This window comes from Melospiza georgiana, chromosome 1, assembly GCF_028018845.1.
Source record: "Melospiza georgiana isolate bMelGeo1 chromosome 1, bMelGeo1.pri, whole genome shotgun sequence".
NCBI classification, from domain to species: Eukaryota; Metazoa; Chordata; class Aves; order Passeriformes; family Passerellidae; genus Melospiza; species Melospiza georgiana.
Genome location: NC_080430.1, coordinates 47,091,088 through 47,212,983, shown reverse-complemented (window position 1 = coordinate 47,212,983; position 121,896 = coordinate 47,091,088). Strand labels below are relative to the sequence as shown.

Here is a 121,896-nt window from a genome sequence, read left to right as displayed (position 1 = left end):
AAATCTGTAATTCCCTCTCTAGGTTTTTAAAAACTCTCTTGAAATAATCCTCCCAAGGAGAAGATTAAGCCATGAGGTCCAAATGGGACTTGGTGATATTTTGCTACTTGATCACTTTAAAGTCTCCTTTCACTCCCTAGAAGCTACTTGAAGTGCCTTTTAGCTTTTAGCATGATCAAGGGAGTCTGATTTATCTTTAATTTTCTGTGTAAAGCATTTAAGGGGCCCAAATCCTTCAAGTTAAGGGCACTTCATCAATTTATAGTTGCAAGAAATTTTCCCTTTGGCATTAGTCTTTCCTGCCCAGGAGGCTGAATTCTGCTGTCACTCCATATATAACTTATGCAATTACAGGCATTTAGTCATCTCTTTGTAAAACCATGTGTGAAGGAGGTAGAGTGGGAGCCCAGACAATGGTGAGTGGATCCAGGCTGCCTGCAAGCCACCAGTGTAGCTGTGGGTTGCTGCTCCAGCACACAGGTTGCTGTGTGAGAAGAGAGTGAGTGTCTTGGGCAGAGAGGACAGAGGATTAAGCTTCAAAGAACACTGCTTGTATAACTCTGCTCTCGTCAGTATTGATCTCAGCCTGGAAGCCTGAGCAAAATCAAAAAGGCCAGGTGCTACCTTGCACTCTCCTGAAATCTGTGATGTGAGTTGGCCGGGCAGCAAGGGGGAGGGCATGCTCATGCCTGAAAGGTCATTGGCTTTTCCAGCTCTCTCAGCTTGACTTAAGAGGATATTATCCCCCTAAATAGAAGTCCCCTTTGATACTGTTCATCCTTGCTGCACCATTACAGAGGTATGACCATTAGAAAGATCCAAAATTAGAGGAACAACTCCCGGTCCCTTTGAAAAGCTTGTAGAGAAAGCTTTGCCTTGCCTTGCCTTGTTGTGGATATAGATCTCAATAAACAGCCACAGCAGAAACTACAAGGGCTCTCTTATAACCCAAAAGCTTGTTTCCAGCCCATACAACAAGGTCTGGGTAGGCTGATCACTGTATTAGAGGAATTTATTCATAGTGAGATTATTCCAGGGGGCAGGGTTTGTTGCAGACTTATGTTTTTAAGTAGGTTTTTTTTTTCCTTTTCCTCATTTTCCCATATTATTGTCTTAATAAGCAGCAGAAATATCCCTTTTCCAGCTTTCTATTTTACCAGTCCCAACAAACCAGAAGCTCAGACTGTTCTTTTCCATGCTCCCTCTTTCTCTTGTTTAACACCCAGTGGTCTCATCAGAACAACAGTGACACTCACAGAGTCTTAGAGCTCTTCTGACAGATGCTTCACCAGACCACCTGTGGGGATCATGCTAGCCCCCTGACCCCACTGGCTGTGGTGGTGTTGGTAACCAGGCATCCTCTGGCTGAGGATGCTCAAGGCTTTCTTCTCTTCAGACATTTCCAGCTGAAGAGTTCCCAATTTACAACAGAATTTCTTGTAATCAATGTAATTGATTGTTAACATTGTGTTGTAGTTATCACATTTCTACTATTTGGGTCCTGAAGGTCATCCTTCTGTGTGATGCCTCAGACTCTGTTCATTTTTACTGACTTTATTAAAATTGCTGAATTTTAACCCATTTTCATTTGCCTTGTTTGAGACTAAATCAACAACGAAGATTCTAATTATGTACCAATGTAACCAACTCAGCCTGAGAAATCAGCAATGTCTATTTGTAAATTCATGCATGTTTGTATGCCTAACCCTCTACCTCCATATTTTATGCATACTCAGAATAAGATGCCATCAAAAATGACAAAAGATTATTTAATGAGCCATTCAGCCATAATGCTTATCTAAATTAAACACTATGTAAAATAAATTAGTTTGCTAAAGAAAATGAAGCATATTTTACCTTTCACTAAATATTGTATTTACTCCACAAATTAATCACATTTCTCAAGATTGATGAATAAAGTAAAATCCCTTCTCCTGTGAGCACCAAGGCTCTCTGTTGGAAGGTACACACAGATAGCTTCTACACCAGTTTATCTTAATTTGTGGAATGATTCCTCTCTTGATGACCAAAGGCACTTGTGACCACAGCATATATGTATACAGTTGTATTTTTAGTGTACTTTCTACCATTTCTTTCTTTTGTTGTTCTTTTTCTGTTTAGTGTTTATGAAAAGTAAATGCAGTCCTTGTGAAGGGTAAAATGGAGTGGCAGGTAGTGTGATGCCTTCTGTGTTCTTGTTTGAAACATATCTGCACAAACAAGGAATTGGGACTTTCAAAGGGACACTGAACTTGAGGCTTCTTGTCAGCAAGGGTATTCATTGTAAAGGGGGCCAAGTGACTATCCTCACTTATCTTGGCTCATAGTTACTCCAAAGTGCTCATATCTTGAGAAATTCCTTGCCAGTGTTGTGGGGTGTTCAGTTGGGTTATTTTTCTTTTCTTTTTTCATAGGGCCCTATGGTTTGAGAGGGGATTTTCCTCATTTCCTGCATCTTGTATTGTCAAGAAAATATGTAATCTGAGTAGGCATGAAGATTTCTGTTGTTCAAATGTCAGGGTTTGAACTACAATAAGTATTAGACTTGCTTTTACTTCTCTTTTGTGTCTTTAGAGATTGCTATTAAGAGGGGTCTGGTGCTTGCAATACCTTATACTCCAAAAACATACTTCCATAATGACATGTGCTTGATTCCTATGAAAACAATTCATATTTCAATGCTTAGGTAACATGTAGAGTATGGACCTTCATTCATTTATGCCTCACAAAAATTGCAGATATGTAAGAATATTTTTTTTGTTACTCTGTGGAAGTCAAATCATTCTGTGTCATCTCAAAGAGTGTAATTATATTTCTATGAAAAATATCTTTCAAAAAGAGCCCCTAACCTACAAACAACAAACTAAAGGCTAAATTTTTCTTTTCTTGGAATGATAATGCACTTCTTAGCACTTGTTTGGCAATGTGCAAGAGGGTGAAACACATTTCTAGGTAGAAACACATTTCTAGGTAGAGTTTTGCTTTGATGTTCTACAATGGTCACAATGGGAAATGTTGAATTTTGCTGCCTTGCATTAGTTTTCTTCAAAGTAAAAATAAAAAGAGGAGACAGAAATTTCCGAGGCAAAACCAAACTGAAAGACAAAATGCTGCTTTACACTTTTAGCAAGAGATGGAAATCTGGTCCAAGAGAACTGAACTTTAAATTACATCAAAAATATCCAAAAGAGAATTAAATAGCTTTCTCATTCAGATTTTATTTGAAACTTGCACTGAAAGCATACCTGTTTTCTTGGATTAGTGTTAGTTTGGAAAGTATCCTAGTCCTATGCTGTTTGATGTGACTTCCCTGAGAGATGAGTATCTGATTTTTCATGCTTCTCAGGAATCTACAGTCAAACAGGACTTTATCATCACACAAGGCTTTATGTCCCAGCAGTCGTGTGTGTGAATATTTCTGTTCACTGTGGCAATGTCAGAAGGATCTCACAGATGCCTCTGGAAGTGTTAAAGCTGCTGAAAAGCAGAGCTGCTCCTGGGCTGTCATGGACAAGCCAGCTGGGTGCCCTCTTTTTGTTGTGTTCTGCCCCCATCTCTGGGCACTCAGACCTCAACACTGAATTTTGCTGCCTCCTCCTAAGGGTGGGGTCTGTCAGAGCAACTCTGGCACCTTTAGGCAACCAAACAGCCAACAGTTGCAGACAAGGAATAAGAAACCTGCTGGAGACAGATGAAATTCCCTAAATTTCTCTTCCCCAGAAAGAAAGGAGGAGCATGCGAGTGTTTTCCAGACTAATGGAAAAACTCAGCTTTACAACAGAAGATGTGGAGAATAGAAAGAAGGTAGTAAAATGCCGTCTCCTGCACAGTAAGAAAGCAGCATGGAAAATAAGATGAATTATTTATTTCTGTATTTAAGCACTTGCAAGGGATGCAGACAAAAGCAGTGTGAGGCCATTTAAACTGAAGGATTCTCATATGAGGAAAGGCATCACAATCATGTCCAGAGGAAAAATGATTAAGAACAACTTGTAAATGGTACATAGTAGAATAATGAATGAAACAAAAAGCTGTTTCCTTGAAAATAGATTGATAATGACTTTATTTCAGTCCAGAGTCTGACATAACTCATGCAAATGCTCAATTTAGATGGATGGGATAATTCATGTGGTGACCCTAGTGACTATTATGTAAATTTTAGTGGGATTGAGTCATACTAAACTTGCAAATCAAAGTACTGCTCAGAAATGTTATCTGATTTCCAGGTATTGAGTCTAAAAACTCCATTAATTGTTCAAAAGTAGGTGGTGAGTGTACATTTACCAGATGAAAAAGCTAAAATCTACAATCTATGAAGCTTAAACAAAGCAGTCCAATTTTAGGAAAGTTATTACATGCCCATGGGAAGAAAATATTGTCTTGTTCTTATATACAGCCTATCCAAGGTCACTGCAGTAAAGGCTGCTGCAGATTCATAGTTTTAATTAAGCAGTAGCAAAATTTAGACACAGAGTCTAAATAACAGAACTTCGTGGTAATAAAAAGAGATACCTTATTTATTTTCCTGAGAACATAAAGCCCCATGATTTTATATGTCTCCTACTTAGGAAAATGTATTTTTGTAATATGGGCAATTATAAATAAATTTTATTCAGTTCTTGCTTTACAGGGAACAAACTCATCGCAAAAGATCATAATAATAAAAACCCCTTTTTAAACTGAGTCCACTTAAGTAAAAACAATTTTTTTCACTGAGAGGAAACAAACTCAGTTGCCATACAGCTGGTTAGAGTGCATTTTTAATACAAACACTTCAAGCTGCCTTGCTGGAAAATGAACATTGAAGTTAATGTCACCTCCCCCGGCTGCATGAGAAATTTTTCCCTATAGTGAGTGGTGGGAAGATACCCAGAGGGCTGGGGAAAGGGGATGCCCAGGTGCTTGGGCACTCAGTAGCAAAGTTCGGCCTGAGCATTGGTCCTCTGTGAAATCTATAATGAGTTCACAAGACTGGACCATCAACAGATTATTTTTTCTAAATGTAATTGGAGTTGTGTGGTTTTGCTTGGGTCTTTTTCCAGCTCTGAGTTTGTGCAAAGATGTGTGTGGTTCCCTGCGTGATTTACAGCGATATGGGACGGGGAAATGCTGCCATGTGGGTGGTGAGGAAGATCTGCTCTGGCTGAGTGCCCTGTATGGCAGCTCCCATAGGATCCTGAAGAAGCTGCTCAGGGCCTTTGCCACAGAAGTGTGGAAGAATCTGCATGTGGGGTGCACCATGGAGTCTGTGAAGGTCTGGTGAGCCATTCACCATTATCCCAGAAATAAATGGCTGTCCAGATGTGTCGTGTGTGAGTCCTGCTGGGACAATGGGGTGCCACTGATGTTCCAAGGTAGGACAGCAGGGAAATAACACACTGGAAGGGGATGAAGAGGTACAGGGACAGTGCTGCTGGTGTGATCTGAGAGGCTGGGCCAGGTGATGTGGCAGGCAGTATCCCAGCCATCCATTCCCCTCTTCTCTGGCTATAATTTTGTAAATGGCTCCATATGAAACCCAGATATAATTACACAGAGTGACAATGGTGTTTTCTCATTGGAAAAGTGCCTGTGTTTTCATTTTAGCTAGGGTCCTTGCTCTGTAATTGCTTGTAAACACTCTATTGGTTATAAGAGCCAGATGGTGCAGTAGATGGCTTTTAGCGACTCCTGAAAAATAGAGAAGACTCTGACTAGACACCATTTACATTTTTTTTTTCTGTTTGGAGCACATAGATTACAGCTTGCTTTAAACAGAGGGTCAAGATGAAACCCCACAACAGAGGCATGCAAACCTCTCATAGTGAGCTTGGCACTGGCAGTGTGCAGTTGCTGAGGCTGCAGTGCCCACCCAAAACGTGCGCTGCAAGGTGCAGAGGAGTACAAGGTGCAGGCTCTTGCCCGGCAGTGTCCATCCACTTCACCATGCACAGGGCTTGTGGGGGACCTCTGTTTTCCTCTGTACAGGTGCCAGTGTGGCTTTGCAGAACACTGTCAGTGCTAGATGTATTCTGGTTTCGACAGGACCTGCATCTCCTGCCCTCCATTGCTCCTTTCCCGCAAAGTCCCCCCCAGCCTTTGAGTTCTTCTTTCCCTACAAAAAAATAGAGAATGGTCAGAATTAAAGGAGTCAAAAACAGTTAGTCAGTTTAAGGACTGTGTTTATGTGTTCCCTCCCTTCTTAGGGGTAGTCAGAGTGACAGTAAAGGAGCAATACTCAGAAGGGGGGCAGAGGCTGTTGCTGAAGAAGCAGTAGATGAGGGGGTTGACGGCGCTGTTCAGGGCTGGCAGGTTCTGAATAATCACAGATGCGTAGAAGCGCTCTTTGGTCTCAGGCAGTATGTTGAAGTTGTCCAGGATATCAAACAGAAAGTAAGGGCTCCAACACAGAATAAATGCTGCAGACGAGACAGAGAGAGGAAGAGCTTGACACTGGATAGTTTAGCAATTTAGGGAAGTAATTACACACTCATGGAGCAACTGTCATAACACATAAATATTTGTTCATGCAAAAAAAAACCTTTCCCCATTCAGGATCTTATTTAAGAGAATACTTATTAGATTGTGCTTTTATTTGTCTTTATTTTTATTTTAATGCCTATAAAATATATTACGTGTATTTCTCTAAGTGTTTAGAGTGCTCCCTCTAGACATATTGAGACACTTCTGAACACTACACAACACATAAAGGGTAAATAGGTAGCCAGTTAAAGCATCATCAGTTCTAGTGAAGTGCTCTTTTAATGGTCCCCGGAGTGAGCAGCCAATCTAAATGTACACACAGCCAAAGTGCTGCTTTGTGACAGTGCTGTCTGTCACAGCCACCTATTAAAATAAGGTTCTCAGACACCCAGGAGCAAGGAGTGACACCCTTTCACACTGCATTATGGCAAACCAACATGCCACTCGGCATGCTGGATGGAAACGCTGTGTACGTGGAGGGTGCAGGAAGATTCTCCTGGTTTCCTGTACTGCCATTTGAGAGATGAATTTGAGGAAGGGAAGAGAGGACTGTCTGCTCATAGCCTCTGCTTTGTTTCAGAGTGACAGGAAAAAAAAAAAGGTTAGCCACGGATCTAGCTTTATTTGCAGGCATAGGGAATAAATCTGTCTCACACAAATTTCTGTGCCGTCTCTTCTCACAAAGGCCTTTGATTCAGGATTTGCATAGAAATGCTGGGACAGGTAGTTCACTCAACTAAGCTATAGTACCTGGGTTGCAAACATACAGGTAATTGTGAAATCAGACTCATGATGACATCCTGACTCAGACGAGACAGCAGAGTAAACCTGTGCCTGGTTTTTTGTCTCATTAATCAGAATTTCTTTCCTGGCAGTCAGCTGAGTGCTCACTAAAAGTGCAAGGAAGAGGTAAGCTCCCCTCCTGTTTTTAGAACAACCAAACAGGAGGTGTCTATGCATAGATATATGCAAAATAGCAATACACAGTGCCAGAGTGTGGATCATAGCACTCACTATGCAGAACTTTAAGTGGCTTTAAAAAAATCCATGGATGTTAGGTGTCAATCTGTTTGCACATCAAGAGATGCTGGGTGCCTAATATTATCAAGGTCTGCTGAAATACTTGAGCATCCATGTGAGTTCTCAACATCTGATGGCCTTGCAGTAGTAGTTGTGTCTGCCAAAAGCTTTCTCTGATTGCCACGCAGAAAAGTTCAGACACAGAGAAGCTGTTCTTGAGCCTATGGAAAATATAAATCACACTGGCCTCTCTCATGTCTGCAGATGCTGCCTCTAGACAGTGAGCTAAGCTACTCAAGTGGCTGTTATCACAATATTCTCCAATCTGAATTTTACACATTGTTGGAAAGAGAAGCAATCTCTTTTTCAGTGTCAAGGGATGACTGTCAGCCCTTGGGAGTAAACAGCTTTAGTTCCTTTCCTGCATGTCTCTGGCAGCTAATCATAAGCTCTGTGTGATGCTGCCTTTATTTATTGAGATAGAATATCAGCCTCCTAATTGCATCAGAAATGTAATTTCCCTGGGAGACGGAGAACACCTGCACTAAGTCATCTGCTGCCCACTTGGGAAAGGAGAGTTCATTCTTTCCATCTTGGCAGGCAACACACCTGTGACATTAAATACAATTGCTGCACATCTCACCTTTCTTCTCTCCCTTGCACCACCCCAGCATCTCACAGGCCATATACAGCGTCTCTAAGCCTGAAAGACAACTCAGTTGCCAAATCTTTTGGCAGTCTGGATAGAAAAGAGGTGTCCTCTTCCTTTCTTCCTTTTAGACATTGTCTCTTCACTTTCTTTATGTACACAAGAGGCTGTGCATCTAATTTAATTCAAAGGTTATGTCAGATACCTAAAATAGAAATATATCAGCCAGAAAAGAGGGGAAGGACAGGATCAGAAGGCAAGCCAGGTGTCTGAGTAAAGCTCCTTCTCCAAGCCATCTACTTTGTCTGCTGATGACAGAGGTTGCTGAGGAAAAGCAGCTTCCTAATGTCAGCATCCTCCCTAGCTCCCAGCTCTGGGGCTTTTCACTTACCAAGGATAATTACAATGCTGTACTTGATCGCCTTCACCTTGGCCCTGGATATGAACCCACGGCTGCTGTAGCCACGGGAGGTTTTGCCACCTGGGAAAAGAACAGTTCAGCTGGTGAAAGAACAGGACTGGTGTGTGGATGTGTCAGTGTGCCCCTTGGCAGGCAGGACAGGGATACACAATCTCATCTTTCCCTGGTGTCACTATCACCTCAGTAGTTCCTGAAATTTGGACACTTGCAAATCTGCTCAAGTTGGACAATCAAAACCTGAGCCACCCAAAATAAAAAAGGAAAAAGTAAGAAGAGTAGATCCCCAAAGAGATCTACTTGAGGCATGTGTAGTCTTGGGATGGAATACTCCAATCACTTTCTAGCTTTCTGTGCCCAGGAATTTCTGATCTTGAAAAAAATTTAGACATGCAAGTACATATGAAGACACAGAAAAAGTGTTGCCAAGTATATGCTAGAAAAAAACTATTCTGGGAATGGACAAAGTTCTGGGAGTAGGAACTCTAACTTCTAGAACAAATAGTTTTTATTTTTTATTCATTTTCTCACAGATGTTTCCTATTATGCCTCTAAAGAGAATTTAGTGTCAAAGGGAAGAAGTAAGTAATGTAGAAATGAGTTATGAATGAACAAATACAGAAACCCCATTCCCACCACAGCGATAGGGGCCCAACATGACATGTGCATGTCCAAGCACTCCCAGATTTGTGAGGATCAGCTGGAATTGAATCACAAAGCAGGAGTCACAGGTATGCTGAGACTCACCAGGACAGCTGGATAGGATGACAGCCTGAGCTTTGCTCTTCATCCAGATGGTTCGAATCACAATTGAGTATATGACGCTGCAGAAGGGGAAAAGTTGCTGGTATTAGGCACAATAAATTTAACAGACATCCCAGCCATTTGTGCTCTAAGAATATACTTGTCCACGTGTAAGGAGTTCACAGAGGTGGTGGGATTGCATAGGAATAATAATAGTAAATGACAATAATAATAATAATTATTATATGTCTCTCCCACAGTATTTTCTGTACTGAAAAGTGAAGACTTTTAACCATGGACATCTTTATGGTTGCCCTGGCTTTGCAGATGTCAAATCTGAGGCTCAGAGGAATGCAGTGATTCGGCCAAAAATCTTTCAGGCAAGAGCTCATTGGTGATTTTGAGCCAGTCAATGCCAAATCCATCTGAGTATCAGCCCTGCAGCACCAGCTCTGACGAGGGAAGCAAGGGAGGGACCTGGTTTTGCTGTATGTATACTTCAATTTTGTTGTTACTTTTTGGATGTGAAGCTGGTGAATAAAATTTCACCCTGGGGAATTAGATAAGGGCAAGATCCATGAGAAATGCAAATAAATACAGCAGTGCTCAGTTTTGGATCTCAGCGTCCTGTGGAGAACTGAATCAAGGAGAACTGAAGTGTCAAATAAATGGGAAGAGTTAGATGATTCAAAATCAGATCCACCACAATTTGCGTATTTAGAGAGGTTTATCTACTTTCAAAAGGAAAGATGAAAGGTGTCTTGGTATACAGTGACCTTGCATAGTTATGGAGTTTCCCTGTGCAGTAGCCAATCTGGACTCCTACTGACTTAATATAGAATAGATAAAAATTATTCCTTCAAGATGAAGAGCTGTTTAAACCACCTCCTGCTTGAGGATATTAATTGTCATAAACCTTAGTGGTCCTTATGTGAAATAGGTGCAACAAAGGACATCATTTCAGGGTGGTTTATAGAGGCAAAAATGTGTCTTACTGTTATATGGCTTATTTTTGTTATCAGAAGAGGCATTATACTTATTAGTCCCTTCAGACTGATACACGAGTCTGTCCTACAGCGCCCTCAATTTCTAGACAGGCTTGCAAAGGCAGAATTTGTTCTCAAAAAACTATGAAGGTTTGGAGGTTTCCCTTTCTGTGGAAGTCTGAGCCATCTGGTTTCCAGGCTCAGTAGGTGAGAGCTGTAAATTCAAGGTGCAGTCTGGGCTGTGCAGCGGAGCAGCAGCGTCCCTGCCCAGTGAGGGGTTTGCTCACATCTGCCTGCAGCTTGGACTACAGCTTGCTCTCCTTAATCCCTTCAAAAGTCCAGCTTGGCTCCCAGCTGATCTGAACATTTTCCTTTTATCTCCTGGCTTCTCAAGAGCCTGTTTATTTGACAGCTTGTACACTTGAAACTCGAAAGTTTCTTTGTACTTTTTACAGACAATGGTGGAAAATTAATGTACGTTTCTCCTTTGATTGTTCCAATGAATCAGAATGTATTATAATGATAATTGTTGTCATCTCAGAAATTTTACCGGCTCGCTCTTAAAAGTCCTGTTTCTATTTTCTTCCTAGCCTGCTGTCTCCAGCCTGACCTCTTTATTTGCAGCTGAGACAATGTCCTTTCTAATGCAGATTTTCCTTTGTCCAGCAGGAAAGATTCAGAGTTTCTTAAGCATCAGAACAAAGGAGTCTAACTCTGTAGTCAAAATATCCTTACTTTCAGCCAAATGCCATAAGGACTGAATTATGAAGCCAGGCTCCTCACTTGCTTTGCCTCGACCCCAGAATTTCTGCCCTCTTGGCTGCAGTCTGGTAGGGGCATGTCTTTTGCCAGATACAGTTACAGCATCTTTCTTCTCACTGGTATTTCACCTATGAGATTACATGCTGATTCATTTGAATCCTTAATTTTTAGAGCTCCAGAGGAAAGCTGAATTGTTGTTTTCATCCAGCAGCTTAACAAAGTGCTGCCAACATAGTGGATCTGTGTCGGTATTTTTGCTTCTGTTCATCTTTCCTTTCTCTGTAGCTGAAGCCAATGGAGCCTTCCTTATCAAGAGTGGGCCAGAGGTGGTGTAAAGCTGCTCAGGGTGGGTGTCAGGAAAGTGTACATGCTAGGTAGACTTCTGAGCAGCTCTTGTGCCAGCCACAGTTATTCATTTATAATTTGATCTCTCTGGGACTCCAATTCATAGTAGTGCCTGACCCTTTTCTTTATTTTTTTCCCCAGCGATGTTGACATGGAGTTGAGGAATTGGACTTTCCAGAAATGAGTTACTAAAGCATAGGATCATAACAGGCACCTGCACGTATGTTTCAAAGCCACGGAAGTAAAAAGAGGGCTCTTATGGAAGAGAAGTATTTTTCTTAGGAGGGAAAATCAGCTTTTTTCAGAATATATTCGTAGCTCCTTTCTTTCTTGTAAAAGGCAGCTGGAGGAGGATACAGAGGTTGCTCAAATCTCAAAGAAATTCTCACTTGAAAAATGAATTGGCAGATGAGCAAAGAGTAGCAGGGAACAGATAACAAACTGGTATTCAGAGGAGTGTTTGGAAATAGTCTGCACTATTCCAACCATATCCTGATTTCTGCTCCCTTCCTCTGGACTCTGAACTGCGCAGCCCTCACTGCCCAGATGTAAAAGCCTGTGGTACACGCTGCCACAAAGCTCTTTTTTTAACCCATGCAACAGGCCTGCATGCTGCTGGCCCTTGTCTCCCCCGAAAGCACAGGCAGGTGTGATGTGCAGCTCTTGAGGCCCAGGTGTTGTCAGGGTTCTTTGTGTCTGTAAGTGCACAGCACACTGATCTTCCAGCCCAGGCTGTAGGTGAGAGACTAATGAAAAGGTACTAAGGTGGAAAAGTCAAGCCTGGATGGAAAATCCATCCAAGCCATTCTGAAAAGTAGCTGCTCAGGCTTTGATGACCACAGGATAGAAAGGACATGCTGTTGATCTGAAAATGTGATGATTTTTCTAACCCTGATAAAATAGGTATCTCGAGAGGTGGGAGAAAAATACAAAAGTATGGCTCACATTATGGGTGTATCTCAGAAATTAAATTCTTTGCATCTCCAAAAACTTGATCCAAATTTTAAAAGATTAAGAGGCATGTCCATCATAGCCTGCTATTAGTTAATGGTGTTGTTCAATATGCCTCTTTGGTAATTACAGCATTTTTTATCCATGTAAATATGTAACTTAGGGTTAGTCATACAAATGCAACTGCGAATAATCTCACCCCATCTGTATTTTTAATTCATAGACCAGTTTGTTTGGTTTTTTTAATAAAATGTCTTCTGGTAAAGCTATGTACTGATATTAACAATCATAAGTGTTATTGATCTGCCCACTCTTTAAATGTAGATTTTTTTGGAAACAAAATCTACATTTTATTTATTGGAAATAAAATCTACGCCCACTATGAGGGCGTCCCACACAGCCTCAGTATTTTCTAGTAAAATGAGCCTTTACCATGGCAAAAGTGCACTTAAGCTCCCTGTTAATTACTTCTATTTATCATCCAGTATTGCCTATTGTTCCCTATACTTTATTTGTGCAAAGTGATGTGGCTGCTTTGTTTTATGGCAGCTAATTTACAGCACTATTTGTCTGAAGAGAAAAGTAACCTCATCTGAACAAACCATTGCAGCCACATGTAATGGATAAGTGAAGAGATGGACAGATACTAGAACGTGTGTGCAGGACCCAGGGTTTTTATTTAGAAATGGAAATTGCAGGCAAAAAAGAATGGCCTCACTGAATCAAGTTCAAAAAATGACCTTTGGTATTTTTATTAATGGCATTTCCAGCCCTTTTATTTGATTTAATTCAGAGAAATACCTTTTATTTAATCTATTTTTTATTTCATTACAATGCCTTGGGTTTAATTCCATATTTTTCCTTTTAGATGATTTTGGTTTTTTTTTCTCTTCTAATTATTTTTCAGCTGCTCCAAAGCAAATGCTCTCTTTTAAAATCTTTCAGATTTTAAACAGCAGATGGATAACTTTTTCCTCTGTGCTTCAAGAGGAGTTTAGGCAATTTTTTTAAAACATGAGTTTGCAATTATATTAGGTAAATGTCTATGTATCATATTTATAATTTTAAAATATAAAAAATATGTTTAGCAGTCATGAATAACAGCTAAAAAACTCTGAATTTCTGGATACTCGAGTGCCAGAACATAATTATGTTTTGGCACAGAGTAGCAATGCAGACTAGAAACACAGTAGCTCTTCTGTTTCCCCATCACAGGTTCCGAGGGGCCCAGGTGCAAATATTTGCAGGAGAGCAGCGTGTAATCTTGATTTGAGCCATATTTAACCTCTGTTCAACAGTGTCCCAGAGGTTTTCAACAATCAGAGACACCATTTCAGCTTTGCTTGGTGTGTTTTGGAATAGGAGGAAAGGCTTTGGTTATAGCTGATGACACTTGTCCCAGAAGAGGAGAGAGCTAATTACTGCAGGTTCCCTAATTACTTTTTTTGAATCTTCTGTGGTTTCATAGGTTGGTAATATCAACTGCAGATGAAGTGGTAGAATAATGTAAATAAGAGGGAACAGGCCAAATTTTTAAGCGTTGTATAGAAATACCTGACTCAGGATCTGTTGTTCTTCTTGCACAACATTGAGACAGTGGGGACAAGGGAAGTTTTAATATGAAAAGAGCAAATATTCTCCACTTTTTTCAGCTCTCAAAGATATCCACACACTGGGGTTAAAAACACCAATCATAGCTTTTCATTTTCTTTTCATTATTCAGGTCTTATTGCTCATTGGTATTGTAATCAGATAAAAAACTTGCTGAAAAACCACAAGCTTTTTGATAACTGATTGCTGATTCTCTAGTTGTGAAGAAGTGGCAGGAATAAACCTCAGAAGTATTAAGGTCTTTCAGGCTGTTGCAGTTTTCATCATAAATTACCTTTCTATACATACATTTTTAAAAAAGCAGGGGCTGAGGGGGAGAGAGTGCTGTGTTCTTCTGGTTCACGTTTTGGCTTGGAATCTGTAGAGTTTGCTCACACCACATCTGGGGGTTTAGCTTGTCAGTGGAAGGGTTTTCCATGGTGAGCATAAGGTTATCAGCTAAATAATTCATTCCATGGGCTGCAGAGTTATGAATAACACAACTCCTGTGAGTTAGTTGAAGGCTATCAGGAACACGTGAGATCAGCTCTACAGAGAGAGCTGAGAGCTGCATGAGAGAAGCTTAAAAGATGATGGTGTCTGAACTGTAACAAGTGAAAACAGCTCAGCCAAAGCAGCATATCTAGTGTGGAATTAAGTCCTGCACCTGAAAAGTAAGATTTTATCCTTTGTATGCACTTCAGATGAACAGCACCAGAAAAAGTGCTGTCATCAGTGCACTGCTTTGCTCTAGAGGTTAGGTTTTCAGCAGATTCAGGCAGCAGAACTAATTAAGAATTAACTCTGGCAGCCAGTGTCCCACATTGCATCAGACACCTGCCATGCAGCTAAATCAGAGTGCTTCAGCAGAGAAAATAAAGTAGCTGTGCAAACAATATGAATTCTGGCAGAAAAGGTTTAATTTTTTTCTTTGTGTGCACCCTGCTTCCTCACTAAGTGTGGTGTATGACTTAGCTTCTGGCTTATATGTATTCATGGCTTCTTCTACTGATCCTTGACCTTTCAGTCACACATTTATGGATCTTCTCTCCATTTTATGTTGTGGCTTTTTTTAAGTAACATCTTCGGCTAAAGGTCATAAAAAAAAAAAAAAAAAAAAAAAAAAAAAAAAAAAGCCTTCCTAAATTTATTTAATAACACCTTTCATTTTATAAATAATCTCTTGTCAGAGTAACACACAACTGGAACATATGTGATTCCTCTCACCCTTATGAAATAGCATCTCGTTTATCATCTTGTGCACCTGAAAGTATTGGGTGGAATAAAACTTTTACAGAGAAACTGAGTCCCAGGGGGTATTAGCAGCCATTCCTGCTGTTCTTGAGCCATAAATTGCTTACCGGAGTATTTGTATGCTGCAGCCACATCAGGTGGATTAGCTTTAAACTCCTGGACTGCCAATGATTTTTAAAGGAATAGATGTCACACCTTCAGGCTATGTTGCCAGATGTTTTACAGATACATCGGCTGGGAAGCTGCAACCTTCACTTTTATGCTTGAGACTTTAAAAAGTGTTCTAAAAAATAGCCATTTCCTTCCAAATTGCATGGCATTTTTTCATAATGTCTCTGCTGACCTTGCCCTGTAGCTAATCCTCTTTTTCTGTGGTTTTAGACAATCCTCTCTGTTCTGAAGAAAATAGTATCACTGACAGCTAGAAATAAATAAGCACAAAATAAATCCTTCCCTGCACCACTCCCCTTCCTTCCTTCCTTCCAGTGCCAGACACCACTTTGGACCTGTCAAAAATCTTTTTTTCTGCTGGCAAGGACACAGGAGCATTTGTGTTAAAAAACACTGAAACCAGGAACGTTTCTGGGCAGGTGATGGACACTGTGCTGCCCCTGGCTCCAAAACCAGTGGTTTTAGCTCCTGTCCTGCCATAAATTTCTTGTGTGAATGTTGCTTATGGCTAAAGCCACAAAAAATTTAGGATGTTTTATTCATGTGTCAGATGTCAGGACAATCTCATGAAATGCCAGTTTCACTGCCTTTCTCCTTCCCTTCCTGTCTTCATCACCTTCTTGCTTCTGGGGATTTACTGTAAAGCAAGTCACAGAGCTGATCTGGTTTGAATATCTTTCTTTGGCAGGGAGGAGGGGAGCATAATGTCAGCAGCTCTGAAATATTTATTGCTCTGTAGCTTGCCTTTTCTTGCCAAACAAGTATAGATGGCCTGTAAAAGGAGTGGCTGGTCTGTAACAGAAACCATGCAAATCTATGTGTATGTTAGAGTGTGAAAGAGATGTTTCACACACCTGTGGAATGACTGGTAACTGGGCAGGCTGTGGGGTCTTTTTCCTGAAACACTTAGGATGCTGGCTAGAATTTCCCAACTGCTGCCTATTTGAGAAAGCTCATAAAAGAACCCCTTTCACAGTAACAGCCAGCCTCAAAATTTTCTGGTGCCATTTCTTTTCATGTTAAATTGCTTTTTGTCTCTGCAGTGTATGTTTATTGTTTTTGCTGCTACTGCTGGGCTGCAGATCTACCCACATTTTTATTTACATATTCCCAAGAATATTTTTTCTGCATATTGAAAACTGGGCTGGCTTTCAGAGACAGGAAAACATGCAGAGAAATTATCCCACCCAGGAAGGATAACTTGGGGGTAGTTTTTCTTTTCTTCTCAAACTTTCCTTTAAGGAAAACTTTCTTGATTTTTTTTAATTATTTCTATGCAATCTGGCACAAAAAATAGAAGATTTAGTGAACTGACATGTTATGAACAATGTGTAAAAATCATCCTTTTTCTCTAGGGAGCAACACTGGTCCATTTTGAATCCATATCAAAAAGTCAGCTAGATGAGTTCAAGCACCACATGGTTTTGATTCTATCAGAGATAAACTAGTTGTCATTAAAAGCTGCAGAACTTAATCTCTGTGATAAAACAGTAATAAACTTCAAGGTTATGTAGTCACTCCTGTCATCATCTAGAAGGGATCAGTCTCTGCCTACCCCACTCTCACCCAGGGCACTAATGAGCAGGAAGCTAAGGGACACTCATGGCTCATCGCTCATTGGAAAAGCAGCTGGAACAAGAGATAAATCCAAGGGACATTGCAAAAATAGTTCTTCTCTCAGAGTCCAAGCAGCACCAAATTATGGGGGGAAAAGAGGAGTCCCAACAAGTCTTTTTTGCTGCTGACAAGAAGAGATGGACACCAAGAAATACAATTGTAACCTTGCTAGTGAAAGAAAGAACAGTAATGGCTCTGAGAACTGTCACTGACACTGGCAGCATTTTGAGGCAGTTAGGAAACCTCACTCCCCTTCCACATCTGATTTTGACTGCTCTTGTGCATTGGTGGCTCCTCAGGGCCAGTTACCTTCTGTTCCACAGCAGCTAATGGCAGTGCTCTAGAGGGAGGCTGATCACGAAGTCTGCGATATTGATTGACCTCAGTTTTATACAGTTTCTGCAGATTGTCTTTGTGATTTGAGGCAAATCAGTCTCAAATATCTGCTTAGGTTTCCTAGCTTAGGTTTCCTATTACAAAACAGGAAGAAGTACATTTGTTCATACTTTAGGATAATTGGCAACTACTTGGAGCACTTGGAGATTTCTTTCCAATCCTGGTGAAGGAATCCTTGTCGAGTATTGTGAAGCTTGAGAGCACTTCAAGTTAATTTTAGTTTAATTAGTGTTAAGTGCAGTTTCCTGTTCTTTTATTAAAATTATCTTTTGTAATAATGGACAAATATTCATACTGGGTTTATAAAGATATCTTTCAAGCCTGAAGCTGTGGAGATAAGTGGACACACTTAGAGATTCGTTCCTTTTTTCAGAGAAAATGTTTCTGGCTGTTAATACCACACAGAGAACACCCAGGGCAAGTACAATGACCCCTGTATTATGTGATAAAAACCAAAACAGCTATGCAGCAGGTATGGAAATGAAATTGTAATGAATGACTAGAAATTAAAGCATTAAGCTGATTGCACACTTGACAGCATTCACCACACATTTGCTGACTGGGCTTTGGACTCACCTGATTATGATCAGAGGAATGAAATACACCAGGAAAGCCACAATTGTCATGTAGGGGATCCAGTAGGAGTCATCAGGCCAGAGAGCCCAGCACTGCACTTCCCCATTGGAGAGCTGCCGTTTCCCAAAAATAATCAGAGTGGGTATGGAAAACAGGAAGGAGAGGCTCCAGGCCACTCCAATGAGCACTTTTGCCTGCCTTTCTGTGTAACAGAGTCAAACAGACAGTGTCAGTGGGGTTGTTGGTGACAGTGAACCCTCACAGCACTATTAACAGAAAGGCAGGGAGGAGGAGGAAATTCTGTGAAGAAAGGGAATTTTAGCCTGCAGCTGGCTGGTGCTGAAAAGACTTCAAAGGAGAAAAAGGATTTAATCTCTTTCTCATGATAAATTGTCATGTCATTAAGAGCTTGTATTTTTGCAAGTTTTATTTAAGGATGCTTAGGGCCTGTTGAATCTGAAACACTCTGAGAAAGGCACTGGTCAGGGTCAGCAAGTCAGAAACATGAAATGCAAATGGTAGCTCTGTGCCACCGAGAGAACATCACTTATGGGTGTGAAGGACCTCAGACCTGCCCTACTGCATGCCTAGTGATGCACCTTGAAGTGAGAAAGACTGCAAAACATTTCCTAGGAGGAAAAAGAAAATGCCTCAGCTCAGGATCGGAACAAGATTGCCTTTAACTCCATCTGCAATTTTACTGTCCCAAAGAAACATGGGCCTGAAGAGCCTGGGCATCACCTGCCCTTCTCTGTATGATGGTAGGAATAAAATTTAGCTCCTGCTGATGAACCCATGCCATGCCAGGAGTGGGCTGCTAACCACAAGACAGGGCAGATGACGGTGATCAAGTGCCCAGCCCTGTTTTATCTGCTGCAAAATACAGGAACTGGGAGATCCTGCTGGACTTCATGGCGAAGAACGGGAGCTAAAGGACCTCAAAACCTCCAGCAGGTTTGGGTTACTTCATCCTCTTGACTTCTGGCCACTGCCAAGTGAGGAAAAGCAAGTGGGAAATGAGATGATGTCTGGTGGCACCCACAAGATTTCGTAAATATCAATGGGTTGGAGCACAAAGTTCCAAAGCTTTAATTTTCAAAAACCTGCATCTTCTGGCTAAAATCCAGTTAGCTCTAGCTGAAAAGTGTGGGGAAAAAGGGCTTATCTGTGGAGTACCCATGATTATCAGTGACACTTATTCCTCCTCAGCCAGATTGCAAGAGGAACATATGGGGACAGATTTTTTTTTTTTTTTTAATCTGGGAGCTTTAGTGTTCAAATACTTTATTGTCCTAAAAAATACCCGAGGTTGTGTGTGAAATAGAAAACCACTTTAAATTATGCATATCAAGAAGAATGTCTTTCCTCCTTGAAGCTCTAAGAGCAATACAAAAGCATGTGGGCGAAACATTCAAGAAGTAATTTTATGCTTTATAAAACATCAGTTGCAAATACTCAGTTATCCTGCTCATTTTTAAATGCTACCCACGTTCAGGAAAGCATGGTCTTGCTAATCTAAGGCTTAAGGGAACTCTGATGACATCTGCCTAAGTGAGAGAGTTAGATTAAGGCTATAAATATTGTACAGGCAAAAGAGAACAGTGAAATTTCCCAAAGCATAAGGGAATAAACTTAGCAAAAGGAATATTAAGAATAAATTTCACAAAATATTTCATCACAGAAAGGACATTTCAAATGTGAGCTAACTCATGCAAGCCTCAGTGTTTTTCTAACTAAAAATGATCAGAGCTGGAAAAGAAACCTTTTTTTTACTGTATATTGAACAGAACTGGGTAATTTGGGTTGGCAATAGAGATATTTCCTTGTGTTTCATAGCACTTTTCCTGCAATGTTCCTTTATTTTTATTTTTTAAATGTCCCTTGCATTTGGTAGAATATGGCCTTGCTAGTCTAAAGTGTTTACAGGGCACTGATAGGTAAGCAGATTTTTGTTTTGTTGGAATAATGTCAATTTTCTACCTCACCAGCAGGGCTTTTTTTATGCTGCATTTTTAATAGCTGCTCTAATATGCTCAAAATGCCAGAAAATCCCATAACTAGAGCTGTATCAGTTATAAATGAAATCAAACAAATAACTTTTGAAATACAATATTCTATTGAACCAGTCTGAGCATTTTCCTTTAGAGCTTTTCAAACTGTGGTGGCCAAGACTAACTCCCAGGGCTGGACTGGGAGCTGTGAGCTCTGACTCTCCTAAAAGAAGTTTCCTTGTGACTGTTGCCTTTGCTCTGCTCCCACCACCCCTGCCCTGTGACAGCGGGTTTGAGAGCATCTCTCTGCTCCCAGCAATACGGGACAGGGGGTCACCTCTTGCAAGGAACTTTGCTTTCTGCTATCCAGAATGTCAATACTATGCAATCCTTTGATAAATTGAGTGCCACCTTAAAATTAGGTTTTAAATCCAGAATCTCAGTGACAGCGCTGTTTCCAGCCCAAAGCCCCACAGGGATCAGTTTACGCCTTTTTGGGTTTTGTCATTTTCTTCAGCAGTTCTTTTTTCACCTGTTGTTTAGTTTGCATGCCATTTGCACATACCTTTCAAACATGATGAAGTATTCATAAAATATTTTCTGCTATAATTTCTCAGTTTCTTTTCTTTTTGATCTTTATTTTACAATTTTTTCTTAATACCCTTTTGGTTGTAGAATTAGATGTCTCATAGTAAAAGCTTTAGGATTAAAAGGCATGTTTCTTTCCCATACTGCACTTTCTCTGGTCATTGATGTATTTGATATGTATAAAATATTCAGCTGTTGAAGTTTGTTTTCTTAAAAACCATGCAAAGAACAGCTCATTGCAAATACTTTATAACAGGACTTGAGGCTAGTAACTAAACCACAATTAAAAAAAATAGTTTGACATTTTCAAAGTGGAATGTTTGACTTTTTTTTTTTTCTAAAATGATATTTCAAGGCTACATGGAACCATAATTTTTCAAATCAATAAGAAGAAAGAACTCTTTTGTTTCTTGATTGAAGGATTTTGGGGGGATGAGTGTTTCATTTTGCAAAGAAATTTGCCATAGGTTGACTCAGAACTATTCATGAAGTTCCTCTGTGTCATCACCAATGACAAAGATTTGTAAATCTCTTTGTTCTCCATCTGTAGAATAGCTAAGAGGGCATTTCAAAAGCGTCCCACACAGCACCTCTGCAAGGAATACCTGGGTGCAAAAGGTGATTATTTTATGTACATTCCAGAAAGTTGCTATGTTTAAAATATACCTCTCTAGAGCCTTCTTTTGGATTTACAGCTCTCTTCTTTTTTCCTTTGAACATGGACTTTGCTTGTGCATCAGTGTGTAGCCAGACCTTGCAAGAGGCAGATGGGTTTTGTCAGTGTTCTCTCTGCTTGTGACCTTTTTCCCCTCACCAGAGCTGCACCCAGCTGATGACTATGCCACCCTCAACTGAGGCAACATCTGCTTTTCTCCAGTTTAAAAAAAAAAAAATCAAACAAAAAAACCCTTTATGGTCTAGGTATAGGAAATGGGATTTTTAAAAGGCTTTTATGAAGATTTGAAGTGATTTTTCATGGGTTCTTTTTCAACTTCAAAGTGCTTTTCAAAGATTACCCATCAAATTCTTTACTATACCCAGGCAGTAATTTAACAAGCACTGCTTTTCCTGTGCCATGCATGAAGAAGAAATGCCAGCAGGTCTGTCCTGCTCAGCCAGCAGGTTTATGAGCCCCCACCCTGCCTGGTTGATGAGCCCTCCTGAAGGAGCTGTAGAGCAATGCCACCTCTTCCAAAGCCCACTGAGAAAACCTTGATATCCATCTCCCTGTGCTGAAAGAGTTGATCTACACACTGGGGAATATAAAGCTAAATTTTACACAAGTTTTTGAAGCTTTCAGACCTTAACATCTGCCAAAGCTGCACACTGTCAGAGCTGTGATTGACTCACAGGTTTTTAAGGCCAGGAAGGACCATTAATCTGATCCCCTGAATGGAGCTGTCTGGCAAAAGCCATCAGTGCTCCAAAACAAGAATGATACTTGCATCTGATTAAAGCACATCCTCCAGACCTCATGGTTCTTGTAACTGTTCTTCTTCCTCCCCACCTGCAATTTCTGTTTCTTCACTCAGTGCAACATTCTTAGCACCCCACTTTGGCTCTGTGGGGAAGAAATAATTTTTTTTAAACTGTACTGCTAAGAGGCCAGGATATATCTGAGTGCTGTAAAAAAAAAAAAAAAAAAAAAAAAAAGAAACCAAACAAACAGAGGAAATGATAAGAAACAATAGATATCCAAACTTATATGCTATGTCTTTTGAAGATACATGAAATTATTGTGTGAATTCTCAGTACACCCTCCATCCAAGTTATTTTTTAATGTGAATAAATAGACATTATAGATGTCTCAGCTCCTACAGTCAGGATAGTGGAACAAGGGATAGCTTTTGTCCATTAAAACTTTCTAAAAATCCTGGAATATAATGAAAACCATTATGCTTTTTAAAATGTCATTTCATTCTTTGCTAACACAATACTTGTAAAAACTGCTGAGGGCTAAGTGGAGTTTAATAAATCTTGAAACCACAACTACTTCGTCCCTTGGAAAACTGTAACAGAGTTCAAATGCAGCTAGAGCAGGAATGAATAATTCATAGCAACAAGGTTTAGAATTTTGAGAACTAAAAAAATTGCCCAATAATGTCTACAGCAAGAACAAGGTACTGAAATTCTCCTACCTCCTTGCAAGAACTTCATGGGGTAAACTATGGCATGGTACCGGTCTATGCTTAGTGACACGAGGACGTAAGTTGAGGCATAGAGAAGCACCACCTGGGGCAGAAAGCATAACAGGACAACAGTTGAGACACATTTATTGCAGAAGGTGATGTCAGTGAGAACTCTGAACTAGGAATGTTTCAAAGCTTAATGGGGGAAAAAAAAAAAAGAAAAGGAAAACCCTCCACCCCCTTGTATATTCACACAGGTATTTTTCGCTTTTCCTGTCCACAAAATTTAAAATATTTAATATGCTCTAACGTGTTTGATCTTTAAATGAACATTTTCAACATTTAGCACTTTTGCTGCTAGAAAAAATTCTACACAGCGTTTTTGTCAGAGTTTACTGCTATGGGGGCACAAAGCACGAGGTTTTTGTACCTGGAAGTAGCGAACGACCCTGCAAACGATATCAGGGGCCATAAAATCTCCAGTGTAGCGCCAAATGATGTCTGTCATTATGTTGATGAGTCCTGTGAATGAATCTACAAAGACATTAAGTGAAGAAGCATTGGAAGAAGCAAATACTTGACTTCAGGTGAACCACAGAGGCAAGTAGGACCCTTGGGATGTGTCTGCTCCCCAGTCCTAGGGGCAGTCAAGCCATGACCCCTCAGCCCAGTATGCCAGAGGAGGTGGGAAAGCCTCAGAAAACACCCCATAATTATTGTCTAAGTGTGTCAGCTTGATTACTGCTGTGACAAATACTGAACCACTGAACCTCCTTTATTCTTTATCTGTTATTTCACTTTAAAAAGTCTCCTGCGAAATCACCTGGAGTGGCAACCAAATGCTGCTAAAGTTAGTGGAAATTCTGTCAGGAGTTAATTTGCAAATTTAATTAATTAATGACTAACCGTGCCTTGTCAGCTTGAAGTTAACCTACTTATGCCTTTACTTTTATATTTTCCAAATAAAATACACCTCAGGCTATTTCTTCTTTTTTCTTCTTCTTTTTTTTCTCTTGCAAGAAAATCTAAAGAGAAATTCCAGCCTTTGTTCTGTTTCTTATTGAACACATGAGTGCTCAGAGAGATGCAAGTTTTACAAATGAATCACAAGAATTTACACACAGGTAATATTAAGTTTCGTCTTCAAAACCAGCTTCTCTCATATGGACAAGATAAATGTTTTCAGTGCAGTCCATGGAAGAAAATGTGTACCAGTCCAATGTCGTGCCACTTCAAGTAAGGTGTCATTTTGCTGTTCTTGCACAGGTTACCACGAAGGGAGAAAACAGGTTAGGAAAACATTTCATGCAATTTTCAGGACAAAATCAAGAAACATGAAGAAAAAATTTCAGTCTATATTAAAAAAAAAAAAAAGTGTTTCATTTTGCTACCACCATTTTACACATTCAAAAACCATCTCTAAAGTGTAGTGCGATAAAGATATTTTAACCCCCATATCAGAAGATTTTTATTTGAAATTTATGCCTTTGGAAACAAACTATTTCAACAATTTTAAAAAAATGTTTTGGGAAATAAACAGTTTGGGTCAGTATTTCCAAGGAAATAGGCATATGTTTTGCAAAATAGGTTTCTTCTAAGCCCTTTGAAATTACAGAAATTCCAGATATTTCTAGCTGGAAATTGAGATTGCAGCTTAATGCTTCAGAAAAAGTAACCTGGTTTGCTTCACTGGAAAATCAGGGTTATTTTTTCTGTATCAGTAGTCCTTTATCTCCTCATTTTCTTCTTCCATTTATCTTCCTCTTCAAGTCTCAGCTCAAAATTAAATTAGTGTAACTACATTGCTTCCCTCCTTATGACTACTGTTCAATTAATACTGGTTTGCTCTTTATTCTCGCAGCGTTTCCCAGCCCCATTTTCTGTCTCCTCTCTTCCCCTGCCTCCAGAGAGAGGCTGGATCAGAGGCAATATCCAGAAGGAAGTCTGTGGTTTGAAAAGTTATGTTAAATATTGTTCATTGATTAGGGTGATGGGGCAAGGAATGATTGTTCCTCTGATGAGTACAGTGGCTTTACGACTTTACTGAAAAGACTGTAGGTATATAATTAAGGTGGTCTTTGAAAAAACCACACAGTTAAAGTGTTTCAGAAAGCGAAGTGCATCCTCCAACAGTGGTTCCAACCGATCCCTTTCCCTCGCCTTACCCCTGAATTATTGATTCATAGTCTCTCTCTCTACAGTAATGAAATATATATTGGTTCAAAGTATTGCACATCAATAGAGCTTCACCTCAGGGCATCCTTCGGCTTTTGATGGTGTGAGCATCCGCCAAGCAGGTGCTAAATCAGGGCTCGGCTTTGCTCGGGAGGGGGAGGGCGCGGAGGCTGCCCTCCCTCCTGCCAACCTCAGTGCTCTGATGAGGAGAGGGAGGGAGAAGGGACAGCACCTCGGTTATCTCAATTCCCTCTTCTCATGGCCATCTTCTGTCTCTTTTCAGTGCATCGGAGAGTGCTTTAGTGGTGCACCCTGCAGCTGTGGTGGGAGATGGGACAGCACCCTGGTGGTTTCCTTCAGGTAAGCAATTTGGCAGTCCCAGGTAACACACTTTCAGCTTACACCTTTCAGCTTTCTTGCGTCAGGAGTGTGATTTTTAACTTATGGATGGCCCCCACTTCACTGGAGATGTGATGAAGATCCACAGGGAAATGAGCCTTTGTTTGGCTGATGCTCAGCCCAAAAATACTCTCCAGGGTTGCCCTCCATGCATCCCACTCGTGCAGCTACCAGGCAATGCTCAGGCTCAGGAGCAATGGCAAGGTTTATGCAGCAGAAGCAGGTGCCTCTCCAGAAATACAGAATGTGGATATCAGCTCTGTGTTTTTCATGCTACCGGTCTCTACCCACTGTGTGTCATTACCTACAAATATATCTATAGCCTTAAGTACTTCAGGAGCTTTAAAGACAACTCAGAATTGTCATTCCCTTGAGAGCCTTAGAGTGAGGATTTTCAGGTGACTGCAGAGGCTTTTAAATGAGGCTTAAACTTCACAGCTTTTTTTGTGCTGGCAGCCTCAGCTCCTCTCCCCCAGCAGTATGTTCTAAGAGCTCCTTGTGCTGAATTTCAGAACTGTGGAGGGCTCAGCATGAGCCTCCAAGCACGTGCCCCTGAACACAACATACATGTGTGTACCAAAGCCAATGCACCTGTGTGGGCCAAATTCAGTCAGATTTCTCAATGCCCTTTAATTATAGAAACATTCTCCCACTCAATGCCCTCATGCCCTACTCAGGTTTCAGGAATATCTCTTGTCTTTTCAATCCTAAATGTACCAGACTAACTGTTCTCAGAGGATCCTTCAGTCCTCTGCTGCCTGCTCCAGAGAGTGTTTCTTATCCCATCTCTGCCAAGGACCAGGCTCTCTCAGTATGAACACACATGTCTCGAGGGTTTGTTCTGCAGAATTTACACAGGGCCACCAAATAAGTAATGTGCTTTGTGCTGGTGATCAGACAGCATAAAGGGAAAATGCAGCAAGCCCACAAATTATGACAAAGGATTGCTATATACTCTCCAGAGACACAAGTACCTAGTGCAAACCGTTATTAGTGATTTAGACACTAAATGTGCTGCTCATTAATCTGTTCTCTTATGCTCATCACACCTTCAATAACTAGACTTTATATTTTTCACACCGTCACAGTGGTTTTTCTTACAAGCCTTTTTTGCACAAAGCCCTGACATGCCAGCACTATAAACCTGGTATAGAGATAATGAATTGCCAGCAGACCTTTTGCCACTGGTAGATGAATCCTTCTTACCCTTGTATCATCTCAGGTGCAATTATATCCATGACCACAGCATCTTGAATTCCTCATTTGCCATGTAATTTGAATTGCTGTGGTAGAGGTCAGTGCGTGGAAGTCAGCTGATTTCAGCGATGATCTCAGCAGATCACACATTCCCTGGCTGCTTTTGGCAAGCTTGCACCTCAAACCGTGTCACTGGATTGCATCATTGCCATCCTGAGTGGTGAATGTCAGGTACACAAAGCTGACATAGCCAATACATTGCTCTAAACCTCAGTGTCCTCTTTACTTTGAGTGTGCTCACCACTCCTTACAAAGCTGGTGGCTCAAGTGTTAGACACTTTCACTGACAAATGCTCCTGGGCCAAACAGCACCAAGATAATTTCTAAAAACTGTCCTAAGCAATCTTCACTCACAGCTGTGTACAAGCCTTGTCATTCCCACTGCCTTCTAAACAGTGTTCTAAGTTTTTTTACTAAGCAGCAGTGTGTTTACTGTGGTACTGTGTCCGCATTGCTAGGCAACAGTGGGGTTATAAGACCATTTAATTACTCAGAAAAATAGGCAGAAATTCAATTAATGAAATGTATTCTCTTCTGATTCAAAATAAAGATGCCAGAAAGTGATACTTTTTGACTTCTAAGCCAAATGTATATTCAAAGAAGGATACAGATGAAACAATTCCTTGTTGAAGAGAGAACGTGGCGCTAGTGTAATAGGAATGGAAGAAGTTTACTCTTGAGGGAGAGTGGATTTTCTACAAACAAATGTAAAAGAAAAAATCCATGAGATTTCAATAATAAGGAAAAGTAGAGGGAGAAGGGGAGTAAAGATAGCTTTGCCTGGGCAGAGGGAGAGAAGAAGATCTTTGTGCGGTTTGTGCAACTGGACAGGTCTGCAAACCTTGATCTGCCTCCTCCCTGCTGCCGCCATGGCCACAGACAGTCCTCAAAGGCAGAATTAGTGTCTGCCTTTACAAACCTGTCAGCATTTCAAAATGCAGCATTTTTAGACAGCATTTATCAAAAAGGCCAAGAAAGTGCCTGAGAAGGAGAAGCGCCCTGTTGTTCCCAGAGGAGACCGAAACATGCTGAATATAGAGCTGCAGCATCTGTCGTTGGGAAATATGTCAGGTACTGAAACAACCTGTGAAAATCCTGGGTCCTAAAGGCCAACACAACTCGGGTTTCCATCATTGTAGCAAAATGCCTTTGGGTTTTTTTACAGGCACGAGTGAGTGCAGGCGTTGCCTCTAGTTTTGAGCCCAGGTACCACTTGGTTCAGGAGGTGATTGCAGTAGCTTGGGTAGTGGGTGCTGCCTCATATGACTGATCTCAGAAATGTAAAAAAGAAATCACTGCCCTTGGAGGGAGAAATCTGAATGTCAGCTTGCTGTTGGTGTGAGTGAAACAGATTTTTTTGTCAAAAAGCCCTCCACAGAGAAAGAAGTTCATTATAGAAAGCAAATGGAGATAATTAGCAATCTGGCTTGGGAATAGACAGGTTACAACTGTCTCAGATAATATGTTCATAGAAATTCATTGACTTGATGGTATTGCCACAGGGATGTACCTGTGCAGACTTGAGGATATTCCTTTCATTGCAACTAAGGCGGTTCAGACAAAAATCTGCACTAGCAAGTCTACAAGAAAATATCTCTATCATTTTATTATTACTACTGACACCACTCTTCCCTCAAGACACTCACCCTGAGGATGAAAGTCTTTTCTATCAGAAGTGGAGACCAGATTGCTGGTAAGCTGTGATGGGTTAAAAAGCTCCACATGTCATCTCAGCTGCAGTTTCATTTTCCCCTGATGAGAACAGTTCTATTAAGTTGGATGTGGTGATCCATGACATCTTGGTGAAGCTGTGCCTCTTACTAAAATACCTGCTCTCTTTTCGTGTCACTTACAGTGATTCCATTTTAACGAGGTATATCTTGTTTTGCTTTGTAAACAGCACCAAGAAGCACAAGGAAACACAACATTTTGTAAGGCAAGACAAAGGGTGCAAGCTGCTGGTCAGGGCTGAGCATTTAATATGGCTCATTTTTCCTGGACCTCGTGATGTACATTCCCATCACCCACCACTCCCCAAGGAGTGGATCCTCTGGAAGCATCAGAAGCAGCAGTTCACCAACAACTGCCTGCAACTGAGTGATAGACCCGTAAAAACAAAAGTGGCTTCATTGCCCTATAGCAAAAATCAGGTCCTGTCCATGATTTTGAGCTGATGAGGCAGCCACTGCTCTCTGACCTTGCTGCTGTGCATCACGCTTTATGTGCTATCAGCTAACCAGAGTCAGTGCTATGAACTGGCCTTGCAAGTCAGCAAGACTCATATCTGATATTTCTACAGGCCTGTGGGTGCAAGATATTTAAATTAGGTGTTCTTAGGGGTCCTGGAGGTCAGCTTTAATTCAGGCACAGGGCAGAGATAACAGGAGAAGCTGCCCTGCCTCTTGCAGACACCCCTGCAGCTCATTTTCTCCCACTCTTCCCATAGCCTGTGATTTCCACTGTAAATTTCACAGGTGGCTTTGCAAGCATTTACTGCACTAGAAATAATTTTGTAACCACATGTCCTGAAAAATATACCCAGAACTCTGTTCTCATTCAGGACCTGATAGTGAAATAGGTTGTGTCCCTGCTCTGGGCATCTGTAGGACAAGATACTTGCAAGATGCCTTTTCAAATTCTGACATTTTAGCTCTTTAAACACTGCGCCAGGAGAGCCTGGTGTGTGGCCTCTCTGTGCAGTCATGGAGCAGCAAGGGGCTGCGTGTGGAGCAGGGTGGGTGCAGGGGCCTGGGTGCAAGAGTTGCCCTCGTGCTTTGACAACTGATTCCTCCTCTTCACAACCCCTCCAGGTGCATTTATCCGAGTTTATGGTGGTTTGCAGCCCCTTGCTCCAGCACTGCAGAGCATCTGGGCACCATGCTGGAGGCAGGCCAATAGGGAGGATGGTTGACAACCCCAGGAGCTGCCATGGATCTGCCAATCCTGATTTTAACTATTTTAGAAGTGTTGATAAGAAGCAGATGTGATTGTGCTAATGCAGTGCGAGGATCCCAGCTCTCTGCCAGAGAATCTCTGGCAAAGGGACAGCAAGTGTGAGCCAAAATGTGGGGTGCACTAAGTATTTGTAGGGAATCAGCAAGGACACCCACAAGTGCTTTGTTCCACTGTGGTGCCTGCATTGGAGCACACATTTTGCATTGGAGCAGCAGTTTTGCCACAGGTGCTAACAATGTGTACTGTGCTGCTCTTGGGCATTTTATCCTTCAAGCCTGGCAGGCTGGAACAGAACACCAAATGTAATGTATGAAGCAAAACCCGCTTGAAAATTGTCAAGAGAAAACCTGCTCAATTGACCTGTTAAAGCTATGTGGATTTTTTTTTTTTTTTTTTTTTTTTTTTTTTTTTTTTTTTTTTTTTGTGGCAGAAGTGGTGCTTTCTTTCTCTTTCTGGCTCATTGGAAGTGACAGGAAATTTTGTTGAATTGTGTAAGCACCTAATTTATTTGTTGCATTTCTTATATTTCTGCTCTGAGATCCACTTTCTCATGAGATGAGGCAGGCCCTGTTAGGCTAGATGTTTTAAAGGATCGATGCAGTGATGCACCAGCCTCACTCCATAGCTCATCCAGGCTGAAAGATGAAGGGCTGAGAAAAGAATATACTGCACAGTACCAACCTCTTAAGAAACAGCACTTACAAAAGATGTGGAGATCAGGCCTGCAGGAATTAAAATTTAATATGCCCTGCCATTGTGAAAGGCATTAAAGTTATGTTTAATTTACCTTTATTAATATATCTCTTCCTACCACACCATTGCTCTGGGGATAGAGCTGGAGGGGGCTGGACTGATTGAGCAGTTCTGCCAAGAAGGAGAATGGCACCCACCAAAACAGGGCAGGATAATGGGAACAGCAGCAGCACATCAAATACAGTGGGGAGAGGTGGGCAAAACAGAGGGCTTTGTCTCATCATTCAGAAAAACTGGTTCCTCCCACAAAGTTGAATAAATCACTGGAGATCGGTTTCCTTGTAAAACCAGGATGTATTATGAACCAGTCAGAACAGTAAAGGCAAGTAATTTTCATTCAGATGCCCCCTTCTTCAGAACTCTGTAAATACTGTGGTTTGGGAATGGCAGTTGCCCTTAGGGGGAATATGCAGGGGCAGATGAAGTTGTTGATAATTCTGAATCCTAGCAAAAAGTTTCCTCTTCCCAGATTGTGTTACTTGCACGTAGAGGAGACCACTTTCTACTAGATGAAATATTACTTTGTTGCATGCAGTTCATTTTGTGTAAATTCATTCAATGGTTCATTCAGTGGTTCATTCTGTGTAAAGAGAATGTGTCTCAGTGTAAATGCAGAAGACACAGTCCTGTGGATGAATTTGTCTTACTTAAACACAGAAAAACAAGAATATGCCTCCTCAAAAGACAAAGGAATCACACTGATTGTAATTCATTGCTGCTGTATATATTTCAAGTGGTGCCTATACTTGAAGTGTTTTCCAGAAAAAAAATTACCTTCTGAGATACCAAGTACCAAACAATTCAATTTTTAATTATTTGCTTCCCCAACATCTTGTACATACAACCTTCTGCTATTTCTTCTGAATCCTCTGTATTGATCCTTTTGCCAACTCTTTACCTCAACTATTTGAAGGACCGCAGGTTTATATATTGGTCACAACAGAAACTGTGACTATTGTCATCTAAAAATGTGGACCATCCTAGGAGTATTTTCTGTTGGTGTAGTTCAGGCACCCAGGTCACCAGAGTCATTGATTACCCACACTTCTTCCAACGCTGCCTTAGTTGGCTCAGATATTGTTGATCCAGGTAGCTTAGTTTAAGTGGGAGTGGTAAGGGTGAAGCCGCATTTCTTCCCTCACAGCAAACTGCAAATCAGACTCCCATGGTGCTCAAGCAGTGACACTGCATGCTGCAGCTCAATTTTTGTTGAAGCTTAGGCTTTCCTTTACAGAATAGGAGAATAGTGTTCCTTCCCATTTTTGTATCTGCTTTGTCTCCCCTGGTGTTTGCTCATAGCACGAACAAAAGCACACTGGTTAGTTTCATTGGCAAATTCCCATGTAAAATCATCACATGGAAAAGGCAGATCAGGCAAACTCACACTGAGCTGTTTTCCATTAAATATACTGCAGTGCCAGAACAGGCTGAAAATTCATTACATGTGGTGTGGATCTCAGTCCTGTAATTGAGCTGAACATGGCCAAAATGGACTTCTAAGCATTTGGTCTTAATAGAGCAACTAGGTCTCTGTAGTGCCACATGATATCTTTGACCTGAATTCCATAAATCCCATTAATCATTTGTAAACATTTGGTAAGCATCTAGGCAATGGAGCTAAAGGGAATGACTCTCCAGAGAACACCTGCAAAACAGGTGAACGTGAGTTGGACATATTGGCAGGTGATGAACTGCCACATGAAAGAGTTGGATGTGTCATCCTACAGCCCTTTGCAAAGATGGGCAAAAGGTGTCAGTGTTATTGTTAGTGACACAAAGACAATCTAAGTAAATAAATACCACTGCTTGAATATGCAAGAGGGGAATAGAAAAACCCTGATCTTCTTAACATAACTTCAGTGCCTGCAAAGGCTGTTTCTAGAATAATTTCTGTTCGATTGCAACTAGATGTGCTGCAGTACAGATGATGGACTAAAAGGTGCTAATGATGTATTTGTACTTTTGATGTCAAAAGTTTAAAGTCATGTCTTTTAATGGGAGCTAATGAGATCCTAAGTGATGATTCCAGGTAAAGCATAGTCGTTATTGCCATGCTGTTGGCAGTGCCACACTTGTGCAATCCTGTTTCTCAGCATTTACTACTGCACGTGAAGAAAGGTAGCAAATGCCACACACCTACCTATAGTTAACAATAGAAGTCAAACTCTAATGTAGAGTAACTGTAAAATAAATATCCTCTATGCCAGGTGACAAACCTGCCTGGATAGCCATCAGAGAATCAAACAGGAATCCATAAAATTTAGAGGTAATGTTTTTCAAGTAATTCAGAAAGAAATCCATTTCTCCCCTTAATGCTGAAATGTTGGACCCAGAGGATTATACAATTTATCTGCCAAGCACCTTTTATTAAAAACAAAACCAAAAACAAACATAACACAACTGTCATTAGGATTTGAATGTCTGAAACAGGCTGAAGATAGAAAAGCCATAATCAGTCCTTCAGGACCACATAACAATTCTGTAGCTGTCAAAACAAGAATTAAGGCTTCCTATAAACTGACATAAATTGGCACAGCAAAAGCTGACTGCTGCTGATGTAGAAAATGCATGGTTCACTTCATTGACTGTCAAGTGTATCTACAAAACATATTCAGGGCCACCACTGGGCTACAGGAAAGGGTATCAAAATAACCTTCCTAAGATTATCAAAACAACCTTCCTAGACCATCCTCGTGTCTGGTTTTGCTCTGGAGCCCCATAGAAAACCCTGAGTTCACCTCTTGCCCTTCATGTTTCCCTGCGCCTCATTACATGCAACAAGAATAAAACCCCACCTGTTCTTGCACTCTGCCTTGTTCGAAAAATGCGATGTTTTGAAGAAAGTGATTTATAAAAAGAGGCATTAAACATTGTTTTTGCAGCCAGACTTAGAGATGCTGCTGCTCTGTTTTCCCAGACTATGTTACTGATGCAAATAAGGGCTGTGCCTACACACACCACATCTGGACTGTGGCACTGCATGGAGCTGGTGCATCAGATGTTGTCAGTGTGGCCAACTCAGACCTCTCTGACTCCTTCCCTGGGTTCCCAAAGGGTTCCACCTGAGACCAATTTGGGGCGCAAAAAATCTCCAAGACCTACACAGAGCTTTGCTCTGATGGAGTCAAAGTCCCCCACAGTGTCAAAAGTATTTGGATTGCATCTGAATTTTAGCTTAAGGACTAAGCCAGCCAGCCAGAAGCTGTGTCAAGGTTGCAATCGCAGCCCAAAATTGAACCCCCAACATGCTAAAATCATAAAAGACATTAGTTTTTTCAAAATGCCCGGCTTCTTTTCCTGACCAAAAATGCATGAGAATCTTTGAGATTAATAACCAGATATTTGGATTTTCCCTGGAGGTAATTCACTGAGATTGATTGACTCTAAAGACTGTAAACAACAACTCTAATTTGAAAGCTAAAATCAATTGACTTGTGCCTCTTCCACATCCTGTCAGTCAACATCCTAGCAAAGTACTTCTGAAATTGGAATGTCTTCCCAAATGATGAATGAATATGAAGTTTTGTGTTTATTTAAAATTCACACTGAAAATGTAACTGTGAGAAAAAAATAATGAAAATCCAAGTATGTTTATCTATATCTGAAGCAATGAGTGGTCAAGAAAGGGATGTGAGTATTTTTACAAACATCTTAGAATCCTAGAATTATTTAGGTTGGAAACAATCTTTGTGATGAATAAATGGCATAATCAATAGACTTCATAAATTCAGCAGTATGAAGAATTTATAACCACTATCATTTCAAGAACATTTTCCTCAAGGCGCAAAAAATGTATTGTGGAAATATTGTTAGCTGAAAACAATGCTAACCTACCAAAGCACTCATACTGAAATGTATTTAGTATACTAATGAGTAAGTGTTTAAGGATTTGGAAATAGAGTTGAAAATGAAAAACTCTATCTTGCAGGAGTCCATTCATTTGTGATATTTCAGAGTGATCAAATTAGTCTTGAGCAAGAGCAAAACATTTTGTTTGTGATAGTATCTGCATACAAAGAGGTCCAATAGAAGAATTCAAAACCATTTCCTTTTACAGATCCTTTCAAATTCACATTGACATTATAAACCTTGTAAGTGGAGCACAGAGTTATTTAAAAGTATACCTTCAAGGGGCTTGGTTTGGGAAGCACGGCTTTGTTTTTCCGACAATCTTGTTGAATTGATTTTTTCCAGTCTATTTGTATTAGCTGGGTAGAGGATTCACAGAAATGCAATTGTGTATTGTAATTTGACTTTGATCACAGTAATTTTCTTTCTTGAGTCTCCCAAGCAGTCTTCTAGAAACTACAGCAGTAATGGTATGCAGCAGTGGATATTGAACTGCTTGCAAGCCACTCAGGCACCTCATAAAAAACATTATTAAAAGGCAAATGCCCTTTGTGCTCATAACTCCTAAAGCACACAAGCTGAAGTGCTTTAATACTTCTAATGCATTTTAATATATTGAGATGTGCTCTCTTGGAGTTGGTGTCGTGGCTTTCCAGCCGACAGCTTGTGCTCCTCTGCCAGTCACCCTGGTCTGGTTTGACTCTGGCTCTCCCTCCAGTTCCAGAAGTCAGGAGTCTGAGTGTGGTTTGCTGGGAAGCTCAGTGACTGGCAGGTGGCACAAACAACCTTTCTGGAGTAATCTCATCTTCTACAGAAGGAACCTTTTCAGAGCATCCTGAACCATTTCCCTTCTGCTAATGAGTGTTCTCCCAAACCACAGAGTCTCTGGAGATGCCCAGTCCTGCAAAGGTGCTTTGGCTCACCTGCTAATGTGAATTGGCTCCCAAGGTGAGAGTTCTGGAGACCTACAAAGGCCACAGAGGACAAGAGCATTTTCTGTGCCCATGTGCTTTGTGTGCTTTACCAGGCAGAATAACAAAGGAACCATTTTAAAGATAATCCTGATGTTCACAGAAAAAGTGGCATAGTGCTTTATTTTCTGGCTGCATTAAACAGCAATCTTCCCATCTTCTAAGGTCATCCCTTGCCCAGCAATATCCAATGTTATTATGTTCAGACCTAATGTCCAGACATATGAGTTTTCTCCTTTACCTGATGAATTGGGACCACATCTGAGGATGTGCTTTCTCTCAAAATCAAGACAACTTGTGCAGGTGACCTGGAACTTTCCCCAGAAAGAGAAGAGCAATGAGACTTGGTGTAGAGCTCAACAGCTTAATAAGCATTGCTAATATTTGCTAATATTTACAGTGTGTTGGGGAATTCTTCTATAATTTATTATTTTCTGTAAATGCTGGTTTTTTATTATTTTTCTATTTTTCCTAGTTCTTTTTTAAACTAAGCATTAACTTTATACTGTCTACAGGGTGCAGATTTTTCAGCCTTAAGAAGTATTTCTGCAAAATGCAGTCAAAAAGGATGCAAGATATGTTGGAACATCTAAAACCTTCATACAGACAACAGGCACCATTCTAGTCAGTATCAAATTGTCAACATAGGATTTATTTTTTCAGTTGGCCTCAAGAGCTTTATCTCAAACAACAATTTCTCTATTGGCTCACAACTTCCCCTAAAATGGAAATTACTTTCCCTTCTGGTGTATTTTGATCTATTAGGGAATCCTCTTTAATAGTGAATAAACTGTACTGCCTTCATTTCCTTCTCTCCACTGCTCCCTTCCCCTTTCTCCACTTCCAGCTCTGAAGGGAGATATTTGATTTGCATAACTGTCTAGATAGCAAGAGCTCCTCCCAAAAAGAGCACTTAAAAGTTACTTTCAGAGGTGGAGTTTATGCCTCCACCATAACCAAAAGACGTTAGTAGGCAGAGGGCTTAAATTCAGTTTTAAGTATATAAGTTGTTTCATGCTCCATGCCTTTGGACATGGTATGCACTTACAGTAAGGTAATTTTGGAGTGCAAAACATGGTTTTAATGCCATTAGTGATAGAAAATCCATACTTGAGGCAATGTACACATACTTTTCCCTGCCCCAGACACAGTGCAAAACAATTCCATGCTGATTTCCATTAACCGTCCATTTTCTACAAGGCCTCAGAAGACAGCCAGCACTGAACCTTGTCTCATTCGTTCTACAACCAGGTCCAACAAGCTGCGTTGCTACAGGCCCACACTACTCAAAAATATCTGGCTTAACAAGCATTTGGTAGACATGTGACTGCCTTTGAGAAATACCTGAGGAGAGCCAAAAGTGCTCTATTTTGAACAAACCAAACTGGTTTATTTACTGCGTGGAAGGCAAACTGGGAATTTGGGAGGCACTTGAGTACCGTGTTGTGGTGTTCCATTGAACTAGGCAAGCTGTGAGTACCAGCATACCCACGCGGGGAGACTTGCAGACAGACTGCAAAGGCACAGGATGCATCACTGATTTGTTTGTCTAAGTTTCAGTGCTTGAGAGAAAAGATCTTACAGCATATTATGAGAGGGCACTTCAGAGAAACTAGGTTGATGTGCAACTGATGTGGTTGTCACTTATTAATATTAGATTAGACACCTTGGCAAAGCAAAGATTTCAGGTGAGTAGTTTTATCACTGTGCTGTCTTTTGTGCATTAAAATTTCATTAGAGTTTCTGTCTTAGTGCAATGAGATTTGCCACTAATAACTCTTTGACACAAAGAAACTTATTCATTTGAGAAACACAACACTATAAAACCTCATCAGAGATTGGAGATGCATGGATTCCATGAGTGGATTGGAACTGGTACTGTAGTGGAGTCTTCTTGGGTCTCATGCTCCCAGTATTGTGAGGATTATTCAAATGGAGTGTGCCATCTAACAATGTGTCAAGCTTGCTGTGTGCCTGCATGTGCTTCTGACAGGGATAAGAGGGAATCCAAATTTAAATTGATTCTCTGAATGAAACATGGAAGTGTTTATGGAATTCTCCTTTCAAAAAGATGAACATAACACTGAAAGACCCTTACTTTACCGGGGTTATGTACAAAGCTGTCCTCAGGAGTGGTGACACTGGATTCCATGCTAAGGATGACAGAAAATGCCACTCTGCTTTTCAGCTCTTTTAGAGGGAATCTGCTACTGCCTTCCATGAGCAAACTGCTGTGACCTTGCAGTTCTTAAGAAAAGGGTGTAAATAAAAATGTCCCCTTGATTTCTAAAAGTTTTGCATGTTTCATTAAACAAAGATGACTGAGCAGCAAAAGACATTTCTTGTATTTCAACTGGCTTATCAGCAGGAGAGACAGTTTCAAAATGAGCATTGAAATTACCATACTTAATATACCTTAAATTTTTTCTCTGGACTTACTAGTAATATAGCAGTAACTCCAGCACTCCCATAACACATTAGATTAAACAGTGATTTTACAGTCCCTATCCCTGCAGCATGGCAAAGTCATTTTTCTAAGAGGGCTCTCCATCCTTTCCAGATGTGACATCAGCTCCTGATTTTCTCTCTGACTATGGGAGCTGGAAATGAAAATGTGTAGAAATCATTCTTCTATTTAAGACTAGAAAATGTCCATCAAAAAAACCAATACCATCTCAAAATGTAGATGGGTTTTTGATTGTGGAGTTTTTTTTTTAGGAAACAAATAAACGTCTCTCTTTTGTCATGTGTCTTCAAATTCCCAGAATTTCAAAGCAATCTGTTTCCTCATGCAGACAACCCCTTATTCCCACTTCTAGTGTGCAGGTTTCTGGCATACTTGAATAACGTTTTGTCTCTTGTTCTATTTTGCTAGTTTACAATGAAAGCAAAAAATGCCTTTCAAGAAAAACTTCCTTTCCTTTGTTATGAGTAACCTCTAAGAAACTGGCATAATCAAACACTTCACTTTTCAGTGCTGTTATCCCTGTTCCTTAGGAACTAGCAAAAAGTTTGACTTGTGAATGAAATGTTTGGATATTTTTCCAGATGTAATTTCCATGCTATTTGGACTGATCATGTTCTTCTTAAGCAGGTCTTCACTCTTCTTTCTTGCTTGCCACTGCCTGCAACATAACATAATAGGAGTGGAGAAACATGTGACTTACCTGCAAGTTTTTCTGGATTTCAGGGCTGTGGTGTGGGGATGGGCAGGTGGATGTGGCTGTGCCTGTATTGCATGTGTGCAGAAACAGAACCAGATCCCCATTGCATCCTTCAGTGATTTCAGGTGGTTCTTTCCACCAACACAGCGAAGTTACACTTACATGCACTGAACTCAACAATCTTGAAGCTCTTTCCTAACCTAATTTATTCTATGATCCTAAAGATTCTCCTTTAAGGCTAATCATGCAGCTGTAGTGTTAATGCACAGGTTTGGAGTAATTTTTGTCACTTAAATTTGTCACTTTTGTTCCATATCCCATTTAGATCTCTGCAACTACCTGAAAGGACCATGTAGAAAGTTGAGAGGCAGTCTATTCTCCCTAGTATCAAGCAATAGAACAAGAAAATGGCTTCAGGTTGTGCCAGGGGAAAATTAGTTTAGATACTTGGGAAGATTTCTTCTTAGAAAAGATGCTCAAGCATTGGAACAGGCTGCCTAGGGAAGGGGGTTAATGACCATGCCTAGATGTATTTAAAAGAGATGTAGATGTGAAATGCAAGGACGTGATTTAGTGATGGAATTGGCAGTGTTAGGTTGGACTCGATCTTTTCCAACCTAAACGATTCTGTGATTTCATGAACAAATTGTCTTTTGGGCAGCACCTAGAAAATCTTGGACAAGTTCCACATGGCTATTAAGAAACAATTCTGAGCACAAAAGAAATAATCCTGCACTTTCCATCAGGTGACATTGCTATGCCTTGCTGTGCTTAAAAATAAACAAATGGAAAGGTTCTGAGAAATATCTTACCTATAAAACTTGGTGTTTGGGAATGGGCTTGGAGTCAGAGCCTTCTGAGGTCTGATTGAAAAGGAGGAAGATTGGGTTCTTAGTTGTCAAAAATGAATAGTAATCCTGACATATTTGGTGATGTACGAACACTGGAGGGATTTATATAGTCAATTTTAGAGACCTAAATTAGGAATTGAGTCCTTCTGTGCAAGTCAATGAAACTTAAGCCCAAGTATAGAACTGCATGGAGAGTTTTGCTCTATTGGCTATAAATTGAGCATGGGAAGGGTGACTTTGTATCTTATATACCTACAGTGAGGTGCCTAAAATAGATGGCATGAATAATCCCTAACATGAATACCAGTGTGCAAGAATGCAGTAATGAGATTTAATCCAATTATCTCTGTGACAATTATGTCCCATTTTTCTTCCCAGAACTGATGTCAATGTGTGGGCTTTCTTCAGACCTCCTTCTGTACACATGGTAAGAGGCTAACAGGGCATCTGCCCTCCATCCTCCCTGCTATTAGAAAGAATCATGGATTATTCTAAGTTGGAAGGGACTCTCAAGGATCACCAAAGTCCAGCTCTGAAGTGAATGGCCTCATACAGAGATCAAACCCACAAAATTGACATTATTAGCACCAAACTCTTAGCAGCTGAGCCAATTTCAGTATTAATGATGTTGTATAAAACAAAAGGTGTAATGTTCCAAATAACAGTAATTTCCTCAGGTGGAGAAGGTCACAGATTAAAATTGCTTTGGTCAAAGACCAGCAAATGTAAATAGTCACCACCCAGCTGTAAGACAAGGAAGGTAGCTGAAGATACTTGCCTAGTCTGCATTTCACTTGGCTGACTGGAAAAGTTACCAAGATTAGAATTTTGTTGTTCTTTTTGCTGTTTCTTTCAAATGCCACACAGCTCCTCTAGCATATGAGCCCAGACCATACTACATTTTTGTCTTACAGCCCTCAAAGTGCTGTCATTGCCCCTACAAACCTTTATAATCTCCACACAGCCCTACTGGTACCAGCAGAGCTGTGACAGTGGAGTAACTTGGCTGCACAGTGTGTCAGCAGAGGGTTAGAGAAATTATATTGCAGGTGAAAGTGGAGAGTAAAAAGCTACTGGCAAAAAAAGTCAAAACAACCAGCTGAAAGGAAATGCTTTCATTTTAGTCACACAGCTGTCTAGTCAGGAAAAACATTTGTATGCAAAGATCTGAAGGAATGACAGCTTCTTTTGAAAGAATAGAAATGGTAAATGTGGACTTCCTGTGCAGAAATCTGTAGGTGGGTAAGTGGAATCAAGTTTAGGCAGTGTATGTCTGTTGAAATGAGAAAACAATGCCTTTGACAAAGATAGGACATATAAGGTCCATTCATCACTTTTAATCCTTTCAGAAATGACTTATTAGCCAGGAAAAGCAAGCAGAAGAACTGATTCCATCTTAGTTTAAAACTGCATGATCTAGGGTGAATTTGGGAAGACAAGATTGTCACTGAGATGTTATGTTGATATTTCTTACTTCCTTTCTGGGGATGTACAGGGGCCCAAACCTTAGAGATGGCATTCAGAAACATTCCCAGATGACTTAGTACAGAAGTCTGGTGCCTGCTTGTGATTTTAAACATACACATGCACTGCAAGGGAATAGTCATTGGACCCTGTATTGCATATTTATAGACCTGTTGTAGTTAAATTTTCCTCTGCTTTGGATGCAAGAGGATTTATGAACTGAAGCCTATTAAGTCGCTAAAAGCTGTATAAGGAAATACTCAATATCTTTGTAGAAGAATCACCACATCTACTGAAAATACTTCATAACTCAAAAAAAAAAACAACAAAAAAAAACAACTCAACAAAAAACCACCAAATTAGAAAAGGACATGTCTGGCTTCAGAGTGTTAAAGTGATTGAGATGCAGATGAAATGAGGGCATATCATCTTTGTTGCTAAATTCTCAGGTCCCAGGAGGTCTACTGGAATGTGAAAAAAACCCCACATGACCATATCCTACACTGGAACTACTGAGAAGCAGAGAAAATGTGTCTGTTGTTTTGCATTTACAGAGGAAGATACGGTTTCTATCCCTAGGCACTCTGAAAATTCCACAGAGTTCCTATGTATGATGAGCACACAAACTGTCCCCTTCCAGAACAATTTAGTGCAGCATTTAGGTACTTTGAGGAAAGAAAATACTTTTTTCATGAGTTCTCCTTGCCTGTGTGAACGTCAGCTCTGCACTTGGGTTTAAGCTGCAGAGTGATTTTTGCTGCCTGAAAGGGATCTGAAGACCACTGTTCAAAGAAAATAGACAGAAAACCACTGGTTTAAGGATGTCTGCCTAGCGGGTTGTGATTGCATTAATTACAAATCATGAATCATGGACATTTTCTTCCTGCATTTGTAAGATGAAAGTACGCGATATAAATAAAAGTCATTACAGGGTTTTAAAGGGGATGATCATGCTTGCTTCAGTAGCAAATTACCATTATATTGCCACTAATGGGAGGGATACTGCATTCTACTCATTCTACTACTATAGTTTATAGTTACTGCACATCAGTGCCTTTTTTTTTTTTTTTTTTTTTTTTGTGCTAGTGCTGCTGTTTCCTATTGCAGTGAGCTCCAGTGGGTAGAGTCTAAGCAACTAAGCAAACACAAATACTGTGTCCATCCCTGGACTTTCCAGCGAACCCCTAAGAAAATATCTAATTATCTAAAACTACATGAGTATTAAAAAAATATAGCATAACAGGCTTCCATCTGTGGGCTGGTTAAAAACACTTAGGGTTTGGTTTGGAATTGAATTCTAAGGCAGAAGTTGTTGTCAGCAAACCTACAGCTCATTTCTGCATTCTCCAAATGTCCCATCCCTACAATAGTTCCCTGCCAGGTTTTTGGGGGCCTAAAACTCTCTGGTTTCTGCATCAAGATTTGATCCATTGCTGTTTCTTTGTCTTTCCACATATACTTGCTTGACTCCAACCTTTTGGGCACATACAAGCAAGGCAAAGGTGATCCAACTGCCCTAGATCCCAGGATTACTGCCAAGTCTCTAAGGCTACCTTTTGTTCTTATAGTCCCAATCTTGTGGTGTCATAACTTTACCTTTTCAAGGAGGTAAATATTGCACCAAGAGAAGTTTCTTTTGCTTTAGACCTCACAGGGAAGTAGTATAACTCCATGGATTGTGGGAGCACTAGTCCCAAATTCAATGTGCCTACACTAGTAGACTGGACCAGAACAAAGTATTTTCAGGATACCAAGTTTTCTATGTCAGACCTCATTCTTCATGATTTCACCTCTAAAATGTAAAATCTATTCGTTTTCTGTGAGCATTTTCCTTTGGCTGGCAGACCAAACACTACAAAATAGAGGCCCTGAACACCCCTTTCACATAAAGCTTCTTTCTGTCTTTCAGTTTTGATGTTGAAGTTCACTTCTGGTTTCCTTTCCTACCTTCTGAGGATATTCCACTTTTTACCCCATCTACTTCAGGACTGGTTGGGGAGAAAATGCATTTTAAGAGGGATGCATGTATTGGATATTTTCCTCGGGAAAACAGAAACTATGTTTTGACTAACCATTTATGCAGAGATAAATGAATACATGCAGAAATACTCATGGCTCTTTACGTAAGAAATATTAGAGTATAGTAAAAGATGATTCATAATATCAAGCTGGAATTGCACAGCACCAGTGTCCAAGTTGCATATTACAAACTAGGGAACTATGATTCATCTTCAAATCTGAGTAAAAGTTCAAAGGAGAATTCAAGTCTTTCCTAGATGTTATTGAATCACAAGGAATGGCAATGGGTAGCAAATCTGTTTTGCCTCGTGCTGCCACAGGGTATTGCAGGCTGTGATCACATTTATCTTATCCTGCATTATGTTTCAGTTTGTGGGGGCACGCTAATACATACCTCGCTTAAAATCCCATGTTGCTTTCCTCTTACTGAATTCATCTTGGCAGAATCAGCATGGAAAAATGATTGCTACTTTTCCAGGCAGCTAATGCAGCCATGAAACAATTTTTTTTTTAAATTCACATAGTTTCATGGGATGCATTGAATAAGCAATATTAATATTGCTGTGTTTACTCCCAGAGACCATTTTTGCTCTTGGTAAATTGAAGCACATTTATTCTGTAAATGCAAAATGAAAGTTGTACTAAATGCTATCGTTTTCACAGCCTACAGAGGAAAGGTGGATGTAATCTATTTCTTTCCCTATTTATCAAGCCATGTGTGCAGTTAGGTGATTTGCAGAATTCTTAGACTTACAGATAGGTTTTTGGAAATCAAGCTGCTTGCAAAAGTGGGGAATTTGGATGCCATTGGGTATTCTGTAAAATATAAGTGTCTGTGCCTGAGGAAATATTAACAAATTACACTTTCTTTCCAACCTTGACAAACCTCTTCCAGCAGTGATGGGAGCATGCAGTGCAGAACACAGATGATCCATTAGCAGAGACAGTTTCCTTACATTAATTACACTTTCAAGAGGTTTTAGATCATAATGAATATAAGAAATGCACATGTCCTTCTCTCAGTTTCAGCAATGAATTCTGCAGTATGATTGTAACTTCCTCTAAGTTTTCTTTTCTTCAGGTAGGATGATGAAATTTCTCACCTTTCTTCAGCCTTCATATTTTTCCTACAAATAGCAGACAATTAGCATGGAAAGAGGAGGAAGCCAGATTTCTGGGAATTAGTTCAGTTTTGTGCATTAAGTTTCTGTGTCTTAGGTGGACAGCCATGTAAATCATATTGGTAGGTTCCAGCCAAGACCCAGCTGGCAAGAAAGGCAAGTTTTCTAGTATAACTGGGAACTCCTTGGACTTTTTGGCTGCCAACAGTCCACCTCCATTAAGGTGACTTGCTGATTTAGCTGCTAATTGCCTCTGTGCAATTAACTTCCAATGCTCATAATCACTGTGATGTCTAAGGTACTTGTAAAACTGATGAATTTGTATGTATGATTTCCCTAAAGTGCAGAAATATTCCAAGTATCATTTTCCTGATGAAAAGCTGGAACAGAGACCATTATCTGTTAATAATGTTCTACATGTTAATTTTGGTAATGGTGTTATTATATTAAGCTTTTCTACAGATCATGGAGTAACAAGTCATCTTCATTCCTTCAAGTCATAGAACAATGAAGAAAATTATTGAAGGACAGGCACAGTACATTAAAGCAGTCAGTACCCAGTACCCTACTGGTTTTGGTGTAGGGGAAAAAAAGAAGAAGAAAAGAACAAAATTTGTTCATGTTTAGCTCTTGTGGCTGCACAGTTAGATACACTCATTTAGTGCATTTAACTGGAAAATTAGTCTCTGCCTTCAGTCATCTAATCCAAAGTCGCCCTAGAAGTTGGTGATTGAGCCCAGCTGGTTTTAGTCTCACTGTCATGCTCTCTCTGGGCAGAAGCAGCACAGGAATAAAGCAGCACTCTTTGCTTTAGCAGGGTCCATTTCCACCTATATGCTTGTGTTGCCCTCTTGTAGCAGGTTCTCAGTGTATTGGCTTTTTACCAAACTCTGAACAAAATGAGTGCAGCTGGTGAGGACCAAGGCCTTCAACTTTCTGGGAGCAACCGAGGAAGGTAATGATACAAATATCTTTATATCACTTTTTAAATTACCTCCTTGCCTTTTTAATGTAATTCTCAAGTCATCCCTTAGGATTTGGTATTTATACCATAATATGGACTGTACAGCTGCATATGCTTACAGAAAATCTTTTGTTTTCCTCTTTATATGTAAGCTACCATAAAAGTTATGTGATGTTCTTTCTATTTTCTCTCTTCATTACAGCCAAAGCAATACATATGTGAGCACATATTTCCAAACAAGACTCTCAGAATGTAGCTTAAAATTTGGCATGCAGTTAAGTGCCTACATGTAGTTCTACCCCTAACAATGGACAAAATGTAACACTGTTCCTAAATTACTGATTTCTGTTAAATGGTGGAATAGAAGCACACTGAGCTAAAGGTCGTGACATTTCAAGTTCCAAATTTCTGGATGGTAATGTTGGAGAAAAAGATTTAAATAAGCTACCTACTTCTCGTCAATAAAAGGAACTTAAATACATTCCTCTGTCAGTGGTAGTTAAAGTTGAATGGAAAATAATGAGAAGAAAAATTCTTTCATTTCATTTGTTCTCTTCAATTCATTTCTTTTCATTTAAATATAGACTTTTTCAATGTATTGCTTGATTGGTTTTGGAATTGGTCAAAAAATAGCAGTTCTTGCTGTTACAAAGTACTAGCTCTTTGGCCCATAAATTATATTTCTTATCCACTACTACTCAAATAGTTTGATATATGCCTCGTGTCCACTGCTTTTACATTTTGAGAGTAAACTTAAGAAGGCCTTCATTTGGTAGAGCTGGGTAAATTGACCTGTTCAGATACAAATGTGTGGACAAACCATGTTTCCTGAAAACAACAATATTTCACTTCAATACTTCCAGCTTTATACAGCGCCTTCGAACTCATCCCAGTCTTTGATCTTGAACCACTTGGTGATTTCAGTCGGAGGCAAACATCTTAAATACAGTAAGACACTGAAGTTATGTGAAATGGCATCGGGTAGGGGAAGATGTAAGAGATTTCCTGCCAAGAGAGATAGCTATGCCATGAGCATAACTTGTGCTGAGCTCAGAAGAAAAGTGTTTGGGGAAAAGTGCTTAGAAATACCCTCCTCACAGGGTAATCTTCAGAGCTTGCTCTTTCTGAGAAACTAAATTACCTTGGAGATAGAAATCTGTAGGAAACCTAGCTTTAGTTTCCATCTGCACAGACAAACTTGTTTCTAAGAACAACATTTTTACAGAAGAGGAATATGCCCAAAGGCAAACTGAAAACTGAACACAAGCCAAATATGGCAATATTCCTCTTCATTAAATTAGCTGATGCTGAGTGATTAGTACTATTGTTCAGCTCAGCTGTTAACTCTTAGCTGATTTCCTAGTTCTTAATTCCCAGATAATTTCAAAGAGATTTATGCATGAACTGAGAGTTAGACATAGACTTAAATGTGGTACTGACACAAGCATTGTATAAGTGTATATTTAATGTAAAATATTGTGAATCCAGGCTTCAGCAACATCCTTAAGCATTCTGAAGTTGAAGGGATTACTCACATTCCTACAGATCCCCACAGCCCTGAGCACCATGTTGAATTATGATGTAGTAAAGGATCAGTAAGAATATTCTCTAGATTTGTGGAGTGGGTTGAACCACTGAATTCTGTCAGTGTTGAAAGAAGCCTCAATCAGTTAGTTATTTCTCATCTGCATCTGGCTTGGCAACCAATCAAGAAGAACAACAGCACTCACTTCTTATTCATGTATTATGCACAATTTTGCTTTGAATACCTTGTTTATTCTAACACAAAGGCTGAATTTTAATTTCATTTTTGGTACTACATCAGTGGCTAAATGTGAGAATTGAGGGTATCTCACAGTTGTTGAGCCACAGATCAATAGACAAAAAGTTTTTAAATGGCTTTGACATGTCTGCATTGATAAAACTATATCCATTATTCTTCTTTCTGCTACTGGGCAGAAATAATAAATATTTTAAGGACCTCAAAATAGATGAAAGTAGTAATATTGACTAAGCAGAAACTGTTTGCCAGGAGATTAGGCCCTAGTTGGAAGGATTTAAATATGCTTGGCATGTCAAAGCAATGTGACAAGTCGGTGTTTTCATAATGTTCTGCGTCTACCTCATAACTTGTTGTGAAAGGATGATGGCTGTTGCCAGCTTGCTTTGTTCTTAATAATATTTTTAAAGATAAGAAAGTGAAATGGCTCCATTTCAGGAATTAAGTCATTTCCTTGTGCCAAAATACTGACAAGCAGTCTTGGTGCGGGAAGATAAATTAGAGTTCTGACTCCTGCATCACAAAAAAGAAATCGACATTGCTTGAAAGGAGCCTTGTTGTTAGAGCTGAAGTTACTTCTTTTAACGTTGCAGATGTGAATGTCAAGTGAGTTTTCTATGTGAATTTTTGTAATATGAAATGGAATAGACTGTTGAACTCAGGCAATTTTAAAAGTCAAGGATAATTTTAGGGAAGGGGAAGTCAGAAGAATCAGCAAGTGGAACACACAAATCTCAGTCAAATTATAGCATCAGCTGTATAGCACTATTTGCTGCCCACATCTAATGGTGTATTTGCTTTGTTGACTTTGCCACTGTCACTGATTCTTTCAGCTCCCTCAAAATTGCATTTGCAATGCCTTCCTCTCCCTTCATGCTGACAGTACTTAAACCCCTAGTGAATAGTTCTTCATGGACCTCCATTCTAATAGAAAAAGTCCTCTTTCCTATGGGTATAAAATGGAAAAATTCCCCCTCGGACACTTTTCCAGCACAGAAACAGCAGTAGACTCCTCCCAGTACACCTGACAGTAAGTATGAAATGGATGATGTCCGTCTGGGGCTTCCTCTGCTCTTCTTTCTTTGCCTGTACTTCTGCTTGGCTGCCTGAGTACATTCCATTCATCTGGGATGGGGAGCTCTTTGAGCAGTGTTTATTTTGAAACTCCTGTGAACACTGCAATGCTTGATCTGTGATTGATGCTTCCAAGCTGTGGGGTGAGGCTGTATTGACCTGCCTTACCTGATGGATAATACTGCTGCCTCATGAAGGAAGTGGCAATAAAGGTCACAACTGAGATAAGAAGTAAAACTATTTATTACAGATGACTCAGGCAAATAGGAAAACAGCTGTCAGCACTTCAGAAAAGAAGTCACTGCAAACCCTCACCTCCTCACCTTACAAGGATTCTTCCATCACCTGTTACAGGCCTGCCTCTTTGCATCAATTTGCACACCCTGGTCTGTTTCAGCTAAGAGTAGTTCTTCAAACTGAACATGCTCCTGAGCAGACATGGCTGAGACCATGGAGTTCATTTATTTACAAAAATGCATGGTGGAAATTGGGCAGCGTAGTGCTTTGTTTTTCCAGTTTAAACACAGGTACAACAGACAGCAAAGGAGGAAGCAGTATTGTTGGAAAATCATATATTAAATGGTTCTTTAGTGAAAAAGTGCTATAATTCCTACCATAGCTTAGGGGAAGAAAAAAAAACCAATAGAAGCATATAAACATATCCTATATACACAAACAGTACAACACAGATGTCTTGTAAGCAGGGATTAGTAGCAGGACACTGTTAGAGAAACAGCACATATTTTCCCTTGGGAAACTTAAACCCCCACAAATGTAGTCCATTCAAGACCACAGATAAACAATGTGCTGCTTATGCTCATTTCCTTTCCTTCTTGCTGAGACTGACATTTTACAAACCAGGCTCCTGTACATTTCACACTCTGTTTAAAAACTACAAAGTCCTTGGATCAGCATCCTTTTGTCCATTAAAAAAACCACCTTAATGCATTGTTCTCCACCTTTATATTGTTATATTTCCCTTCATTAAACTGGACAACATGAAGTTATTTTCACTCTTCACCGCAGGACAATAATTGATGGAGTAGTTTTAGTAGAAAAACACAAGAGATTAATCTTAAACTAGTTTAATTTAAGCAGTTCCATGACAACAACTGGAGACAGCTTCTGGGAAATGTAGATGCAAACTCAGACTGGAATATAAGATTTAGTGACACCAATGAGTTGCAGCTGCTGCATACTACTACATCTAGCAACATCTTTTTAGATCAGAGTCAGACTGAGCCCTAAGATAAGTAGCCATCCATTTGCTTTATGGCAAACTGCAACTGGACATTAGGTGGCAACTAGATTCTTCACCCCTCAAGTCACATTTTCTTATTTGTCATTTTAACAGTGATTCCTGTGCAGGTCAGGTGCCCTTTCCCCTCCCATACACTACCTGTGATTGCCAGCTGAGTAACAAAGTAGGTCATTCGAGATTTCCGCTTCCTCCTCCAGGTAGAGAAGAGCACAATGGCATTTCCAGAAATTGTGACAATAAAGAGAATCCAAAGAGTCACCAGCTGCTCTGTCTGCAATGGAAAGAAGGGAAAAAAGCATATTGGTGGGTGGATGGACAGCCACTTATCCTCAGACAAATGAGATGAGAATGGAAAACAGGAGTCAAATTTGAGTTTTGCCAATTGATTTAAACTATTTAGTCTAAAAGACATTCTTGGTTTTTTTCAGAAAATACTTAACATGCATCACTGCTAGTGATGTTCTTTCCAGTTTGGTTTGCAGGGGCTGTATATTACTTCTCCCTTCACAAAACAACTAGCAGTGTCTGTATTCTGCACTTAGTGCTAAAATGAGAGGCAGCTCTCAGCTTTCTTGTGCTGCTCCAGCAAGCTGTGAAATAACCAGCTGCCTCACTTCATAGGGAATGTTGATAGATGGGCTCCTTTGGAGAAATGGAGGAAATAAATACTTCTCTCTTCCCCAACTTCAGTGAGTCTGGGTCATTCACGAGCCCTAATGAAATTCAGCCATCCATTCCATGATCTAGATGTGCACCAAGACTGAAAAGGAAGCGTGACCCACTAAAGAAAAGTATACTTGTGTAGCGACTGAAACGTGATGACAAAACGTCCCCTAGTGGTGTGTGTATAAAGAAAACAAGGTAAGAAAGCTGTTCGTGCTCTCAAAGCATCGGGATGCTCTGGCTGCAGGATCAACACCGTATGTGTGTGTCCACGTTTGGTTGTTTGGTACGTGCACATCCAATCTTTATATCCTAGCAATTGTCAATGCAGTAGTTTGGGATCTTTCCATTCAAAACAGCAAATCCACAACATGGGAGTTAGGGGAAGATGGAGGATGCAGGTGAGGGCTGCAGCTGAGGAGGGGTGCCAGGTGCTGGCCCTACAGACTTGGACTCAGCAGGCTGGGGGAGAGATGCTGTCAGTAATACCCACCTACATGATTAGGCTGATAGAAGAGCAAAAACCAGGGAGAACACTCATTAAAGGCATTTGTAAGCCACTATGGTGAGCAGAAACCAGAGCTCCTTCTGCTTTCAAAGAAAATAGTTCACTATGAGAGTGGGGAGGGAAGGTGCAATGAAATGAATGGAGCAGGGACATGGAACTTCCTGCTTTATAATTAGCCTCAGTGCCTTCTCAGGACATAGCCCCACTCCTGGCCAGCAGTCATTGTCCCTCCTTGTCCCTCCCATTGCCCCCCAGAGCAGCCTCTCCTGGGAACCAGCCTCAGCTTTGCTCCAGGTAGGGACCCACACTACCTTGTGGATCACAGGGTCACGCAGGGAAAGCAAGACCTGATGAGGGGCAATTTGATGTTGCACTCTGTGCCTGAGCCTAGAGATAGTTTAAGCAAACAATGAAGGCTGTGTAGAGAGGATTTCACTTTTCCCAGCATGATGATTTTCACCAACATAATGTCATCTCACCTAACTTTGAAGTTCCAAAGAGACACAACTGTTCTAAATTGTCTTAGTATTGTCTAGGTCATAGCAGTGTCTCAGAGATGAGTCACCACTCATCTCACCTACCTTGGGATGATTTGTCTCCACTGAGTATAGAGTGACCTAGATGAGACAACCCATGTGGGCTAGATACTTGGCCTTTAGATTAAAAAAAAAAAAAAATTGTCTTTTTGTGTTACCTGCAAATCTCTTTAATTTATTGGAAACAAATTTCCTTAAAAATGTGTGAGAGAAATGTGGTGAAACTGTTTTTATGGGGATGCTTTTCTTAGCACAGGAATTGGAAGGAAATATCTTTTTGGAAGACAATAAAATCATAAGCTAAGATTTCACATCATTTTTGTCCTTGAAATCAATGATTTCTCCTCGGGGTTTGTTTTGGTTTTTCCATTTCAGAAAACATATTGCTCACATGAAGAAAACTAAGGGACTAGACTTGTTCCCGTTTTCTTTGGTATAAAATCAGAAGAGCATTTTCTTAAAAGGAATTATATTCCTGTATTAAACTGATATTGATAGGAACAGAAGAAAGATCTGACACTCAAACCTTCTTATGTTTCCCACAGAAGAAATAGCTATGGAGCATCAGAGGCTGTGTTAGAAGGACAACAGCACAGTACAAATGGTCAGATTAAATCCCTTCTGCCAATTTAAAAGCAATACCTAACAATTAAGCAATGTTAGACTCCAGACATTAAACCAGACTGCAAAGATAACTTAAAAATGCAAACACTGAAAATAGAGGTAACTCTGGAAGGGCCGTAGACAAAGAAATAAAGCCAAAATTTCTATTAATCTATTTGTGGGAGCTGACATTCTGACTAAAAGGAAAAAGATCTCATTCCTGAGGATTAAGGAGTTGTAACAATAGGAAACTTAAATCACTGCAGCCTCTCTCAGTCTGTGTTAACTTGCAGAATGAAAACTTCCATGGTTATTAATGGGATGCCCACTGTGATAAAGGCCTTTGCAGAGGCCAGGATTGGAATTCAAAATTATCTTCATGAATTGGAAACGTGTACTGGGAAAAAAAAGCAACATGCTGTCCAACAAGGAGAAGTGCAGGGCTGCAGTGCAGTGAGTGTAATCTCTCTTGGTCGGACCAGCCTTCCAAACATCAACCCTCACAGGCAGCACACGTGCAAAGTACCCCAGAACCTCATGGAATCACCCGACCATGGGAGCAACAGCCCCCACCACTCTGGGATCAACACCAGGCTCACGTGCCTCTGCTGCATCTTCCCACTGGGCCATGCCCACTCCTGGGCACAGTGCTTCAAGAGAGACACACAAACGAGTTGGCATAAAGGATGTAGTCAGGCAAAACGACTGAATGAATCAAGTTGCTAAATCCAGGAAAAGCCGACTGCAGGAAAAGATGAACATAGCCTTGAGGACATAAAAAGACTAACGTAAAAAAGTAAAGCACTAATCTCTTCTTTAGATCCACTGTGGACTGGACAAAAAATCAAAACTACGGTACAGAAGTCAGGATGAAAATTTAAAAAGAAAAAGAAGGCCTTAAAATATATCATAGATAGAGAGATTGATTGAGCCAGTGAAGCCGTCTGTGAAGCCTTTAAAAATAGTTATTAGATTAGAGAGATAGCTGATGGATTTTTGAATCTCACTCCAGCTGAACTTTCTTTAGTTTTATTCATCATCTTCAGATTGTTTTGATATAGAAGTGTTTAGATTCATGTCTTGTTCATTCATCAAACAAAAATCCTTTCTTAATAACAGTCCTGGACAAGGTAATTTACAAAAAACATGCCTCAATAATATGTTGTGCAAACATCAGAAGCATTCTGATAAAAAGGAAGATAATAATATCTCCCAAACCTCTTTTGACAAGGGCTTCTTTTGAAATGGGCATTAATAACTACAGTAGATGAGAATGCCATGAGAGACTAGTGTCATAGAGCAGTTATTTCAGGTTAGAAAAGCTAGAGATGCTGTTGACATTATTAAAGTCACCAACAAATGAAAGTCAAGAGGATTTCCTTGGTTTGACTCGAGCCATTGCACATATTGCTGTTCCACAAGGCTGCTGTGTTTGCAGCATGGAAGTGCTCAACATCCAGAGAGCATATTCAGGTTTTGCTATGTTGCTCCAAGATTAAAGCCATGTTTAGTCAATGAAGAAAATACCTCTTCATGGGTGAAATGGAAGCCAGAAAACCTGTCTGAAGACTGTGCATTTTCCTTTGGCTGTAAAATGGCTTATAATTTTCTTTCTCTAATTAAATTTCTGAATCCAGAGGCTGGAATAAGTCTAACAAGAGGTGTATTCTGCTTTATATTTGAGGCAGAGATCACTCCTGCAAACCCCTTTAATCAAGACCATATTTAAATCCTTTTGGAGATGTTGGGTGGCATTTTGGTACCACAATGCCATCCCTCCTTCCAGTTCTCCCCAGCCAACTTCCTTGCTCTGTCTTCCCTCAGGAATTGTATCCCTCCTGCTGGGGAGCACCAGCTGTGACTGTGGAATGGGGATATACCTGATAGCCCAGTCCAATGGAGGGGCTGTTCCTCGTGTCTTGAGGTGCAAAAGCCTTTGTCTGATATTAGAGAAGTTGCCTAATAGAGAGAGAGGTTCAACTAGCAATGGGCAAAGATTATTTGTACTTGAACAGAGACCCAATCTAAAACGTTTTAACTGCTGAGGCTGCTCTGGAAAAATTTGGTTTCAGGTAAGAAATGAGGAAACAGAAAAAGGGAGGGAGAGATACTCCATGCCTGGAGTGGCTGACTGGCCTCTTAATATGAGCACTGAAGGCCTGCAGCAACTTCTTGGTCCTGCTGACCTGGCATCTTTCTGCACCATCTTCTTGGTCTCCTGGGTGAAGAAGAGGAATGATTCCTCATATCACAAGCCAGTAGCGGCTTAAGTCTCTGAACAGCTTTTTCTTGACAGTTGATAAACTCTGGGAATACACAAATGATCTTGCCTTTGGTATATTTTAAAAATTATGGGGTTAGCGTAGCAGCAATTGAGATTGTAAGAGAGCTGTAATCATGAAGCAAGCCAAGCAATTTTGCAAGAGTGCTCTTAACACATAAGAAGAATATATAAATCCCCTTGTTAAATTGGGTAACTGTCATGCTCTTGGTCAAGTTCACCACTAGTAGATTGCATTGCACTTTCTTGAAGGAGGGAAAAAAAGAGAAAAATCTTTTTTCATTCTCTAAAATAATCACATTAATTGCAGACCATGCAGAAAAAAATGGAGCAGTCTAGATTAGCAATTTGTTTTTTATCCTACTGTAGAAGATTTGGTATCTTGAACATTGAAAACTGAAAATGTTCAGGATGGATTTGCTATTTTAACATCCCCCATTTAGGATGGAAACTTAAAACCCTTAAAAAACACCAAAATAAAAAAACAAACCCAAAAATAAACCAAAGACCCAAAAAAATCCCCAAAAAACCAAGAGAATTAATTTTCCAGAGGCAGAGAGGTGCCATGCAGTTTGACTGATTTCTGTCAGGGATTTATAATCAGCTTATCTCTAGGGCAAATTGCACTTTGGACTGCTACACTGAAGGGAATAAAAGAAATACACCCATTAAGCCAATTAGGGAGTTTTAAAGGTACTGACTAAACCTCTGATAGAATTCATTGAATTTTTAAATAAATAAACAAAGCAAAAATAATAAAACACCTCTTTTCCGTACTGCCAGATTCCTACACAGCAGAAACCCTAGAGGAGCCTTCTGGGGTCTATGTGCTGCCTACAATTATCTGGCAGGAGGGTGCAGAGAAGATGGAGCCAGATTCTTCTCAGATGTGCACCATGAAAGGGCAAGAGTCCACAAACAGGGGTTGCAACATGGGACATCTTGGTATGACGTTACAAGGAAAGTCTCTTCATGAGGGTGGTCAAGCACCAGGATGGGAACACAGAAAGGTTGTGAGATTTCCATCCCTAGAGATATTCAGAAATTAGGCAGACACTGCCCTGAAAAATCTAGCATCATTTGGATTTGCTTTCAAGTGGCTAGTTCAGGTTACCTCCAGAAGTCCTTCTCTACTTGAATTATTATGCACATACACAAGTATGCATAATACCTATTTTCTTAAGTATTCTTAAAACTAGAAGATACTTAAACAGACATAATCAGATTTGTGCTTTGCCCATGTTGCATATTATTTTTTGTATCACAGAAAAAAGAACAGCTCAGATCTTTCTGGTAATCTTTACATAACTTAAAATTTGTTCTGCAAGTAAAGAGTATGGCTGTAAAGACTACTGGCATGGAAATGGGAAAAACATCATTGTCTTAAGAAAAAGGACTTGAAAAGTCCTTTTTTAAATATTTACTTGCAGTCCTGAGATGAAGAATTTCTGCCAGGTGTGATCAGCTTAAACTGTGGGCTTCCAGAAATGAAGTGTGATGCCACTGAAGAGGTCATGACTATGGTTATGCTTACCACCTACAAAATAAAGGGTTTTTAATACATAAAAACAAAGAACAAACTTGGTTAAAATTCTAAGGAAACATCCATCTTTTTTCCTGTGCTGAAACATTCTACACAAGTTGGGTTGTGAAAAAACCCCACAATGTAACATCAATCTGCTCAAAGAAAGTTGCGTATACTTAAATTATTAACAACAGTTCTGACTGTCAAGAAGGAAAAAAGCAAGGGGCACCAAATATCTTACAAGAAGAGGCACAACAAACAGAATACTTGGGCTAGAAGTAAGCTTCAAACAGCAGCAAATGCTAATGACCTGAATGTGAAGATTCAGATTACTAATTCATCTCCTAATCTTCAAGAAAAGAAAAGCTAAAAAAATGGCTGAAAAGCTCTTGATTCATTTGCTGATAGCCTGTGTCTTAATAAGAAAGAAACATAAAACTGGGAAGGTCACTGGAATCTTCAGCCTTGGCTGTCACAAGCAGCAGGAAGTGGTACTGTCCACCCCTGTAATACAAATATGTTTTGAAAGAGGGTTCTTCATCCAGCAAGGCAAAACTGAGAAGATGTTTCTACTCAGATCTCACACAAGATATTCCTGAAAATTTTGGGAAAACAATTTGATTGACACTTAAAAACCGAGGGGAAACTCATGTGAAGGTAAGAAAGACGGGGAGAAAAGAAAGTTCAAAGCTAAGTTTTATATTTTGTCATTCAAAGTGCTTCCATTATGATTGAATTTGAGAGAAACACATTTCAGCAGGCAACAAGCCCTCTAGGAGTTGATCTTTTTTTGTTGTTTTTAATTAGTGAGGCTGGAATTGAGCCTGATTCAAAGTGCATAAACACCAGTTCAGCCTCAGGTTTGACTCTGGGACTGCTGCTTTCTCATTTAAATGCTACTGGTTGTGCTTGATAGCCCTCCTATCCCCTGTGCAGAGGCTGCCTTCCAACTGATTACTTGGGTTATCTTCCCAGCCCAAGGTTATGGAACATTCTGGGAAAGCTGGGATGCATTGCCACATGAAACCTCCACCAACATATCAAATATTCTGACAACAGTCACTTCCCAAGGAGTCCTTATCATTGTAAAAAACACACAGCTGGAAGGAGCACAAGCTGACTTTTTCTGTTCTGTTGAACTTGAGAAGCAGTTTTGTATGAGTTTGTGTCGATATGGTATTTCACTCATAGTCTGTTATGTTTATGTGTTACATAGAGGAAAGATCTACAAAATTTTCTTCCTTTCAGACTTAGGGAAACAGAAAAGCTGAGAAATAGACTGAGAAAGTCTATTCACTAAATCAAGATACTTCCTCATGGAAAGGGGCAATTTTGTTATCAAGATGAATTTCTCCTCTTTTTGAAATCTAGCTTTTTTCTTTTTTTGTGAACCTGTGCTTTTTAAAAAAAACCTATTTATTAGCTCTGACTTCATCACCATGGACGAGCAGGGTCCCTTCAGTGCACGCAATCTAATGCATGCTAATTGCAATGATCTTTCCAACCTCAACAGCTGAACAAGCCTCCACTCTGTCCCAAAATTCTCCACGGGTGTGATGGTGACAGTCAGTAACAAATTCAATTCTGTCACCAAATAGTTCTTATTTGCCATTCTGTTGTGATTTGGTACAAGACAGATAAGAAATGCGGGCAGTGCTGTTCAGTTATTGCAGGATGTTTTACTCATTGCACTCTAGGAAAATTCCACAGAATTAGACAGATATTCCTGATTTAAATGTCATCAGGAAACATAAATTTTTAATAGTGTACCTATCTATATTTTTTAGAATATTTTCAGTCTAGAAAGATAATATTAGACCACTCAAAGGTCTATCCATAATCCTATGATTTTTGACAGCCCTATTTAAAACTCCAAAGTGGTGTTTTTCTTAATCACCTAAAATTATTATGTATGCCTCATCGGTAAAATTTAAATATCTCAAAAATGTAAAAAAAAATTATACTTTTTAGGGACATTTACGTAGGAGATGCAGACAGGTGCAAACAGTGTGCCTGTGTGGAGAACAGGGACAGTAGTATGAGGTTTGCTGGTGTAGAACAGCCCAAATCAGCTGGCTCAGAGCTGCTCCCTGTTGGGCTGTCAGACTGCCAGTCCCTTCTGTGCTGTGTTTGAGCTGCTGGATGAGGTCAGCCTGGGCCAACAACAGGGCAGCAGCCCAAGGACATCATTCTCATCTCAGGAATAGCAACAGTCATCACAGCACATTGCAGAGGCTGTGTTCAGGAGTCCCTGACACCTTATTTGTGTAAACTAAATCCTCCTCCTCTCCCCCACCAAAAGATTGCAGAGTTACCTCTGAATTATTTGATATGTCTATTTTCTAAAATGTGTGATTGCATTTGCAGAGATTACTCCAGAAATTTGACAGCACCCATTATTATTTTCCTATTATGTATTCAATGATGGGATGCTCTGTGATCTTTGCTTGAAAATCAGAATGAGCAATAGCATAAGCAAATACTTTTCAGGAGATAAAGAGACTCCTATATTTGGATTAAAGGATAGGGACGTTAGACTGTGACTTCAGCAGTCTCTGAGAACACCTGGAGCCAAATCCATGTAACAGGACAGTCCTACAAAACCTCTCAGCATGCTGGTCTCCTCAGCTCTTTGCTGGTAATGGTAAAAACCCCAACCCTTGTAAAGAGCATTAGCTCCATGGATAAGCAGCCCGTGTTCTTAGAGTTGTACTTACTTGTGCTAGATTGTGCTATCCTGTTTAAAATCTGAGCTACATAGGCTAAAACACACACGTACAGTGAATGCTGCAATGTTGGGGGAGTGCAGTCAAAGACACATTTAAAATAATTTGTGATGGTTTTGATAAGCACACAGTTCCTCCTGAAAGCGGTAACACTTCAATGCCACTGCTGTGCCCTTGCTGCATGTCACGGGGACCAGGGCTCATGGGCACAGAGGCAGGGGTGTGTCAACTTTTGGAGCAGTGATTGGGGCTCCCACTTGGCAAGGGGGGGACACTGGGGTTCTCAACAACCTTGGATGTTAACAACAAAACCTTTGTGTCCTGCTTTTTTGTTTCCTGCTGTACAGGTGGGGACTGTACACAGCAGGAAACAAAAAATACTACTTGATGGATTCCCAGCTTTGCTGGGAGGTAGGAAATGATGGTGAGAACACAGTCCCACAGAGAAAACTCACAGTTGCTGTTCCTTTCTCTTTTTGAGCACTCCAAGCTCTACTTTCCTGTGTAAAAGCAGGGCATCTTCTTTCTCAGCAGAGCTCTTAAAAAAGAGATGAGCCCTACCCAATCTTTCTGAGGACAAGCACATGCTCCTACAATTGTGAAAACTTCTGGTCTGTTAAGAATTGGCAGGAGGAGATCCTTCCTCTAGCCCTGACAAAACCTCCCAAACATTGTGCAAAATCAGGCCAAACCTATTCTGAGATTCCACCTTTTCTCCAGGCAGGTTTCTGGTTTTTACCCTGTCAGGTTTGCAGAGTTAAGGAGGTCCTAAAGTAGAGGAAGGCTACAGGTATTTGGATTATTTCTGCGCTTTCTGTACTACTGTATTTGGCAGGTGCTATTGATGCTTAGAGCCCTTTTACACATGGATTACACATACACATATGGAGGAGATTGTAAAGGATTGTAATGAACTTTCCTTTGGCTTGGAAGGTTGGAGCTGTAATTAATGCCAATTTACACATCTGTTCTGAATTAGGTGCTGAAGCAGCCAGCAGAATTCCTTGTAGTTTAAGACACTAACCTACCTGGTATTTTATACCAGGTAGGTATAAAATGCCTGGATACCCCACAAAAAGGCACCCAGGAAGAAAGATGATCTGAGTTTTCAGGGACAATTTGCCATGACACAGCAGCAAGACCTAAATAGCAGTGGGAATGAGGGAACGCCTTTGCAATGGAAAGCACCAGCTCTTCTTGCATGCTGAGTGATGCATGGATGCACCCAGTCCTGCCCCAAAAGCTGCCATTCTGTATGCCAAGAGTCAGTTTAGTTAGCCCACATGGCCCCAAAATTAGACATCATTAGCAAAGCTTTGATGAGCAGCTGGCCCTTCTGTAGTAATGACTACCAGAAGAAAATCTGCATTCCTCTAAGTGGAGGAAATGTTCCACTTTTGAGATAAAATAAATCAATAAAATTCTCCTCAGCCTTCCCCCCAAAAAGACAGCAAAAACCTGAACTGGCAAAACATTGTCTAATCTGAAACTCTGCAGGGTTTAGTTGTTAAGCAGAGGAAGAGACAGAAGCGCAAATTTTTTGGGAAGAGAAGCAATCACAGCTCAGCCTTTCTGGCACTGAAATACTCTAATGCACATTATTTTACTTTTGTCACGTTGCCACCACAGTGTAACACAGACACTACCCGGGGTGGGTACTGGCCATCCTTTTGCCACTTGGGAGGAAAAGAAGACACCAGCACATGCTCATGTAGTTTGAGCAGCGTGTGAGACACCGTGGCACCTGTCATTGGGTAGAATCATGAAAAAGTCATCAACACAGTTGCAGTGTGTCACTCCCTAGTCTCCTTTTATCAGTTTAGATCATGTTTTCCTATGACTGCTTTGCTAAGGTGGGTTACACCTGCACCCTGCCTTCACAGTCAGCCACAAGCTACAGTGTGTTTGAAAATCCAAACCCTATTTGTAAGCTACGTTTTGAACACTGAGCTCTGTTTTTCAAATTCATTCAGCCTGTTCCAAACTGAAACTTGAATTGTTTTAGCTGCTTAACTACAGCATTATCAAGAGGAAGATGATGCTGCTTGGCTTGCTGAAGTGGCAAGGATGCAGCCACAATATGGGCAGAGCAGGGGGATGATGATGGCCAGCGGAGTCAACAGGTATCAGCAGCAACTTCCACACGTGGGTTTTACTGAGTGCTGAAATTGCTGGCAGGGAGCCCTGTCTTCCCTGCACTGCAGTCATCAGAGCAGGTGCTTTCTCCTTCCTTTCCTACAGCTGCACCAGCTGTCACTCGTCTCTAGAGTCAAAATATTTCCATGCCTATCAACAGCTAGTAATTGATGTGAAATCAGTGAGTCTCCTTGCAAAGTTCATGCTACATGTGCCAGAGCCAGGCATCCGGCAGAGACTCAAGAGCAAGTCTAATGAGAAGCCCTCAGCTACAGAATCGTTTCCTTTAGCTCTGGATGAGCATGCATGACTATCCTTGGTTCCCTAATTATTGTAATTTACTCAATCTCTCCTATTAACGAGCATTTTTCTGCCTGGGGACTTTCTAATCATGGAATTAATTGTCACTTTTACTATTATAAAATATTGCTCCCATGACATTGTTCAGATTTACAGCCCTAACTGTGAAAAGAAGACAGGAGATAAAGAGAAAGTTGTTAAATTATTTTTCTTGTCCCTTGTGATTTTTTTTTCAAGAGCATTTTAGGAGTCTAACATGGAGAGGGGGAATAAAAATACTTTTCACCCTTGAAATCCTAGTTAGGAGGTATTACCCTAGCAATTTCAAGCAGCATGTTAAAAGAGACCCTCACTAGTTAAGATTGGCCCTATGGATCATCTCTTTCTAAACCAGGGCTGGGAACCTGCTGTAATTCCACTGATTCCACTAAGATTGTGTCAGAGCACTACTACTACTCTCACAGATACAAAATTGCTCCTGAATATATCCCCTTTTACCTCTCATGTTGTCAAATGATACAAATGCCTGGATCTTTCTTGCTGAAATTGATCTCTTTGGTGCTGAGGTCCAGAAGGAATGGCAGGGCACTCCTAGCCAGACTTTTTAATGACTTGAACTTGTACAACGTACCATAAAAATAAAGAGATACATGGCATTCAGAACAAAATTAAGCAGTAGCAACAGGCAGAGAAATCTGAAGGAAATGTGAGCTTCAGAACTTCTCCAATCTTTTTCCTTCATTTACATATCGCTAGGATGATGTTTAGTTTTGGAGATGACTGAATACACTTCCCATTCAATTGAACAGCATTCACTACTGAATGACTCATCTAATGCATTCTTAACAACAGATTTCAAAAGACACTGCAACCCCCACTCAACTCACCAACAAACAAACAAACAAATTAGAACCTGTCCCTCACAATTAAAAAATACCCAAACAACAAAAACCCCGTCTCACTTGTGTACAATATTTGTTACAGCTGGAAAATTGAAAAGAAATCCCTTATGCCAAGATGATGCATCTAAGAAATTACATTAAAAATGTGTTAAAATAATGCAAGCTTTTGACTAAAGATGCATGTATAATTACAATACCTCTACAGAAAACCAGTACTGTCCTCTCTTGGAAGGGGATAGAGTTAGCTAAGACATGTAAATCTGAAGTCCAATTTCTACAAGTATTTTGCTTTTCAGTAAATGCCTCACACATGCTGTCAGCTGTTTTTGCAGGGAAAAAAACCTACCAATATCTGGGAAAAAAAGTTAAAGAATGTTAGTTGCCTCCCCACGTATGTGCTCAAAAAGCTCCAAAGCTGCAAGCATTTGAGAAAAGTAATGCACCCCTTAAAGTAATACCTTAAAGGAATAGTAAAAGGATCCCCACTCCTCTTCTGCCACCACTTCTGTGAAAGTCACCGTTTCAGTGAAAGTGACCAGGGTAAGATCCAGACAGCCGGTGCCTCCCTGGGAGCTGCTGCTGGCTTCTGTGGACTTGACCTCCATCACTGGGTTTTGCTGAAGTTGTCTAGTGCTGGTTTTAGTAAGAGTTAATGCAGCCAGGCTTCTCCTGTAAGAGCGCAGCACAGAACCAGCCTCTCACTGGCTACCAGAGGTGTCGGGCTTCAGTGCAGCTGAGTGATAGGAAAAAAAAAAAAAAAAAAGCCAAGCTGGCATTCCTGTGAGCTTTCTTTTGGTACAACTCTGACGACAGCCATACACATGCTCTTCCCAACAGCAGCAGCCAGTAACAAAGTCAGCACACATGGCCCCAGCCATGTGCTTTGTCTATTCTGGATTACCTGGCACCCCAAGCTGTTAGCTCTGGAGTCAGGCACACCTGTAAAAGCATGGAGCTCTTCCCTGCACTAAACCCAGGAGCCTGGGTATTCCACTCAGCAGCATTGCTTACTTACCTTAGCTGGGCTCGCTATGATGTTGATTACCTTCAGTCTTATGGTATATCCATAAACAAACACCAACATGCTCTCCTATATTAATAAAACCTTATTAAGTTTGTAGGCTTAAGGGACCTGTCAATATCTTCCTGACCCCATAAATAGACCTCTCCCTCACCTCTGCAAAGAGCTGGAGTGTGCTGCACACCCAGGAAGGCAGTGCTTTCTTCACCATACAGAAAACCTGTCTGGAAAGGCACAGGTCCTAAATACTTAGAGGCTCAAGACTCTTCAGAATAATCAGGTAATCAATTATGTCTCTATTCACCGATTTTCTGGGCAGCGATCCCACACACCCTCTGTTTATTCAGATGTTTTTTGCCCATCTCCAGTGGCGTCACTCTAGCTGTACACCAAGGTGACAAATGAGAGTGCACTCACCTTCCCTGACCAGAGCTCAAAGTCACTTGTAAATACAGCCTTTGTTCATCTTTGTGAGGATGCTCTGCCCCAATGACAGTGCAATCCTAAGCAGAACTCGAAGTGTTTCACAGTCACACCCCACCAATTCAGTGTCTCCTTACCTGCTCATGGCAAAACCCAGTCCTGCATTTCTGTAGGTACAGATGGCCATGGGTGAGCTCAGGAGTCTTTGGACTCCTCTCTCTTGCTAGCACAGCACACCTTTTCCCCAGGTGCTGGAGCAGCAGTCTTCACAAAACGCCCACGTCGTCCATGTCCCTGATCTTTTTGGGACTGTGCCTATTCCTGCCTACACGAGCAGCAAGAGAGGGGTCACTAAAAGGCCCTCCAAATCCCAGACCCTGTATTCATAGGGGAAATTAGGGAAATTCAGGTCCAAATTTTGACTCTGAATCCTCCCAAATTAGGACATGCCTGGATCTAGGGCTTTAGACCAGGCTGTTCTAGAGACTGCAGAAACCTCTGTGTGTCTGAGCAATAATCAGGCCCTCCAGAAGATGCTGGAGTCCTGAGAGTCATTCAGTGGAGACATTAGAGGAGGGAATCAGTCTAGACCAGTACAGATAATCAGTACCAGTCAGGAGGAAATCAACTCTGACTAATATGCACCAGTGATCAATATTTAACAGTGACAAATGACTCATGGGTTGGAAATATGAAATAGATAAAAAAGAAATAGAAAGAAAAAAGATTAAAAGAAATATTATAGAACCACAACATTTTTGCTGAAAACCACTGGGGAAATGCTCATATATATTATATAAAAGAGAAGGGAACCATTTTTGCATTTTTTTCTGACTGATTGTACAGGTTGACTTTGAAACTCAGCTCAGTATTTAAGTAGCATCCAACCGTCTTGAAAATACTTTACCATTTTTTTACCCCTCTTCTTCCTTCTTCTAATGTTTCTTTCTTATATTTAATATAATATATTTCTTATATTCTTTCTTATATTTACAGAATTCTCTTGTCTAGAGTCGAAATTTATTACACTGAGCTTTTGGGTTTTTTGCACTTTCATTCCTACAGAGCTGTTAAGCTCAAGCATATTACAGGCACTAAGAGGCTTCTCAGTATCCACCCCACATGCCAGATCATGGGCAGCTCTCAGGGCTAACCTAGAGTGACTTGTCTTGTGGCTTTGCCAGCTACTTTCTCTAAGTAGTGCTTATGGTGCTGCAAGAGGTTATACCATGCCCTGCTCCAGCACTCTCCGGTCTGCAGAGGCTAATGCAGATTTTCCATCACTATTAGCTTTTCCTCCAGTGGGTATTTCTCAGTTACTGTCTCTGCCGTGTTTTGTTGTCAAAATGCTGTTTAGTCACAGAATTGGAAGCCGTAGGCTGTCTGTGGTACCACGTCTAGAATTAGGCTAATTCTCTAGAATAAAATACTTTGGTTTTAAACCACTACAAGTCATTAACAACTCTTTGAAATTTCGTGTTCAGATTTTTTCCTGACCCCACTCTCCATGGTGATATTAAGCAAATTCTGAAATGAATGGCAAAATAAAATATTTTATGATTGAATCTCAAAAACTTACAAAATGCAAGATCAAATCCTAGAAGTTCCTCTGTGCTGAAGGAATAGCTGATTGAGTCCAGTAACACACTTCGGTTTTTCCTCAGTTGGGACCTTGAAAGCCTCTGAGAACTTTCAAATTTTAAGAGATCGAGACAGTTTTACAGGGAGAGAAGTTCAGTCTTCTCTCTGCTTTAATGTAAAATGCTCTCCAATTATTATTGCAAGACAGTTTTTCATCTAATGTATAATAAAATACGCTTCTTCCTTCTTAACCTTTAGAGTGGCTTTTTTTTTAAAGTCACTGTATTATAGCACTGCACCACAGCATGCTTCATAAGTAGGAAAGATATTTAAATATCCATAAGCAATAAGAATGGATTATTTGAAAGAAGAATAGAGAGAACTTGCTTTAGAGGCCTCCTCATTTGCTGTTGCCTTTATCTCAGTCTCAGGAGCTACACATATTTCGTTTTCTTAAATAAGAAAACTTGAAGCAAAGCACCAGAAAACCTAAGAGCATAAATGGTTCCACTGAAAGGTGAAGGGAGTATTCTGTGGTTGCTGTGTGCATCAAAACCGACACCCTGCATGTGCAGAAACATGGGGGCAGATGTGCAATTTCTATCCTTTATCTCCCCATAGTGGCATGGCACTCCCCTCTGGAAAGAAGAGGAAACCCTGTAAAGTGCAGAAAGTGAAACCAGGAGATTGATGTGATGATGTGATGTGATGTGGTGATGTGATGATGTGATGTGGTAGATGTAGGTAGGTAACTCTGGAAAGAAAAGATAAAAAAAAGAAAAGGAAAAACAGGCAACAATGAATCAAAGTTTTTTAAGATCAAGTAAAAATTAGTGATTTTGATTATTTAAGCCTGAAATTCCTCATGCAAAAACTCTGGTCTTTCCTGCACAGCAGCCGTGAAATGCAATAGGTGGAGATGATTCATTTTGTGCATCACAGTGTGGATGCTCCATGGCAGGCAGAGGTGCCATCACAGAGGATGTTACACTCCAAAACTCAGCAGCTGTAGGAGGAGGGACTGTGCAGGAATATCTGGTTCCTCCTCTGCTATCTGTTTCTGTATCTTGACTTCCCTGGCAGAAACTGTTGTGCGGCAGTATTTTTGTGCATGATGCAGATAACCTGCCAAAAGCCAGCCAGTGTAAATATTCTAATGTGTCAAATTTTTAAAAAGATTAGGTACATCTGAAATGGGCAGAAAAAAGATCTGCTCAAGTATATTATTTTTACTGAGACTTTATGCTAGATTTCATTTTGTTGTATTTAGGCATCGTTCAGAGTAAAATTGAAAAAATATTTGGTTTTCTGCTCTTTGGAGCTTTGGCACCCAGGAGTAGTTAGGCATAATCATATTAAATGCAAAGAACAAATAACGGTATCAGACTGTGGGAAGAAAGAGAATGAGATATTTCTTACTTCTAAAAGAGCAGCAAGTTAATTGCTTTTCTGTAAAAAAACCCCACGCTTATCCAAATCTTTATATGCCAGCTTTGGAAGAGGAAATTTAGCCTGCTCTTCCTAGTGCTCAACTCCTCCCCAAAAGCTGAACATTTGGGGCAACTCAGAGGGACTCAGCTGCTGGTTCTGGAGCACAGCACCACTTTAGAGTGGTGTGCCCTCATCCCCACTGCACAGGAGAGCAGAACTGACACATTGGTGACACAATTCCTGTTGTCTGTCAGAAACTCATTCTCCTTTGACTTAACAAGCTGCTCAGCACATGCCTTGGGTTCCTTTGGCGCCGTGCATCCAGAGGGATGCAGACCTGGACACCCCAGGTAGGCAATACCCAAACAGGCTGCATTGCCTGCCTCAAATCTGGAACCAAAAACATCTCCACGTGGTCCCAGTGCCTGGGATGTGGCTGGGAAGGGATGCCCATGTTTCTGGACTCTTGTAGGTCATTGCTGTGGGTGAAAGAGAGGATTTCATGTGTGCCTTACTTAGGATGCAAGTATTCCACCACACATTTGTACTCACATTTATACAATTTTTGAGCCCCTCTAGGTGGAGATGACATCAAATTTCTAAATCTTTAAAATTAGAAACAGCAATGATATTTTATGGGCTAAATAAAAAGATACTGGATTTTCTTTACAGAAACTCCTAATATCCATCCTCCACCCTCCAGAATGAAGGGGCTGTTACTAGGATTAAAAAATTTGGGAGTCAAAGTAAGATTTCAGAAGCTGGTTATAACCTCCTCCCAAGCATTTAGTTTCAGGATCTGCATCCCAAAGCAGGACCTGGTAGCAGCATGTTGACACTGCCAAACTTAGTCATTCCCAGGATGCTCTTTGTGAGATGTGAATTTCAGCTACACTCTGCAGAGACTCCAGGGGCCACGGGGCCAACTAACAGCACACTGTGTTCACTGCATCCCCAAATTTCTTGCTTCTGGAGTTAGAGTCCAGTAAGCACAGATGAAAAGCCCTTCTCTTTGATGGAAAAGTTTGAGTTTGACTTCCATCCAGAATCTGTATAAACTTAATTTTGAAATATTGAAAGCATCACAGAATTAGATAACTGTTCTCTGCTGGGCTCCAGGTTGATCTTTCTCATCTGTCAAGTCTCTATCCAGCTTTGAATCAGATCCCCAAACTGACAGAAAGTTGAATTTTCCTCTAATGTCAGTTTTGAATCAGATCTTTTGCAAATGCTTAGATTTTACCCATAGTAAAACACTAGAGTTTCAAAAATCACTGAGCATTTTTATAATAAATAATAAAATGCGAGTTGGTGGTTTCTCTTTCTTATATAATTTAAACTTTTTTTTTTTTTTTTAATAGGAGATTTTTCCTCATCTTTATTACTCGTTGTTGTCTTATTCCAGACTGGTTCATTTTGCAAAAGGGATGCACAGCCATTTCTCATTTCTTGTTAAGAAACCTTTGCAGAAGAATGAGGAATCCTTAAGGGATTATCTTTGAAAAGAAGCAAGCAGATAAAGAAAACATGGAGATGAATGTCATTAAATATGAATATTGTGTTAGTGGAACTGTCAGACACCCTGAGATTTCAAATCCCTTCACTCTGTTCCTCTCAATATTACCATCAAGGAAATCATATATTTTGCAAGGGCCTGATTCTCTATTCATTTAGTGTGTTGCAGAGCGGAATTTTTTCTTGTTCTGTGACTAGAATGGCAAGCAGCTTCCACTAAAAATGAGCCAAGCCCCATGAACTGAAACAGATGCCTGATGAATGTGCATTCCTATAAAATATTGAGACAGTCAACATAGTCACTTGGAGTGTTCTAACTTTTCAAGAGCTGAGCAGGTGGCCAAAATGTATGGCATCCATCAGGTGCTGGCATGTAGTTATGTGTACAGGTGCCAGTACGTAGGCAGAATAAACGCACAGCTCGCATCACCACCAGAAAGATTTTTCCTTCAAAATCTTCCACTTCCAATTGCCAAGGTACTGTCTGCCCTTCTCAAAGGACTGCAGCTGGAAAGGGAAAAGAGCACAGAAATAAAGCCAAGCTGCCAAAAGGGGAAGGTGGCTTCAGGTGAGCCCAGGCCAGCTCCCAGCACAGCCGGCAGGAATGCAGCCAACCCTTCCGACTGCATCGCCCGGCACACCGTATGCTCATTAACAAGGCAACTGCAGGGAACAAAGCACCAGCCATATGCTTGTCCTGCCCTGCTCCTCCCTCTGCTTAAGGTCCCATTTAACTACAATGAGCACCAATGTACTTTTCAGAGGAGGGCCAAGAGGCTGTGCAGACACAGGTACTAGATCCTATTTTGTCTACAGCTGGCATCAGCAGCTTGTTGTAAAATCTCCTGAGCCACAGGCCAGAGACTCAGCAGTCCAAAGCTCTGTTTGCCACAGTACAGGAAGGCCATTGGAGGAAAATTGGGTTCAGGATTTCCAAAAGCCAACTTCTTAGCCACTTCTGACACATAATGCATTTAATAACCATTAATAAGAATCTTTTTCAATTCTGTTTTCACCTTGTTGTTTAGAAGAAATTTTCTTTCCTTCTCCCATTTTTAATTGAACCAAATCCAATTTAACAGGTTGTTGGACAAGATGATCATTGTAGGTCCCTTCCAGTTGAAAATAGTCTCATCTGGTCACTTCTATACTGATTCTTAATTCATCTTAATCTGTAGAGTATGGATAACCACATCATATCTGCTTTGGGAGAGGAATACTCCCCTCCTCCCACTCCTTACCTTTCTTTCTGCTACCTCTGGTGAGTGCACCAAGAGGTGATTTCCATTATTCCCATTCAAGCCTGCACTGATATAGGAATTACTCCCCTGTTAGATTTCAGAGGATGCCCGGATCTGATTAACCTCTCTCTTCTTCTGCAGGGGATGATCCAATGGCTAAGACTCAGGCTTGGAGTTCAGGGAAGATAGTAAGCACCTTGCTCTTTTGCACATACCCATTCTGACCCTGACCTTTCTCCTGTCCCATAAGAAAGAGCTTTGGAAAGCAAAGAAACTCCAGCCCTTCTGGATCTCATTCCCCATTCACCTGGATGCTCCTGCCTGCATAGTTATCCCCAGCTCTGGGTACATGCTGGTCCGTGGCTGAGCAATTAATTCAGTTATAAATAAGAAACCCAGCCCAGTTCCATAAACTGGCCCCTGGGTTGAGCTATGATAGGATGGATTTGAATACATTTGACTTTTCCCAGTCACATTCCACTCTAAACTGCAGACACCTCACTGGCACAGAAGCTGGGTGGTGTTTAAGCCAGACCAGTGAGCTGTCTGCACTGGGAGATTCAAATCCTCCTACTTAAGGAGGGTGAGGACAATAAAACAGGCTGCTGTCCCATGAGAATCCTGGGGTATGTGTTGTCTCTGTCTCCAACCACCAACTCCATGTGACACGTGGTGCCCCATGTGAGGATCCAACTCAGCCATTTACAGCAAGCAACCACAGTATTGCAGGGAGACAGGAACTGCAGTGGAATATTGCCATGAGCAGCAGAACAGTTGCTGCAAACAGGCAGTGGGACAGCAGAAAAGCAGTGGGAATTGCTGCGGGCAGCAGAAAATGGCTGCGAAATCCCAATGGTAGGCAGCAGATTAAACCCCCAGTGGTTTCAAACCCCCCTTTGCAGATTGGAATCACCATCAGGACCATGGGAGCGTGGACCTCTGCACCAGAAGTACCCGTTCTGAAGATATGGACTTCCTTTTTTAAAAAACAAGGGATTAATTATGACAAGTGGGCTCTGCTGGCCCTGCTCACGTGGTACAAAAGCCACAAACTCGATGTGTCTGAAAAGACCTCCTCAGAGTTATTAATCTGGGAGAGGACTGGCTGAAATATACTTGCTGCAGCCTCCATTGGTGATGACACAAGGCATTAAATGTTATAAACCACAACTCAGGTTGTGGGTGTTCAAAGACCTAACATGGTTTGCACTGTTGAAATGCCTAAGGCAAAGCCTTTGCAGACAAAGGTCAGTGGAATGATTGGCACAGGGGCAGACATCACTCTGCCAACATATGGCCTACAACGCTAGCAGGATCTGCCATTGCTGGCCTCTGAGGGCCACAAGGAGCTCCTTGAGCAGCAATCCTGTGTTGATGAAAAATCCTGAGGGCCAAAGAGCTACAATCTGGCCTTACATCACTGAACCTGTGGGGAAGGGATGTTTTTTCTGCATGGGGAGTGCGGATGGGAATGGATTTTTAACAGAGGCCATTTTAAACAGAATGGATTTTTAACTGTGTTGAAGTGTGCAAGGTATCCCATACCAGCTCTGAAATGGCTTACTACTCAGCCTGTGGGGATACCCTGGTGGCCCCTTGAGAAAGAAAAGATAGATGCCCTAAAATCATTAGTACAAGAACAGCTAGCTCAAGGACACACAGAGCCATTTAGGAGCCCTTGGAATGCCCCTGTATTTGTTGTACTAAAGAAATCTGTTAAATGGAGTTTGCTCCATGACCTAAGAAAAATCAATTTTGTGATGGAGGGCATGGGCGCTTTGCAAGCTAGTGTGCCTTATCCTACAATGATACCTGCCTCCTGGGACATCCTGATTGTGGACCTGAAGATTGTTTTTTCACTGTTCCACTGCACTCAGATGATACCCCAAAGTTTGCCTTCCATTAATAATGCTGTACCAATGCAACACTACCAATGGCAAGTTCTTCCCCAAGACATGAGAAAAAGCCCTACAATCTGTCAATGATGTGTTGCACAAGCACTCTCATCAGTGAGAGAGCAGTTTCCAGGGGCCTACCGCTATCACTACATGGATAACATTTTGATTGCAACCTGAACACAAAAGGAACTCTCACAGATTCAGCCAAGCCTGCTACAAGCATTAAAAACTCTTGGGCTGCAGGTAGCACCAGAGAAGGTGCAGCAGCAAGAACCCTGAAAATATCTGGGACTCAAAATATTGAACCGAACTGCTCAGCCACAAGCAATTCAATTTTCAACCAAAATTCAGACTCTAAATGATGCACAAAAACTTTTGGCTACTATCAATTGGGTCAGATCATATCTAGGTTTAACCAATTCACAATTAGCACCTTTATTTGACCTCCTAAAAGGTGATCCTGATTTAACTTCCTCCAGAAAATTAACCTCAGAGGCAAAAGCTGCTCTTGAAACAGTAGAGCAAGCTATCACAAACTGACAAGTCCATCAGATATGCCCAGAGGTGTGTATCACTGTGTTCATTCTTATTGTTAATTTTCATCCTACTGGTATTATTGGACAGTGGAATACAGACAGGCCTGATGCTTTGCACATTCTAGAGTGGGTGTTTTTACCTCACCAACAAAAAAAGACCCACCATCTTTGAGCTAATTACGCAGTTAATCATCAAATGTCGTCACAGGTGTTTACAATTGAATGCTAGAGATCCTTCACAAATTATTATTCCTGTGACACAAGAGCAGTTTGAATGGTGTTTTGCTAACTGTACAGCCTTGCAAAGTGCCTTGCAAAATTTTTCAGGACAAATCACTTACCACTTACCAAGCCATATATTACTAAAGTTAAGTGGCTAAACTGCACTGTCTCTGAAACCTCTAAATACCAAACACCCTTAAAAAGTGTTACAGTGTTTACTGATGGTTCTGGGAAAACAGGAAAGTCCACTGTGAAAGAAGAAGGTGAGTGGCAAACATTGGAGGGATATGAGAATGGATCACTTCAAATAGTAGAGCTACAGGCTGTAGCTGTGGCTTTCCAACATTTTCCCCACACTCTGCTAAGTGCTGTAACTGACTCTGCAAATGTGGCTGATATCACACAAAGATTAGACCAAGCACTACTAAAGGAAAATGATAATGCACAACTATTTAACTTAGTAAAAACTCTATGCCTTACTATCCAAGCCAGAACTTGCCCTTATTATATCCTACACATCAAGAGTCACACAAATTTACTAAGTTTTATCACAGAGGGCAACACCAGCCCTGCTTGAATAGCATCACAACCAGATACACTAGTACAAGCAAAGGCATCACGTAATTTTTTCCACCAAGGTGTTTGAGCCTTACAGCAGCAATTTCAGCGGTCAAACACAGAGGCTTGTAATATTGTTAGCACCTGTGCTGACTGCCAAGGTCACACTGCACCACTGCACATGGTGATAAACCCTTGTGACTGTGTGCTTTGCAAATCTGGCAAACTGATGTCACACACATCCCTGAATTTGGCCGCTTAAAACATGCACATGTCTCAATTGATACCTTTTCATCAGCAATATGGGGTACAGTACACACAGGAGAAAAAGGTCAGGATGCCATCAGACACAGGAGATCAGCTTTTGTGGCTTTGGGCATCCCTCACATCATCAGAACAGAAAACGGCCCTGCATACACTTCACGGACAACTAGACCATTTCTACAACTCCAGGGTGTGTCACAGCAAACTGGTATTCCCCATTTAGCAACTGGACAGGCCATTTTAGAAAGGGCACATAGCACTTTAAAATGTATCTTACATCAAAAAAAAGGGGAATATATGATGAAACCCCACAGAGCAGAGTAACAAAAGCTGTTTACACTTTGAACCATTTAACAGTATTAGAAAAGTCCCAGAACCCAGTTATTTTGAATTACTTCTTATCACTACAATCATTCTGTGATGTTCAGCTTGCCCAAGGCAATAGTGAGAGACTTCTTCACCAATACATGGTGGGGGTTCTTGGGATCTTATTACCTGGGGTTGGGGACTCTTGAAGTGACAGTTCATATAAGGACTTAATTTGTTTACAAATTATTTTTTCCTGTTTACAAGCTGGTTTTTCTGTTTACAGATAGTTTGTCTAGTAGTTGGGTTTTCCTCTAGCAGTTCTAAGGGTTAAATGGTTTATTGTTTTTAAAGTTGTGACTTGTAACTATAAGCAGGCAACCTCTGGCATGTTAGCCTTAAGGATGGTGATCTCGCCTAACAGCTCCTGGAAGTGGGTGCTGCAACTTCAAGTGGTGCATGGAACACTGGTAGCTGGGGAAGCTAGGTTTGTCAAATGAAGTAAAAGGCCTCATTCACATTAGGCCACACCATTGGTCCTCAAGTGCCAGATTGGAGCCAGTGAAGTCAGCAGTAACTAAAACTGCGCCAAGCAGGAGCAGAAGGTTTTAAAAAACTGCAAGTCTAGGTGAAGTTTAAAATTGAAGTTCCAAACATAGCAGAAAGATTGCAATTAATGCATAAGAACATGTTTTCAGACTACACTGCCACCTTTAATCTCTGATCATATAGTACTTCAGATGCTACAGAGATAGAAGGGGGCAACAAAGGGAATTGGTCTAATCCATCAACACTAAAACCTTGGGAAAAAAACAGTACAAACCACAATGTAGGTCAAAAAATATGCCCATAGAGAGGTACTGGGAAGAAAAGTAAGTGTGGGAAGAAAATAATTTAAATGCCTGCATCCCTGTTCTTCTTTTCTATGGAAGAAGTTGTACCTGAAGTAATGAATACACTCTGTCTTGTGGCGATGAGCAGCAGAGTGGAGTTACAGATTTACAGCAGAGGTAGAAAGCCATTAGATGAATTGCAGGACCTTTTATTACCAATTGCAATTTCATGGCAGGGTTATTATTTATTAAATACAGGAGCAGCCAGTTGAATTCTTACTGCTCTTTGGCTTAATTCCACTTATAAAAAGGCTGAAGAAATTACACAGAGCAGACTAATAGTGCTCTGCAGTAGCAGGCTTCTTTCTCACTGCCTTCACCTGGATGCACACACACACACACACACACACACACACACACACACACACACACACACACACACACACAGAGAAATTTAAAAAGTCATTGTATGGAAGGGGAACAAGTCATATCCAATTTCGCTTTAAAAAATCTAAGGTATATTGAAATAAATGCACTGTACTGCTATCATTACTGCACCTGAAGAGCAGTTTGGACGAGGTAACACCCTCAAGTACTGAGGCTCAGTTTTTTACCGTCTCCAGAATAAACACATGAAATGACATGACCCAATCCAGAATTACTAAGTGGGTGGGGGGAAGGAGATAATATTTGCCATAAATTAAAATTGCATCCCAGGTCATCTTCATGAAGAGAGATTGTGTATATTTTCAGGCAGCAAAAGGGATGAGATATTCAAACCCCAGCAGCTTTGTACCAGGACTTATTTTGAATTCCCTGAACCGCAGAGCAGTGGAAAGCAAGAGCAACCAGAAAGAAGTGAAGAAATACCCACTGAAGAAATTGTCTCAGCATGGCTCAAATCTCTAAGGCTTTGTTCATGCTTATCTGTCACTGCACACTGGCACAAGCAGGGTGTTTAATAACTTCGTTTGCCAGAAAAACAAGTGCTATAAAAAAATAATTTTTAAAATTTATTTTCATTAGTGTTTGGCAAATAATTTAAAAAAAGATTCAGCAGGAGCAAAAAATATGTATAAAATTTCTGTAAAATATAGTTTGTATATAAAAAAGTAGTCTTCTGCAAGCCAGCTATTTTTAGACTATAATGTAGATGTAGATTTGTCTGGTGTGATACAAGCCTTCATTTCCAAAATAACATAGTCCTTTGCTAATATATTTTTCAGGCATACTTCTTCATATATTATCTGATATTCCTTAGCAGTACATTGATGTTCCTGATCACACTGTGAAATATATTTTCATTAAAAATGTGGAAAAGAACTGCTATCATTTCCATTTCTGCACAAATAAAACCAATCAATTACGGTTCCAATCCAATGAAGAAGTGAAACAGGACTGCCTTACATGCTGACTTGAACACAGAAAGCACAGTTCAAAGAAACAAGATTTTCTAAAGAAAATTACAAAATTTAAGTTTAAGGTTGTGGATACAGTTGCTCTAAGTGTCCACATCCCCAGCGACCAAACAGACAAATTCTAACTAGGCAAATAAACTCAATCCAGCATTTTTATGTTCCCACATTTTGAGACTGTTGTGCCTCTTAGATCACCCGCATTTGAATAAGGTGACAATGATGTGGATATCTCATGCTAATGATTCTTTGCTCACCGTTGTAAATGTGAGCATTATGATACAAATGCTCAGAGAAATGGGAATAGGGTGTTGTTGTTGGAGTGGGCACGATTTCCCTCACAATGGCATTGCACACAGGCAGCCCTCACGAGCTAGAAGAGGACAGCTGCTTTATGTGCAGTAAGCTGAGGACCTGCAGCATCAGATCTTCATGCAAATAAATGGGCTCAGCCCTTTTCAGCTCACAGGTTGTACCCAAGTATGAGAGCAGCTGTTCTGCCTCGCTGCTTTTGGGAGGTTAGCTGTGGATTCTTTTCACATGTGCATATATGTATAAGCAGAGATGATTTACTGTCTATACAGATAAAACAACATCTCCTTTAGTTAGCTGAGAAATTTCCAGTGCCTGTCCAAACATACCTCTGAAACAGGTAATATTGTTCTTGTACAAAAGGAATACAGGATAAAATAATAAGTATCATCTAGGAAGCAGGAGTGCGAGAAGTTTCAAGTGCATAACAGTGGTGTGGGCGGAATATATGAAGTAGCAAATACAATACCCAATTTGCTAAAGTCATTAGAAGCAAACCAGAAATCAGTGTGGGAGACATTCGTTGCACCTGCTGCTCAGAGCTAAGTTTTCAGAACTTTTTAAAAGACCAAAATTGTCGAAGAGTTCCTAAGGTTTTATCTCCGGAACAGAAAGAAAATTGGAAGGGAAAAAAATTATTGTTATGCATCCACATGTAGCAAGCCAGTGAGAGATTAAACGAAGGAAAAGGAAAATGCCTCTACGCTCAAAGCGTTCAAAGCTTTTGTAGCACAATTTGCTTCAGGAGAAAATAATGTTTTCTGTGGTTATGAACATGCAAAAAAGATTCCAGACTTTATATGAACTGCTGCTCGGGGATTAGATGAGGATTTAATATCTTTCTCAGAGAAAGGATTAATTAAAATCTGTCTTCTTTGGGAAGGTGATGAGCAAAATAATTTCATATGCATACAGAGCTTTTGAATTTTTTCTCTACAGAAATGAAATGTATTTGGTGACTTCTCATTTCGTATCTTTTTCTTCAAAAAAAGGAATAATTTTATATTTTTATTCATAGGACTAGCTGAAGGGATTTTAACATGCTTTCAAAATGTCAAAAAAAAATGAATCATGGGAGTCTCTTTTAGAAAACTTTGAAAATCTGGTGTTAGGAGTTGAAGAAATACTGCTTGAATATCACTAGAATCTGTCCTTTTGCTACATATTTCACCATGCTTAATTGTGAAATTGGTTAGAAAGTCTACTGGCTAGTGATAGACCTAACTGCATTTTTAGTTTCATTATCATACTGCAAAAAGTTTTACTTCTCTTTCCACAAAAAGCCTTGATTGCCATCAAAAAGCTGAAGCATGCACACACACAATTGTTTTTTGTTTATTTGCAGACCTTAGCAGCTGATGTTTTAGGGAACTAAAATCCAAGTAATCTAGCCCTGCCTCAGGGCGTGAAAGTTTGGAAACGTCTTTCACCACCTTGAGAAAGGAATGACACAAATTAGAGCATCTCATAGGATACCTGCTGGTGCCTGGCCCCGTCTATTCTATTTCTCTCTATAAAGCAGCAATCTATGACAGTTTCAGTGAAAAAAAAGAATTTTAAATCTTGCATTATGTGTTTCATGATAGAAATGCCAGTAGACATGTCTGAATTCCCTCCAGCACTGATATGAAAGGAATAGATATTTTACGGAACAAATTTAATTAAAAAAAAAACGTTAAAAATATTCTTTTTGAGCCATAAGAGTGGAAAAGCTATGATTCATAACTTTTTTATCAAAACTAACCTTTCCTTTTATAAGGAGTTTCACACCTGTGATCCTTTAACTGCACCATTTTTAAAAATTAAATATCTGGTAAATTTACATAAATTTATACACACATATGTATATCTCTCTCTCTCTATATATATATATACATCTATAGATATGTAGTAGGAATTTAACTTATGCAGGCTAAATTTCAGAACTTCCTGTACTGAAAATCATTAAGACACAATGAATGGATAGTTAAAAAAAAAAAAAGAAACAAAACAAAAAAACAACTTAAAGAAACCTAAACACAACCAAGCAAACAAACGAAAAACCCAAACCAAAATAAAACCAAAAAAAATACCCCGATCACACAAAAATCTGTGTAAAGGTGCATAACCCATACCAGAAGGAAAGTAAAAAGCAATGAGCAACAAACTGAAAGTGACATCTAAAGAAAGAAACAAAAACAAAAGCTCTACTGGAGAACTTTACACCTTCTTGTTTATACAGCTTCTGTCCTTAAAAACCTGGACCTCAAGTGGATTTTTTTGTCTCTCATCTGTCTCATTTCTTCAGTCCCAACATGCAGGAAGTCTAAGGCAAAGGCTTGTCCACTTCTGCTGCCATGTTTGATGAGCATCAGTGTCCAGTGGTCAAGGTCCCTGCCCTGCATCAGAGCATGCAAAGAAAGCAGGTGATCCTCCTCCTGATGAGCACGCTCCAGCAATTACCAAATTGTACAGCAGGGAACAGCATCTCTGGGATGGAGCAGGGAACAGACTCGGATGATCTGGTCTACTGATTTAAACATGGCTCAACTTCAAGGAGTGTTTGCCTGAACTTTATAAGGCAGTCTTAGCCCATATGTTTATCACAGATCCAAGGAGCTCAGGAAAGGATTGATGGCCTGCAATTTTACAGTCACTGCATGGTCCTGTAAGATTAGTATGGATTAACTGTCTGAGCATTAAATATTTAATGTAATAAAAAGTTTTCTTAAAGGTATGGAAGTGTGACTTGGTCCTGCATTTTAATTATGCTTAAAAAAAGTCCAGTCAACATCTAATTTGTTCTGTTCAAATCCCAACATGGTCCAAAGATAAATCTCTTCTGTTTGGAGAAGAAGAGAGAGTCAAAGGAGAAGATCAAATAATTAGGCATAGCTGAATTTGAAATCACTGTTCCAGACTATCAAATAGATTAGACTTCAAAGGCAGAACAGTAAATTATACATAGGTATAATATATGTGTAAATTTCTCATTCCAGTTTTGTAATTGAAAAAAAAAAAAAAAAAGAAAAAACCATATATTATTAATTCATCCCAGACTCTCTAGATACTCAATACTAGGTCAGCAATTACATTAAATAAGTTGCAGTGAAATCTTTGTGGTACCTGCCCAAAATTAACCTGAGCCTGTACCACATCATAGCATATCCTTTGCTCGGTCTGGCTGAGACTGGGTATGCGTTTCACCTTCTGTATCTTTTCTCCTGCATTACTTTTTGGACCTGTGCTAATAAATTATGAGGACAGGAGGTATGACCTCACTCAAAATGAAAATAAAAAAATTCAGCTGTGTTGCTTTAGGTCAGGTAACAGCTTTTCTTACTTTAATTACAAGTAGATGCAGCAATAATGTTTCAAAACTTGTAAAATGAAGAAAATCAAATATTCCACAGAGAAAGTGCTGAAGTTGAAATTTCTCTGACCTGTTATTTTAGCTGAAAGTCTTTGCTAATTTGAACACTGCTTGTGAAAGCAAAAACACCATTAAGATTTTATCACATTGGCCTCTTACTGGTTCTTGGTGGTTCGCCTGAAGATGAACCCAGATCTTGTCTGTGTGTCATCACTTAAGAGCAGCACCCTTCAGTTCAGGTCAGAGGCAGAGCATTTTTCCTCCTCTCCTCTGTTCCTGGTGTCAAACAGGTAAGAAGTTGGTGGGTGGTAAGAAGATCTGGGTAACAGAGAGCGAGCATCCTCCTGCCTTTCTATCTTTGCCCAAGGGAAACAAAGCTCACCTCCAGTGCACGGTGTCCCCCAGGAGCCTCAATTTCTCAGCTGAGGGAACAGTCATGCAAAGTTAGGGATATAGTTCCAATGGTATGTAGGTTAAGGTTTCTGGCCACTACCTTCAGCATCAACTCAGTGACTGAATTTTAAAATGCTTTTTTATAGCAGAGACCATTAAACCACAGAATGTCCCTCCTGAATGCTATTAAGTGGATAAATAATGAGATCAGCTATCAGTGGTTTCTGCACCTTCACTGCTGCCTTGCAAATGGAAGAGTGAACTCAACAATTTGACACCAGCAATTAAAAGGAAAGAGGTGAGCAACAGTTAATTTTACAGCATGGAGCAACCTGAAAGCCACCCAAGGTAACACCTGCTACTGGAGGCAGCTTATAAAGTGACCACACTGCCTGAGTGGCAGCATTCTGGTGATGTACTTCACTCCATAAAGACTCCTCATTAATTAACACATTTGCATTTGATTTCTGATGGCAGGGTTTCAGCTACAGCAGGACAATCTCTCTGGGGACAGGGAACCTGCTTGCAGGAGCAAACAAACCAAATCCACTGAAGGAGGGGAATTGTCAAGCTTGTCCTGGTGAATCCCCCACACCTGTGCAGTGGGAAAAAGGCTGCCTGGGACCAGCATGATTTTAAAACGAAGCTTCACACCTCTTGACACCTACCTTTCTTCTGGAGACGAAAGCAAATGTGAATTTTTTTCCCATTTCACAGTGAAAATTTAGTTTGTTCCTTAACCTGAAGAAACAAGATGAAATTTCATTTGTGCACAATCATTGTGCCATGATTCTATTTAAAAAATCAATAGACACAGCTGTCCTACGGCCTGCCTTTATTGTAAAGTACATTGATGCTACCAAAACCAACTTTCCCAGAAACCTACTACCTCAATCAGGCATATGAAACATTGGAGACAGCAGCTTGAAAGTGGCTGAAAATGCAGTTTCTAGCATTTTGCAGTATCATGGCACTTTTTCCCCTCCATGGCTTTACATTTTAACTCCATGCATTCTCTGAAAATTAAGCACAGAGTACAGGGTCTGCATTTTAAAAGGCAGAAATCAGCTGCTCCCTATGTGTGAGGCATCATGCTTGTTTTCAAACTCAGGTGGAATTCTGAGGACAAATCCAGCATATAAAAAGCAGCTAAACATTGATGGGTTGTTTTGAAAAGCTAATAGAGGCTTGACAGACTATCAGTGACAGCAGGAAGAGCAGGTACTCCATGAGTTTTACCCGTGAAAAAGATAAAGGACAACTATCTCTGCTGATGTTTAAAAATCAGCAGCAGCACTCATCCTCAGTATCTCCAACAGAAGCCCTACATGCTGCCCATTGGAACCAGAAGAAAATACCCCAGAGGTGCAGGAGACAGCGGGGTGGGTTTCTCAAGGTGGTTACAGGTTACTAACACAGATCCTGGTGGTTCCAGACGGCTCCAGCCAAAAGTTGGAAGAAGGACACAGCTGACAAATTCCACAAAGCTCACCACAGTATGTCACACTACTCACACCTAGTCCTCCCACATCATTGAATTTTCTACTGTCTTGTATCCATGGGCATACCTACACTTTCAAGTATTTCCAGCTGCTGCACAGACATGTTTCATTATCCTAGCTAGAAATGGAGGAAGATAAAAAGCAGGATTTCTAGCTCATGGAAACTTTCTTCCCTTCGCTCCTCAAGTACCTATTCTTCCACTTCCTGTTTCCAAACTCTTGTACAAATTGACAAGCCAAAGATCTGAGAGGGCTCTTCAGTGAGCAGCTGTCTGTTGAGAGCCAAAAGTTAATGAGCTTTCGATTTCCTGAACTCAAACAGAGACACTGCAAGCTCTGGCGTGGCTCTGCTGGAACTGCCTGGGATTCAGAAAACACACACTAAGCCTGATGTGTGTGAGATTCAGTCCTTCAAATAAATCACTGTCTTTTAATAAAAGAGAATCATACCTCCTACTTTACTAGCAGCTGTTTTGTCAAGTTCTGCCTGTCAGTCAGTAATGATTCTTTTTACTGTCCATAAGGTGTCAATGCCATAAAAGACAGCGTCTCCTAAACCTCCTGTCAGGGGTTTGCTGGGAACATCTTCTCATCTATAGATCCTACCCAGTGCAGCAATTTGTCAGAGCAATTACAAACTCACAAGAGGACTTTGCACTGCTGCTCTCCATCAGCCCTTGTGACACCCAGCTAGGAGAGCAGAGAGCACTGATTTCAGCAGGTAAGACCCACATGGTTTGTGGCAGAAAACATGGCTGCTTAGAGCAAAGATCTTAAAAGCCAACAAACAAAATTACAGAAAACTGATCTCAGCTAACTGAGCACTTTTTCATGCTGCTGAAACCTTCATCTACATTTAAGTATTCTCAGCTGCAAGAAATTTAAAACTTGCAATCCCTCCTTTAGGTGTAGGTAAGCATCAGAGCACTAGCACACTGCAAGATGAATTCTCCATCCAGAAAATTTATGTAATAGGAGCAAAGCAAGACAAGCCCATCATCTCTTCAGTAAATGGTCCAAACTTTAAAGGTCTGCATCATTTGCAGCTATAAAACAACTGTTCAGTGTTTTCAAATAGCTATTGCAACCATCATTACTCAATAACACATCTTCCCTTAGCAAAAGAGGAAAAAATAATGCCAGTGCATAGAAGATATATGATATGAACAGTATTAAGTACCTTATTTAAGCATTAATCTTTAACCTTCACAAACTTTGTGACAGCATACAATGATAGTTGCTGGAGGAAACTCTTTTTTCATATTCACACAACAGCATTATTTATAGCAGCAATGCACATCTGAACAACAAAGGAGCAGGAAAGGTAGTGATGAAAGATGCATTGTAACAAGCAATAAATCATACAGCACTGAATCATTGAGTGCTAAAGAAAATGAAACTACCTGAAAACAACACTGTGATTTAGCAAAAGTCCTTTAAGATGTGCTTAATGCTAAGTACATATTTGTTTCTTACTGAAGTAGTGAATTTTTATTCAGAATTAAGTATGTTCTTAAATGCTCTGAAGAGTCAAGAACTAAAGGAGGATGACATTTATGGTGACTTCCATCCAAGTCTACAGGATAAACAATGTTTTCAGGGAAATTCATAGAGCCATCAAACACATAGGCACATCTCGGTTGATAACAACAAATATCACTGACAAAATAAACTCTATTAGCACTCCTTTCAGATTGCATAAGTGACATTCCTGTAAGCATTCATTTTTCACCTTCCAGTAAAGTGCTTTTGCTCATGAAAAACTGCTTTAGGAGACTTAAATATATCTAAGAGCTGTTACAGATAAGCTGTTCCTCTTTACCTATGATTTTCATGCTTTTCTAGGGCAACAATTCAAGACAGTCAGGAATGAAACATAGAATTTATCCATTCAGTCTCTATCTTTGCAGACTGCCTGTGATTTTCATATGTGTGGAATCCTTTATGTGTATTCTGTGTGTGAATGCATTTGTATTGCCTTAAATAACATTTAAGCATCAATCTTTGATTCTCTAAGAGTTCTCCATAATCATCACTTTCATTAAAAATCTTTGATCATCAAGCCATGAGGATCTGGTCTTTACAATATTTAGCATGATCATTTTATACAAATAATTACTTTTTCACTGATTTAAGGCAAACATCTATAATAGTAAAAATGATCAGAATCTTATGGTATGTGGCCTATACATAACATAAAAGAACAGTTTAATCAGGAGAGGAAGCGAGTGAAGAAAGACACAGAACCAGTCTTCAAATCCATCAGCATGGGAAGGGATATGATATGAGGGACACAAACTGCAGCAACAATTAAGGTGGACATTAGGGACATAAAAATTTCTCTACTTGTAAGGCAATGGAAATCTCTAAGACAGGTTGCCTGGGGATGTAATGTAAGCCCATCCCAGGGTTTTTTCTAGCTCAGCTAATGAAACATCCATCAGGAAGAGTTTAGGAATAAATTTTTCTTGCCATGAGGATAGGAGACGTGTCTCTTGGCATGCGGTTCATCCATTTTTTGTAGGCTTTTTTTCTAATTCCAGGGTAAAATTTAAGTAGAAAGTAATAGAGAAAGGAAAATGGAGGAAAAATCATGCTAGTTTCTTTATGCCAGACTGAAGAGACAGATGCTACTTTGTTCCTGGAGAGTTGTGGCTCTTCAGAGTACCCCTTAATGATGCACACATTTTTATCACCTCAGCAGTATGAATCAGCTGCCTAGATGTCCTGGAGTCTGTAAAACACCCCATAGGGCTGGCACAGGCTGAGATATCTCTCACAGATAACTTGACAGGCCTCTAGGTAATTTCCATTTGTTGAGATAAATGGAAAAGCACCTCCTGTGTGTTACTGGAGGCCTGCTCTCTGCTCAAGAGGGACCATAGGGGTTTCCTTGCCATTTTCATATACATACATATATATATAAGTTTTAGCTTAGCAAAACTAGCAGCTGCTGCTGGTCTTTGGTGATGTGAGGTGATGTATCTGACCATGGGAAGCAATCTTTGATACAGAGAGCATCCTCGTTCATTAAATTAGTTTCAGCCTGAGTCTATAATAATGTGACAGCATCTTTGCAATGAAAGCCTTTTGACTCATACTCCCTCTGTAAATGCTGAGAATCCAAGCAGCTGCAGAGGTCAGCATCAAAGTGTGAGTCATGAAATGAGTTTCAGACTCAGTTATATAATGAATCTGAGCACACAGCCTCCTTTGCACAGAAATAAAGCAGAACTCCATGAATCAAATGAGAAATGGCCAGAAGGAGAAAATGTTTTCTGGTCTTTGATGTAAGTCACTGGTATTTTTCAGTTTGAAGACCCCATAAAAGTTTCCCAGTGAAGCTATGTACTGTCTTCAGCGAATTTCAGCCTCTGCTGATAGCTTTGCTTGGTACTCCCACTGATCCCTTAGAAGTTGAAGAACACAGGTATATGTGAATTCCTTAAACTCAGTGAAGTTTGAAAGGGAGCAAAAATTATAGTCTTCACAAACCTGCCTGAAAATGTTTGCAATTACCTTGCTGTTGTGGTTGCAGTTAAGGAAAGCTCATCCTGCTCTGTGTAAGTAATATGAAATGAACAACCTTTTCCCCTCAAAGACACAACACCTAAGGATGCCAGAATGGGTGTATTTCAGAGCAGAATTAGGCTCTAAGCAACATTTCTGTTGGCAGCTTTTCCTATACCTTTATATTAAATCCATTTCAGAAGGTTTTTCGCCTACTATTCCAATATCAGCTGAAATCAGTGATCTTTATATTGATATTGATATTAAAGAACAAAAAAGACCAAGTAGTTGCAGGATTAGCAAGTTTTCAGTTTTCTGTGAACAATTATCTAAAGACCAATACATTCAGGGCAATTTTGCGCATCTGCTCTATTCTAGGTATTTCTCTAGATAACTCATTCCAGCTGCAATTACACCAAGTGAAATTTTAAAATTATTTCCTCAAAATCTGCTTCATTCACTGTGCAAATCTATAGGACTTTGGCCACCAAAGCTCACGGCCTTGTGTGCAGCCCTGGAAAGAACCCAGAGCAGCCTTCTGAAGAGCTTTTGCAATGAACAGAAAGGTTCACACTTCAGCTATCAGACATTACCTCTCCACCAGTTGGTGCTTTGATCAGCCCATTACAGCAGTGATGTACAACACAACACGGCATGGTAGCTATTTATACGTGCTCTGAACAGCTGCACAAAACAACACACTGCAAAGAGAAGACAATGAGATTTGCTGCGCCCTCATCTGGGGCTTTTTGCCACCCATTTATTATTCATACTGAGCTGTAAAAATGGTCTGTGCTTGGCAGTCCTAACAGGATTGAAATTATCTAGGTGAAGTGACACTGTTCTCAGCAGTTGACCTTCCTGCAAGTAGGACATACTTTATGCATCTGATTTTAATTTAATAAACAGTGTTTTATTTTCTAATACAAAGAACATTTTGTAATTTTCTTCAGCTGTACCTCAGGATACATTTTAAATGTGGTGCCATTTTATTCAAATGTTGCAACCTATGTACATATTTGACAGTTTTCACCCAGAAGCAGCACAGAGATATTAGAGATCATTATAGAACTGTTTGATTTTTAGAGGGAATGTTGCTGATAGCAAAAATATGACAGGCTAGTAATCCTTATTTATTGAATTTCTCTGTCTTGCACTGAAAGGGACATGCTTTCCTAATTCCTCTTGTGTCTTTAGCAATTCACTTCAAATTTACTCAGTTTAGAGCTTTTCCATTCACATGCTGGGTCAAAATCTAAACAGAACAAACTTTCAGGTTCATATCCAAGCTGTTAATTCTATTTGAAAATCCTCCATCTTTGAACATGTGTTCTATGCTACCCAGAATCACTTCCATGATGACTTTGTTTCCTCCATTCAAAAAAAGCTATTTTAATCCATGACACCATCTAGGTCTTCTCTCTTTATGCAAACTGCCTCATCATTCTTCTGGATCTTTTCATGGGTAAGGATTTGGATGTTTTTCTTTTTGCCTTTTTTTTTTTTTTAACCTGCATCTCATAGGAGAAACAGAATTAAAATATTAATTACCTTCTAACAACAACAAAAAAAAAAAAGCTAAAGGGCTTTCTGAAATATGTGGAAAACTTCCCAATAAATTCAGTAGGGTGACAATTCCATCCTGCAAAAAACAGCATATATTCTAGTGCTGGTCAGTGGATGTGGTTTTAGACACACATGGATACATTTTTTTTCACTGGGTTTTACACATATATATCTTCCTTAATGTCTCCAATCTACAATCAACACACTATTTGAATTTAAAACAGTAATAGGCACTGTAGAGAGAGAAATATCAATTACCCATCCAACAAATCCAACAAAACCCACCATTAAAATATTTGGAAGCACCTTTTAATACCACTTAATGTAGTCCTGACAGATAAGACTGTACATAGATTCTCTCCTCTGCCTCCATGCAGTCCATTCACTGCACGTTTCTGACAGAACACTTCCTCTGATGAGACAGGGAATCTTTTCTGTACTTGGACAGCTGTGAAAGGCATCTCAGCCTTCATCTGTGAAACTGTGAAGCATCTCAGCATCAGAGAGTTCTACCATGGACATCAGAAAGTCCTACCTCTCAACCCTTGCCCTGCCAGCATGCCACTGTTACACAGCTGCTAGCGTCCAAAGAGAGTTTTCCACAAGAGCCCTGCGAGAAGGCAGGTACAAGGTTTTGAGCAGGGAAAGACAACTTCAGTATGATTTTGCTTTCCCAAAACTCACACCAATTGCATAAGCTGCAGAGCTCTTCATCAAAGACCTCTAATTTGCCCAGAAACACAGCAACAGCACTGTCACTTCACCAGCACATTGTGTTGCTTTCTGTTTGTGCCCAATTGTCACCATAATAAATAACTTTCCAATTACAAGCTATTTTCTAGCAGAAATTTTTAAAAAAGGAAGATAAGATGTTTGATTAATTTTATAACATTTCTTAAATTTTTATAAAATTTCTTAAATTTCTTAAAGTTTTTATTTTGCTATAGATTTTTGCACAATGCTGACAGTTTTTCTCCCCCTGTCCTTGTAGCTAGTCTATAAATGTTTGTTCACTGATTTTTTCCCAAAGAACAAGATGTACTATTATTCAGCTTCCATTCTCCTCTTCTAATCTCCCTTTCTGAGAAGTCAGCCAGAGAGTAAGAAAGAGCACAGTGAAAACAGTATTGTCAGAAAAAGGCAGTGTATTTTAAAAATAGATTGCTATTTTTTCCATTAATTTAAAAGCTATTTAGTCATAACTTCAAAATTGAATCTAAGTCTAATATCATGAAGCATCATCTTTCCAGTAGTTTTTCTAACCAGTCTTTTTATTTAGAAGTTTCAAAACTGGAGATCATTTTAAGATAAGGTAAAGCTACATAGCAATACCCTTCTGCAGAAAAGAAGCAAAAAATACCCACATGGATTCTGTCTAATCACATCATATTTCTAATATTTTTTCAAAGAGAGTTTTTCCAGCTGTGTTAGCTTGAGGACATATTCAAGAAGCACCTTTTATTATCAGGTTTTTGCTATTACATTTATTTTGGGGGGCATTTTGGTTTTCCCCTCTTTTTCTCACTGTGTTCAAGGTGGGAATTCTTTTAAAACTAGTGCATCAGAGCAGTTGTCTTGCTCCTGTTATTTTATTTGCAGAGAATCTTCATAAGATCAAACACCCAGAAGTTAACCACAAATATTTATTCTTTGTTTGAAAAAAGAAAATAAGATAAAAAAGTATTTGTTTTCTAAACTAAACTGACACACTCAACTTTTGTTGAGATAATGCAAGCAAAGCTCAAGAAATTCTGATACTTTGATCCCTCAGATTGAATCATCAGGTTTCTGTTTTTTGAAGTGCTTTGCTCAATCCTGCTTCTAATGAAAGCCAATGATTTTTAATGAATGAGTAATAGGAATGACATTCAGAAAACTTCCACTGAGTGGTCTTGGCAATGGAACTTTGGTTCAGTCTAACTGTAGAGCTTTATACCTTAGCTGATTAAAAGCTGATCTTCTCATGAAATCTTTAGGATATATGCAGAGTGTTCAAGCTGCACTGTATTGTAATGCAAATGAAGCTAAGTTAATTATCATGGAAACTATGTTTTATTAAACTGCTACATAGTTTTCTCATTTTGTAAAGTAAATGTAAAATAAATGTTTTGTCATGATTCTCTCCTTTTCCTTTTCCTCTAAATCCACTGCTATAAACCAATTTATCAGAATGTAGTTTATTTATATGTTTGTTCAATCAATGGCACAAGTGAGAAATGTTAATGCTCTGCACTCCTTGCTCCATTTCAGCTTCAGTTCTCCTCCTCTTTTAGGTTGCAACTCTACTAAATAGTTTTCAAATGTTTTAAAATGAGGTTTGTCTGAGAGGCGAGACACCTCCTCTCTTCCACATGTGGAAGTTTTTTGGTATTTATTTTCTCTGCCCACTCATTTTAAATCTCTGACATGGATACACTCAGCTGCTGAAATTGCCGCTGCTTAAAGTTCCTGTATTTTTTCTTCTCTTCTCCTCAAGGAGGCATCTTTTTATACAGCCCTAAATGCCACACTGAACCAATCTGAAGTGCTGGATACAACTTATTTGTCCTTCCAGGCAGCTTTTTCCCACCAATGGCAGGGAGCCAGAAGGGTGTGCGGCTGCAACACCTCTCCCAGGACAGTTTCTAAAGGCTGCTCAGAGACCATTCTGGCAGGACTTGTGGCCCATGGGGGACTGGCCACACTGGAGCAGCCCATTCCCAAAGAACAGGACATCTAGATGCTCCATGCTAGAGAACTTCTTGAAGCACTGCAGCCTGTAGGAAGAACCCACGGTGGTGAAGGTTTGTCTCCCATAGGTGGAACCCTATATGAAATAGGGACAATATGAGAGGAGGAAGGAGAAGAGAAGGAAGAACAGACCGCAATCCCCATTCCCCATTCCCATGGGACACTTGGGGAGTGAAGGGGAGGTGGAAGACTCAGGACTGAAGTTGAGCCTGGAAAGACTGAGTGGGGGGGAAGGTAATTATGTTTAATTTCTCATTATCCTTCTTTGTTATTAACTGGCAGTAAATTAAATTGCTATTCCCCAAGGTGAGTCACCCATGAGAGTGATTGATAAGTGACATCCTTGTCCTTATCTCAACCCAGGAGTTTTTTCATCTTATTTTCTCCTTCTGTTCTGCTGAGGATGGAGAACAAGTGAGCAGCTTGGTGGGCAAATGAGCCAGCCAAGGTCAACCCATCACAGGCAGAGAGATGAGGGTGGGTGGAGGGTGGTGGTCCTGCTCTACCTGCTTTCATCTAGAGATACATGGGACTCCATTTCTCCTTTTTGCTCTGAGCAGTACCTGCTAATTGTTGGTGCTCTAAAGTTTAACTTGCTTGCTGTTTATTACCTTGGGCAACAATTTTAAAAATATAGGACCTAAGCAAATTGGTCCAACATAAAAATAGGGAAATTCATTGAACAAACTGGTAAACATCAGCTATTCTTAATTAGAGTGATTTTTCTTTTTTATGTGACTTACTTTATACATCTATGAGTGTCCCTTAACACTAGAAGAAACATTTCCCTCCTCAGCTGCACTGGAAAGGACAAATTCCTCTAAGGTGGCGAAACCACATGAAAGGTCAGCTGTATCCTGAGAGTTTGGGTAGCTCAGTGCCTTGTGCCCTGCAGAGAGACATTACAAGCTCAGATGTGCTAAGCATTTCATGTCCTTGAAAGAAAAGTAAGGGTGCTCCCTGTGTTATGACAAGTATCTTTGGACTATAAATATAGTTAAAATAACCTTTAATTTTGTGAGAGGCATCTGCACTTAAATTTTACTAGGAATTTGGCAGAAGCCACAGATCCAACCTGTCTCACATGCTGGTGTGCATGATTAAAGGGATGCAGGCTGACCCAGCCAAGGAGGTGTGCTGCATTCCTACTTAATGTGTGTTACTGTTGCCAAGTAACATAAATTCAGTGCCGCAGTCAAATTCTGCCATAAGTCAACAGCTACCCTCCAGCAAGGCATCAATCTTGAAATTAGTTGCTAAGATGCAAACATAACCTTTTCATCATTTCTCTGCAATGGAATATTGTTTTGTCCTTCCTATTTTCCACTACTTCTTTCTTTTCCCACCAAGGTATGGGCAAAAGAATGTGACAAAAATATTTGCTGTCTGTCAGCAGCTTTTAACACTAAGTGGTCTGTCATCATTTCTTTAACACTAAGTCAACAGTTATTACACTCTGTTCAAAGTTTTGCCATGTTGCTTCCTAATCAGCTGGTTGAACCTCAAGTCAGGACCTCCAAGAATTTCCTTCCTTTTCCAGTCTACCAAACTGGCCTGGCTTACACGATACAAGGCTGTGAAAGTTTTGAGTCTCAATGTTCAGTGAGAAAGCGTCTCTGTGGTTCCCAGTGTACAGTGAAACTGAAGGGAAGCAGACAGAATGTCTTCTTTTCCCTCTAAGGGTGACAAGCAAGCTCAGATTAAAAATAAAAAATTAAATTAAAAAAAAAAAAACCTAAGAAAAGGGAAAACCAAACCCCTTTCACACTGTGCTGGTTTTGGTCGGGGTAGTTAATTTTATTCACAGTGGCTGGCATAGGGCTGTGTTTTGGATTTGTGCTGAACACAGGATTGATAATATAGAGAGGTTTTTATTGCTGTTATTGGGGGGCTACACAGACCCTTTTTTGCTTTCTATACGGCCACACTGGTCAGGAAGTTGGGGGTGTGTGGGAGCCAGGAAAGTAAGGAAAGGTGACCCAAACTGACCAAAGGGACATTCCAGACTATGGCATCATGCTCAGTATATAAAGTGAAGAAGGAGGAAGGGGGGGACATTTGGACTGATGGTGTTTCTCTTCCCAAGTCACCATTACTTGTGAGGGGGCTCTGCTCTCTTGGAGATGGCTGAACTCCTGCCCGCCCATGGGAAGCTCTGAATCAATCCCTGGTTTTGCTTTGCTTGTGCGTGCAGCTTTTGCTTTTTCTATCAAGCTGCCTTTATCTCAACCCACAAGCTTTTCTAGCTTGTTACACTTCCCATTCTGTCCCTGACCCCAGAGATGAGTGAGCAGCTACATGGGGCCTGGCTGCTGGCTGGGGTTAAACCACAACACACAAACCCTTTTGGGTATGACCAAGCAAAGGACTTACATGTGTGGAATCTCAAAACACACAAAGTTAATTTGGCTTCAGTGAAAAGGTAAAGACATGTTTACACACCTCTGTGAAAGTTATGCAAGGTTTTCTAAATGCTCTGAGAGCTTTGCAGGGTGGAACTGCTTAAGGGAAGGCCACAGGAGCCATCTTACCTCTACCTAAGTCAAGGATGCAAACAGTTTACACTGGAGAGCAACAAATGCCAGGATGTCTTGAGCCAGGATATCCAGAGGCTGAGATATCCTGCTATTATAAATATAGGGAGGAAAGAGTTCAGGTTTAGGTTTATTTAGGTTTAGCAGAGATTTTAGTTAATTCGTATTTAATGGATTCAGGTTCAATCCCTATTCAACTAACAGATGGAAATGAAAATGAAAATATTACAGGTCTTTTGACTATTTTTAAACTTCACAAGTAACAGACTTCAGCAACTGAAAGTGTAACTGAGAAATTCACAGAAGAATTAAGGAGTCTGATACAACATATTTTTTATTTGCTCAGTTGTTTTACCCCTCAAAAAGACTCATAATACTGAATGCCAGCAACATATGCATACATAGCTGGAGTAGACAGAATGATTTTTGGTAGTTGATACATCCAAGTTGCATCCTTCCAGCAGTGGCCTCAGAGACTTAGTGTCACTTCTTGCTTATTGAGATTTGGTTCACCTGCAAAGCATTGGCTGGGTTCTTTTTCAGAGCATCGACGTCTCTGCGTAAAGCTCATGAAATCTTAAAACTGGAAGAAATTTCAGTTCTTTAACTGTACTTTCAAGGTCAGCTATGTTTAACATTGATTCTGTGATGTATTATTTTTGTTCTATGAGCAAAGGATGTCTCTCTTCATTTATGTGTGTGTTAGACAAAATTTTGTGCTACCATTGCCAAAATTTTAGAGTAGGACTACTATCTGTGACCACTATACACATCTGATGAAATGCATATGTTCATACAGTTTTTGTTCTTTATCTTTTTTTTTTTTCCAATGACATTTTATAAAGCTTCAGTAGAAGAAACAACCCGATGGTTACAGCTGACCTTTTAATAAAATACCATGAGGTTCCTCATAGCACTGTTCACATCAGAGAGTCTTTGTTGCTGTCTTAGCAGGCTTCATCACTTATTCCTTTGGTGCTATTCTATGCTCATTTCTGTTTCAGGATGTGTACTTCAGATCACTTTATGTTGCAGGCAGGTGTTTTATAACATGGCTGGAATCCATGGGCTCAAAATGTTGCTTAAAAATACTTTAAATTAAATGTTACTTGTAAGACAAACTAAGAGGGTTTTTAGCTTGAGTTTCTAAAAAACAAACAAGCCAAAACCTGTAATCACCCTGCACATCTTTCCAATTCTTACCTTTTGAGTCCACCAGCAAACAGCAGTCATGAGTGCTGAAAGTGTCTAAGACATGAAGATCCTACAACTTCACAAACACCAGCTACAGAAAGTACTGGTGTCTTCATAGAGGACCCACAAAGAAGAATGCTTTTTTTTCTCCTGGGATGATTTTCCATTTCCCTGAGCAACAAAAGGCCACCCAGCATATACACAGATGAGTACACACAGAAGCTACCAAAATGTGTGGAACAGCCACCAAACTGCATGAACAATTTATGGGGGTTTCTTCCCTGCAAAAGACAGGAAGAAATATAAGAGAACAGTGTGGTGAGTACTGTATGGTATTTAAGGAGACATACATATCATGCTAAAAGAATTTTATGAGAGATGGCATCAATTTTAACTTCGAAACACAGAGGGAATACACCCCCCTCTAATTTAAAATGCATCACTTTCAATGCCCAGAGAACATTCTGTTCTACAACAGCACACTTATTTCTTTAGTCTTGAGGCAAAATGCTCAATCAGTAAAACCCATCTTCCCTTTATTTTTGTTGATGGTAATGACCATTGTCACTATTTTTATACATCTCAAGTGTTCGTAATTTCAGCATTTGTTCAAAGTTTCAAGTCCTAATAGCCCTGAGTCAATTATTTTGCAGGATAATGATTTGTAAACACTTAGAGTGACTGAATCAAGGAGAGGGCACAGGAAGCAATTTGCTGCACTTTTTGTAGTAGTGACTGTGAAATACAAAGAGGTGACCATGAAATACAAAGCTTGTGTTGCAGTATCCTTCTTGGATATGGATTTAACTGAGAACATGTTTTTCAGAGAAGAAGATACTTAAGATTTGAAAGAAAGTGCAGCAATTTTCTCAGGATTATGTATTTGAGCGAGTTTTCACAGACTGGTTCCCACATTTAACTACTGATTTTGCTTTTTTAGTTAATGACTGTTATACCTCTAAGAACATTCTTGGGAAATGGGGGGGTTTTGCCACTCTCTCCCTTACTGCAGCTCAGCTGTGGCTGTAACTTACACTGCAAGCACCATTTTATGAATTAACCAGAGGCTGGAGAGGTGTCTGTTTACATTTGCACAGAATGGAATTACGGATAGCAATGTGGCCTTTTTAATAACGAAAGGGGTCTGAGAGGCTGCAGAATGATCTCCATGAGTGGTCCTTCCACTTCAAATCCCAATGCTGTACACAAGATTTCTCCTACCCATACATGGCCAAGGGAGTATATTGAGTAAAAAATGCCCTCCACACTGCACCTCAGGTGGCAACTGGGGGGCTATGTACTTTTCTATATCACCTCCATTGCATCTGTCACTCCTAGCATAGCTGAAGAAAGCAGCCTTTATTAGATGACATTGAAGGAAAAAATCCCCATGAATCAAACAAACAAAAACAAACAATAATCCAAACAAGAAAAGGTAAGCAAAAAAAAAAAACCAAAATCAAACCCAAAACTCAAACCAAACAAAAAAAAAAAAAAAACAAAAAACCAAAAAAACCCCAAACCAAACCAAAAAAAAAAAAAAAAAAAAAAAACAACCCAAAAATAAAAACCCAACCAGACAATAAAAACACACAAACCCAAACTACCAAAATCACTACTAAAATCCACCTTCCCACTTTCAAGCATAAGATAGTTTTGAGGTTGGATTTTTTTTTTTTTTAATGCATCTGAGATGTTATTCACTTACACACACACATTTTCTTTCCGGTTTGGATTTGGTAGATACACTGTGGTCCGAAACGAAAGCTGCATCCCCTTTAAATTTCTGTTTTAACTCCTTGCTGGACTGTAAGCTGAGGAGTATTTGATAACAACTTCAAAAGCTGTGACTCACTGGACCCTGGCTAAAGGGTTGGTTTTTGATCTCAACAGCCTTACCAAGGTTATCTCAGGTGAGGAACTGCCTCTTCCCCAGGCACGTGGGACCCAGCAAATCTGGGCCTCCAAATTCACCTCTTAATGAGCTAGGCAGCATCCTACTTGCCGTGCTGGTTGTACGTACCCAGGTTTGCTGCCCAAACAGCCCTTGTTTTCACTTTCCTCAGAGGACAGTCCAGACCTGCAGAAGCCTCTTCAGGCAATTCACTTGATGGCTCTGCTACAATACAGGATGATGCTGGACGGTGCTTTGAGCAACCTGGTCCGGTGAAAGGTGTCCCTGCCCACAGCAGGGGGCTTGGAGCTACATGGTCTTTATGATCCCTTGCAACCCAAACCATTCTATGATTCTATGAATATTCCTCCTGGCCCAGAGACTCTGGGCACAGCTCCACATATTCTCAGCTGAATTTTTCTCCAGCTGCTCTCTCCTGACTGGCTCCTCCAGCACTCTTCTGGGAACACTCTCCTTAAGGGAACTTGTCTCATAGAACAAGACTCAAGGCCACTGCAGACTAATAATAATAATAATAATGATGATGATGATGATGATGATGTCCAAGTTAAACAGCTGCCTTGCCCCTACTGGGACAGAGTTGCCACATTTGAACTTGTATCTGCTGAGGTGCTGCACTAGACTCGTCTGTAGCCAACATGAGACAGAAGATTTGCATCTTTTCATTTACTTTTACAAGCTGTGCTGCCCATTAAGATTTCCACATGACCACTTTACTGAGCAATTTAAATCAGAGGAGTGCTTTCATTAACAAGCTTGATGAGTTGATTTGTGCTAGACTTCAATCACTAGAATCCTATCTGTGTGCAACGTAACGTGCTAGACATGTATTTCCTCTAGTGGCAGAGGTAAAGGTTATTGTCCTTCTTTAAATATTTGGTTTTTAACTCTTCCCACTGTACTGATCATGGAAAGACCTCTTCAATATAGATTAATTTTGTACAACCTTCTCTGAGCTCTATGTGTGTTTTGAGCTTCAAGACACCGGGAGTGCAGGAACTGCAGGTATCTTGAGAGACAACGAAAGCCATCTTTTGCAGCAATCCACTCATATTAAACTAAATGTGCATCAAGGTCTGCTTCTGATGGATACACCACTTCTACAGTCTCTTGGTTCTTAGTTGTGTAACAGTGTTTTTTTCACAAGTGCATACCCACTAGTCATAATTGGCAGATTAATTATCTGTCTTTCTCTCTCACTGACAAGAGATAGATCCTACATCCTCCATCCCATTTAACGACAGTCTTCCCTCAAGACCTCCTTCACCTGAAAGACTTTGTCTGTTCAACATCTAGCATGTGGCCAGCAGGTCAAGAGAGCTATTTCTGCCCCTCAGCCCCAGTGAAACCCAACCTGAAGCACCGCATCCAGCTCTGGAGGCCCAGACATAGGAAGGATGTGGACCTGTAGGGGTGAGTCCAGAGGAGGGTCGGGAACATGACCAGAGTTCTGCACCACCTCTACTGTCAGGACTGCCTGAGAGAGTTGGGATTGTTCAGTCTGGAGAAGAGACCTTATGGCATCTTTACAGTACCTGAAGGGGGCCTTCAAGAGAGCTGGAAAGGGACTTTTTACATGTAGTGATAGCACAAGGGGGAATGGCTTCAAACTGACAGAGGGCAGGTTTAGATTAGATATTAAGAAAAAATTCTTTACTATGAGGGTGATGAGGCACTGGAACAGGTTGTTCTGAGAAGCTGTGGATGCCTGATCCCTCGCAGTGACCAAAGCCAGGATGGATAGGGCTTTGAACCAACTAGTCTGGTGAAGGTTGTCCCTATCCATGTCAGGGATGTTGGAACCTTTAAGGCTCCTTCCAACCCAAACCATTCTATGACTGATTCTGTGTTTGTTTAATCAAACAGCATATAGGAAGATCCAGATGTAGCTACCCAAGAAAGCAGCCAGATCACAGGTCCTGTCTGCATATATTTAATCAAATCTTCAAACACTGCATCCTGTACTTTCCCATTATTTAAAATGCTTCATTTCATTAAGCACACAGTTGAGCCTCAGTCATCACCAGCAGTATGTGTTCACCTCAAACCATGTGTCTTCAATTGCTGTGCTTGGCCACTTCCAGCCTCCATTTCCCCAGTGCACAATACTGCAGGCATCTTGCACAGAGCTCTCATTTTTCTGACAAGGTCTCAGTCATTAGCCTGTTATCTGCCTGCTCACCAGTTGCACTCCTGACGGTCACGCTCCATTACCTCATCCATATTGCTGTAATAATTAGCCTTCCTGTTTACAGGCATGAACAGCATTGCTACAACATGTACACATCTCAAGAAAAATTCCAGGCAAGTAAAACCAGAATATATCCCAACCTAATGCACAAGCAAGAATACAATAATCATTTGACCTCTTGTATTGGATAATGCACCTCTATCAGCAAAGATAACAACACTGCCTTTGCTTTGATTGTGTTCCACATTCACCACATGATCCTACAGAAACACATTTATTGACTTATTTATAAAAATATCTGCTTTTACATGAGTTGAATTTTCCTTTATTTTCTTCACTGTGTTCCAACAGCTCTGTATCAGAATACAGAACTTGAAGGAGCATCCTGAAGGATGCTTGTATCCGGTCCCCTCCTCTTGCAGCCACAACCTCATACTATTCCTTTCACAAAGTACTATCCAGCTCAGCCTTAGACATGGATTTTTGCCCCTACTACTGTGGAGGGACTTTCAAAGAAAGCTGATTCAGAACCTCACGTTTCTGATGGCTGGAAATCCAATTTGCATCTTCACTTTATGTATGGCTCTTTGATAACGATTTGTTCACAATCCTCTGTTGACACTTCTCTCAGATTTGTCCTTCTTGTTGGGAACTTAAAATTATTGACTATTGACATGCTAATGTTCCACCATGTTTATTTTGTTTGGCTAAAGAAACAATGTCCTTTTATGACATTGTTTAAGAAACAATGTCTTTTATGCCCTCTACATTGGCATCAGGCTCCTTGTTCCACTCATCACCCTGTGACTGTCCCAGTATGACTTAGTCTTCCCAGAGAAAAGACTGAAAGTTTACACATTTGTCCAGATATATCTTGAAGAGTTTCGTCACATGATCCATCCTTCCCTGTCTTTGTTGAAAAGCTACCCCTGAAATTGGATTACTTATCATTATTCCTCTTTTTCTTCCCAGCTGACTTCACTTTTTTCAAGCAGCCATACCACAGCTGAACCATCTAAGCATTCATCATGAGATCCTGGTTTTCAGGGATCATTAGCAAAACCCTGCTGAACTTACAGAAGGGAAACGATTTTACATTCTGAATTTTGATCAGTGGCTTCAGCTTCCTCCCACCACTCAGACACCATGGCACACAAAGAATAAGCTTCTGTAATTATGAACAAAACCCCAGCAAGTTCAGGACATAAACACTAATTCATCCTTGCACCCCATTCACCTCCCTCAGCTCTTACATGTTTGAAAGACTTTTTCAAATCTTTTCACCTTCAGTTGGTAAAAAAAACCTGCAGTGTAAAACAGATGAAAGCTTCAGTCAAGAAACACTGGTGGGTGTTTGAGCTTGTGCTTCTTCCCCACAGGAAAACACAATTAAAGCTGATCTGTTTGCTTCTGGATTACAGTTCCATAAGAATCCCCTTGGAAATGTCATTGCAGAAACAGTGCCACAGAAAACATAAACCAGAATTTTCTTCCTCTGGCAAATTTCATTTAATGCAGATTCTCTACTCCCTGTATCTTAAGAAATTCCTTCAGTTTTCACTTGCCCTTAATGATACTTGAATAAAACCAGTAATTTGGCTTTCAAGCAAACAGCCTGTGTGGGATGTTAGACTGCAGCAAATTGGCCCTTCTAAAAACCCCAACACACACAGTAGGTTTTATCACCAATTAAATAAAGTACTTGAGCCATAACTGGACATTTAGCTTGGAAAAAACAGTACCTTTTCCAGCACTGTGAGAAGAAATAAAAGGGAGACCTCTGTAGAGCTTTCAGATTTGTGCAGCAGTTTCCTAGACTATTTACTAGAAATCATGACAGGGAAAGATTACAGGTCCATCTGTGTTAGCCTTTTAGTTCAGATCAAGAGTGCCCTTTTGAAGTGAATCTCCCAATTTTTCCCATTTACCACATTTTGGTTCACATGGCTGAGCAGTCCTGTAGAACACAAACTGGGTGTCATTCAAAAAATATTTACCTGTAAGAAGAAGCTTTCCACAACTGCCCGTAGGGCGCTCCAGTCACTGACAGATGTGGACCCTTCAGGATGAGACTAATCCAGAGCACATCCCCCTGAAAAGTGTATCTTTCCTGCTGAGTCTGCCGTGTCAGCTCTTTTGCCCTGCAGATCCACCACTACTATTGCATTGTATTGCATTGTACTTACTGATGCAGGTGGACAGCCCAGGTCAATCCAGATGTCTTGCTTCCCAAGAATTTCCTTCTACTGCTTCGCTTCATTGCTGTGAACTTTCAGAAATTTCAGACCTGGAATTCAGCTATGCCTCAAAATGTTTAGGTTTTTCTTCAAAGGCATCTGTGCCTGTTAAGGCAGCAAAACAGGACTAAAAGTACAATGTATTTACCCACTTGCCAGAAATGTGGCATTTCTGCTGGATGCAACATGAAGCAGACACTTCTGAAGTTTCAGCAATTCTCCTTGCACACCTGGAAAAGGAATAAACAGGAAGCAATAAGCCAGAAATAACTAACATCCCTCAATCTGTTTGGCTAGAAAGAATCATAGCACACAGTGAAGTTGGAGAGGCATAAGCCTGCTCATCTTCTGGTCCCAGCTGAAAAATATATGGCCATGCAGTGCTTAAGATCAGCCTGAAGTCTTCAAATGCTGAGAAGACTTTCTGTATTCAAGCCAACCAAATCCCTTATGGGCATCTCTGAGCACCCATTTGGCTTGTGCTGTGCTACATTTGTACCACAAGGCTCAGAGGGATGAATGTACATTCTGGTGGGTGTAACACCACAGCAGGGACATTTCTATCAGAGCTTAGTGAGCAGCAGTTTCTGGGGTGAAGCACTGCAGCAGCTCAGAAGTGTACAGCAAAATGATAAGCTTTACAAGAAAGACTCAGAAAGGCAGCATTATAAGGCACTTTTAATACCACCAATATGCCAAACTCAAAGCAGAAGGGCTTACTCATTTAAGCAAGGGAATACAAATATAACCACATATAAGGAGCTCACCACTATTATTTCATCCCATCCTGTCACACACGCACAGAGAAACTAGAGCTGTATGCATCCATCCCCTGCCAAGAACAGTCTCTAAGGAGAGATTACCATGTGTTATCATCCTGAAATGCATTAATTTGATCAAGGGAAGGTATTAATAGTGGCCAACTTCTTTAGCAAATTTCAACCTCATTTGCTGTCAGTACATTATCTACAAACATCTATAAATCCCAAACTACCGATGGCTCTGTAACTATTGATAACATTAGAGCTGCAGGCAGGGTCCTGAGAGTATGAACAGCCCTTTTTGTCCCATTCTGACCTCTCCTGGAGACACTCCTACCTCTGCCTGTGGCCCAGGACCCCATTTTACCCCATGTCCTAATGTGTAGCACTGCCAGCTCCACACAGCCCTGAACTGCCTGGCCATGGAATCTGCTGATCCTGTCCCCAACATGTGGTGTGGGCTGATGTCCCAGACTGGGCTCAGGGATTTGCTCCATATGCTTCATACAGATGACTTCTGTTCCCTCTTAGCCCTCCATGAGTAACACTGCTACAAATGCATTTGCTAATACATTTTCGCAAGATTACTTGCACAGCAGGGACAGGTGTCCTTTAGTGTGGCATGTGATCAGCTTTCTTAAAAGAGGTCCATTAAGAATAAATGAACAAATTTATTTACAAAGCATTGAGAATGCAAAGGAAAACATGATAAGTAAAATTCAGGGCAGTGAGCCAAATCAAATATCATCCAGCTGAAAATAAGTATCTAAATAAATGAAGAAAATAAAATGTCTCGTTGACATCTCAGAAGCCTCTGTATAAGGACAAGGGGGAGAGGAAAGCTTCCCACAAATGAAATTTGAATATCAGTCTGAGAAACCTGTAGAAAACTGGATACTCCTATTTTCCCTGTTTAGCCTGAGCAACCTGGAAACAGTCTGACTGTCCAAGAAGCACCGCCAAACATTGAGAATTAATTCCTTTTAAATTGCTATCCTAAATTCAACACACAGAATTTAGAAAGCACCCATCATCAAGTTCAAAAACCTTGGTTTTCATCTGAGAACTTAACAATAGTGAGATATAGGGGTGCCACAATACAACATAGGGGACACAAGCAAAGTTAATATCTGGGTGGCAGAATCATTAATTCAGTGATTTTTTTTTTAATGGATGCTTAACCTTTTTTCTACTAACATGTCACGAGGGTTGCCATGTGCAATTCCAGGATTTGGTGAGACTTGGGCCGAGTAATGGACACCGAGTAATGTTACTAAGAAGATGGCTCAGTAAAGGCTGTAAATTTGTATTTACTTGGAATAAAACACAGGATGTCTGCCAGAGAGCTGCACATGAGTTTTGTGACAAAGCAGAGATATCTACCAAGATTGCAGTAGGATGAACTCCAAGACGACATATAGCTTAGGATAAAATTATCAAGTATGGTAAGTGGTGAAACAGATGAACACATTAAAAGACTTTTTGAGAATCTAAGCTCAGCTGGGAGCTGTATTTCATTCCCTTCCATAATTTATATTTAGCCAACGTTCTTCACAATTCTGCTGCTGTAATTAGTGCATGCTTTCGGGGAAAAAATTATTGAAGATAGTTCTTCTTGAGAAGACATTTCTAAACGTCTGAGTATCAAAGCAACAGTGAAAGAAACAAGGACACTTTTCCCCTGCTGAGTCTGCAACCTGAGCACAGAGGTAGCCAAGTGCCCATGGACAGCTAGGAATTATTGGAAGACACCATCTTCAATGTGTCACTTATCTTTCTTTTCCACCACCACCCCTCCCCTCTTGTTTTTCTTAGGTTGTTCCTATCAGTAACCCCAAAGAATATATCTGTCAGCCTGTTCAGAAGGTGAAAACATAAGCTCTCCTTTGAACTGCCAGCCAGGAGGATTATAGCAGCCAGAAAAGAGTCTTTAATGGAAAGAGGAGAAACATTCCATGAAAGAGATGTCTCCCAATTAATAATGTCTGCACTAAAAAGCATAAAAGAAAGAAAGTTAGCTTAAACCAGAACTAGGATCCTATGGAAGGAGTAACAGTCACTGTTTAAACAATTCCATACAATCTCAGAATTGCAAAATATTCTGAGCTGCAAGGGACCTGTAGGGATCATCAATATCCAGCTTCTGGCCCACCACAGAACAGCCCATGTGCCAAAACATCACACCATGTGCCTGGGAGTGTTGTCCAAATGCTTTTTTAACTCTTTCAGTCTTGCTGCTATGACCACTTCCCTGGGAGGCCTGTGCCAGTGCCCAACACCCTCTGGGTCAAAAACCTTTTACTGCTGTCCAACATAAAACTCCCCTGTTTTCAGGCCATTCCATCAAGTCCTGTCACTGGTCCTGACAGTGAAGAGATCAGTGCCTGCCCCTGCACCTCCCTTCATGAAGAAGCTGCGGACTGCTATGAGGTGTCCCCTCAGTCTCCTCCAGGCTGAACAGACCAAGTTCCCTATATAGCTTCCCCTTGAGGCCGTTCTCCCTTCACTGCAGTCTCTGCAAAACCATTCCCAACTGGATAAGGATTCAGCAAAGGTGACTGGAGAAAAAATTCTTTTCCTATATCCCTTTTTCCTTCCTTGTCCAACCGCAAAGCCAACACACATGAGTGCAGAGACCTGCAGAGCCCCCACCAGCCTGGCCTCCTCCTGTCTTGGATGAGGAGGGAACAGGCGTCGTATTCGCATTGTCTGAACAGAGAGAGACATAATTCTCTCTCCCAGGATTTTTCCTGGGGAAGGCAATGAGAAGCTCAGAGAAGAATGAAAACAATTCTTATCTCTATTCGCTGCTCCTGTTGTTTGGCACACATGGAATGTGTTATGGAGATTATTTACTGAGAGAGATTTTTTTTCAATTGGACTCCGATTGAGGGTGGTTTGGATTGATTGGCCAATTATGTCAAAGCTGTGTCGTGACTGTTGGAGACAGTCACGAGTTTTTCTTTAGTATCTCTTTAGTATAGTTTTAATATATAGTATTAGTGTAACATAACATAGCTTAATAAAGCAATTATTCAGCCTTTGGAAATCATGGAGTCAGAGCACTGGGGGTGCTCTTCTACGATAAACAGGTTCACACCAGTGCCCTCTTCCTTTGCTTTCCCTTTGGCAGTGAGAGAGCAGCAATGCTGTCCTGCTCCAAGAGGTTCCTCAAGCAAGTTCCAGTCAGCTCTGCTGTTCCTATGAGGCCCATCCTGTGGGCTCTGAGTATCCATAACTTGTACAAACCAGTACTCAGGGAGGAATCTGCCATCCAAGGAGAGTCCCTTTCCTATGGCATTCAGTGCATTCACATTCACACCAAATTTTACAAGTAATTACAGATACAAATAATTAATTTATAGAAGATGAAACCACTCACCCAAGACAAAACGACAACCAATCGCATACCTAAGCTTTGGGTCAGGAAGTGGAAAGAAATAGTTTTTCAGAGATTAACAGTCAGATTTTACATGTTTGATTCATTAATTTTTAAACTGATTTTGAGGAGAGATCTTCAAAATATGTATCTCAGTCTTTGTCACAAGCCCCTGCAAAGAACATGACAAGAGAGTGAGAGTATGTGCTCTCCCTTTTCAAAGTGTTATTAACAATGAAACAAAATCTACAAAGATTTAGTGTGCCAAACACAACATACTCCAAGAACAGAGTTGTATAAAAGTCTAAAATTTAAGCATGATGTTACCTTGGGCAATAATCATAGCTAAGATATTTTCAGAGAGCCATTCTTGTGTTCTCTGCAAAGTAATCAAGAATAAATTACTTTAGCAGAAGTTATATGAACAAGGATATACATGGAAATATACAACTTACTTGCTCATATCCTGCATAATCACTCATTCCCATCTCATAACCCAGTCCAAAAACTTAATAAACTAAAAGAAAGAAGGACTGATAGTACAATATTGCAGACAGCCAACAAAGTACTGAACTTAGGGTTCATTTTCATTGGTAGTGGCGGTCATTCCACAATCAAACTATATTAAGAGAAGAATAAAAAGTTTTTGCTTCAGGCTTGTCTTCACTGCTGTATCAACACCAGGAACAATCCTGTCATTGCTGCCACAGGAATACCAACTCCTGCCCACACACAGAAATCTCAATTTCCATTTAAACCATATCAGGAATCCTTCAGACAGGCAGGGGAAAAGCAAAATGATAAACTTGCAGGACCAGAGCCACAGGCCATGACTTGTCTTAGATTAATTAATCAGCTGTTAACAAGTCTTGCAAACATTCCTTCAGCCATTCTGAAGCCCTTCTTTCTCAAGTCAGAGTACATTAATGCAGAACCAGGTCCTGAGCACTGCAGTCAGGCAAGCCCGGTTCTGCATATCACCAAATGAAGGGACTACAAGAACAGGTCACCTTGAATGAGAAGGAAAACCATCATAAAGTACCTGTTCCTACTCCATACTCTGTTAAATGCACCTGACTAAAACACAGATATCCAGTTTGTTATTCTTTCTGCTAAAAGAGCATTTTTAAGTTAATAAGGAAGACTTAAAGACAAGTCTTTATGCTTCCAGCAGTCAAGGAAGAAAAGTCAATATATGCAAATGCAGTGTTTAAATCTGTCATATTAACTCAAGCTTTTAAATATTAATCTACCTCAGTGTTTTAGTAGTACTGTTGTCTTTTTTATCCTCAAATTGCTATTTATGAGTCAGTATGTTACCAAGGGATACCATCCAAAGGAATGTTTCAAGGAGGTGAATGTGTTGCTGGATCCTAATCTTGATTACCAGTGATGTGTTTTTGTGAGACTGCATTCATGTATGGCAGAAATAGCTGGTTTGCACTCCTCTGACAGTTTCATCTGCTTGCCTGAAGGAAGGATAATCCCTACAGCAAATTAAAAGTGAAAAATATTGATGCAAATATATTATAAGGGCAAAGAAAACTTCATGTAGGTATGATCTACCTTTAGCACTCATCAGAGACCCAGGGCACAGGGGTAGAAGGCTGACCCCACATCTGCAATAGCAAGGAATGTGACCCATGGGGGTGGGCCTGTAGAGCGAAACATTTGATGCTGAGGACCTCATTTCCCAGCTGTGCTGTGCTTGGTTTTACTTTCAGACTATTTCTAGTCTGGCCTCTTGGCCAGGATGCCCATTTTGGCTGAAGTACTGCACTTCAGCGCATATTCAACCTTCATTTCCTCTTGAAACAACACAGCTCTCATGAGTTCTAAGGCCACCCCATGGTACAAAATTAGGTGCAGGAAGTGTGGGAAACCAGGAAGTTCATTTAAAACTTCACTCTGATCCAAAAAACAAATCATTAATCTAAGTGGACCCTTAGTGCCTAATTGACGCTAGCAAGATGCAGCTTTAGTCCATGACACACAGTGTGCAAGGGAGAAGGGTACAGGAGAGAGAGGCTGGAATAGAGGAATCCACTCAGAAGTCTGGCCAACTTGGAAATATTTCTGCCAAGAACCGAAGAACTAATCAAACAGGTCATAATGGCATCATATATCTTTTCTTCTGCTGAGTTGCCCAACCTTTTTTTCTTGTCATTTATTGCATTGACTACTGGTTGTGCTTTTTATAGAAAAATCACACTCAATATCGAGCATTTGAAGACTGTTGGGATACTGCTGAGAGGGAATAAGATTGCTTTCAGTAATCCCACTACAGGAAAGGGGCATCCAATTCTCCTCCATAAAGAAGAGCTTTTAAATTAAAAGATGTCATTGGAACAAGAGGAAAAGGACACAAAATGGCAATGAGTAAACAGTCTGGAAAAAAAGAGAGATTTATAATCATGGGAGGACTGGAAGTGTAGAACTAGTTTCCAGTAGAATCCAGGATACATTTTCCAGGTGAAATTCAATAATTTGCTAGAGGAAACTGCCAGACATCATTGTCTACAATTCTGGACTACCATCATAAAGTCCCTTCTAGTTCCACAAGAACTGCATCAAAGTCCAAAACCAGGAAAGGACATGAGGGACAACTCACCCCCACACAAAAGAAAGTGATCTTTCTGCTCTCAAAGTGGGAGAGTGGGGGGTTTGCATCTTGTCTGGATGAGTGCTATGGACAGTCAGAGCACAGCATTAGACAGAACTCTTCACATCTCAGAAGTCATTGCCTGCCCCCTTCTTTGGCAGGCAGCTAGATGTTCATGGGCTTAGCTCCAATTTTGGATATAGATCTCTTGCTACAGAGTTTATTGCTCCAGCTTGCCAAGAAGCAGATTACTGTCTTTGGGAATAACACTACTATCTTGGGAACATGCAAATGCCTCTCCTTGTAAACTGTAAACTGCCACATATCTGTTAAGATTTAGACCAGACTCCCAGCAATGTCAGTACCTACCAGATCAACAACCTGCTCTATCTCACAGGCCTTTCAAGCAACACTGCCTGAAGACTATCTCAGCTCCAATGTCCTATTTGCTTTCAAATGCCCACAATTTCAGACTTTACCTGTACAGAAAACTACCACCTCCTGCTTATGGATATACAAAAATCCTCAGCCCTTCACTAATGATATATTACAGTGTTCCTATGGAAATGGAAAGAGATCTGTCCTTGTGCTTGGAATGAATGCGATGCACCGGACTGTTGTTATGGAAATGTTTTGCATTTTTTGTAAATGCCAATTATATGAAAACAAAAACCAGGCTGAAAAAGCATAAAGGTATTTTCTGCACTGAAATATTTCAAAGGGATATATTGACAGTCCCTCTGAGATAATAGACCAAAGAAAAAAAAAGCAAATCAGGAATAGCTAATTGCTAGGTTTGGTCTGAAGTAAATGTCAAAAAGGAATCAAAACACAAAAGGCATCAGCTATGACCATCATAAGCTTGTACTCTTGCTATCTTCCTTTTCAAAACATTGGTCTTTATTAACTTGGTTTAATTCAGTTGTTACATACATACACAACTCTGGCACACAGAACCATGATTTCTGTGCTTTCGTCAAGATAGAAAATTGTAAACAATATGTTAATATTACTCATAGTTTGTTTCATACAAAATCAAATAATTTCACTAATGACAGGAGGATCTTGCACTGTTTTTCAGGGGCACAGTAGTGCAGGCTGTGAAGAATGCAATTTTGACACATCATCTTGCAATGTTTTTTTTAAAAAAGAACTGTAGTTCTTCTGCTTTCATTTTTATCTTTGCTTATAGATAAAACTATTCACTGACTTCTGCACAAATTCTTTCAACTAGTCTGAAAACACACATCTTTTAAAACTAAAAGGCTATTTGATCCAAATCTTCACCAAACTCCATACAGGCACACGCAGTGCTAATATACCAATACCACAGCCCTTGCCACCCCTTTGCAAGCACATCTTGCACCCATGGCAACCTCATGACTAAGTAATTAAATGTAGTAATACAATATTACAGTCACTATTTTAGGGAAAAAGATTTTTTTTTAGATCAAAGTGTGGCAGGCAGCTTCAGAGTCACATCAAAATTAAGTCAGTAATGAAAGAAATCATCACCATCACGATTTTGATCTCAGTAATTACCATGGCCAACCTGATCTTTGTAACAATTTCTGTTATTATTCAACTGCATATTGATGGTTGTCTCAGTTTGGGATTTCAGTACTTTGTTTTCCAGTATCCTCTTCTTCCAAAAGAATTAGGATCAAATCAAAGCACACATTCCCTGTGTAGGTTCATGCTCTAATATTCTACCTACACCGTTTGCTTTTAACCACCTTTCCTCCCCACTTCCATCATTGCTTTTCATTTATCATTCAAAAAAACCCATGCTTTTGAGAAGCCATAGCATTTAATGGCATCATTATCAGCACAGCTTTCTTCTAGCATTAAAATTCATATTTACACTGGTAAATATGCAAGGGAGCGTGAACGGGTGAAGAAAGGATGTGTGCATATCTCTGTGTGAGTGTAAAATGAGCCATGGGGATGGGTGAGCACAGGCCAGCTTCTCACAGTCCCTGCTTGTGGGGACACCCAGACCTTCCTGCCCTCTGTGGCTGATGATGTGCCTGTTCCACTGACTATTTTTGCCACGTGAAGGTGACTCTTGCAATTAGCTTCATGCACCAGGAGATCTCAAAACAGCTCCCATGGGAGGTGATGTTGGACCAGCAAAGAGTATCAGTGATCAGGCAGAACCCTGGTTCCCCGAGGGCCAAGTCTATGCCCCATGTGCTGCTCCATGTTACCAAGAGTCACCTTCAGGCCACCGAAAGGAGATTCTTCCAACCTGAGATCCGCTTCTCCTCAGACAGCGCCACAAAGGTACCGTGGCTCCCTGCAGCACCCACAGAACTCACAAACTCTCCTGTGTCATGATAAACATGCCCCTTCCTCCTCCCCCACATTTTGCAGTTCCATGCCTTCAGGCCATAACTGTTCATTCTACTGAGGAGCTGGAAAGCACTATAATTTTCCAGTTTGGCTACTCAGCATTGGATGCCATCAGCCCACCAAAATGTTAAAGGCATCAGTACAGTCTGCAGATTGTTTTAATGGCAAATCAGTCTTGTAATGCTTAAATAATTAAGTCTCATTTTCAATAGTGACATTGTAGCAGATTTGTAAAGGCCCTCCAGTGCTTTAGCCCTCACACATGTTCCTATCAGACATCTTTGAAATAAGGAGGCACAATAGTCTCATTAAAAATAATTGCAGCTGAGCATACAGCTACTTTAGAAAATTCTTCCAAGTACCTACCTGTATCTTTAAGCATCTAAATACTTTTAAAATCTGGGCTGAAGGGAATACAAGTCATTAGCATTTCCTGCCAAGCACCAGTTTTATTTTTTAATTAAAATGATTCTATTTCTGTTGATCCCCTTGGTCCTTCCAGTGACCAAATGCCAGAAACAGCAAATTCTAAATTAGGGCTGTGAAGGTGCAATGGAGCAGCACCAAAAACTTGCTTAATGAAACCTTGCCCCTTCCCCATGCCCTTGGGGCATGCAGCAATCAGCAAAGAAGGCAGCAAGGTCACACTTTTCCTCCTATCTAATTATCCTGCCTGCCATAGCTCTGCAGTATTCTGGGGTGTCATTTAAACCCTAAGACATGGTTCAGAGCTTTATAATCTGATGGTGGTCTACTTGGAATGTCTGTAGTGGGGCAGATTGCCTGGACTCCACTGCTGTATGGTACCCATGTATCTAATTATCAGCACTGAAACGTGCCTTCAGGTTTTGTATCAAATCAAAGATGACTTGAGAAAGGTGGTTTACTTCTAATTCACCTCAGTTCAATTACGCCAACATACACAGCCTTGATAAAGGAAAAAGAAAGTATTTGTCAGTGGACATAATGGTGTTTCTTTCTGATGAACAGCAAAGACCATGATGCCAAAAAGTTTCAGTGGGGTTGCTTGTTACACCTCAGTGTTGGTAACACGCCTTGTCCCCAGGACTGCACCAATTTCTGGAGGCCCGTTTTTCTAGGCTGACCCAGAAGGAGGCAAATAGTGCACAATGCTTGTAGTGCCTTATTTTAAAAGACTCTGAGTACAAATTCATCAAGAGAAAGAAATGCTAATAGGCTGCTTGATTCTAATAGGTGACTCACATTGCTTAGAAAGGGAAGTTTTAATCTTTGTTTAAGAAGGAGCCAAGAACTCAGTTGGCAGTGCTGCTGCCCATGGTAGCTGCTGCCCTGGGAGTGCAATATACAGCCTCTCACAGTACTTCCAGCTATTCCATAATGACCTATAGGCACTGTAAATTTTTAGGGAGCTGGTCTTGGAAGAACATCAGCTTAGCTTCTCTCACTATTGCCAAAGAGACATCCTTCTGCTCCCTGCCCTTGACATCAAAGAACACTACCACTTTTCATAACCAAAGAGTTCAGCACCAAACACTTCCCTGTGGCTCAAAAGCTCAGAAAATGCAAGTATAGATGACAGATATGGTCATACTATTTATTCTTCAGAACAGTAATCATCAACGCACTGCTGTGATGGTTTAGTGCATATATCCAGATTAAAGCTTTGTCCCTGCAGAATTGTTGATCATCTAGTTGGCAAGGAATCAGTCCACTGAGTCCTGCCTATAAGCATTAAGTGCCTCCAATATTTGCACAGCTCTACAACGTCAAACAAAAAGCTTTAAGACTGAACTCTTAAAATTCACCTGAGCCTTTTGAAATGGATTTGCTAATAAGTAGGCTCAGATATGTTCTCTGAACTTTCCAATCAACTTAATCTTGCAGTGACACATATTTAAAACTAACCTGGATATCTGTCCTTTCATTCCAGTTTTCTTACCTTTGCTGTAAATATCCTTCCTCTGCTAGGTAGTGAATTTTGCAGGCTCAGCTTGCTGTAATCAGTAAAGCATATGCCACAGTGTAAGCCACAATACAAAACAAAGCACAAATCCAATATATTCAGGGAAAAAAACAAATACATAAAATGAACATATGCTTCCTTTCAAAGACTTAGCAGCTTTCTTGACTACTTCTGCATTTACTCTGGCTTTTAAAAACAATCCACCCGAGACATTCCAGTGCACAGAGTTCATGGCCTTCAGAGAGTCCAAATTCACACCTTGGGGAGGGATGTATAAACTAAACTATCTCCCATTAACAAGTGGGACACCAACATATAGACAGATTATTTATTCTTGTGCTGCACACTTGGGAACTGAGAGCATCATGCAACTACTCTTTACTCACCTGCACTTCTGCAAATCTGTAGATTTCCTGCTGACCCGTACATAAAAACTCCCAAGTGTCTTTTTTTATCCCACTGTTTTTCCGACTTGATGCCTTCCGTGGCTAACACTCCTGCTTTATCAGTACCAGGCATGTCCACAGTGTTCCTGTCAAAAGCAAATTATTCCCAAAGCAACTTTTTCTCCAATAGTTTAGGTTGAAATTTGTGGCCTCATGGAGTGGAGATCTGCTGATTTGACTCAACTACTTGTGTCTTCACAGTCAAGGCATCTGTGTATTGAGATGAAATTACCTCAAGAGATCTGTAAAACAGCCCATCAGATTTACTATTTCTGTCTTTTCTGCTTCATTGTTTAGTATTTTCTCAGCCTCAAACAATCGATCCCCTTTCTTGCAGCCATCCCAGTAAGGAAATCCAATCCTTACCCTGTATTAAAGTAGCACTTTAACATATCAGTACTGCCCAGAATTGTTTTTATTGCACAATAACAAATCTTCTGGAAAAACTAAAATCTTGCCCAGCAGATTTATCATCTCTAGTGTCTGTGTTTGAAACTACAAGCAATGTTGAAGTGTATGAGTGTAAAAATACAGTGATAAAAATTAAATACTGTTATCTCCACTTAGATAAGAAGAAGGCAAGGCTAAAGAGCTCTGAAATGCAATGATTTTTGTGATGCTGTTGCTGATGTGTTCATACAAATTGTTATATTGATTGCACTGATGAATGTAGTGGTGCAAGTTCAGGGGAAACCTGAACTGAAAATCTTAAACATTCTTTTGTTCTATCACTCTGGTGTAGAGTTTATATTTCCACTAATGTGGTAAAGACAATAGCTTCCCTTGTTCCTCTTTTGCTCTCAGCTATGACAGATCTATCCTAACAAGGTTTTATTTGGGGACTGAAGGAACTGCACATCTCCAGTTCCAGGAGATGTTTGCCACAGAGCTGTGGTGGTTTGACCAGGAAAAAGTGAGAATTCTGAGATGCTGTGGTCAAACCAATAGGTGCTCAAATTTTGATATTGGCACCTGGTGTAGCCAGTGAAGTTTAGACACACCTCCGAGAACACACAGAGGTTAAAAACCAGAGCCTCAGCCCAGAAGAGCTCTCTTAAGACTTCGAAAGAAAGGAGTCGGATCTCCCTCCCTCATCCAGCTATGCGGTAAGCCTGAGCCTAAACAGAGATGAAGAGTGAAGAAGCCCTTGAAGATAGAAAAGTCCCAGGAGGCATCGGGCAGCCACCCCGCCCCCAGCCCTCCCAGGAGAGAGAGAGAGAGAGAGAGAGAGCGCCAGCAATGACAAAATGTGATAGCAGCCAGCCCAAGAAAAAAAAAGGGAGGGGAATGCAGCAAAGAGGTGCCCGGCCAGAGCAGGAGCAAGTGTGAAAGTGCCAGAGCTCTAAAACAAACAGAAACTAAAATGTTTAACCCTTTTTCTTACATGATTGAGACCTTACAAAAATGCTGATCCTCCTCAAAGCTAAATAAAAAGAAAGATAAGAAATGAGATAACCAAAAACTAAGCCCAAGAAACGTAGAAAAGACTAGCTGAGTAGAGAGAGAAATGATTAGAGTAACCTTTTAGCTAAACTTTTCTTGTGTAGCCATAGACTCACCCAGTTTTATTCCTGTAACACAGAGACTGCATTTAAGAGAAAGCAGTACCTCAAAACCAAGAAAGTTCATTGCAGAGACCCCTCAGCCCCAAAAAGTAGAAACAAATAAGAGACAGATGTCCCAAAGCAAAAACTGTACCTTTTTAGAGTGAGACAAAACATCCTTAAAAGACAACCCTAAAAACAGCTCTAGTCCATGCACATTAATAAGAGCACTGAACATAGAAAGAAGATGTCACAAAATAGCAAAAAGACCTTCCTAGCAATGCTGAGTAACACAGAAGCACACGAAGTTTCAGCGTGTTTCCAAAAAAGCCTATAGTGCAAAAAAGGCTCCTCTCCTCTTCATAAACTGAAGTTTGAGTATTCTAAAGAGTAGTGCCAGACTGAACAGTTAGTGATTTAAGAGAATGCATCAAATTGAGAAATTTTAGTAGCAGAGAAGAAAAAAGTGCTTTTTGTAAAGTTTTCAATTTTTTCCCTTATAGTTTTTTTCCTATTTTCTTGTAGTTTAAGTAATAAAGTTTTCTTTATTTCTAAGATAAAGCCTGCTTTACTTATTCCTAATCACATCTCACAGTAAACACCAGAAAAAAAATATTCTCATAAAAACACTAACTCTATACCAAACCCAAACCACAACAAGAGCAGAAGCATCCATCCTGCTAATGTTACCCTGATAGGAAATGCAGCCTCCAGACTAAAAAAAAAAAAAAACCACCAAGTTTTCAGGAAAGAGAAAGTTTTATAGAAAATTTTCCCCCCTCTTCTTGGATGTGTTGGATCACCTTGGAAATTGCCTTTCTCTGCCTATCCACAGGAGAGAGTCTAGATGAAAACTCAGTCTGGATATCCAGCTTTCAAATGCTAAACTGAAGAATATTAGTCTGTTCCTTGGACTCACAGCAACTTGCTCCTGCCAGGAGGCTAAAGAAAGGAATAGCCACCTGCTACTCTCAGCTGCAGTGCTGGAAAAACCAGTCATGGAACTATGTACTAAAAGGAAGGCACTTGACAGCTTGGCTGTTCCCTGTTTATTCTGTGGCAATACAGAGAGGGGAAAAGAAAACAAAAATATGGTGATCTTCTAAGCTGGAGAAGGAGCAGGTATTTTACTGTTGTTAAAAGGAGAACACGAAGTAAAGAGACCGCTGAAATGACAGGAGCATCATGACTACGTGCAAACAGAGTTCATATAAAATACCCATTTTAAACCTAAAAAAACCTTAAACATTAAATATGTGCTCTTTTCTGTTAATCTTTTCTTTGACCTGAAATAAGGCAGCTGTTTCACTGAAGCAACTCATCTGCCAAAGGAAACACTGTGGAAACCCTCTCCCAAACACCAAGTTTAAAAAGAGAAAGACAAGGAGAGCTGATGTGTAGCTGAAGTCTCTGATTACAGGTATGCTTCCTACTTTGAAGCAGCCATGGAAATCCAAGTGCTAAGCCCAGACACAAAGGCTGTCAGGATCCCTGAACTGCTCTGACCCCTATTCCCCCATGCACACAGCAAGAACAATCGCCACCAGAGAAGAGCTCTGTTGGAAAAGTCACTGACTTGACTGCCTCACTCACCTCCTCCTGTGATTTTAATCTCACATTTTCACAAATTAAGAAGAATCCTCTTGATTTCAGCAGGGACCAGATGAAGCCCATCCACGAGAGCAGTATCTGAGTGTTAAACATCTGCCTTTCCCAAGTCGGTCTGATAAAATATCAAAGAGCATACGGACCATTTATTCAAGTAAAGAGTGTTTCTCTGGTTATAGATGTTGCAGCTGCCAAGAGACTACCTAGAAATTAAGTGTTCAGAATTTAGATGACTTTAATTAGCCCTCCAGAAAGGAAATGTGTAATCTACCAGCATGACCATGAATGGGAGAATTCAAGAAATAGCAATTTACACAGGGCTGCAGCTGCAGACATAAAAGAATGAGTGTATGTACAACACATGCATATTCCTACAACAAACAAACACTTGGGCTTCACATTTTAAGCCTTTAAACTTTGTGAAGACACAGAAGAAGCTGAAAGTGATGTCAAAACACCTTAGCTCAAATTGCTGCAGCTACTTAAATTGATTTCAAGTGTCCGTTCTGAAATTACCTAATAATATATTGCATACATAAAAATCACAGCTGAAAATGGGACATCTCTTTCTCCTGATGAACATGGAACCACTCCAGGGCACTGAGCTATGTTTAAAAGCTCCTGTGAACTTTCAGAAGAGCTTTGAAGCAGAAATAGACAGGGAAGAGCAGGACAAGAGCTCCCAGGGACCATGGAACAGAGGGGCCACGGACAAGTTTGTTCCACGGCTTTGTTTCCTTTTGAAGGTTCAGTGTTTCTGAGCTTTTTGTCAGGTGGACATTTTAGTGAAATTATCTTTGTGCCACAACAAAAAAAGGTAGAGGTGGGTTAACATAACCCTACATATGCTCAGGAGCAAGAACTCTGCCAACTGTGATTTGGATGAGATAAAATTGGTAGTACTGCTAAACTCTCATTTTTTAAATTCTCTTGATTTTTTTTCCCCATAAAATTTGACAGAGCTCTGAAAAGTGTGAACATTAGAAAATGGTAAAATCTTGGAAAGGAGTGCAGTTGTAGTCTCTGGTTCAGGTAATGATTTTAGGCCTCATTTTCAGACTTCAAGTTTTTTCATAATTTTTAAAATAGGCATTTTCCTTCTTCTGTGACTGAGATTTTCACATAATAACATGAATTAAGCGGCTAGAACTTTAAAAATAGCACCATGAAATATTGCACCAAATACCACAGGAATAGAGATTTTTAAAAAGAGACAACCACAGATTGCACTGCTTGGATTCCTGACACAGCACTGCTACTGCAACAGGAGACCCCTCTGCCCTTCAGTCCCTAGTCCCAGCTGAGTCTTCTTGGTAAGAATGCACCAGATGAAATTTCCCCCTCAAAAGAAATGTTTCTGGTGGATATTAGCAACCTTTTCATCACTGATCCACTGGGAAAAACTGTTTAATTAAGTTACTGTGCCTGCCTCTGAATAGTTATCTAGTCCTAGAAGGATCCTAAGATTGCATTATAATTAGATCCCACAAAATTCTTTTTCCTGAAACCAAAACCTTCTGGCAGTTCTAGATCTTAAAATTAGTTTTACAAAAGAGTTTTAGAACATCCATATTTGAGTTAGACTGTTCAACACATGAAACTGACTCATCAAATGAATTTAACGTAAAAATTAATGAAATGTGGCACCTTTATCTTGTTCACATAGAAGCCAATCCAAGAAAGTTATTTAAAACTAGCCTGAATATAAGGCAGTTTAGGACTGATCTTTCTTGCAATAATAATTATGTTATTACTGCACCTATGCAAACTGTTGGACTTCAAGAGAGTTAAATTATTCTATGACTTGTCCACATAAATTCCTTTCCAGCATCTCCTAATACAGAATTCTGCCTTCATATTGCCTTGGTCATTCCTAATCAGGGATTGCCACCTGAATTCTTTTCCTGCTAGGATTCTAGGTCCAGAGCAATAACACTGAGCACAGGCAGGTATGCAGAACATGTAAAATCCACCTGGGAGCTGAGCGTTTGACTCCTGTTAGTTCTTGTGCTTCCTCAGACATTCAGGGCTGCATTTCCTTCTTTTCAGAGTTCAAGGCAGAAGTCAATTTAGTAAGAAATCATGGCATTACATTGCCTACCTACTACAAGCTGGGGTAGTCCCAGGCTGCTCTGCCTTGCCCTGGGGCGAGCACCAGTGGCCACTCCGAGCAGCAGGGAGATGGCTGTAAAGAGACATTTCTGCATTGCTGCTCGTCACAGGCAACTTGTGCATGCTGCTGTGTCTCCATCACACTCCCTGGGTGATCCTACAGTGATCATTGCTCAGCCAGGTGCCAAAGTTTCTCATATAATGCTTTCAGTTCAAGGTGATCCATGAGGAGGGAGCCTCGTTCCTGCCATGTATTGCCCTGTGAGGTAGAAAAGGCTGTTTTCATTTTCATGTCATCTGGAAAAAGATTCTGGAGGCAGAGCACAACCTTGCACATTAACAATGGCTCATTAGAATCCTGAACTGTGAAGTGTAAAAATCAAACACACATGCACCCAAAACTATGCCTGCACTTCAGGCTTCAAAAGGATGGACAGCACTTAGCCATTAATAGAGGAAGCTTCTCAGATTAAACTGCATTTTTTTTTTAAGAATTACCAAAAGAAGGAAATGACAGATAATAAACAGTTAAATGTTTCCAACTGTCTGATTGCTCTCCAGCATCCTCTCTTTGCACAACATTGTACAGCCCAGTATTTGCAAACACTTCCAAAAACCCAGAGACACAGCCTTTCCTGCATCAAAACAGGAAAAAGTAACCAACTCTGTTGAGTTCTCATTTTCCCCCTGGTTCATTCTGCTCATTGCTCATTTTTCTGATTACCAAAGCCTCATTTGGCATTGATGCATTTTGCATGCACACAAAGTCCCACTGGAGATGGAGGCATGTTCACTTAATTGAATCTGCCTGACAGATGTGACGCAGCCAGATAATGAATATGCAGTTGACAGATGCCTATGCTATGTACATACACATATTAGGAAGCAGGGACACAGATTTCCTGTGATGGAAAACAGAGAGAGCTGCTCATTGGAGTTGAGCTAAGAGTTGTTGCAGATCTGTTTCATTTAAGAGAATGACATAGTTGGAGCCTAGGGAGAATTTAGGGTAAGTTCAAGACCACCAACTGAATGAATTGAGACTGTTTGACACTTGCTGCTGCTGGAAAGGGCCTTTCCTTCCCACTCAGGCTACACAGCCCTCCTGTCTGCTTTGCAGAGATTCAGGTGCTCACTGCATGCCCCCAGGCCAGGCCTCAGCAGGCAGCAGAGCCAGGACAGGGGCTCCCTGCTGCCAAAAGAGAATGATGCTGCATCCACATTTTTGGCACATCATTTCCTGTTCCTGCGCATATGGTCCTGCTTCCTCCCCAGTTTCAGCTCTGGCACTCTTCAGGTCCTTCCCGGGACAAATCTATCTCTTCAAAATGGCATAGCTTTGCAATGTTATGGCACAGGGAACATGCCAGTCTGGCTGCAAGCATGGTGATCATTTTATTGTTTATTCTGTGCCAGTGAGCACTGGTGGGATGTTCTGCAATTCACACCACAGACAACAGAGCAGCGAGGAGAGGTTGACAGGGAGCATCATTACAGGTGATGGCAGAAACAGGATTTTGACTGGCAAGTGTCAAAACCAGCATTGCAGTCCCATATGTTGTTGTGCAAAATCAAATGCTGCAGAAAACAGGCTCAGGCAAGGACTACAGATGAAGGTATACTTTAAACATCACCAGCAATGTGGTAGGGTCACTGCTAGATTCATACTGATTTAAAAGTTTACATGAAAACTACCAAAGGGAGTGTGATTTATCGCAGTATCTGGTAATGGCTTCCCCACATGATTTTCCAAGAGTGGTGTTTTGATACTTGCTGTGCAAAAATTAGGTCCGCAGACTGGCAGTCCCTACATCCTTTGGCTATGTGTCAGTCTAGAATTTCCTCTGGGACTCTTCACAGCATTCAGAGCCTATGCCAATTGATTTTGCCAATGCCAAAGGCATGAGAAACTTGGACCTTCTCCTGAAGTGCTGATTTTCAATGAAAATTGGAAAGTAGTATGAAACTCAAAGTGAAAAAATAATCAGATGTGTAGCAATGAAAGCTGAAGGTTATGTGAACAGAGCTGTGATGGGCTGGTCTCTTCCTCATGCACTTCACCAAGATCCAGCAATGTCTCGGGGCTCTCAAGTGCTCAGACCTTCATGAGGATGAGAAGGTGGTCAGCTCCTTGCAGGACTGCACAGCTCCTGTTCAAGAAGACAGGGAGCATACGGGTGGCAGGTTTTCCTTCGTCCCAGATGGGATGCTAGTCACGTGCCTTGCCATGCAGAAAGCCATGCAGAAAGCACACAAAATTCTGGGCTATTTGCCACGTAGCTGGAAGTCCCCCAGCAGTGAAGGCAGTGAGGTGTATGTGGTGCAGTCATGGAACAGCAAAACTGGGACTTCAGGGATTTCTCCTGAATCAGATAACTGACTCTACCACATGCAGGAGGCAGCTGTTTGCTTCTCAGATAACTAAAATCAGTCACATACTTCCTTAAGGAAGTTATATATATAGTTATATATATAGTTCACCCTAAATCAAGAAAATAATAAAAGAGCAAAAGGAAATCTTATTCCTTTTTTTTTTTTCAAATAGGGGAACTGCAGCAGAAAGGTACTAGACCTGGACCAAGCCTTTCTGTCTTCAAAACTACAGTGGTATCTCAGCCTCCTACACAAAACAAATCTTCCTCACTCCTGTCTGCTTTGGAAGCTATGAATCCTGAGAAAAGCAACACTGACCAAAGGAGAGAGCATTTGGTGGGTGAGCAAGAGGTATAGCAGGAGTGCATGGATATTACTGCTTTCCCCATCTGGAGTGCAAATTTTAGGTCTCATTTTCAGACTTCAAGTTTTTTCATAATTTTTTAAAATAGGCATTTTGCTTCTTCTGTGACTCAGACTTTCACTTAATAACATGAATTAAGCTGCTAGAAATTTAAAAATAGCACCATTAAATATTACACCAAATACCACAGGAATAAGGATTTTTAAAAAGAGACATTACATGAGAGGCAGGTGAGAAAAGCAGCCTGTCCTTGATAACCTTCCTTCCACCTGGCACCTATGTCTTTTTGTCCTAGTGGGATTGTGACTGTAGAAGATCCCTCTCTGTGAGATACTCTTGTGGGACACCGTGTTTTCTGAAGTGCCTGCCACACTAAGCAGGCATGGAGAAGAATATACTTGGTTCACAGTATCATGGCTGGACACAAGAGTAAGGTCTAGGAAAAGGCACTGGGATACTGGTATCTGTATCCACACTTACACACAGGCTTATACATTCACAGATAGACATATTTCGGTAACAAATTTGTCTTGGAAAAATTTATCCTGAGTCTCCATCATCATCTCAATCATGGATCATCAATTATTTGGTCATTAACACCCTCACCTGCCACCTCTTTTTCTATGGTTTTCTAGTGGAAGCTGCTACAAAAAGCTGTACAAAAGATTGATCAAGGTTTACTCATGTTTGACCAAGAATGGTTCTGTGTCAAGTTCAAGTTTTGTCAAACTTACTGCAAGACACAGATCCAATGCAAGTTTCCACCCAGGATGTTTTCCTGGACCACTAAAGCAATTAAAATCATACAATTACATAGCATGGAACAGAAGGTCAAGCAAACTGATACATTCAGTTAGGTCAAAGGAAAGAAATGCTGGTTTACCCAAGCCCAGATTTATCTATCAAATGTCTGCATAGCATCACTTTGTGTTGTTTAATGACACTATCACAGAACAGTTTCATGATTATCAAGGAGTTTCCTCATCTATCCCACAAAATCTCAGTTTAGCTTTTTGGACACTTTAACATTTTAAATGTGAGTAAGACAATAACAACAGTAAAATGCACAGTAAACTGTAGCAGTTCATCAACATTTGCATACATAACTGTCATCTAAAATGCTTTTGGATGTGTTCTAAGATCAGTACAATGGAAACATAAACTTGCACTTTGTGTAATTGTTTTCAAAGCTTGGTAGCATCAGAAATGAACATTCTGCAAAACTGCTTGTTAGGAAAAGGTTCTCAAATCAAAATTTTGTGATAAAACAATATCATATATTAAAATATAGATACCATAATAAAACACGCAGGGGCTTTCCCTGCTGCATTTCCAGGAGGGACTTCAATCATGCTGTCATATTTGCACAGGGTAATAGCTTTTCCATTAATTTGACAAGGATCATTAGAATTCTTTCTGTGGCCAAGGGATTTGCACTAAAACACTTCTAATTAAACGTTTGGTGAATGTGTGCACTGTTAGAGTAGTTACTGAGTATCAAAAGCCTTATAATTAGTATTTTGCAGGTGTTAAGCAGACATGCCTTGGGGCTTTCTGGAAAAGTCAAATGATAGCAAAGCATAGACAGATGACATTTTCTCTCTCTCAGAACAGTCCTATTCTGACAAGAAGCTAAGTCTTAAAAAGGCTTAGCTTAACTCCCATTTGACAGGAAATAGGCAATCAAGACACCACCACAGAGCAGAAAATAGTTGGCAGTAGTCAGACTTACAAACAGCAAGATGCCACCCAGAAGTTGGCTCCACTGGCTAGCAGAAAATAATGAGTGGGCTCAAAGACACACATTTCCAAAAGCACACGTCCCCATCTGGTTTTGCACATGCAGCACAGTAACAGCAGGTACCTTCCAGCTGCATTTCTTGGCAACCATTCAACTTGTCAACTGGAGGCTGTGCACCTGGTGCTAGAAGATCAATTTAAAATGCCAGAATACTGTCAACTGCTAAATTTCTGTTGTCAATTTTGGGGGGAAAATCCACCCAAATTGGTTTTATTCCATTTAAAATTACATTAAACAAACCCAAAGACTACAGTAGCAGTGAATGGAAGTCAAGGAAATGTAGTTCAACAGCTACAGCATCTTTCCTCCCCTCTCAATGCCTACGTCTCCAAAAGACCCAGACTTTCTACAGTTTAGTGTTTCTTATATTTCAGATTAAATATCCACTTACAGAAATTATAGCTCTATGAAAGCAATAATTATAGTTACAGTTTTTCTCTTCAGACTATATGTTTATGTGTGCTGATCACCCACTTCATGGATAATAATATAAAACACTCAAGTAGATGATTGAAGGATATTACTTCTGTGTAAAGCCAGATGCTGCTGGGCCTGCTGCTCCCACAGCCCAGGAGATGCTCTGGGGCTCCTGCTCATTCCATCTGCTCTGAATGGCCTCAGCTATTTGTGGACACACAGGAAAACAACCCTGCCCATCACCTTTGGCATGGAACCCTTCAAGTACCAGGAGTTACATCCATGGCATGTTGCACTAAAGGTATGACAGGGATTCCATTTCTAACCAACAGAGGAAGGAACACATGCACTTTTTTGGGATGGCAAGAGAGTTTACCTCTTGAGGTTATGGATGTGAGGAAAAGTCAGGAATAGGACATTCGTAAGAAGCTCTCACAATAAGGAGAGCTGTAGGTAAAAATGCTCTTGCTGTTAAAGTTTGATATGCAGTATTTTCCCACCTAAAAAGATGCATTCAGCACATATATTCTTTTTGCCTGGATATTGTAATTATTTCTTTCTGTCTCTGACATAACCCTCAGGTTGCACAAAAGCAAAAAGACATGGAAACTAGGTAAAAATATCACATCATACATTGTTCCAAGGTTTTATCAATCCAGCATACTGGTCTAGACAGATGGATTAGAATTCATAACCTCCTTAACTGCCAGGTAATAATAATCTGCAGGATTTCTTCATCATGAAGGGATTCTACAATCCATTTAATATTTACAAATACCAGAAAAATATGAAACAAACAAAAAATTGCTTCAAGAGTAAAGAAATGGCTGAAAGAATGAATAATTCACTGAGAAGTCAAAAGGAAATCCAATCAGAATTTCCTATTTGTGACTTCTATTAAATTGATTTCTGGATATGAAAAGCTGGTACATTACAGAGAGTTTGGCTAATGAAAATTTAACAAAACACACAATCATTCAACATCTACAGAACCAAGAGATTCTTAGCTGATCAGAGTTTCAGAACATTAAGATTTCCTCTTTCAATCAATCTTTTACCTGCTGAATAAAAAAGCAGGAAAAAAAAAGAGAAGTATATACCAATATACCACAATTATTCAGAAGTTAAAAGAAAAGAAGAAAGAACACATTATTAACATCATTTGTCTGCAGAAGCACTGAATGCAGCCTTGACCAAAATCATGAAAAAAAAATACTGAGAAGGATCAAGGGCAAAACTAGTCAAATGTACTTCATGATCTTTATGTTTCAAATCACCTTCACAATCTCTGTTAACAAATAAAAAATTCAATACTGGTTCCTGCAGAGAAATTGCTTAACCCTGTGAAACCAGATGTCAGGAAATGGGACAACAAGCAACCCACCAATAGCATAACTATTTCCTGATAAGATATGTAATTTTTTTACCCAAATATTGCAATATTTTGTGCCACAAGGCAGAATTTCAATAAGCTGCTTGAGGGGAGGAAGAAATTCCCTCAAGAGTGCATTGCAGGTGTAGTGTCAGAACAAAGAAATGAGCAAATTAATATAATCTGATTTATGGTTACAAATGGCATTTCTTAAAGCATTTCTTACATGTAAGAGGAAAAATTGATGAATTATAATGTAATGGAAATTTACATTATGGTTTATTCTTACTGTTTTATAATAATTATGATTATATCAATAATAATAGTAGTAGCAGCAGCAGCAGTAGTAGGTATTTAGTGTTAGTATTAGTACTAGGAGCATCCAAGATAAAAGCGAATATACATTTGGCAGAAAGATTTTAAAAAACTATTTGGTCTAATAGTATTTTAAAACCAGCTTGTCTAATGTGCAAAGGAGCGCCTGAATTTATACTCTGGATCTCTCCCACCCTCCAAAGCAAGACGGTCCCATCTAAACTGCCTACTGAGAGTGCCCCTGGCCCCAGCTGGCCTCTGCCCCTGCTCAGGAATTGTTTGGGAGAGTTTTACTTGCTACTTACAGCTATCAAAGGCCTTCCTACAAATTTAACAGTACCACAGCCCATCCACCCTGCCCAGGACTAATCCCTGGCACTATGCACTGGCAACCATCCTCCTTCCTGTCTAATCAGTGTCTGATTATGAAATAAATCTGCATCTTTCAGGTTATAAGAGATGACCAGCAGTTCTAGAAGTATTAGCTTAGACTCCGACACAGCTTATACTGCAGGTGTCTATCAATTAATCTATGCCTCCAAAACTCTCATGCATGATACCTTTGAATAGAGGATAAAAGGTCTTCTGTGGGCATTTAGTCAATATTTTATAAAGTATTGACTAAATATTGACTTACTTATTTTTTCTAGTAAGATTTGATAAGAGAGATCAAGCTTCAGCCCCTCTCCTTAGAGCAGGTTTCCAAATTCGTTTTGTTAATAAGAATCAGCTAAGGAAATTGACACTGTGCTCTGGAGAGAGGCTCTCCTATTGTTTGACAGCTACATTGAGCAAACTATTCAAGTGGTGAAGGAGGCCATCCAACCTGTAAATGCTTTTAAAAGTCCCATCACAATATTATAATAATTCCTAATAGAAATCTCAGGAGCTATAAAGACCTTGGATAGAATGTGGCCCTCACACTGAAAATTTTCC

At 40.3% G+C, this 121,896-nt stretch overlaps 1 protein-coding gene across 1 annotated transcript; it reads right to left on the bottom strand.

Moving 5' to 3' along the window:
- Positions 1-3,902: 3,902 nt before the first annotated feature.
- NPSR1 (neuropeptide S receptor 1) lies at positions 3,903-97,605 on the bottom strand. Its single transcript, XM_058030025.1, has 10 exons — positions 97,516-97,605; positions 61,345-61,619; positions 48,845-48,977; positions 23,080-23,183; positions 22,659-22,752; positions 17,942-18,143; positions 9,297-9,373; positions 8,523-8,612; positions 6,218-6,398; positions 3,903-6,094 (listed from the first exon to the last, which is right to left on the bottom strand). Exons 2-10 carry the CDS (start codon positions 61,489-61,491, stop codon positions 6,001-6,003), a joined length of 1,122 nt encoding a protein of 373 aa, XP_057886008.1. The 5' UTR covers positions 61,492-61,619; positions 97,516-97,605; the 3' UTR covers positions 3,903-6,000.
- Between the last annotated feature and the right edge of the window lie 24,291 nt (positions 97,606-121,896).

Bases quoted from the DNA above. Each gene is read 5' to 3' on its own strand.
- NPSR1 (XM_058030025.1), bottom strand. From the start codon at position 61,491: ATGGAGGTCAAGTCCACAGAAGCCAGCAGCAGCTCCCAGGGAGGCACC. The intron at 23,184-48,844 runs GTAGTGTATGGG...ATGTCTTTGTAG, and splicing joins TACTCAGCTGGCAATCACAG to ATTCATTCACAGGACTCATC. The intron at 6,399-8,522 runs GTAAGTGAAAAG...TCTCGTCTGCAG, and splicing joins CAGCATTGTAATTATCCTTG to CATTTATTCTGTGTTGGAGC.